Source organism: Sminthopsis crassicaudata, chromosome 3, assembly GCF_048593235.1.
Source record: "Sminthopsis crassicaudata isolate SCR6 chromosome 3, ASM4859323v1, whole genome shotgun sequence".
NCBI classification, from domain to species: Eukaryota; Metazoa; Chordata; class Mammalia; order Dasyuromorphia; family Dasyuridae; genus Sminthopsis; species Sminthopsis crassicaudata.
Window position 1 is genome coordinate 242,720,491 of NC_133619.1, and position 101,726 is coordinate 242,822,216.

Genomic DNA, 101,726 nt, shown 5'->3' on the forward strand with positions numbered 1-101,726 from the left:
ATAGAAAGCGCTAGGAATTTTCACAGAGAAGTTAAATTTAGGGTATGAATTACTCCTGGGTCACTTGATTGTCCTCAGCTCAGCAGAAGGTGCCAAAATGAAGGAAAGATGGAAGGAAGAAGTGGAGCTAGAAAGGGGATCCATCATCCTGAAAATGTAAAGAGCTGAATTTATGCAAGATTAAATGCATGCATAGCACTCCCTGTAGGCTGCTGCCCCAATTTTCACTCATGTTAATGGGCCAGGTCCCTAGTCAATAGCTTACTGTTTCTTTCAGGGGTACCCCTAAGAATCATTGTAGTTTCTAGTCTTGTTGCCTATAAAATAGTGTGCTCCCAATTAATTATCAGCTAAAGTTAATTCACTTTCAGAAAGGGTATTTATTAAGTAGAACAATTACAGTTTCTGTAATAATTGGTGTCAGAATAAAGGATCCCATCATTATATATGTTAAGACACAGCTAGCATAGTACTGTGGTTATGATATAGTTTCCCCAAGGATTTCAGTTTAACTGCAATGCAGATAATTCCCAAGGTTCTGTACCCAAGCCTAATCTCCTTTACTTTCAACAGCCTACAAGGCATCTCCTGAATATTCTGTTAGCACCTCAAAGTCAACATATATAAAACCAAATTCATTATCTACTTTCCTAAAAGTGTCCCTCCCTCTAATTTCTCTCTTTTTGTTAGGGGCACTTTTAGTCTTCCTTAACAAAACTTGAAATTTTAGGATCATCTTTGATTATTTCTTTTTCCTCACTATTATTCCATCCCCAACCACTTATTTATCAGGGCTTAGAGATTCTATTTCCACAAATATGGTCATATCTCTTCCTTTCTCTCTACAAAGGGCAAGTGTTCACGAGGTAATCAGAAAAAGTATTACTAAATTACTAGACTCTCAAAGGTCTCTCTTAACTTAAGAATTGATTATATGCCATGGTAGATGCTGGCACAGGACTACCCAGCATGGCACGCCATGCTCTAGGAGCAAAGCAGAATTGAATTAGCTCAGAAAAAAGTCAAAATGCACAAAGTTAGAGAATCTACCCCACATATTCATAGGGATTATTTGTGTCTGACCTCTGGCTGAACATTCCAAGCCCCTATTGGTCTGATCAGTTGGACATATTGTAACTCAACATGATGTCTTAGAGAATGAACAACAACAACCAATCAACCAACCAACTCATACATTAGGTCCTTATCACTTCTTACCCGAACCATTGTACTAGCTTCTAATAAAGCTTCTTTCCTATCTCTTGTTTCTCTGGTCCATTATTCACAGAGTTGCCAAAATTATTTTCCTTTGGCATAAATCTGGCTATCATTTTCCCAATAAAACAACAAAAAAAAATAATAGAGTGACTTCAGTCTAGAATAAAATATATTGTTTTCAACAAGCTTATCAAGCCCAACTATAGACATGCAAAGATTATGTTACAATTGTGACTGGGCACCTTGGTAGACTAATCCCATCAAGTCTTCCCCTCAACTTCTTTGCCAACAGCACATCAATGAAGTTTGATAGTATATGTGATGTTTCACAACCATAGTCTCCTTTCTCTGGCAAGGAGGAAGAAAGAAACATTTTTTCAATTCTTATTGAGGACCAAGTTTAGATTCTAATGGAGGGGAGATGATGGGACAGGGAGAGAATTTGATAAATACATTGACAAAGTAGAGTGTAATGGAAGAATCCAAAATAAAATGTTCTAGAAAAAATCTAAATAGGAAATGAACACTGGACTAAGGATTTGGAAAAGTTTTACAGAGGGGATTATACCTGAAGTAAACATTGAAAGAAAGAAAAAGTTCAAAAGGCAGAAAAACATTCTAGGAAATACACTGAGAAAATCCTGTACATATACAGGGAGGTAGAAGATGGCAAACAAAATCAGGCAGCAGCCAGTAGTTCAGTTTAATTGGAGTGTTTTAGAGGGAGTGTGATATAGTAAATAGAGTGCTGGACTTTGGAGTCAGGAATACCTGGATTCAAAACCTGTTTTTAACAATTACTTGTATGACCTTGGGCAATTACTTTATCTCTTTGAGCCTCAGTTTCTTTAACTGTAAAAAGGAAGGATTGTACTAAATAACCTTTGAGGTCTCTTTCACATCTAAATCCAAGATATTATCATTGTATGAAAAGTAGTATTTGGAGATAAGGCTGAAAAATTAGGTTGAAACCAGATTGTGTAGGGTCCATAGATATGAGCTATATATGTGTTGGCAGAACCTGGAGAAGCATATTCTCTGTAAGAGCTAAGGTGAAGAAAAATCACAGTATATATGCCCAATAGATTTTAGGAACAACTTGAAGGGCATAGGCATGTCCTCCATTGTTAGAGAATCTAAAAGAAGACATGACTTATTGTTGGTACAGATCAATAGCCTGAACTGGGAAATTGGGAGAAAGAATAAACAAAGGAAAGGGCTTCAAATATTATAAATGAATTCTGATCTTTGGAAGAATGAGCATGGATATCATTGGACCATAACTAGAGTGAGGAGACAAGGACTTTGCTCCAAGGTGCAAAAATTTAGAAGGTACTAAGTCCTTCAGCAGTGCAGATAGAACTGAATTTAGTACTTAGTTTATAAGCATAATTCATTAAAGTAGGAAACTACCAAATGGTACACTTCTTCTTTCCACTGCCTTTCCTGCTTTAGACAGCACAGGAAACTCCAGCCTAGCCCTATATTTCTCTGAGTCTCTCCAGCTTTAGTTTGACAATATTCCAGGGAATCCACAAATGGGAGGCAATCCTTTTTTTCTCCTCATTGAATGTGTAGTTAAAATTTGATTTATGCCACCTGCCCTGGGAGTAAAAAGTGCTAGTTATGGTTCTGAATGAGAAATAGTGCTCAAATTATTTTCAAACTGACTGAATTAGATGGTATACAGAGCATATTGCATAGAAAATGATTGTAGACTCCCAAAAGACAAAGACTGCTTCCTTTATTTCTATTTATTCATTCATTCATTCATTCATTTGTTTGTCTGTATTTGTGTTTCTGTCACTTATCACAATGTCTTGCAAAAAGGAAAGGCTTACTGGAAAGACTTACATGAACTGATGCTGAGTGAAGTGAGCAGAACCAGAACACTGTATACAGTAATAAAAAGATTGTGTGATGATCAAACATGATAAACTTAATTCTTCTCAGCAATACAGTGATCTAAGATAATTAGAATAGACTTGGGATGTAAAATGCCATCCACATCCAAAGAAAGAACTATGGAGACTGAATATGGATCAAAGCATATATTATCAATTTTAAAAATTTTCATGTTTTTCCCTTTTATTCTGATTTTTCTTTCACAAAATAAAAGTTTTTGCCCTCAAGAATCTTATATTCTATTGAAGGGAGACAACTTGTACATAAAAATAAATACAAATGTATACAAAGTAATTTCTGAGGAAAGATTTCTAGTAAGTAGGAGGATCAGAATAAGCCTCTGATAGGAAGTAGCACTTTAGCTGATCTTTGGAGAAAGCTAGAAATTCCTAGAAGCGGAAGTAACAAGGTTATGCATTCCATGAATTGTGCAAAACACAGACATAGGTAAATTCCACAAGTTACATAACACTCTCTAACCTGAGCAAGGATGATGTGTCAGTTTCCATCTGGGTGAGGGACACCTGGCCATAGGTATTGGAATCTGACATGTGAAAGGCAGCAAGCAAAAATAAAAGATTTAAATTATAAAATCATTAATATTATCAAGGAAAAGGAAAAGGAAGGGTGATATTTGAAGAGACTAGTCTGATTCCATTGGTAGCTTTTTGTCTGATGAGCTCAGATTTTAAATTCACACAGAGAAGATAGAAGGGGAATATAACCAATATAAAAGCCAAAAACAAGAACAAACAACAACAAAAACCCAAATAAGTCTGTAAGAACAATATGTCAAGTCATAACCAAGAATGAATGATCTGAAACTCTAGGAAAAAAGCTAAAAATAACAAAATGAACTTTAAAGTTATATTTGAAGTAAGAACAAAGAAAAGTCAGCCCACTATTGTGGACAATGGTATTACTAATGGATTACATAAAAATCAGTGATTTATTTTAGCTCCCGCCCTATTTGGTTCCCATCCTATTCCAAAAGGAGAATCACAAACTAAAAGAATTAGACAAAAATTTTCAAAGAGTAATTGGAATTTCAAAGAAGACTGATGGGAATCATAAAGTAATAATCAGTCATTTAAGCATTTATTAAACATCTGTAATGTGCTAGACACTGTATTAGGGGATGAGATTAAGAAATGGAATTATTTATGTGCCAAAATGTTTGTGGCAGCCCTTTTTGTAGTGGCTAGAAACTGGAAAATGAATGGATGTCCATCAATTGGAGAATGGTTGGGTAAATTGTGGTATATGAATGTTATGGAATAATATTGTTCTATAAGAAATGACCAACAGGATGAAGACAGAGAGGCTTGGAGAGACTTACATGAACTGATGCTGAGTGAAATGAGCAGAACCAGAAGATCACTATACATTTCAACAACAATACTGTATGAGGATGTATTCTGATGGAAGTGGATATCTTCAACAAAGAGAAGATCTAATTCAGTTCCAATTGATCCATGATGGACAGAATCAGCTACACCTAGAGAAGTAACATTGGGATATGAGTGTAAACTGTTTGCATTTTTGTTTTTCTTCCCAGGTTATTTTTACCTTCTGAATCTAATTCTTCCTGTGGAGCAAGAAATTCAGTTCTGCACACGTATATTGTATCTAGGATATACTGTAACATATTTAACATGTATGGGACTGCCTGCCATCTAGGGGAAGGGGTGGAGGGAAGGAAGGGAAAATTTGGAACAGAAGTGAGTCCAAGGGATAATGTTGTAAAAAATTACCCATGCATATGTGCTGTCAAAAAAAAAAGTTATAATTATAAAATTAATAAAACAAATTTTTAAAAAAGAAATGGAACTATTCCTACTCATCAGGAGTTCATATTCTAATAGGACAAATAACAAGGATTTATATAAATATATATAGCACAAATATAAAGTGAATAAATACAAATAAGAATGAATAAAGAAAAGGGTCTATTTACCAGATTAACAGGTGATAAATGATAGAACCAAAATTCAAAGCAACTTTAATAGTCTGGGAATTCTGGGTTAAAATCAAGCAGATAAAATTAAATAGGGAAAAAAAAATAATTCTACATTTCAATTTTAAAAATCAATTGCACAAGAACAAAATGGGGAAACAATAGCAATTTTTAGTTAAATATGAATATTTAGTTGACAAGATTAATACAAAAAAAGTTTGAAAAAATAGGAATGTCTCAACTGAAAAAGAATATAGAATATTCCAGTAAAGCAGCAAGCAAATTGGACTAGGACTCACCAGAAATCAGGGTTCAGATCATGCTTTAACACCTTCAATTTCTTTATCTGTAAAATTAGAATAAGATTCTATCCCTCTTAATGCTATTGTCTTTCCTCTTTTGATTAACTCCAATTTAGTGTGTGTATGTGTACACACACATATATGTGTGTACATATATATATATATATATATATATAGAGAGAGAGAGAGAGAGAGAGAGAGAGAGAGAGAGAGAGAGAGATACAGAGATAGAGAGAGAGACAGAGAGAGAGAGAGAGTTAAATATATATGTGTGTGTGTGTGTGTGTATGTGTGTGTGTATGTATATATAATTTGTGGCAAAGGAAAGTATTGGGGGTCCAAATATTTAGTGAAGCCATCTGTAGTGAAGTGTTATGTGTGACTTGAGGGAAGGCAGAATAGACATCTCTAGCTTCTTCTTCCCTGATTCTTTTCCAAGGAAGACTTCCATTGTTGCCAGAAGGGGAAGCAGAATTTGTTGGACAGAGGCTACTACTCTGCTCTCCACAGAGAGAGGGAGATATCACACTATAAGTATATTTATCTCATTTAACTGTTGTTCATCTAGGGGATACAGTTAGGTCCTAACTTTTGATTGCTTTGCCATTTGGGGAGGACGACTCACAAATTCTGTATCTAAGATGACTTCTTTCCCACCTAATATCAGTTATACAATAAATACACATAACAAATATATTTTAAAAGTTCATTTATCCAAGTTATAACACAACAAAAATCAAAGAAGTTATTCTTGTAGGAGAATATATACCAAAGAATACAGACTGAGGCAACTCTCTCATTGGGAAAAGATACAGATCAACCCCAAAAGAATGTCTCTGATCTCATCCAAGGGGTAACTCCCCAGAGTTTCTAGAGTAGCAAGCTAAGAATAGATAAATAATGGAGACTTCCCTCTCATTACTTCCCAGTTTTTTCCTTTATAAACCTAAATTGGGCTTATAGCCTCTTATATTTTCTCTCTAAAAACAAATGTAACATGTTACAAAATAAATGTTCTGCCTTGTTTTGTTACGTGGACATAATTGGTTGCATGTGGTCTCTTCTATCAGATTATAAATTCCATGAGAGCAAGGACTGTATATTTCCTTTACATAGCATAGTCCCTGATATCTAAATAGGTGCCTAATAAACATTAGTTGATTAGTTAATTGACAGACCTACCATATCACAGAATTGTTGTAAGAACCAAATAAGATAGTATATAAAAACAATTTACAAACCTTAAAAATCTAAGTCAGATGTGGGTCCTATTGCACTATCCATTTCAGTTAAAGCTTCTAAATTAAAAGGAATAATCCATTTGCTAAAAAGCAAGGTACTCAGCTTGTTGATTATTTACTTATGTGAGCTTCAAAGAAAAGGAAAAAATAAAAAGTAAGTTAAATGAGAAAAAGGGAGGCAGCTGCTGACAATTTAATTTTCTTTCTTCATAACCAATATTACTTCAGTAGCCCCTGAAGGGGTATAATTTTGTTTTGCAGGTAAAGGACTAAATATTTGTTTATGAGACCAAAATATCCAGAAGAACCTCCATTGAAACAGATCACTCCCTACATTCCTCAGATCACATTTCCTACTTTACCTATGGATAAGAGCACTCCTCCGTGCAATGCTTCTATTAGGAAATACAGCATTCCATTCAATTGAGTACGAGTATCAGAATACCTGGATATGAATCTAACTTATTACCAGTGTGATTTTAAGCAATTGCTTAACTTCCCTGAATTTCAGTTCCTTATCTGAAAAATGAAAAGGATGGATTAGATAGCACCTAACATTTTATCCAGCTCTAAATTTATTTGACAATAATAAACACTCTTACTGTTTGATCATATTTGACTCTTTGTGAACCTCATTTGGGGTTTTCTTGGCAAAGAGTGCTTTGTCATTTCCTTCTCTAGTTTATCTTACATTTGAGAAAACTGAGGCAAATAGGATTAAGTGACTTGCCCAGGGTCGCGTAGTTTGAAGTATCTGAGAACAGATGAATTCAGGAATATCAATCAGTCTTCTGGCTCCATAACCTACACCATTGCACCACCTACCTGCCTTTTTTGATCAATGTATTAGACCCTTAGTTTCTATGAGGTTATTTTGAAACTAGTGGCAATTTGGTATGGTAGAAGAAACTGAAACTTTCTGTTTATCCCCTTCTTAATGACTGTTCTTTTCTCTATGTCAGCCTGATCTCTCTATCTTCTATCTTCCTAGGTTCTATTTTCCTCTATAGGCTAATTCCGAGCATCAATCCCTTAAAAAAAAACAAAAAAACAAAATCAAACAAAATCCAACATTTGAATGCCTTTTTTATACCTCTCTCAGTACTAAGTACTAAAGAAGACTTGGGGAATAAAGAAGGAAAAGACTGAGTTAGTGAGCCCCAAAATATCTTAATCGTTATAATCTAGTTGGGGGAGGAGGGGAAGACACCAAATAAAGCAATATACAAATAAGGCTTTTCTCCCTTTTGCTAGTTTAATTTGCTAATTAAATTCTCCTTCTAGCTCTCTAAACCTCAGAATCATTTTTTACTCTTATCTCTGCTTTCTTCACTCTTCATTCATGACTGCTTGCTGGAATAAAGTTTTGGGTGTGAAGTCATGGAGACTTGTGCCACTTATTAGCTGTGTGACCATAAGGCAAGCTGCATAACCTCTTTGAAGAATGAATATTTTTTTTAAAAAAGGTCATCAAAATTTGGCAATCACAAGATAACCTCTAAACCTCAGTTTTCCTGTAGGTAAAAATGGAGATGATAGCATTAGTATCTACCTCACTGCAGCTAAATGACACAGTGGATAGAGTGCCAGCTCTGGAGACAGGAAGATCCATCTTTGTGAGTTCAAATCTAGTTTCAGACAGTTAATAGTTGTGTGACCTTGGCCAAGTCACTTAACCCCAATTTGTCTTGCACAATGGATAGAACGCAAATGACAACAACAACAAAAACTACTTCACTTGAGATCTAAAATGAAAATGTATGGAGGAAAAAAGTATGCAAAGCATCAACTGTAATATAAATTTCAGTTATTTTTATCTCTTTCTTCTTATATTTTTGATGGGGTTCAAATAGAAATTGTCCTGAGAGAGGTTGCTATGCTGGGTTAAACTGTAGTAGATATAATTGCATTTTGTAATTGGCTGAAAATATTATAAGACAACTCACTTATTGGAATAGGCACTATATTTTTTAAAATGTATTTTATTTTGCTAAATATTTCCCAATCACATGAAAAAAATTTAACATTCATTTTTTTTAATTTGCATGCCAAATTCTCTCCTTTTCTCTCATTCCTCTTCTATTTCTAGAGAAAACAAGCAATATGATATCAATTTTTCACATGAAGTCATACAAAATATATTTTTATATTGTGGCTAAATTTTTAAAAATTTTACTATTTTGTTCTGAACACCTCTAAATGGATCATTCCATAAATATAATAGAACTTAAAAAAGAAATTACATATGAAACCAAAAATCTTTTCCATACAGCTTGCTTTTTAAAAGGCATGTAATAAATTCAACATTTTCTTTTCAAAGCTGTCCTTATTTATGCTTCCTTTTGAACTTCTTTCTTTTGTTTTTTAGATGTAACACTGATTAAACCTGGAAGAGCAGGTATGTTATCTCACCTGGAATTATTCAGAGAACTGGGGGGATCTTTAGGCCCCCCACATACCCACTGACCAGCCAGTTGTGTTTCCCCAAGCATAAGGTAGAAAGTTGTCTCTTGAATTCTATTTCCATTTAACTACTAACACTCAGTTTAGCTTTTACAAAGAAATGTTTACTTCAAAAGTTGTAATGAAAATATATAAAAACTGACTCCCCAGTCCATGGGAGACATCCTCCTCTTCCTCTTTTGCACTACCCCAGTGTCTGAGAAAGGGAAGAGGATTGGGTTCATGGCTTAGCTCAGTTCACATTTAGCACAGTCCCACTTCTAAGTCCCAAACCCTTCTCTGGCTCAAGGCCCAGCCACCCTGCCTTCTCAAAGGCTTCCTGGATAGGCTGACTGACTACAATATCCTGGCTCAAAGGGATCCCCTACCAGCACCAGACAGGGAGAACGAGGTTTCTGTTTTATTTAACAGAACAGAAACAAAAAGCCAGGCCCATTTCTCAGAGAGGTAAAAGAGAGATCAAGCAGAGGAAGGAAGTCCTTCCCTTCTCACTGGTTCAGTCCATGACACCCAGGCTCTAGTTGAACTGTGACTTTGACCTTCTGGACACAGCAGGAAGGATCTCAGGAAAAAGCAGGAGTTAAAAGCAGGATTGTTTTGTTCTGGCTGGTTTTAAAAGCAGCCTTTTCTGACTACATAGCCAGTGAAAGGAGATTATCCTCCCTAGGGGGACAGAGCATCTCTATTTGAGGAAATCTAGACATGTTCCAAAGGTCCCTCTGGGCACTTCCATGCTAGGTGATTTGAACATGATTGGACAAACCTTACATATGTGTTTTTAAACAATGTTCCCATGATCCTCTTTATTCTTTCTGTTTTCATTACTTTTGCTATCTCCATACTCTGCCCTTCTCTCCATGATAATTTCCTAGTCCCCTGGAATCTAGGCCCTCTTGGGTTTGGTGGATTCCCAAAGACCACGTGAGTCACTCTATCCTTCACCATATCCTGCCCTGATGACTAGACACATTTCCATTGGAAGGTGAAAGGAGGCTGCATCCAGAGAAGCTGAGGACTCTATACTTGTTGCTTATCTTTGCTCTCTTGGAGCAAAGTCAAGTTCCTTTTGCCAATTTAAGTGCCTTATTTCATCCCCATGTCAAACCTGAGCCAAGAGTGCCACTCGAGAGCCACTTCCTACATTAGTTGTTTGGAGCACTTTAAAAATGAAACTATTGATTAGGTTTTATTCTTGAAGAATTCTTTGATCATATTCTTTGATCATCATCCATATGACTCTTGTTCCTACATATTTGAATCCATTTTTCATATATCTTGGACATCCCACCTTTATCAGAGAAACTAAATGAGCAGATTCTTTCCTCTCAGCACTCCTGCTCTTTCAAAATGAAGAAGGTGGTAAAAAAGAAGGCATGTGATCCGCACCCAAGATTAATAACTAAAGCAAGCTGTTTCTGTTCCACTGTCCCTCCTATTCTCCACAAACACTGACTTTTGATTCCTAGTGCTTAATTTTTTTCTCTTAGTCTGTACTTCTGTAATGCCAGAAAAACTGAGGAAAGACAGAGATTGGTTTATAATCTTTTAATGTGGAGAGTTTTTTTAGACTAGACAACCCAATGGAACTCATGTTCAAAAATCATTTGGAACTGAGGAACTGAGGCAGAGACCTTTTATAGGATTTTAGCTAAACAGGATACATAACTTGAGTATACAATCTTAAAAAGGCAGATATGGAGCAGTGAGGATACAGAGTGGTCAGATAGGCCATAATTCCAAGAGGGGACTGACCATAAATTAATCCTGACAGGATAAGGGTCAAGATAAGAAGGTTGAGGGCAGGAGACAAGGAGGCAAGAGGCAATACTCAAACAGAGAGGGAATTATTCTAGCAAGGAGCGAGCTAATGCACCTGGAGTTTATGATACAATGGAATGTAAAGTGGCCAGAGCGTCAAGATTTTTCCCGAATCAATTCTCCCAGTTCTAATAGCAAGGAAAAATCAGGGGTGGCTATAATAATTTTATTCAGGGCATAACACTTCAGAATCCACTCTCTAAAGCTGAAGTTTGTTTTGTTTATGGCTATTTTTTCATCAATATTATCTTCCCTCTTAAGCCCCCTGGCCCTTTCCTATCTCTTTCACTCTGAAATTTAATATTTTACTATAACAAATTCTGTGTGTGTTTGTGTGTGTATGTGTGTGTGTGTGTGTGTATACATACACCTCTATATATTTCCATCCTTGTAAAGTTTTAACTCAACATTACTGTATCCAATAGAAAGCCAATTTATGATATCAAATCATGAGGTTAAATTTCCCCTATAAATCTATGACCTATATCAGCTTTGCTGAATCCCTTTTGGATTAGCCCACCATAATATTCTACCTGGTGGTGTCTGTCTCCCCATTCCCCTCCTCCATGGTGCTTTCTCCTTCTTATACAATTAACTAATTCTTTTGTTGCCACAGTTCCCTTTTATTGTCCGGCCTCAGTTTCCCTAATTGTCGTGCCTCAGTTTCCCTGAACTGTTCTGCCTCAGTTCCTTTTATTATTCTGATTCAGTCCCCCCAGTTGCAATACCTCCCCTTTTTGATCATTAGGACTGAGATAATTAAGGCTTGGAGATCCAGCCACTGGCATTCCAAAAGATAAAACTCCAGATGTTCTATCTCATACCTAATTGGTATCCTCTTCTATCTCTAAGTCCCAGACTTTCTAACTCTAGTTGGACACCCCCTAAGTCCTCCCAATTAGTAAGAATTTATAGTACTACCCCCAACCTGTCAGAACCAGATTGATGGTCCCTGCCTGGAGATTCCCCACTCACCAGAGTTAATGGCATACTCCCACTTTCTCCTAGTTAATTGTGAGTTCCATAGGGAACTTGTCTTTTCCATTGTTAGTTGTTAAAACCCCTTTCTATTGCTCTCCCAAATCTATTTCATCTTTACTACTCCTAGTGCCTATTTTACCTCTTCATTTTGTCTATAATCTCTTCTCATAAATAAAACTATCTTTTGCCAAAGGAGAAAGCCTTTGTGAGTTCTTTAATGTGAATTGCTACCAAACTCCATCATTTGTTGCCTACATCAATCTCATATTTGGTGACAATTATCAGACATCAATCTCATCACCTCAATGACTTTTGAAAATGCTAAGATTATCAGGAGATACTTATCTATTTTCCCCTATCAAAATGTTAATATCTAATCATCATACAACTCCTAGTTGTTCAAATAAATTGAACTTTCTAGGTTTCCCTTGACTCACATTTTCATTTCAAAATTTCCACTCATCTCTGTCTTTTTTATCAGGAATGTCTGAAAGTTTTCTATTCCATCAAAGATCCACTTTTATACGCCTCATCTTTTGCCTTTGGAAGACTGTATTCAATAGTCTCTTCTCATCTATTGGAGAAACTTCCAGCTCTTGTATGTAATCCTGATTGCTTGCTTCTTACAATCTTAATTTCTTTTTTCTTTTGCTGAGGCAGTTGGGGTTAAGTGACTTGCCCAGGGTCACACAGCTAATGTTAAGTGTCTGAGACCAGATTTGAACTCAGATCCTCCTAACTTCAGGGCTGGTGCTCTATCCATTGTGCCACTTAGCTGCCCTAATATTAATTTCTGATTGCAGTATTTTTTTCAGTATTGCAAAATTTGCAGTACTTTCCCTTTAATTTAAAAGATCTGGATTTAGAATAAGATATTCATGAGAAGTTTTCTTTTAGGACTTTGTTAGTGAATTCTTTATATATTAATTTTGCCTTCTTGTTCTAATAGGTCTGAATATTTGCAATATCTTGAAACTCAGTTTCCAAGCTTTTAAAAAAAACAAATTTCATGGTCAGATGTGTAGAAAACATAGTTAGAGATATTGCTACTGGAAGGGAGGAGGGGAAGGAGGCTGCCTATGTGGCAACATATTTGTAAATGACTCCGTGATATGATCAAATAAGGTGACTGCCAATGGCAGATGTAATTAGGAGTGGAGACTCATGTGGAGGAATTAGGAGGGCTAGACAGGCTGTAATTTCTGTAATCAAGGGGGGATTTGCATTTCAGGATGATGGGGGAACCCTGATACTGTCCTTGACTTTTGAGGTGAGCCCTGAAACTCCCCTGACAGAGACCCACCCTTAGGGTAGTTAAGTAGTTTCATTAAGCTTCGCCCAGGACCACTACCTACTTAGCTCAAACTTAAGTGATTTCATTTAGCTGGAGATCTGGACCTGATATTTCTATTGAGTAGCTGATTGTACTCTCTTCTGAGCTGAAAATTAGTCCAGGACTACTTCTACTTAGCTCAAACTTAAGTGTCTCATTCAGTTGGAAATCTAGGCCTGGGGGCAATGACAATATTGAAGGAATTTCATTCAATTGAAACTTCAGTCTCAAATTTCCTATTTAAAAGGCACTTTTGGGGTTCATTTCTTTGCAGACAGCCTGAAGTAGAAATCATACCATGCTAAGGGACTTTTCTCCCCTTGACACAGATACCTACCAATACCCTTGCCCACTGTGAAGAGACATTCTCTTCTCAGTGATAAACCTTTTGTTATCTCTGTGCCAGGATTTCTCTCTAGGATCTTTATCTCTCTGCCAGGACTTTGTCACTCTGAAGTCAGTCTTCCTAGCCAAAGCTGATTTCTGGAGTGCCAACAATAAACTTCCTTTGGCCAATCTAATATTTTGAGTTCATGAATTCTTTCATCTTGGACCTGAGCCAACCAAAAAGGGGTTCCACAACTCTCTGTATTGCCACTAACCACATCAAGGACAGGGTACAAAAAATTATACTTTGGAGCTTTAAGTGTGTACCTATTCTTTTGGACACCAGTTCTTGCAATTTTGTGAATAAAAATCTTTTCCTGGCTTCATAAACAAGTCTGCAGAGTTCTTGGTAAGATATCTGTCTCTTATAATTAAATGACTTGAGGAAAACAAAATCCCTGTCCAAATCAGATAAATGACTTTAAGAAAGTAAAATCCCTTTACTTTCTTTTTTTTTTCCCCTGAGGTAACTAGAGTTAAGTGAATTGCCCAGGGTCACATAGCTAGAAAGTGTTAAGGAGTGTCTGAGTCACATTTGAACTCAGATCCTCTTGACTTCAGGGTGGCCACTGCACCACCAAGCTACCCCTAAGATACCTTTACTTTCAAAAAGCAGAGGCCTTTTTAATTTCTTTCCTTTTCAAGTTGTTACCAAATATCTATTATGTGCTAGCATTATGCAAAGCACTAGAAATACAAAGAAAGACAAAAACAGTCCTTGTCCTCAACAAACTTACAGCATAAAGGAGACGATGTGAAAAAAAAATTATGTATAAACAAGATATATAAAGAATAAATTGAAAATAATATAAGGAGGAAGATTCTAACATTAAAGGAGATTAGGGAGGGCTTCTTGCAAAAGCTAAGATTTTTTCTGAGACTTGATGGGAGGGGAAACCAAAAGGGAGAGCTTTCTAAGTATGATGTACAGCCAGGGAATAAAAAGTATGTGTTGAATTGGCATGTAGTGTGTGAGAATATCCTGGAGGGCAGGGTCACTGATCATAGAGAAAAAGGATTAAAATGTAAGTAAACTGAAAAAGGAAGGGAGGGGGCAGATTATGAAAAGCTTTGAAAGTCTAAGAGAAGATTTTATATTTGATTCCCTAGAGATAATAGAAAGCCAAAGGAGTTTAATGAATAGAGGAGAGATAAGATCATGCCTTCAGAGATTATTTACCTAAGTGAATAATAAAAGGAGACTGTGAACATTCTTACAAATAACTCAGATCCTTTGTTAATTTTTGTTTCATTTGTTTGATGTCATTTGTTCTTTGAGGTCTTTCTTCTCTACAGGATACTTTTTAGGGAAGAAAGGAATGGTCCATCCTAAAAAAGAAATAGATAAATTTCCTCTGGTAATTGATAGCTACCTCATGAAGAAAATATTCTTTTAACCTAACCAAAAAAACCCCCCAAAAAACAAAAAACAAAAAACAACCTTGCTGAAAATACTACTATGCAAATTCTTTTAGAGAAACAGCAGGAAGAACAATCTGACATCACATTTTGTGCATTTAAAAGTCAAAATGATGAAGCTAAAGTAGTTTTACTGGCTAATATAATAATGCACCCTGGAGGGCATCTTTTTTAAGAGGTTACAGATGTGGGAAGTTTTGCAGGACTAGAAAACAGTCAGAAAATGTCTTCTGCCTGAAGGAGTAAACTGCCTGTTCAGGAAACACAGCTTTGGATACATGAGAAGGTAGCTTCAAAATTAGATCTAATTCAAAAGAAAATTCATTGGGTTCCTTTGGTCTAAAATAAGGCTTTCTCAGGACACTTATAGCCAAGACTACTTGACAAAGCTTAAGCGATGGATTAGAGAGGCAGCACTAAATGATGAGATTGAGGAGAGTAAATAATATTAAATGTTGGAGATTGGCACCAAATGTTGGGGTTCAGTCATGTGAAGAATTCACAATGGCCTTTCTCTTTGGCAAAAGTTATCTTTATTTAGGAGAGGTTACATACAAAATGAAGAGGTAAAATAGGCACTAGGATCTATTAAATAAATTAAATTAATTAAATAATATTAAATAAATCTATTAAATAGATTTGGGAAAGCATATAGTTTGCAAGGAAAGGGGTTTTAACAATTACAAGACAGTTGTCCCTTAGTGGGACTCACAATTATCCAGGAGAAAAGGAATACACCATGAGATAGGAGTATGCCCTTAACTGACAGGCTAAATCCATAGAGGAGTTTAGCACCCTAAAAGAGTTAGTTATTTTAAGGAGAAAGACCCCATGAGTCTAAGGGTGGGGTAAGGAGAATGATACCATGGCACATGGGGGAGGGGAAAGGAAGAAACTACAAAGCAAAAAACAGTGGCTGGATAACCCAAAAGGGATTTAGCAAATATGTCAGAATGGGTCATGGAGAGATTTATAGGAGGAATTTAACCTCCAGGGTTTGACATAACTTGACTTTCTGATCAGAAAGGAGGTAGGCCTGTAAAATTGAGCTGATGATGCTCATCAGTCCCTTCCCTGCTTGCCTCAGGGAGTAATCTTATCCAGTACTTCAGGCTTTCTTTGCCAACCCCATCTAGTGACCCAGAATTTCATCATAAGATTTCAAATCAAGTCAACAAGCATGTATTAAGCTCTTGTTTTGTGCCAGGCACTATGCTAAATGCTAATGAAGGAAGAAACATAACACATTTGTTATTAAGATGCTGGAAATACTGCTAGGATTTCTTCCTGGATCTTAACCATTAAATACCAGCTGTCTAGGAATCAATCTAATATAAGAATTGAGGGGCTAGAGCCAATATCTTATTTCTGTATTTTTAGAAAGTCTTATTGAGAGCTGAAGATGAATTTCTGGTAAGATATGTCAGGAAAGTTGGGTGTCTCAGTGGAAAGAAGCTGGGTGTAAATTCAAGATGACTCATTTTCCTGAATTCAAATCTATCCTTAGAAAAAGTGTCCGTAGACACTTAGCCCTGTGACCCTGGCCAAGATAACTTTGTTTGCCTCAGTTTCCTCATCTGTAAAATGAGTTGGAGAAGGAAGGGGGAAACCTCTCCAATATCTTTGCCAAGAAAATGCCAAATGGGGTCACAAAAAGTTGGGCACAACTGAAAATAACAAATGTTATATATCTGAAATGTACCTAGATAAAATGTGTACAAGATGTAGACATAAAAAGTTATACCAAAAGCAAATTAAGAGAACAAAGAATACTTTACCTCTCACATCTATGGATGGGGGAAGAATTTATGTCCAAACAAAATATAGGGAGCATTATGAAATACAAAATGGATAATTTTGATTATGTTAAATAAAAAAAAAAAGATTTTACACAAATAGAGCCAATGCAACTAAGGTTACAAGGAAAACAGAAAGCTGAGAAAAATTTTATAGCAATCGTCTCTGGTAAAGATCTCGTTTTTCAAATATAGAGAGAATTGGTTTAACTTTATAAGAATATGAGTCATTACTCAATTGATAAATAGTGAAAGAATATGAACAGGCAGTTTTCAGATGAAGAAATCAAATAGTCACATCTATAGTCTAATGAGACAGAAAAAGAAAATGATAAAGTTTTTGGATAAAATGTCAGAAAATTGAGATACTAATTTATCATTGGTGAAGTTGTGAATTGAATCAATCATCCTAGAGGGCAATTTGGAACCACAATCAAAATGCAATCAAATCTCACAAGATAAAAGAATCCACCATGTTCCAAAGCAATCCATTTCAACTTTGGGGTTGTTTTGATAAACAATTTTTCTTATAACAAGTTTCAATTTGCCCCTTTACAACTTTGACCCAAGCAGGGCAAGTTTATTCCTTCTTCCACATGACAAATGCTTAATTGTCCCTCCTAAATTTTCTCTTCTTTAGGTTGAACAGCCCAGGTTCCTTCAATTGATCTATATGATCGTAAAAAATCTTCATCATTGTGGTCTCCTTCCCCATACACTCTCTAGCTTATCAGATGGACTTCCTAGAATGCAACATTTATATTCTCTCTCTGGACATAGACAGCATTTTCCCATCATGAGTCTTTTGAAATTGTCTTGAATCATTGTATTGCTGAGAAGAGTCAACTAAGTCAATCATCAGTGTTGCTGTTATTATGTATGATATTCTGCTTCTGTACATTTTACTTAGCATCAATTCATATAAGTCTTTCTAGGTTTTTCTGAAAACTGCCTGCTTATCATTTCTTATAGCACAATAATATCCCATGTGGTACCTTGGTACTCATCATTAATTGGTTCCAGAAGGTATGACAAGTGGCAAAAATGACAACTACTGAATGAATTTTTCCCATAAGGAGTCCATCTTCAGTCTATAGCTTAACCATCTCCCTCCACCCAATACCCTAAGAGAGCTGCAGAGAAACAAGCCAGTGCAGCATAGCCAGGTTTCTCCCTTCTTGATCTAACTCACTTTCTAAGAGGAGTGGACATTTATAGTCTGGCCACCACCGAGGGCTTGGGTCTGCAGGAGTCCTGGGTCCTCTGCAGCCTATGCTTCCTCCACTCCTGCTCCAGCCACTGCTGCTGCTCTGACCACTTTATACCTCTTCCAGTACTACTGGAAACCAGGAGACTATATATTGCACCCACATCATCCTGCAGGAATGCCTGGCAATCTGCCCAGCAATGCACAACCTCAACATCATGGGCTGACAGTTTTGTGTATTTCTGCCTTCTCCTGAGGGCAATAGCCCCAGCCAGCAATGGGGTTGGACATTATTCCTAGTCAACCTCACATTCCTACTGCTCAATCAAAACAACCAAGTGCAGGAGAATGCCCAGCAAGCGTCAAGTGCTAAAGCATTTTTTTTTTCCTTGAAATGCTTTAAATACTGAATTCTGTGGAAGCAGATGGCTGCTAAGGTGCCATTGTAGTCTAGTTAAGAAGAGAATACAGAGGAATAAAACTTCCTAATCCTAGATCATGTCTCTTTATTAATTCAATCCCACATTTGCTCATTTCCTTACATTTTACAAAGCAGTTTTTGTAGTCACCTTGAAAAAAAGGAAATATAGGTATGATTCCCATATTGCGAAGGAAGAAAGTAAGGTATAGATAGAGTATCATACCTATTCTCATATAATCTGAAGCAGTTAGAAGTGCTGGGCCTGTAGTCAAGAAAATCAAAATTTAAATCACATTTTAAAAACTTAGGTGTTTGACCCTGGGCAATAATTATTATAAAGCACTATATAAATGCTAGCTATATTATAATTAGAGGAAGAGTAGTTAGGTGGCACAATGGATAGAGCACAAGGCTTGGAATCACAAACTCTTTATCTTCCTGAGTTTAAATCTGGTTCAGACACTTCCTAGCTGTATGACCTGGGCATTAACCCTGTTTGCCTCAGTTTTCTTATCTGTAAAATGAGCTGGAGAAAGAAATAGCAAATTTCTCCAATATCTTTGAAAAAGAAAATTCCAAATGAGGTTGTAAAGAATAAGAGACAACTGAAAAATGACCCAACAAAAAAGATAGGATTTGATCTGAGCACAAATCCAGGTCTCTTTCCACTTTACTACAATTGTAAAAAATTTCATATATGGATGTACATGTAACATACATACACTCATAAATGATCAATACAGGAAAAGACTGAGATGATACAAATTTCATATAGTATAAGGTTTATCTTCTTTAACCATATCATGTGCACAGTATGATGTCCTTACAAACATACCATTGCCACATTTCTGTTATGACATTAGAAGAGCTTATTTGCACAGGCAAGAAAAGAAAGAGGAAGAAAAAAATTTTCATGTGCATCTCAAAGAAATAAAGCAAAAGCCACAACGGATGTGGGTTTCTGCTACTGGTACCTTTTTTTTCCCCACTTCCTGAGCAGCTTGAATGAGATAGACTATGCAAGGTAAATCCAAAAACTGACATCCAGCACTCAATCATAGCCAGTCTTAGAGGCCACCAAGATGGAATCTTTGACAATCCTTCAATTAGTGACAACGGCACTAAGCCAATTCAAACATGGGTAGCTTATGGGGGTGGTAGAATTGAAAGAGAGTGGAATTTAGTCTGAAGGCATGAGTTTGAATCTTGACTTTGTCATCTTTATGTGTTTTACCTTGGATATATCATTTTACCATCTATTTCTCAGTTTTCTATTTCTATAATGACTGGATTGCTCACAGGACTCTTCTCCATAGAGTCTATGATTATAGCAGTCTCCAAGCACCAAAAAATAAAATAACTGATCAATAAACATTCTTCTGTTTTTCTTGTTCTCCTCAGAAACCAGTTATATTAACAGTTTTCCTTTTGTGAGTTCACTTTAGGGAGATTGGAAAAATGAAACCCCCATTATAACTATCACCATTTTTACAAAAGGAAATTAGCATAAAAAAATACAGGCTTCCCTACATACAACTTCATATAGGGAGAAGCTTAAATTAAAATATATGAGTTATAATGTAGGCTGGTTTTTTAAAAATGTGTTGAAAAATTTTGCTGATTTCTTTTTGTTTTTTCCTTTAAAAAAAATTACTTTGCTAGAAGAGATGACTATCTAGAGGAATAGGCAAAATGATACAGGGGAAATTTTGGGTCATGTTAAAACAAAAGATAAAGATAAAAATCTATTTTAAAAAAGAAGAATGCATGAAAATGGAGCAGCTGTCCCTCTCTGGGTCTATAAGGACTTCAGTGACAATTTTTTTCTATTTTTGTCCAAGAAGTGGGAGTGGTTTACTCATCTGTAAAATGGTACAATACCTTTTATGGCTATTTTACAACATTGTTGCAAAGATCAAAGGTGATAATCTATGTAAAGTATTTCATAATGGCAAAATGCTACATAAAACATGAGGTATTATTTTTAAATAATCATACTCTTTCTAATATCAAATATCAGTATCACCTTGCCTCTTTCATTTTTCTCCTGAATATTAGTTTATAAATAGCTGATCTACAGAGGTATTTGAACCTCCCAGTTGAAAGAAAACTGGCCCCTTAGCCAGGAAAGCCTCAGTTTGAATCCCACCTCTGACAAAAACTGTGTAACCCTCAGCATATCATAGAAACTTTTAGTGCCCCAGACACTGTAGGACTATGATTTGCTGGGAAATTATTGACCTAAATTGTTAGAGGAATGCCTCTCTTGCCCCAGAACTTGCACCATGGAAGAAATTTCAGGTTTGATGTTGTTTCTTAATGACCTAGAAATTTCATTTAGTTGTTGATCTTTAAAGCCGTTTTAATTCTTTCTTTTTCAGTTCTGTTGGATGAACTATTCTTATGCAAGATGTTTTGTAAAGAACATAGCATTAGTTTATAATCCCTAAGAATATAGAAAGTTGAAGTTGGCAGTCTCTGGAGCTACAGGGTATTTCTTGGGCTCTAAACTGCAGTAGGCTAATCCAATTATCATCTGCCCTAAATCTAGCATTAATATGGTGAGCCAGAGGGATAAAAGCCCAGCAGGTAGCCCAGATTTGAAAAACAGGAAGTCTCTTAGGCTAATCACAGTTGGAGGTGCCTATGAGTAGCTCTTGTGTTTCTAGCTGAGCAAGATAGGAAGATCCAGTGGAAATGGGGGTGGGAGGAGGGAGGAGCATTGTTGAACCATAAAATGCTGGCACTGTGATCTTGTCTAATTCTCTGAAATTCCATTTGAAAGGGAAATGTATTGAATGACTCAGACTTTAGGAACTAGCTTCATCATCCTGCTTCCCTAGCCCTCACAGCCATCATTCTGTGGAGGAGGGGCCAGCTAGCCCTTCTAGTTGATGACCAACTACCTCTTATGGGGCAGGTGATTCAGCCTGGCTGAAGTAGAAAGGCATCCTAATAGAAAGACAGAAGGCCGGGGAAGTCAAACCACTACACCATGTTGGTCACCATCTCTCAGACCTAGATGGCAACAGTTTAAAGTCCTCAGCCCAACAGTCTTAGAGAGTGACAGGGTCCCCTGAACAATATGCCTGCTTTTAACCCATCCCATTCTCCCCTTACTAAAACCATCACTGAGGGAAGAAGAGACCCAGCTTCCTCATCACCACCAGGCATGTCTACTGATGAGCTTGATGAGCTGACGTGTTTGGTAGATAAGTAAAAAAGCACAAGGAATGGCAGCACTTCCAAGATCATCAGTCCTGCTCCCATCTTAACCCTCAGAGTCATCGTTCAGGGAAGCAACTTTCTTGGAGAAGGAGCTAGCCATCCCTACTGAATGCCAACCAACTGTTACACAAGCCAGCTTGGCTAAAGCAAGTCAGTCCATCACTATCACCTTCATCATGGCCTTCCCTCTGACACTAGAATAGCCTAAGATTCTGAATCCAAGAGCCTTTGGAAAGCAAATGCTTCTAAACCACTGCCCACAGCCATCATTGGAGGAAACAAACTGAGCAAATTGCTCCTAAAGGTGATACACTCATTTACTGAAAACTCAGAAAAAGAAAGTTCTTGACATCAAAGTTCCTGACACTTTCAACTTGTTCAACATCACAAAACAGATAACGATTTTCTCGGTGGAAATGACACTAAAAAAGAAACATTCAGATCTGCTTAACCACACTGTACCCTAAGGGTCATGGGATCTTTCCAACAGACTTCCATCTGAAACTTTCCACATCTCTTTTCTCCCCTATTAAAATGTGAGTTCCTTGAAAACATGAACTGTCTTTTCTGTTTGTTTCCCAGGGCTTAGCACAGTGCTTTACATATAGTAAACGTTAATAAATGCTTCATTCATGCATTCAGCCATTCATTATGCATATGTGGACATGGGCATATTCATCTGTTTAAGGTCCATTTCAGGTCCATCCTAGCAATCTGACTTCAGACTAGAATCAAAATAACTACTGGTGCTATCATCCAGAAGCAGTATCTCTATTATCTCTCTTGCTTTGAAGCCCTTTCTTCCTTACAGCATTCTCATGATATAATTGCAGAAAGAAATCTTGATCCTCAGCATCTCAGTTCTTCTTGTGGGTGTTTTTTAAAATTTTGATGTAGGTTTTTTTTTTTTTTTGTCTTTTATATATCATATGCATGAAGAATCATTCCTTTTAACTGATAAAAAGTAGTATGACAGATGTCAATTTTAGTAGGTACTAATAAAATTCCAACAGAATGCTCATTAGCAGCCTAAAATGTTGGCTCTGCCAACTATTCCTGAGCCCACTACTCATTTTTCCTTTATAAATGGAATTTCTAATCTTTACAGCAAAATTACAGCAAAAATCTTTTATAGGAAAAAAAAAAAAAGAGAGAACAGCAAAGCTGTTCATTTACAATTGCCATCTGATGTTTCACTGGACAAAAATGCCAAAGAAAGAAGTGTTTTCCTTTCTACAACTTCTGTATTTTAGCCATTTTGAATCAATAAACCTGGTTTCTTTGAATTATAAAAATTAGAGTACTGAAAATTGTGTTTGTGGTCCTCTTGCTTTTTCTCCCAGGTTTATTCAACTATTTAGAGTAAAATATTTTATGTATCAGAACTCAAGCCCCTACCGTTGTAATACTTTCTATTTACAGATCATGCAAGTCACAAATCCAGTAGCAAAAGCATTAAGATATGAAAACTATATAAGTAACAAGAAAGTCTCAGATAGCAAACTTCCTTCATATAAAAACAGATAGCCTCTTAGATACTCCCAGGGAATATAATCTAAAACTATGCAGGCAATGTCCATTCTTCCCTCTGTTTCAGAACTCATGACCTAGACCTAAAAAGTCAGAGATCAGTGATATCAGTTGCATGGAATTTTGAGGAAATCTTGGGTAATCAGGCATCTACTGAAGCCATCAGTGATGAGTTCTTGAGTAACTGGATGTAGTTGGCAGAGAGGGCCTGAGTACTGATAGAATTACTCCCTTGGGCAGCAGGAAAGGGCACTGATAGGGATCAGTTTGCTCTCATAGTTCCAACCTTCTGTGGAGATCATGGGTAACCCACCTTGGTATGTTTGGTCAGAAACTGGAATTATGTCAAGCCCCTGAGGTTAAGATTTCCCTTATAAATCTGTACATGGTTCATATTATCTTTTCTGAGCACCTTTGTAACTTACTCTTTTAGGGTGCTAACCTCCTCTATAAATCTATCCTGTCACCTAAGGGCATACTCCAACCTACTGGGGTGTTCCTTTTTTCCTGATTAATTGTAAGTCCCACTAAGGAACTTATCTTTTCCATCAATAATTATTAAAATCTCTTTCCTTGTTAGTCCTCTCCCAATTCTATTTCATATTTACCATATTTACTAGTGGAATTCCAACAGAATGCTCATTAGAAGCCTAAAATAGCTCTACCAGCTATTCCTAAGCCCACTACTCATTTTTTCTTTATAAATGTATCTTTTCATTTTGTCTGTAATCTCTTCTCTAAATGAACCTACCTTTGGTCAAAAAGAATAGCCATTGTGAATTTTTTACATGACCAGACTGTACAGTGCCTAAATCTCATCATTCAGTGCTAAATCCAAAATACATCATTTGGAACTAGCAAGTGGTTTCCTAAACCACATGATTTAAACATTATCAGGATTCTGTTGGAATTTGTAGGCTCTAGTGTTGAGGATGGGAAGGGACCCAAAAGGTTGGGGATAGAGACTGATGTCTTGAGGTGTCTCAAAAGAATTTGCAGGCTTGAATCCATTTCCAAGTCAATGGGCAAAGTTTATTGTAATTGTAATGTCAATTGAAGTGGTCTAAATTCCAAGAGAACACCTAGGGTGGAGATGGTGACATTTGGAATTGGAGCCTTTGCAAAGAATGCATTAAGTCACATACATGGGCTGCCTCGAGGATGCTGAGGGCCCATTCAACAATCCTGAATGCCCCACTGCCCACAGAGTTCCCTAGCCTGACTAATGACTAAGGAGTTATCTCCCCACTGGTAGGGGCCCACAGAGTGACCAAGAGAACTGGAGAGAAAATATTAGGAACAAAGTTCTGATCCTCAAAGTGTTATTAAGAGTACACCTGGAAAAAGTGGAAAATAACAAGAAAGAAAGAAAGCTAAAGTGAGGGAGAAGACACAGGCAAGTTTACCCTTCTCTATCCAGTATGTTTCCTATGTTTCCAATGTTTCCAGGAGTCCTGCAGAGGGACTTGGGCTACATTGATCTTGTTAGCAATCCCCATAACTGAAATACACTCAAGACCACTCCAGGGAGACTTCTTAATACTTTCTGGGGTGCTTTCCCAAAGGAGCAAAAAGGGATTCCAGACAAGATAGGAGTAAAGGAAGTGCTTGCAAAAAGCTGCTTTTACCTAGTTTCTTTTTCTTTTCTTTTCTTTCACAATGGGGGAAATTCCTGGAATTATCCCCAGTGTTTAAGGAATTTTTCTTGCCATCTTAAAATGACTAATTGCCAAATTTCTTAATCATTGCTTTTAAAATTTTGAGAATCTGTTAAGATGTTATTTTAATTTTAATTAGGTAACTTTTTTGTGTAGCTCCCAGCTTGACCAGAGCTGAAGTCCATAGAAAAAAGTTAGGCTTTTTAAGAAATCTTCCCAGCATTCTAACTATAGCATGCAAGTTTTTTCTTAGTGGTTACATTTTAAATCTTTCCAGGTAACATTTTAAATCTTTCCTAGATCACAGAACAAAAATGACACACTTTCTGCACAGAAATGCCTGGAACAGGAAATGACATGAAAGAGGATTATTCCATCTTTGCCAAAAGCCATAAAATTTCTTTGCCAAAAGTCATCCTATTACATCCTATAGTCTCCTCTGGCATACCAGAGAAGGTAAAAAGGTAGCAAAGGTTTCCTAGGAACTTTGCCAAAAATTGCAAATTTTTGTTTAATTTTGTTAAATTCCTTCACTTCCCAGTGGAAACTTGCTAAGTGTAGAGCTCATGACAACCCAGACAAGTCTTCTCCCAATGGCTTAGAGTGTCCCAGCTACAGGATTGTGGGAGGAAAATGGTGGAGGGCTTACCTTGACAAGGAGGGAATCAAGCCAGAGGAAGCCAGATTCATCCCAAATGAACCACCAAATGTTGAGATTGGAAAAGTCCCCAAAAGGCTGAGATCACAGACTGATTTAATGAGGCATCCTAAAAGAATTTGCAAGCTTGAACTCATTTCCAAGTCAAGGGGCAAAGTTTATTGTAACTGCAATGCCAATTGAAGTGGTCTAAATTCCAAGAGAATTTGGCAAGGAACTCAGAGAAAGGAGATAACGTTATACAGTTGTTCATGTCATTGATATACTAATTTTATGGACTACAGGCAGAACCTAGGAGTGTTCTCAAGAATTTGGTTATCACTGACTAACAGACAGTAATGTTTGTTGACAGACTGATTGTTAGAACAATAGTATTCTATTCTAATAGTATTCTCATTCCCTTGCTATTCAAAGCAAATATCTGGGATGCTATTAATTCTTTAACCAGTTCACATATGTGCAGTTTCTGTGGTAAAAAGAGAGCTGTCAAAGGAAGCATTACAGATATTGATTTCAGCACATCCCTCATGAAACGTACACACTCAGTGGACATTGTAAGATTTATGTTAACTATGTAAAATTTTTCTTTCATCAAAATCTTTAATCTAATTTTAAACCAGTTAAAAAAATTAATAAAACAGATGTCCTTCAATTAGGGAAAGACTAAACAAACTGGCACATTTGAATATTACTGAGTAGTGAGAAACTATGAATATGATTGTTGTGCCACAGTTCCCTTTTATTGTTCTGCCTCAATTTCCCTAAATTGTTCTGCCTCAGTTTTCCTAAATTGTCCTGCCTCAGTTTCCCTAAATTGTTTTGCCTCAGTTCCTTGAATTGTTCTGCTTCAATTCCCCTGGTTGCAACCCCACTTTTTTGCTCATTAGAACTGAGATAATTAGAACTGTGAAGATCTGACAATTCCAGAAGATAAGACTCCAGATGTCCTATTTCAGATACCTAATTGGCATTGTCTATATCTCTAAGTCCCAGACTTCCTGGCTTTAGTTGGACACCTCCTAAGTCCTCCCAATTTGTTAGAATTAAAAGTCCTACCCTTTTTGAATCTACCTGAGCTTAGAGCTATATATATGTCATTGAGAACTCACATTCGCTGCTGAATGCTTTGAGATATCAGCTTTAGGGGCAACATGCCCCCAGCACAATCTTTCCCTCCCAAATAAAATATTAAAAACTCTCTAATGTCTATTATGCCTCAGTTTCTCCAGCATTACATAATGAATACAGAGAAAAATGGAAAGACATGAATTTATTTGAAGTGAAATAAGAAAAAACAAGTAAACAATATATAAAAACTACAACAATGCTGGGAAGGACAATAAAACTAAAAACTGACAGTGAAATTCAAAGCATAATCCCCAAAGAAAAGACTTGAGAAAATGCTTCCCTTCACTCATTTGTAAAGCTAAGAGGCCCATAGATATTCAATATTGTATATATTTTCAGATTTTTTCCCTATTTATTAATTCATTGATTATTTTTTCTGCTTCTTTCTCTTCTTCTTTTAAAATATTTTTTGTTATATGGAGTGACTCCCTCAAAAAGGGATAAAAGGAAGAACAGTGGAAAATTTAGGAAAATATAAACAAAAGATGCCAATAAAATCTATTTTGTAAAAATACCTTTAAAAATTGTATTAGTTTCTTTATATGGTTCCTTTTTATTTTTTGAAGAATTACACAGAAAGGAGAAACCAGGGACAGTCTATCTGTATGTGACTTCTGGATTCCCCTATGCTACTTATTGGGGTTGATCAGGAAAACTAGAACAAAATACATTTTACCACAAGGAGATTTAGATATATTTTCTTAACTTTACCATAGCTATTCCAAGCCAATGCTGATGACTACAATTATCCTAAGAGTGATTCAAGCTGATCTGAATTTCAAGGTTTGAAATAGCATGACAAGAGATGCTCATAGACATCTAAGAGTTAACAAAAAGAATTTTACTTAGCCATGGCATGAAAAGTAGAGCTCAACTTTCCTGTCTCTGGATTGACCATGCTGGTACAACAGTCAAACCCAAAGGAAATAAAACTCTTTTAGGTAAAAACTAGCCTGCTCTACATGGTAACTATTACTTTTATCACAGTACTTTATGCAATCTTAGGTGCAGAAGCCAAAGGTTTAGTCCTGGGTGAGGAACAAAATATCTAGCACAACTAAGAAAATTCCAATTTGACTCAAGTATTGTTCTATCGGGTAGGGGAGTGAGGAATGAAGCTCAGTTCTTTAGTTTCTTCTGAATTTCTTTTAGATGATGGACCCCCAGTGCTGCTTTCAATAACAACCTTGGTAACTGTGGAATATGTAGGGGGACAACCAGACTATGTAAATGTGAGGTATTGTGATTAAACTCCTCAAAAGTAAATGACCTTTTTGCTTCTTTTCATATCAGACCCCCTTCCTTTTGTTCAAAGCTTCCCTACTATTTCTCATAAATCATGAGAATACTTTTTTATTAAAGCTTTTTATTTTCAAAATAAATGCATAGATAATTTTCAACATTCACCCTTGCAAAACCTTGTGTTCCAATTTTTTCTCCCTCTCTTTCCCCTTACCTCCTCCCTTAGACAGCAAGTAATCCAATATATGTTAAACATGTACGATTCTCCATACATATTTCCACAATTATCATGCTGCACAAGAAAAATCAGATCAAAAGGGAAAAAATGAGAAAGAAAACTAAAAGCAAGCAAACAACAAAAAATGGGAAAATACTGTTGTGATCCACACTCAGTCCCATAGTGCTTTCTCTAAGTGCAGATGGCTCTCTCCATCACAAGTCCTTTAGAACTGGCCTGAATCACCTCACTGTTGAAAAGAGCCATCACAGTTGATCATTGTACAATCTTGTTGCTATGTACACTGTTCTCTTGTTTCTACTCATTTCACTTAATATCAGTTTATATGTCTCTCTAAGCCTTTCTGAAATCATCCTGCTGATCATTTCTTACAGAACAATAATATTCCATAATATTCATGTACCCTAACTTATTCTACCATTCCCCAACTAATGGGCCTCCACTCAGTTTTCAATTTCTTGACACTACAAAAAGGGCTGCTATAAATATTTTCACACATGTAGATCCTTTTCTCTTTTTTATGTTCATGAGAAAACTTTTAGGGAAATACAATAAAAATCATTTGATGAATAATTCTTTTTAAAAATTTTTATAATAGCTTTTTATTTACAAGATATATGCATAGGTAGTTTTTCAGTATTGACTATTGCAAAACCTTTTGTTCCAATTTTTCCCTTATTTCCCCCTTCTTCTTCCCCAGATAGAAGGTTGACCAATACATGTTAAATATGTTAAAGTATATGTTAAATACAATATATGTATACATGTCCATACAGTTATTTTTCTGTACAAAAAGAACCAGACTTTGAAATAGTGTATAATCAACCTGTGAAGGAAATCAAAAATGCAGGCAGACAAAAATGGAGGGATTGGGAAATCTATGTAGTGGTTTATACTCATTTCCCAGAGTTCTTTTGCTGGGTGTAGTTGGTTCAATTTATTACTGCTCTATTGGAACTGATTTGGTTCATCTCATTGTTGAAAAGAGCCACATCCATCAGAATTGATCATCATACAGTATTGTTATGGAAGTACATAATGATCTCCTGGTTCTGCTCATTTCACTCAGCATCAGTTCATGGAAGTCTCTCCAGGCCTTTCTGAAATCATCCTGCTGGTCATTTCTTACAGAATAATAATATTTCATAATATTCATATACCACAATTTGTTCAGCCATTCTCCAATTCATGGGCATCCACTACAAAGAGGGCTGCCGCAAACATTCTTGCACATACAGGTCCCTTTCTCTTCTTTAAGATCTCTTTGGGATATAAGCCCAATAGTAATACTGCTGGATCAAAAGATATGCACAGTTTGATAACTTTTTGAGCATAGTTCCAAATTGCTCTCCAGAATGGCTGGATGTATTCACAATTCCACCAACAATGTATCAGTGTCCTCATTTTCCCACATCCCCTCCAACATATCTTTCCCTGTCATTCTAGCTAATCTGACAGATGTGTAGTGGTATCTCAGTTGTCTTAATTTGCATTTCTCTGATTAATAATGACTTGGAGCATCTTTTCATATGGCTAGAAATAGTTTCAATTTCATCATCTGAGAATTGTCTATTCATATCCTTTAACCATTTATCAATTGGAGAATGGCTTGATTTCTTAAAAAATAGAGTCAATTCTGTATATTTTTTGGATTGATGAATAATTCTTGAAGAATCAAAATAGTGAAAAGATATAAAGAATGATTTAGAAAAAGAATGAAGACATAACAAATATATACCTAACATTAGAAATAAGATTCATTTCATACTCAAGTATTCATAGTGTATTTAATCATATTTAATTCTTGAAGAAATTTTAAACATCTCTGAAAACAAAACATCTCTGAAAAATAGAAACTATTATAAAATATTGCATGACTTCTGTCATTTCCCTGAAACTCCCGGAGTAATTTTCTAAATATATCTATTTTTATTCTGAGACTGGAAAAACATTTAAAAAATAAATTTAGAAGCTGTATTAGATGTAACAGTGCTGTTGAAATCCATGTCCACTGAAGTGCTGTTCTATCTTACACTGTTCTGCCTTACTACAAATTAACATTAGAAATACCTTATGAAGAACAAATTAGATAATCTGTCAGCAGAATAGTATCAAACTGATTTTATCTTACTTGCCTTCTGCCAGAAAACACAATCTATCAGCAAACATGATATTTGAAACAAGTTCATAACTCTAGAGGAGAATTTTCTCTGGAGTTTCTGAGTAATTCTCCACCTCTTCTTTCTCATGATCTACTTGATTTATGTATGTATGCACATCTAAGTTTCCTTGCATAAGAGGATAGTACAACCTTTGTCTATTCATCTGTAATGCTAAACTAAGGCTGCTTTTCTTTCTTTTTTTTCTTTTCTTTTTCTTTTTTTTTTTTTAGGCTTTTTTTATGATTGTGTGAAGAGAGGGAATTACTTCTTTGACGCTTCCATTCATGTTACACCCTCTAACTTCCAAAGAACTTAAAATAGAAGAGATAACTAGACACCAGTAGTGACCTTGATTGTCCTGTTTTAAGAACTGATACCTCTTTATAGAGTATTTAATATGTGAGTTCATATGAATGCATAAATCAAACTCTGAGAGTACTGACTTTAACAATCTTTCCCTAATTTTGATAAATACATTTAATGGCTAAAAGATTGAAAATGACCTACTTAATCTAAGCACTTATGCTGATGTCTTATAAATATTCTCTCAGTAAACATTTAAGGAAGTCTATTAATGCAAGATGAATAAACAGATGTAGATTCAGCCACTTATTTTTGTCATTAATCATGCTCACAGGGTTTGCCAGAATAGTTAAAAAAATATAGGAAAACTAATAAAGAGGTGATTTTGCTTCAAGAAGATCCATAAATTATTCTAAGAGACAAATAATTACAGTCTACTTTGTGTCTGTATGACTTTTTAGCATGCAAATGGGCAAATCTATATAAATTTTAAATTCTTGAAGCAAGTTAAAGAGAAGAATGTTCATAAGTATCAGTTTGACAGCCAGAAGGCAAATATGGGCTTCCTTCCAAACCCTGGACATGTTCCTCAAAGATTGCTTACAATTTCTTATTTACAGAGTTTTTATCTGGGCAAAGAATCATATTCTCTTAAATCTCAAAGATAATGTAAATATACATGTGCATACATACATTCAGAGAGGGAGAGGGAGGCATTTATAAAGAACTTTGGCATTTTATTCTTGAAAATTTTTTAAATGGTTGTGTAACATCATCTTTAGAGGTAAAACAGACATTTTAGAGATTTGCTTTGTTTAATATTACTGTGCTTAAGACAGCTAGTTGGTGCATGGTATTGTGCCTGGATTCAGGAAAACTTTGTTCAAATGCTAGCTTTATGATTTTGGACAACTCATTTAACCACTTTCTTCAACTTCACTAAACCTGTTTCTTTAACTGCAAAATGGGAACAATAATAGTTCCTATCTCCCAAGGTTGTGGTGAAGATCAAATAATATAATACTTGAAAAACACCTAGCACAAAGTAGATACTTAATAAATGCTTATTTCCTTTAAAAAATTTTCTGTAACTGGACATGTATTTATACATAAAAGGAGACTGCCCACTTGCCAGGCATATTATACAGGGACTCTGTTCAAGTATGGGTTGTACTGGATAGCCAATTAAGTCCCTTTCAACACTAAAATTTTAAGATTCTGGATTTCTGGCTTAGTATGTGGAAGTAAGATGTGTTGCAGCGGGATAGGGGGGAGAGTATACTTATTTTCTGTGGTTGGCAATGATAGGTTGTTTCTGGTTCAGATTAAAAAAAATAAATCAGTTACAACATAGTTAAAGAACAAAATAAAAGTGTTACATTCATTATACTTGGGCTTTGAATTGATATTTATTATATATGAGCTTTCCAAGAAGTTAATTCCTAACTTTCATTCACTATAGCTTAAATGCATGAGATCAGTACAGAGTGAGGAATTTTAAATAAGCTCAGATGATGTTTCAGTAAACATCAAAGAATTGATTTAAGGAAAGATTAAACTGAGAACTTAAAATTGGATAGGAAAACTAGGAAATGTTGATCTTTCAAGCTCAAAAGCAAACCTTCTCTAAACCTTCAAAGGAAGCAATCTCACAAACAAATGGTACAAATCTGAAAAAAAGGTGAATGACTCATCCTGGGATTCAGTGAGCTCAAATCTCCAGTGCTTGGAGGTCCCTGTCTCAACATGCTTTCATCTTACACATGACACATTTCAAAGTTTATATTAGAAATGCTTGTGCCCCACCCCAAGCCTATTTTCCATCTATTCTGTAACTTATTTTATAAGTTTATAAGCTTTCATCCTAGAATGCAGTATTTGGAATATTGCTGGGTGTGCAGGAGAAGAAAACCCTCTATATTGGTGGAGAGAATCCAAGTAAAGAAAGGAGGTGATGCAAGAGATTCTTGGAGAAGAGACAAATGTGGAGAGAAAGAGACAGATAGACAGACAGACAGAGACAGAGAGACAAAGAGAGAGACAAAGATGAGGCACAGAGACGAAGACAGAGATAGAGACACAGAGACCTAGAAAGAGACTTTAAGAGGTAGAGGCATAGAGGGGATTCAGCTCCTTAACATGTCTCTGATTTCTCCCTTGCCTCTCTAACGATTCCAGGGACTTGCCCCTGGTTGAGGTTGGGTTCTCTCTATTGATTGAGCTGAAATCTCATCTCACTCCCAACTAAAGAGCTCATTGTCTTGTGTGTATTTTATGGTGTATCTTCATCTGTATAACCTTTTTGTGTTTCTGGGGATCCCAAAATATTGATATTCTAGACCAGTGATATAGGTATTCCAACAGAATTTGGAGGCTTAGATAATATCCAAATCAAAAGGCAAAGTTTTATTAAAAATGAAACCCCAATTAAAGTAGGCTAAATTCCAAGAGAGGAAGAAAGTGAAAAGCAAAGGGAAAGCAGGTAAATTTAGAGGGATTTGGGAGTACAGAACAAAGAACAGAGCAGGGTAAATGACACCATAGGACTGAGGTCCACATGATTGGTGAGAAGTTTGAAATGGGGACTAACAACAACTCCCTTTCTTAAATTAAGAAGTGCTCATTGTTTGAGTCCAGATACAAGATAGCACCTCAGAATTTGGGATGACAACCAGACATCCTTGAAGGATAGCTCAGTGGAATAAAGATATTAGGTCCAATTCCTTTTTTTTTTTTTATTTTTTTTATTTTTTTTTTATACACATTCTCCAAGGTTGTGCCACATCACTCTTTTCTTAGAATGACTACATCATTCCCAAGGCCAGGTGTCCTGGGAGTTTCTTGAAAAGTATTTGGGCCACAATGAGGTGCTTTAAAGCAATTCCAGTAGACTTGTGATGGAAAATGCCATCCACATCCAAAGAGAGAATTATGCAAACTGAATACAGATCAAAGTTTTGTTGTTGTTTTTGTTGTTGTTTGCTTGTTTCTTTTTCCTTTATTATGTTTTTTCCCTTTTGATCTGATTTTTTTTTGCATAGTGACAAATATGGAAATATATTTAGAAGAATTGCATGTTTAATTATATCATTGCTTTGTATCTTGAATAGAAGGGAAGAAAGGGAGAAAATTTTGGAACCACAAGGTTTTGCAAAGGCAAATGTTGAAAACTAACTTTGCATGTATTTGGAAAAATAAAAAGCTATTTTAAAAAGTATTGGGTCTCTACTAATATTGGGACTTCTACCACATAATTCCCAAGACCAGGTAATCTAGGAGTTATTACTCCAATATTTCTAAAGACTGCCCAGCCTCTCCAGTTTCTATTGACTGTTTAATTTGGATAAATGGATTTGCTCATTAGTCTCTTTTAGTGTAACCAGAGTTTGTTAGGGAAGGAATTTAGCTAGACAGTGTAAGCTAAGAGCTAAGTTCTTAATCACACAATCAGCAATATTTAGAGGATAGGTGGATAGATAGACATAATTTTTGTCTGATACCCCTTTTGAAGACAGTTAAAGGAAAGTGCAAACACCTATACACAGTAGAAAAATTTCTGTCTCTCTTGGAATCGTATGCCCGATTTTAGGGATATCTATTCCTGCTATTTGTGAGTCACATTTAGACAGACAATACATATGTTATTGTTGGGTTGTTCAGTTACATTAGTTGTATCTGATTCTTTAAGATCCCATTTGGGTCTCAGGTTTTCTTGGTAGAGATGCTATAGTGGTTTGCATTTTCTTCTTTAGGTCATTTTACAGATGAGGAAATTGATGCAAACAGGGTAAAGACACTTGTCCAGGGTCACACAGCTAATAAGTATCTGAGACTAGATTTGAACTCAAGAAGATTAGTCTTCCTGACTCCAGACCCAGCACTCTATCCACTAAGTAAAATTTTCACATGAAACAAACATATGTACTGATTTACATATGTCATCTCTCTCATTAGAATATAAACTCATTGAAGAAGGAACTGTTTTGCTTTCTCTTTGCATCCCAACTTAGCACAGTGTTTCTGCATTTCAGTAATAAATAAATGTTTGTAAATTGTCTGAGTACTGTCAGTCAACTGCCACAATTCTTTCCCGTCTTTAATATAAATTGTTTTTGTTTAATTAAGAAAGCTAAACTAATTAGTTCGAACATTTTGATTGATCCAGTTTATGTCCATGTTATGTTCTGTTATTTTTCAATTGTGTTGGACTCTTTATGACCCTATTTGGGGTTTTCTTGGCAAAGATACTGGAGTGGTTTACCATTTCCTTCTCTAACATTTATATCTATAAGTTCCATGCAAAATTCAATATTTTCTATTCAATTAAATATTTTTTCCATTTGTTGATGGAAATTCAAGTAGAGTCAGAAAAATTCAGTTGTGCCCTTTCTCCTTGAACCATTATTATTCAGAAATAAAATGAAGTGAGATAGTCATGATTCCTATGGTTCAACAACAAATCCCTCTGAGAAATTTTTTTTAATAACCCATTTCCTCTCTGTTCATCCATCTAGATGATGCTGGAATGTGTGGTATGCATACAATTGCAGTGATCCCAGAATTCATAACTTTTTCCCAGGGAATGTAAGAGCTTAAAAGATTGATTCTATTTCCAGGTTTGTTTGTTTTTTAAACAAATTTAGTGTGCAACATTTTGCCTAATTTGCTTCCACTTAAAAGAGAGAAAAGAAAGGTAAGCCTCTGCAAATTTTTACTGTACACTCCTACCAACAACTCTTCTTAGTCTCATCATTCAATTTAGTTTGACAAAAATTAAGTAAATGCCTGTTATATAAAAGGTTCTGTATGAGATGATGGGGCTAGGAAGAAAAAAATCAAATAGTTCCAGCATTCTAGAATCTTACATATACACATATAAGTAAATACATGAATAGAAAATAACTTGGACTTTAAACAATGTTAACAACTTGGAATAGCAAGAGAAGTCCTATGGAAGGAGCAATATAGAAAGTTTTGGGTGCAAGAGATGTTTTGGAATAGAATTAACAAGATTGGATAATTATTTGGATATGGTGGGGAATAAGGAATAGTGAAAAAATAAAGATGAATGAATGAATAAATGAAAAAGCATTTATTAAGTTCCAAGTCCTGTGTTAAAGGTCAATAGTATAATACAAAAAGTAGGATGTTCCCTATTCTAAGGAGCTTTTTTCAAATAGGGTAATATGACATATATAGAGGAATGATGGTTGAAGCTGTTTGTTTTGGTTTAGAAAGTCACAAGGACAGTGAATTGAGTCATAAAGCAATTGGTTGACAGGAACAATATTGTTGATTTATGTTTCCAGAGCTGGTGGTGAAAAATTTCAGGAGAAAGAGGAGATCTGAATGGTTAAGGAGAGAAAATACTTAATGTATGACATGAAGATGGCCAGAGAGTATTGTGGTGGCTCTGGGGGTTTTTAGGCATGTTAAATTCATCAGTGAGGAGTGCAGGTCCCAGGGTGGGAGCTGAAGTACTCTATGAGAGATAAGGGACAGAGCAAGACAACAGATTTTAAAGACTGAGACTGGAGAATAGCAGAATTAGGGTCTCATTGCTGTTTTTGTCATTAGTACACCAAAATTCAGCATCATCTCTTTACTCTCTACTCAACAATCCTTTCCCCCACTTCATGTAAGAGAAAGGCTCACTACTTTCTCTATCTCCTAGAACAAAACAACTTGCAGAATCTGTGTGCAGAATTTTTTTCTGTGCATCAATTTAACTTCAGTCTTTTGTGTAGCAAAACAATCTGTTAGAGTTAAAAAGAACTTTATTGCTCATCTAGTCCAATTCCTTCAACTTATAGATGAAGAAACTGAAGATCAGAGAGGCCATGCAGCTATCAGTGAGAGATCCAGGACTCAAACTCAGTGGTCTCTTTACTATATCTGGCTACCCACCATAGCACCTGTTTCCAACTGTTTTACCTAAAAAAGAAAACATCAAGGGGTATGAGATGGATAGATTGTTGCAGAAAAACTCAAAAAGACTGTATATTTACTTTAGCACTAGCTGTGGTTGAAGAAGTAGCTAAGCCTAAGACCCCCAGGAAGTAGCAGCATCTTCCTGCCCACAGACCATTGGCATTGCTTCTAGCATAGCCATTACAGTCATTATTTAGGGAAGCAACCTTGTGGAGATTCCTCATTCCCACCATCAGCAACATTAATGGCCTACTCACTTCTAGCAACAAACAAATTTACTAGTCCAAAAGCCTGAAAATTAAACTCAGACGTTGTTTCCTGTTAGGATTCTTACAAGGTAATGCACTTGGTTCACACCTTTAAAGAAGTTTACACCTTTAAAGGAGTTCCCCCAAAATACCTCTACTCCCCCCCCCATCAACTCTTCAACTCCATAGTAAGCCCACTCCAAGAAAGTAACCCTCATGAAGATATGACCTGGCAACTTGCAATTGCTGCTGCCTCTCCCTTCATAGCATTCACACTACCAAAGATTCACCACTGTAGGCTAGTGAAGTAGTTCAACTTTAGACAATGATGCAGTTTGATCAATGGAAATGAACTCAAGAAGATGCACATATAACTCAATATTTCCTTGGAAGTAATTAATACATTGAGGCAATAGTGTCAACAGCTTCCTGTTTGCTAGTTGCAAGATGAATGGGAAAAGTAATGGCAACATATTCTTAAGAAGCAAAAAAAGAAAAATTAATGTTTTGAATGGCTGAAGTCACCATTGTGTCATTTGGGAAACATTGCAGGGCTAGTTAGTAATGTTAGAAGGTATGTGCCTTATTTATGAAGGTGTATGATGGCCCCTAGTGGTGTGTATATGAAAACTACACAGTTATATAATTTAAAATACTGCTCCCTAGCTAAACATTTATTCTTACTTGTTACTATTTTTGTAAAGGGTGTCTCCTTTGTTTTTTTGGATGCCTCACTAAAGTTGGCAGGTTTTTAAATTAAAAGGTCACTTTTCATCAGCATGAAAAAGCTATATACTACAAAAAGGAATGTTAGGGGAAATAATCTGAGTCGTTTTCATATTTGTTGAGATTTTTTCTAATAAAATGATTATATAAGGGACAGATGTTTTAGAAATATATCATAATAATGATATACATTAATGGACCAATAATAAGAAGGCAAAGTAAAACCCTAAATGACGCTTAAAGGACAAAATGTTAGCAGCAATTTTCCTTCAAAAGAGGTTCATTGAAAAAGCAAATTCAGAAAGTTGTTAAAAATTCAGAATACTTCATATATAGGAAATGTTGGAATTCATACAATTCATACAAGATTTCTTAATATTTCATCAAATGTATTTCAAACTTCTTTCCATATCCCTATAAGACATCCAGGTCTTCCCAATCATAAAAAACTTCCCCTGCCACCCCATTTCTCTCCTTTTTATTTAAATTCTTAGGAAAAGATGTAAGGGGATTGACCAAGTAAATGCCTGATCAATTTAATAAGTTGAAAGGATAATTTTACTCATGATGAAAAAGGCTATCCACTTCCAGAGGATGAACTCTGACGCATAGATTGAAGCATATTTATTTTCACTGTCTTGTTTTTTTTGCCTTTTTTTTTTTGACAACACTGACTAATACAGAAATATGTTTTATATGACTTCACATGTATACATATTGTTTATCTTCTCAGAGGATGGGAAAGTGTTGGGAGGGAAGGAAAAAATATGGAATTGAAAATTTTTTAATGAATATTTAAAAAGAGGGAGAGGAAAAGACCTCTTAGAAATAAAAATATGCCCTGGTACGTCCTAGAGGACATCGGAAGTTAGGACTTCCTCCAAGATGTTTGATGACTGGGAGTCAAGGGATAAAGGACTTTTGTTGATTGAGCAGTCCTTTTACCATACTCTATTTAAAAATGAGCTATGAAACAGTTCTGACCTTTTTATGTGCTTTTCTCTCCCTCTCATTCTTGTCCTTCCAAATTGGAGTATAACAAGAGAAAAGGGGAAAGATATTTTTGTCCTGACCCTCAGGAATAAATAGAAAATGGCAATCTGCAAGAGAAATACATGGTGATCCTTTTGTGCTTACTCAGGTGCCCTCAGTTTCTGGATTTTCAGCATCTTGCGTCTTTTGCCTTCTTATTTCTTTTTTCCAGAGAATAGTTTAAAAACTAAAGTTCCTGAGAATGGTTTTTCAGTAGCAACTAAAGGGCATAAAACTTTGTGTTCCAAATTTTTCTCTTTCTCCCCACATGCTCCCCTGGAGTTCCTGATGGAGTTCCTGAGGAAGCATATGGTATCAGTGGACATTTGCTTGCATGTGGCCTAAGAGACTAAAGTGGACTTCTCTAGACTTAGAAGTCACCTTATCTTCAATCCCAAATTTGAGTTTGATCATTTGACACTGGCCTATTACAAAGAGATAATTTTTCTTAATAATAGTGAATTCACTCTTAGTGAAGTCTGAATAAAGAGAATTACTTTGAAGCTTAAGGGCCAAATTCATAAGACAGTGGAGACAAGATCTTGACCTTGTTAAGCTCCCTATTACTATGGTTTGCTCAGATAGCATAGCTAAGACTTGACAATTGTTTGTTCAAAAAACATGTTATCTTTGGGAGAAGGTGATCTTCGTGAGTCTTGTGGATTCTTTTGGTACTTCATGTTTCTCTATTTGTTTAGACTCCTCTGAGTCTTTGGTGTCTTGTGCATTTTCCGAGATAGTGAAATAAAGACTTTCCCATACCCAATACCCATATTATACATTGAATATCTGTAAAAAGATGAGAGTCCCACATGTGCAAAACTGTTTGTAGCAGCTCTTTTTATGTGGCAATGAATTGTAAATTGAGTGGATTCTCATCGATTTGGGAATGGCTGAATAAATTAATGTATGTTAATGTAATGGAATATTATTGCTCTGTAAGAAATGATGACCAGGCTAATTTCAGAAAAGCCTCAAAGACTTACATGAATTGATGCTGAATGAAGTGAGTAGGACTAGGAGAAAATTGTATACAGTAAAAGCAAGATTATGAGATGATCAAGTATGATAGACTTAGCTCTTCTCAGCAATGTGGTGATCCAAGACAATTCCAACAGACTTGGGGTGTAAAATGCTATCCACATCCAGAAACAGAACTATAAAGATTGAATGCAGATCAAAGCATAGTATGTTCACTTTTTTTGTTTGCTTTTTCTTTCTCATGAGTTTCCCCTGCTGTTCTGATTTTTCTTTTACAACATGACTAACATGGAAATATTAGGTTAAATTAGCTTAAAATGATTATACATGGAGGGAGCTACATGGCACAGTGGATAGAGCATGAATGAAAAGGCTTGGAGAGGTCGAGGAGGATGAAAGCCAATGGGGAGAAAAGTCATTGAGCTTCTCAATTAGGTCATGAGTGTCTTTCAACAGTTTTACAATGTTGTTGTTCTTGTGTAAATTGCATCTTTGTGGAACATTATTCTTTAATGCCTCATCTCATCTTTTAAAATAGTGTAGTCCAAGCTCTCCAATACTCTTTAGTAGATGCTGTTGTGCCTTATATGATTCTAACTTTGGTTCTTTGATATTTCAACTCCTTTCAGGGTGCTTGAAGGTGTAGGATTTTGGAAGAAGGATTGATCTAAAAGCTTTAGATTTTGGCTGTGACATTCCTGGGACATTTCCTTAGAGGTTTTTTAGGAGGTGATTAGTGGTATTTTTCTATCTCTATTTTGCCCTTTGATTTATTAGGTCTGGACAGTTTTGATTTATGATTTCTTGAAATATAAAATTCAGATTTTTTAAAAAGAAATCATGGCTTTCCAGGAATCTTAAAAATTTAAGTTTGAAAACTTAAAACTTAAGTTTTAATACTTTAAAATATTTCTTCTTATTTTCCAGGTAAATTGTTTTTAATTTGAGATATTTTATTTTCTTCTATTTTTTCAACCTTTTCATTTCTTTTTTTTCCCTGTCTCATGGAATGAATCATTGATTTTTGTTTGATCTAATTTTCAAGGTGTTTATTACTCTAGCAAAGTATATTACTTTTTCTTGAGAGTTTTTAAAAATAGTTTTCTTTTAAATATTTATGTAGTTTTTGTGGAAAATTGAGTTTTGTCTTTGAGTTTATGCTTAAAGCTGTTTTGCCATTATTTTCCCGTTCTAATTTGGATTTGGGGGCAACATCGGATTTATAATAATTCTTTATACTATGTGTTCCTTCTTCAGTTTAGTTCAGAAACTGTGGCTCAGACCAATTTAGTTTTGATTTGGGTGACCTGAATGTTACTAATTTGGAGCATTGTATTTTCAGGGTTCTCTATAGTATCTCAAAAAACAGTGCTACTGAAGTCAGGATCTTAGAGTGTGTCAAAACCAGAAAATAAATGACCAAAGAGTCACAGAAATTATGCAAAAATTGTTAATTCTGAAAATACCAAAGAACTCACAAAGGTTAAACTCTGAAAAACAAGATAAAACCAAATAGCTAACAGAAATTAAAAGCAAGAAGCATTGTTTATTCCATTGGAGGAGGGAAAATAGACATATATACCAAGGGTCTCCTGTAGAAGGAGATCCAAAGCATAAAGGCTAAATCTTAATATACATAGGTGGGGTTAGACAGTTAACCGAGTAGTGAAGTACATTTGCACCAATAAGGGATAACAGCAACAATGAAGTAAGTTTGATTCATAGCAGGGCTTCATGGCTGGAATATGGTTCCTACTGCAGCTTGCTGAACTCAGGGACCAGTTGGAGCTGATATACTCCAATTCTCTCCAATTCATTCAGAAAATGAGCCAAAGGATTGCTGTTATGCCAAGGTCAGGGCACAACTTGATTATTGGGCCTTACTCTGGAAAACAAGATATCCCCTAATAGTAAAAAGAGAGGAGTGAAAAGAAAGAGATTGTTTAGGCATGGGGATCCTGACAGGTGTATTAGTGGGTGCCCTACTAGCAGGACTGGTTGCTAATGTCCTTGGCACCTTCCAAGATCTATATTGTAGGTTTTCAATCATTTTAGCATTTTCTAGGGGAGCCTTCTACTCATGCTACATCTGAAAGCCTAGTTTGCTACATGTATCTTTGGCACATCTCTGGTCATGCTAAGAGACTGATGGCTTGTTGACCTCCACTGGAGCTATTTTAGCTGGTGGTATCACTTTCTATTGCTGATGGTCTTCTAGTTGATATCTTGTTCAGTCCCTGGGTGGAAGAAATCACTGTTTCAATACATTTATTAAACATTATTTGGTCTGGTACAATTTGTTGGGTTTTACTGGAGTAAGTATGTGGGAGCTGAGCTGACTGTTTCTGTTTAGGCAGCTTTTGGGATTAGAATCTCTTTCCCATATTTGCAATGCAGATTTTGAGTAAGTGTCCTACTTCAGTGATTGTCCTTTCTCTTCTCCTTTCTGGTTCTTCATTTTGCTCAGTTTACCAAGGTTTTGGCTTTTATTCTTTCCTTTCTCTACAATCTCTTCCTTGAGGCAATCTTTTTTACTCCTTTAGCTTCAACTACTCCTTTTATGCAGATGACATCCAAATCTTTATCTTCAGCCCTAATCTCTCTATAACACAAAATCATATATATAAATGCCTTCAAGATATTTGCACCATATGAATGTTAAAAACTATCTTTGCATGTATTTGAAAAAATAAAAAGCTATTATATGTTTTAAAAGTTTGTACCATAATGTCCTATCAAATAGAACATTTTGGAAACTCAATTTATCTTTCTTCCTAAACCTGTTTTCCTTCTGATTTCACTATTTCTGTCTATACCTTTTATTACATATTTCACATTTTAAAATTTTCAAGCTCTTTGACTGCTCCCTTTCCCTATTCCTCTTATCAGTCCTACATAAGATACATCTTTTGCATTTATCTCCTGTTCTCTATTCTTACTAGCACCACCATAGTATAGGCCCCACCTACACTACTCCAATAATCTCCTATCAGGTTTTTCTGACCCTAATTACTCCTTCTTCCAATTTATTAATATGATTAATTAGAGATCTTCTCCTCTTCCCAGCCCTAGTAGCTATTGCTTTATTTACACAAGGTAATTCATACCCCTCTTAGTCTTGACTCCTCCTGAAAGTAACCCATAGCTCTGTCGCACATAACCTAAAGGGCTTAATAATTTTTGGTCAAAGACAACGCTTGGATGAGTAGAGAATTAACAATTCCTTCTGGTAAGATGGTAAAATCTTAGGCCTTAGTGATTTTCCTAAAGTTGAACCCTCCAAAATATATTATCTATTCTTATTTGAACATGAGCTTCTTGAGAGCAAGGACTGATTGTCTTGTTTTTCTATTTGTTCCCTGTGCTTAGCATAAACCTTCATATATATTAAGCACTTTATAGGTATTTTTATGTTCCATCCAGTCTTTTGCACAGATCTGGTTATTTCATCATCTTTTTACTCAAAATCTTTGGCAATTCCCAACTATAGTAGTAGTAATAACCTACTAAAGTACAGTTCCTATCATTTAAAATCCTCTACAATCTAGAGTGCACCATTCTAGTATCTCATATTTTTCACATGCATACACTTTATTCTCTAGTCAATCAAGACTAGTCCCTGACCCTGGACTTCCACTTCCCCACAACTCATTGTCAATTCATGATGTTCCCTATCCCTGGAATGGCCTTATTTCTTATTATTTGATGAGTTATCACTCACCTTTTAAAATTGAATTTAGATTCTGTCTCTCATGAAACTTTCCTTGCTCTCTTCTTCTTTGGATCTCATAATATTTTGTCTTCTCTAACATTTATCATGTAACACTGTATAGTAATAGTATTATATATCTATAGGGTTTCCCTCGCTAGCTTATAAGTTTCATGAGAACAAGGATTGGGTGTTAACTAAACTGTGTCAGAGTGCTTTACACACAGTAAGAAGTTAATAAATATTTGTTGAATGAATGAATATGCTACTTGACATAAAATTTTAATTTGTTAATCAGGTCCCACTTGTGCAATGTAGATTATTTTTCTGTCTCAGGATCTATTTCTCTGATTAAAAAAGCAAAGCTAAAGAAGTTTAATGTATTATTTTAATTGGATGAAATGAAATGAAAATCAAGCTGCTTCATCTGATTAAATGACTTAATTTGGAAGCATAAATCCATTTTATATTACCCAAAATGACAAAATCACAGAAAAGCATCCATTTAGATTTCAAGTTCCAATCCAAAACTCTTTTTTATTTAAACTTCTTTTTTATTTTTATTTTTTTTATTTTTTATTTTTTTTTATTTAAACTTCTTTTTTATTTCTCTAGTAGGTACTTCCAGGATATCAGATCTTTATAAAATTTTTATTATTATTCTGATCTTGACAAACAGGATTATATGCATAATAAATTCAGTACATTAGTTAAAAATAAAGTTCTACTTGTCTGATTCCTTTTGAACTTCCTTCAATTTTCTTTTGTGTATTTAATACAAATTCTTCCTTGACCCTATTATCATTCTTTTTTTTCTTTTTAAAAATCACTATTATCAATCTTCCTTTCTGTTCCCCAAAATACTGAACAGTCTATCTTTTGCCAAAAACAAAAAACAAACAAAAATCAAACAAAAAAAAAAAAACATTCCCTTGTAAAAAAAAATAATAATAATAATTATAGCCAAGAAAAGGAAATCTAGTTATTGGACATGTATCCAGCTCTAAAACATCATTTTCTGATAAGAGGTAGAGAGCATGTTTCATCATTGCTTCCCAAGTCTTGGTTTTCATGATTAGGGTCCTTAATTCTTTTAAGGATATTTTTCTTTACAATGCCATAGTCAGTGTATAAATCTTTCTTATTGCTGCATCAATTCATACAAGTATTCCAAGATTTTATACAAAATAAGCAGAGAACATATAAAATAACTTGGAATATATTTCCCAATATTCATCCAGGAATTATACTGATTCCCCCTTCTGCCAAGTCTCTACTGATTTTTTCGAGTCATAAATCCTGTAAATGTCATGCTGTAGAAGCAAAAGAAAATGTGACTTTTAACTAGCTGAGAGAATGCTAAGCACAACATTTCATACAATTCTGAAAGTTGTAAGAGATCTATTGGAGGACACACTTTGGAGGACTTTGACCCAAATAACATTACACCATAAACAAATCTGAGAAGAGGAGAGATATTTCACAACTATAGATAGAAGAAGAGTTCTTGATAAAACAATGGACAGGATCACAGGACCGAAAAGACAATTTTGATTAAATAAATTTAAAAAATATTTTAATAGTATTTTATTTTTTCCAATTACATGTGTTGATGTGTGAGAATTGAGGTAAGAGATCTCCTCTGGTTGCAGATTCTTTGTGACAATTAGCAAACCCGAAGTTTGTGGCAAAAGGGGATTTATTTGCACTAAGAAGACAGCTTTCTTAGTGGGCAAAGAATCCTATTAGGATAATTTTTCAAATGTCTGGGCATACAGCATTAGATGTATTGGGGCTGCTTTGATCTTTGGTCCCCAGCCGGGGGCCAATATCTGGATGAACCTGAGATTGATTTTCAATTCAATTTAATTCAAAATTTAATGAGATTACTTATCTTGAGAGTTTCCCTTATGTATATGAGGGTGTCCCCCTCCCAGAGGTGGGAGGTGTTGAGACCCTGAATCACTCTTCTCCCAAAGATTCCTTTCATAATCTCCCCCCACAATTTAAAGGGGACACAATTTACATTATACATAAAGCCAATTTTGAAAAAAAATTTTGATTTCCGCTGTACACTTCAATGCTGTATGAAGATGTATTCTGATGGAAGTGGATATCTTCAACATAAAGAAGATCCAACTCACTTCCAGTTGATCAATGATGGACAGAAATAACTACACCCAGAGAAGGAACACTGGGAAGTGAATGTAAATTGTTAGCACTACTGTCTATCTACCCAGGTTACTTATACCTTCGGAATCTAATACTTAATGTGCAATAAGAAAATGGCATTTACACACATATATTATATCTAGGTTATATTGTAACACATGTAAAATGTATGGGATTGCCTGTCATGGGGGGAGGGAATGAAGGGAGGGGGGGAATAATTTGGAAAAATGAATACAAGGGATAATATTATAAAAATAAAAAAATAAATAAAAAATAAAAAATAATATGGTAAAAAAAATATTTTGATTTCCATATTTTCTTATTCTTTCTCTAAGATGGTAAGCAATTTGATAAAGGTTATATATGTGTATTAATTTAAAAAATTGAAAAAAAGTTTTGCACTAGTGAAATAAATGTAGTTCAAATTAGAAGGGAAATAACTTTTTCAAAAGAAAAAAATTATTTCCCCCAGTTACATGTGTGAGAAATGAATGGGCATTTGTTTGGTTTCCACAAGTTGTGAGAGTTGAATTGGAGAAAAAAAACTGGAATTTTGAAGGTTGAAACCCACAGGGATATCTAAGAGTGCTAGGGGGTGGAGGTCAAATTCCCCAAAAGAAAGTAAACTCCTTAGGGACAGGATTTGGGTTTTGTAATCAGGGATGGTAGCCTGAGAATTGAAAAGAATTTTTTGTTCTTTGCTTCTCTCCTTTCCACTGTTATTTTCCTCTTCAAGAATGGAAACTCTTTGGGGGCAGGGATTAGATTAAGTGGGAAACACATTGCCTTGTTAGGCATTTGATAGCTTCAGTCTTTCTTACCTCACATTTTTAGACATTTAAACATTGTTTAGAAATACCAGCCAATGGGGAAAGGAGTTAGGGGGTTGGGGAGGAGAACTAACTTTGAGGAATAAAAAGGGATTTCCCCTTACTTGTGTGTGTCTTTCTCTCAAACCACACTTTGTATTTCAGAGACTGTGCACCCTTTCTCAAGAGAAAGAAATAAACTTTTCCCTGCACTTATACTCAAACTCCTGATTGTGTTAGTGGTCACTACTGTCCCACATACATGTAAAAACTAATTTTTTTGGTTAGTTATACTTGTATATTCAGTTGTTGTTTGTTTGTTTGTTTGTTTTTTACATATTTCCTTATGAATCATGTTGGAAGAGAAAAATCAAAACAAAAAGGAAAAACCATGAGAGAAAAAAAGAAAGTGAACATAGTATGTGTTGATTTACTATCAGTCTCCAATTTGGATGGTGTTTTTCATCCAGAGTTTATTGGGGTTGCCTTGGACCACTGAACTCCTGAGAAGAAGTAAGACCATCATCAGAATTCACTATTACATAATCTTGCTGTTGCTATGCACAATGTTGTCCTGATTCTGTTTTTTTTGTTCAGCATTAATTCATGTAAATCTTTCTAGGCCTTTCTAAAATCAAACTGTTCATCATTTTTTTAAGAACAATAATATTCCACTATTTTTAAATACTGTAACTTATTCAGCTATTCCCAATTGATGGGCATCTATCCATTTTCCAATTTTTTTGCTATCACAAAAAGAGCTGCTGCAAACATTTTTTGCACCTGTGGATCCTTTTCTCTTTGCTTTTGATTTCTTTGGGATACAGACCCAGTCATGGCACTGCTGGGTCAAAGGGTAGGCATAGTTTTGTAGCCTTTTGAACATGGTTACAAATTGCTCTCCCAATGGCTGTGATGTAATATAGTTTCTAGGGGAGACAGCAATGATTTTGAGGTCCTCTGATTTTAGGGGGGCTTCTATTCTAACAATAAGTCAGTAAATGTAAGTTTATTGTTGGATAAGAAGTCAGCTTTGCTAAGAGACTGACTTCTTAATGGCAAAGTCCTATTAGGGAAATGGAGGCTGACACTGAGAAGAGGCAGGAGTTCTGGCAGCTATGCCAAAGAGGCAAAGCATGCTACTTTGGACATTCTGCAAAGAAATGAGAGAGCAGAAATCTATTTTATGAGCAGATCTTGGAGACTGAGGGGGAGGGGGATACTTTGAGCTGATCAGAGCAGTATCTCCCAAGTGAAATCACTCTGAAGGCTTTTTCAGCCTGAATTTGAATGGAGATTGGTTATCAATGGAGGTGATTTGCTTAGAAATGGCCCAGACTGAAAAGCTCTCTCACAGACTCCAAGGAACCTGGGAGGCCAGGAATCAAAGGGGACAGAATTTCAGTGTTAGTTTTACAGATCAAAAGGGGGGACAGTTTTCATACCCCGTCAGGTTAACAAAGAGTCTGACAAAACTGAACACCACCAAATATGTATTTGTGTGTTTAAACACACACACATACTGTATAAATATATATATATATATATATATATATATATATATATATATATATGTGTGTGTGTGTATGTGTGTGTGTGTGTATATATATATATACACTGTGTTTTATTTTTATTTTATATATGTATATATAGATACATATAAAAAGCAAGAACAGCCTCAACATCTATTGTACATTAAAGAACAGAATTAGAAAAATGTCCCGAGTCTAGAATCAAGACACTCATACTTTTAAATCAACATTAACTGCACTTATTTGTATAGGGCATGGTGTTAGCTTCTCAGAAGAATAAAACTAAATTACCTTTTCCTCCCCAGAAATTCACGAAGAAAAATGGCCACAAGGAGGCCTCTTAAGGGAACAAATTTCCAAAACAAAGAGCTCCGCTCCTCCACAGCTCCTCCTGCAGGTTCACGGTGGTGGGGGTCTGTCTGTGAAATGTTTTATTTGTCTTTTATCTTAAAGCACTACTCGGAAATGCAGAGAGAAGCTATGAAATCAATGAAAAGGAGGAGGCTAGATAGGATTCCCTCTTCACGTTCTTTTAAGACGGGATTTACCGATTTTTCTTGTGCAGCAAGATAACTATATAAATATGAATACACATATTGGATTTAACCTATACTTTAACATATTTAAAATGTATAGGACTACCTGCCATCTATCTAGGGGAGGGGGTAGGGGGAAGGAAGGGAGAAGTTGGAACAGAAGGTTTTGAAAAATTACCCATGCATATGTTTTGTAATCAAAAAGCTTTAATTTAAAAAAAAAAAATACGGATTTGGAGTAAATTAGGGTTACTCGAACCTCTGCGTGTCACGGATCCCTTTTCAGAATGTTTTAAAACCATCATCATCGTCGTCGATATTGAAACAGAATAATCAAAAAAATTTTTTTAAGTTCACGGACCCCACGTTAAGAACTCTCGGAGCAGAAGGTGCTTCAGGTTCTTTCCCGATATTTATGCTAAGGAAGTCGTCCCTCCCGGTCTTCCACTAATTCTCCCTGGGAACCAGACTCGCCGAGTACCACCACCAACCCGGCGAGACCATGGGCGCACGCGCGCTCACTCCCCACCGCCCTCTGCGAGCACTACGGGCTGGGGACGTTATCGCGAGAGCTGTCAGCAGCCCCGCCAGACACAAACAGAACCCGCGGGACCCTCGGAATCTGGGGACCCTCCCCCAAGGAGTATAAAGAGATCTTCGTTCTCCCCCTAGGTGAATTCCAGCGAAGCCCGGGGGCGGGGCCCGATGGCCGGGGCCGCGCCGCCCTGGAGCCGGCTGGACAAGCAGCAGGACCGGGATGTGCGCGAGCTGATCCGGCGCGTGAGCGGCCTCCAGGACGAGGCGGACCACAACTTCCAGCTGGCCCTTCACTTCGCCTGGACCAATTTCAGGTCAGCGACTGGCTTTGTGGAAGAGCCTGAGCCTTCTTACCCGGCTTTTATTCGCCCCCGCCCTCTCACACCAGCTTTTTGCCATTATCCCTAACCTTCCCGGCCACCATACGAGCAGGCAGGTACGGAAGCTCCGCTCAGAGCATCTTTAGAATGTTCCCCGGATTTGCCCTCCTGCTGGTGTCCCGATCTCTATTGGCCCTTTCGGGCCACCGTAGTGCCCTGGATTGTTCTTGGCTATTAGGGACTGGGATTTTAGTCCAGCCTCAGCCTTCCCTCTGTGAACTAAGACGGGGGCTCGGGAAGGGCTCAGGGAGAGTAGCTGGACTGGGCGGATTCCCTTGAGGGTGGCATTTGGGGGGACCTGCGGGGCTCATGTTCTTCCAGAAGTTCGTACCCCAAGTTGCGTGTTTTATTTTTGTCCATTCCCTGAAGGACCCCACCATGGGGAGTAACCTGGATTCTAGGGGCAAGGACCGGAGAAAGGATCTTTTGTGGACTTTGTGCCGCGCGCTGCCCAGACGGGCCTCAGCTAGCAAAGCTATGTCCAAACTAAATAACCATCTGTAATAGTGACAGCCTCTCTCTCCTTTTTTTTCCCCATTACTTTCTTTCTTTTCTTTTTCTTTTTTTTAAATTATAGTTTTTATTTACCAAATATATGCATGGGTAATTTTACAGCATTGACAATTGCCAAACCTTTTGTTCCAATTTTTCCCCTCTTTCCCCCATCCCCTCCCCCCAGATGGCAGGTCGACCAATACATGTTAAATATGTTAAAATATAAATTAAATACAATATATGTATACATGTCCAAACAGTTATGTTAAGCGACAGCCTCTCTTTAAATAATATCTTAAACTTTTCAAAGAATGTTTTACATCCGTCTTCGCATTTGGTGCTCAGAACCACCTGGTGAGGGAAACTGGGCTAATGTATTCTGATTCTTATTTTACAATTAAAGAAATCGGTGACGACGTGCCCCTGCAAAGATAGGGTGGGAACTTAGTATCTTCCGTCTTTTACACTGTATCCCAAGTATCTTTTTGTCATTGAAACATTTTCCTGTTGCCAATGATTTGCGGTTAAGACTATATAACTTTACTTACCACTCTTTGACTCCAAAACGATAATGTGTGGTGTAAATAGCTTTTCACCTTTCTGAACTAATTGAAGTCCGATAACATGTAATTAGGGAATCTATAATCTGCTCTTCCTCAACCTCAGTAATTAAAGACTATGAAGCTTAGCAGTGAACATTGTTTCTTAGTAAGCATTACATAAATGTTAGCCATTAGTATTACTAATTACTATCTTGTTACTTTGTATTTGAGAAGAAATGGTATACTGGACAAGTTGAGTAAAGATTGAATCATTTTATCTATTTAAGACAGACCTTATAGACGAAATGATTTTTGAATCCTAATTAGGAAGGTAAGCAGTTATCAGATATTTATCAAGTCCCTGTTCTGTACCTATATACTACAAAACTATGTGTTAGATACAAAAGTGCAGGGTAGACTCCTTGCCCTAGCAGGGGTTCTCAAACTACAGCCCAGGGGCCAGATGTGGCTGCTGAGGATGTTTTGACAAATGGGCTGAGGGGCGGAGACAGAGTGTGAGGTATTGTTTTTACTATAGTCTGGCCCTCCAACAGTCTGAGGGACAGTGAACTGGCCCCCTATTTAAAAAGTTTGAGGACCACTGGCTCAGGAAGTTATTGTGTTTGAAGAGGAACAAGATGTGTATATGAAACAACTGTGATACAGTTTAGGAGAGTAAATGCGAAATTGCATGTTACAAGTAGTAACTATATAGATTTACTTATAATTGGAATTAAGGTAAAATTACTTTGGGCTCATTTAATTAGGCTCACTTTGTAAACATTAAATAGTAAAAGTCATCTAATTCAATCACTTTTTTAGTTTCAATAAGATTTTGAGATTGAAATAGAAACTTTTGGTATTCTTTATAGTAGCTAAGAATCTTGGACAGTTTTGTGTTGTTTTTAAAGTTACCATTAAAGGGAAATAGAAACTTAAATTAATCTTTAAATTGAACAGAAACTTTCAAGAACGTTTTCTCATAAGCAGACTATTTACAGAGTCCTATGTTTTAGTTAGCTGCATTAGAGCATAACTCAAGTTATAGTGAGAGTATTGTGTTCTTGGTTGTTTGTCATTGATAAGCTGACCAATGACATTAGGAAGGTGATGTCATGACTTGCAGATGAATTGGATTTAAGTAAAGCAGGGCTGTGCAGAGTCAGCTGCCTCACTCTCTTCCCAAGCCATCTAGGTCCAGTGACAAGATATAGATCTATTCACAACATAGTGTATTTTCATCTTTTTTGTTGTTATTTGCTTGGTTTTTTCATTTTTTTTCCTTTTTGATCTGATTTTTCTTTTGCAGCATGATAAATGTGGAAATATATAGAATAATTGAACATATTTAACATAGATTATTTATTGTCTAGGGGAACATGTGGGGAGAAAGAGAAAAATTTGGAACACAAAGTTTTATGCCCTTTACAAAGGTGAATGTTGAAAATTTGTTTCATATATTTCAAAAATAAAAAACTATTATTTAATAGATACATACATATACACAATATAGATCCAGATAACTAAACATCTAGACATGGCCCTGGATTTAGTGGTAGACCTTGAAACTGAGGTCTTTCCCAGGTCTTAGTTCATCTCAGGCATTAAAGGCTAGGTAAGAAGTGAGGCAAAAAAGGTCTCTTTTACTAGTTTAAAAGAAAAAAATCTTTCTGAGAGGGGAAGACCCTTAGGGTTTCTGGTCAAAACAGAAATAATTGCTATTTACACTCTGAACCATCAAAACCCAGTGACTAATTGAGACTTGAGCTGGGATTTATTGTTGGCCAGTCTGTAAGAGCAGATTTAATTGGATTTTAAAGCAAAGATCTTAAAAAAAAAAAAAATCTTACCTTTAAACTCCCAGATATCTTGCTAGATTTCAGTGATCAAAATTTATATTTCTTTGGGCAGACCACCTGCAGATAAGGAATTTGATTCCTTATGTGAGAGGGAAGGAAGAAAGGAAGGCAGGCAGGCATTGGGGTATCTATGCCAACAATAAAAGAAAGTTTTGAAGTAATAAAATAGATACATATAATAACTTAGAAAACAATACTAAGTTTGAAATATCCCAAGAGAAATAGAATTTAAAATGACAGCCTCAAGGAGTTGACTTTTTTCCAATTATAGGCTGGCCTCTAACTTATGTATTTATGTCACATAAATGAATGGCTATCTAGAAATGAGTTGGCTGAAGGCCCCTTATAGAGGTGTCTCTTCCCTCTCAGCTGCCCAAATTTAGAATTTTCCCTCTTCTTTTCTTCTTGAATTATAAAACCCTTACTTTTTTCTGGGCCAAATGGAAAAAAATCAAGGGTCATTTAAAATTTTTTTCTTCTCTTCCTTTAATAAATGCTTGTTGAATTAGTTTACTTAGTAGCATTGCACTTTTTTGCTAGCTCAATCTCTGAGCAATCTCAGTCTTGGTCCCCTATTCTAAGTAAAATAAAAGCACTTTGCACAGTGTCTGGCACATAGTAAGCACCACATGAATGCTAGTTATTGTTATTATTTATTTTATATTATTATAATATAGCTATTATTATTTGTTTTAATTGTAACTATTCTATGCTTTCTTATTTTTCCTCTGTATTCTTTTCCTTGGTACTTTAATTTGCTTCAAAGTGTTCTATAATTAAAATCTCTTTATGCAAATAATGAGGCAGCCAGGTGATACAGTATCTAGAATAGCAGGTCTGGAAATCAGGAAATCATCTTCCTGAGTTATATCAGGCCTCAGATACTGTAATATTCTCTCTAAAATGTAACGTTCTCTGGGAGCAGGTTTCTTGGGGGGCTTCTGGAGGCAGCCTTTCTTTCAATTCAGTAATCACAAGTGCATCCAGGGATTAAAGTCCAAATCCTTTATTGTCTCTTTCCAAGTCTTGTCTCCTTTCCTGCAGCTCGGTTAGCTTTCTTAGAGGTGTCTCTCCTTAGTTCTGAGAGTTTAAGCTCCTGCCACCAGTCCTTTGTCTTCTCTGCTTCTGCCAGCTTCTTGAGGTCCTCCTAAATGTGTCTTGGTTTCTGTAGGGGAGGCAAGGGTGCTACCACTCCTTTGGTCTTCCCTAGTTCTCCTCCTGGCTGAGCTTGTCCAAGCTTATATGGTCTCTTATCAAGGTATGAATCTTGTGAAACTACAGTAAGTACTAAGTACATGTACTGAACTAGAGAACTGTTAAATACCATGCTAAATAATCATTGTCTCCATCAATTCCACTGACTAAGTACCTTGTAAGAATCCTTTGTTTCAAGTTCAGAGTTCTGGGCCATAACAAGATACTTATTAGTTGTGTGGCCCTGAGCAAATCACTTCATCCTGTTTACCTCAGTTTCTTTACAGTTTCTCTGTAAAATGAGCTGGAGAAGAAAATAGCAAATCACTCCAGTATCTTTGATAAAAAGAAATCCCCAATGGGCTTTAAAGAGTCAAACATGACTGAATAATGAAAATGCAGGTGATTGTTAATTCTATATATCCAGCCACAATCTGTTCTCTGAGTTCCAGTGATATGTCAGACTACAAAGGACCAACTCTCTGCTGCTTAGTTTGGTGTGGCCAGTCTACTAAGAATGATTTTTTACCTCTTTAAATACAATAAAGTTATATAAAAAAAGTAAAAAATCTTTCTTAGCTTGGCTGGCTGGGATTACAAAAATAAGTAGTGGTTATGGTTTCCCAATCCCTGGCCAAAAGGATATAATACAAAACTGTATAACCTGGTGTTATACCCTGTGCTGTGTGACTCCAGCCTACCTCTAATACATTCACATGAGCTCTCTTTCATACCTGAAATGCACTCCATCGTCATCTATACACTTTAAAAATCTTTCTCTTCAAAGCTCAACCCAAGATTCTTCCAGGCCTTTCCTGATAAACTCAGTTGAGTGTTTTCTTACTCATCAGATATTATTATTTTTTGCACATATTTATTTTTTAAAATAATTTTATAATTATAACATGTTTTTTTGACAGTACATATGCATGGGTAATTTTTTACAACATTATCCCTTGCACTCACTTCTGTTCCGAATTTTCTTCTCCTTCCCTCCACCCCCACCCCTAGATGGCAGGCACTCCCATACATGTTAAATATGTTATAATATGTCCTAGATACAATATATGTGTGCAGAACAGATTTTTTTTTGTTGTTGTTGCACAGGAAAATTGGATTCAGAAGATAAAAATAACCTGGGAAGAAAAACAAAAATGCAAACAGTTTACACTCATTTCCCAGTGTTCCTTCTCTGGGTGTAGCTGATTCTGTCCATCATTCTTATCAGATAGTCTTAAAGCAAATTTTCTGGATATCTTCTTTGCCCCATTACATACTACCTTGTGTTATACTTATCTCGGTATGTGTCACAGAATCATAACATCAAATTTAGAAAGGAAGTTAGTGGCTACTTAGCATAACCTGTGTTTGGACCGGAATTTTCTATAGTTTCTAGTAAGCAGTTGCTTAGTTTTTGCTTGAAAACTTCCAACTCAGTAAAAACAATAGGAGATTATAGACTCTTTGGGGTCAGGAACTGTTGTGTATCATCATTGTGTATTACAGTACTTTACATATAGTTAATGTTTGCTAAATTGCAGAATTGAATGAAAAATATGTTGAGGAAAATTAATTTTTTAAAGTTTTTAATCCATGAGGGAGGGGAAATAGTGCCTAATATTTATATTTTGCTTCCAAATTTATATTTCAGTTAGATTTTTTTATATAGATGTCATAAAATTACCAGGAATAAATTACTTTCTTTCAATTTCATTTAGATTTCATCGTTTCCTAGATGTAAGCAGTCATAAAGTAGAGAGGACAATAGAGGGGTAAGTCATTGTGTGTGTGTATGTGTGTGTGTATGTGTGTGTGTGTGTACGTGCACATCAGTGTTTTAGTTATCTGTGGATATTCCCTTCACTAATCCAGGTCACAGTCCCTTTATGTCTCAGTAGATAGTCATCATGTATTTCTCTGGTCCCCAAAATCAGTATGTGGTGGTAGGTCTTCTGGTGATAAGCTTTTCTGAACTTTGATAAGATGAACCTTGATGAGAAATACATTCCCTTGTTAGGCTGGTACTTTATATTTTGCATTGCCTTTGAGTTCCTAATATACTTTGATGAGATATCTGAATAAAACTATGGAGAACATATATGTGTATTTAGCTTAAATATTTTTGTTGATACATTTCTTTTTGAAATATCAGTTATCTTTTGTTATTTTAGAATTTACGAAAAGCTCATCATTCATTCAGATCTCAGCAAAGCTGCCAGTTGGAAGAAATTAACTCAAGAGTTTCTACATGCTCAACTTCCAAGTATTAAGGAAGCAAAGGTATATTATTTTTAAAAATTCCATTCTGACAATCTTTATTAATATTAATCTTTAAGCACTCAAGGTATTTTACATACATTACACAAAAGAAGGCTTAGTCTCTAGAACTGAATTTGATTAGTTAATTGTAGGGAGTGTGTTTTTGAGGAAAGAATGCTAGGTTTGGAATTTAAAAACTTATATTTGATTCAGCTCTTGTTATTATCTGTGACCTTCCTTTTCCTGTGTGTTTCCTTATCTTACATTACTTGTTATGAGGAAAATATTTCGTAAATCTTGAAATATTATATAAATGTGATTTTTGTTTACATATGAATTGATTGATTCAGGCATTTCCATTACACTAAGTGCAATTTTGGCCAGTCATTTGCCTGCTGTCAGAATTAGGGTTCAGAGCCTGGAAGGAGCTGGTAACATTGTCTAGCTACTTTTAAAATGTGTGTTGATATTATTTGATGGCATTTGGTTGACTTTCACAGAATCACAGAATTTGAGAGTGGGAGAAGACCTCAGCAATCATTTAGTCCAATCCATCTATGAAAAGCAATTTCCATTATAAAATATCAAAAAATTAGTTGTCCAGTTTCTGTTTGAAATCTTCAGAGGAGGGGGAACGTACCATTTCTCAAGGTACCACATTCCATTTTGACATAGCTCTGTTAGGAAGTTTTTATTGACATAAAACTTAAATTTACTTCTATGTAATTTCACACAGTTCTTTTATAACATGGACTCAAGGCTTTTTATCAAATAGATTGCCTTCCTCTGGGAATTTTCTTTCTTAACTCATGGCATTCAAAACTGGAGAAATTCAGAAGAGATCTTGCCAAGGGCATCCTATAATAGGACTGTCACCTCCCTATTTATGGAAAAATTGATTGTAGCCTAAGACCTCATCAAGGTTTTTTGGGCTGCTTTAACCTGGCTACTGATTCATAGTGAGTTTTTCAAAATAGTTTCTGTCTAGCTATGCCTCTCCAATCTTATACTTGTGAAGGTTGTTGTTGTTGTTGTTTTAATAATCAAATGAAAGACTGCATTTATCCCTCTTGATCCTCATCTTTTTAAATCCAAGAGAGTAATCTAACCTGTCATGATCTTTTTGGATCCTGAATCTGCTGTCCACTATATTACCTCTCCCTTTGGCTTTGTGTCATCTGCAAATTTGAAGACCATGCTCTCTATACTTATTCAAACTATGGATAAGAATGAAAGCAATTCAAGCACAGATCCCCAGAATATTCTACTGAAGACCTCCTCACAGATTGACATTCAGTAATACCTGAATTCAGGAGGACCCGAGTTCAAATTTAGTCTCAGACACTTAACACTTCCTAGCTGTGTGACCCTGGGCAAGTCACTTAACCCCAGCCTCAAAAAAAAAAACAAAAAAAACAAAAAAAAACCCAAGAATAATATGAAATGATCAAAACCTTTGCTAAAATCTAGGTAAATTATATCCACAGCATTCCCCTTATCTAGTATTTTAATAATCCTTAAGTATTTCCCACCCCTTGGGAATAGCATACCTAGAGGAGATACCAGGAAGTTTCTTCTACACTCTAGAAGCAAATTGAAATCCCTTTAGGAAGCAGAGTAAGCAGAAAATGGGAAAGAGAGTATGCATTGCTGTCACTTTGAACCCTAAGAGAGAAAGAATTTTCTTTCTGTTATTTAATTGTCATTATATATCAGGAAAGATTCTGATCTACTTAAATTATCTACTTGCAGTGTGATTTAAGAGACTGTAGCCCTGAAATAACCATAAGATGAAGTTATTAAAAGAACATTCTGAACTAGAACAACATCATGTAGTAGAAAGCTAAATTGATTTGGAGTCCAAAGATCTGTGTTTTCCTGATGGCCCTGCTTGTTGTAGCATTGTGACTTTGGGCAAATTTTTTAATCATTTGTAAGTGTCAATTTTATCACCTGTAAAAAAGGAATAACAGTACTTGGAATATAGATAATGTGCCTAAAGTTTAGAAATTATCTTGCTGATAATATGAAGTATGGGTAACAGTGTAAATTTTGGCTAAAAAGAATTCAAAACTAATTTGAAGATTAATCTCAATACAAAACTTCACAAGTTTCACCAAAATTTGGAACAAAGAATAGAGGTTACTTGTAACAGGAATTATTAATAATGGGTAGCAGTTGTAGGAGATAGATAAAGGCTTGCTCTTAATAAGTATGTCCTGACAATTAGAGTTATCCCAAACAAGAATGAGCTGTCTCAGAAGTATGTTCTTTCTTTTTGGAGGTTTTGAATCAAAAGTTGCATTTCCATCTATTGTGTATCTTTTAGATGGAATTTTTTTCAGGTATTGGTTGGCCTAAATGACCAATTAGTTCTCTTCCAGTTCTGAAATCTGAGAATCAGTATTTAAAAGTAATTTAGGTTAATGTCTTAGACAAATAAATTTGGAAAAGAATATTATATAACTATTAGAGGTTAGGTTTTTAGTCACAAAAACTGGAGTCTAGGTTTTAATGATATGCTTTAGTAACACATATTTATTTACTTGTTTTAAAGACAGATACACATTATGCAATATTGTCACTCCTTCTATGTCTTTCTGATTCTCCATCAAACACCAATTATGTGGAAAAGCCAAGAGAAAAAGAAGTGGGTAAGTTAACATGAAGATTTGCATTAGCAGAGGACTTTTGTGAAAGTTCAAATTTTGTATGAAATGGAAATTAATTTCAAAATGAAATTTGTTTTGAAGATTTAAAAATTGTAATATAAATTAGAATCTATAGAAATGAGTGGGTTTTTCTGTATTTGTTTATTGAGAGACTTCATTCTTGAAATTTGTATTTCTTGATCTTTCTTTTTTACTTCAAAATTTATGTGATTTCTTTGTGTAGTTTTAGGTCTTTTCTGAGAAAGTCAATAATAAGCAAAACTATGTTATGTCTTAGAAAAGAAAGAAGAATTTGACTGGGGAAAATACTTGATGGAAGGTGAAGAAATTGAATTGGGTCCAGATGCAGATACACCAGTAAGTTACAGTAGTTTGGCTATTAAATATTTCAACACTTGCCAAGCATAAAAACTACCTGGAATAACCTATGGCAATACTTTGCTTGTTCTGCATATTCATTTATATTCTGATTCTTTCCAGAAAGGTTTTTAAAGCTACCTTTCCCTTTTTTGGGGAGTGCAAAAATCTTCTTATTATACAACTACATAACTATTGCTCAGGATTGCAAAGTTCATATCCAAATAGGAGTTTGAGTAGGATAAATGTTAAACTAGCCATCTTATCTGAGAACTTTTTTTTTAAAACTAATTTGGCTGAATATTATCACCAAAAAAAGATGGTTCAATCCTCCTTAATATTGAAAATTTTCTGGCCATGGCCAAATTTTATGAACTTTAAGAAGTGATATTATTACTATGTTTCTTCTTTTGTTGTATTCTTAAATTAGTTCCTTCTTGTTTAAATGACTCTAATTTTTGGTTTGTTTTTTACTATTTACTAAAAGTAAGTTCTGCTAACTTATTTGATAGAATTGGTCTGAAGAAAGTGAAGATGATGATGATCAACAACCTCTTAGTAGAGAAGACTCTGGGATTCAGGTGGATAGAACACCATTAGAAGAACAAGATCAAAATAAGAAAATAGTATCTCATGTCAATTGGAAAGGTATTTTGTAATTGAAAATGTCATCTCTAATATTACCTAATAAAATGTCATATTTTAAAATTTGGCTAATATATCTTAAGTTCCTATCTTTCTTCATACTTTGAAAAGCTCCTTTAAGTTGTTTGTTTGTTTGTTTTTTGTTTTTTTGTTAAGGCAATTGGGGTGACTTACCCAGGATAACACAGCTAGGAAGTGTTAAGTATCTGAGACCAAATTTGAACACAGGTCCTCCTAACTTCAGGGCTGGTGCTCTATCTACTGCATCACCTAATTGCCCTCCTTTAAGTCATTAAGAGATCTATAATTTTAGTATTTTTAAAGGAACACTGCATAATTAATATTAATAAGGAATGTTTATATGACATTTATGTTCTTCAGTTTGTTAAATAAACATGTAAGTTTTTCTTTAGCCTGAAATGTTTTTCATGGGGGGAGGGGTCACAAAATTTAAGGTTAAATTTTTCTAGAAGATGAGATTAAATTCTTATTTAAGCAAAAAGAAAATTTTAAAATTAAAAAAAAAGGGGGGGCAGCTAGGTGGCACAGTGGATACAGCACCAGCCTTAAATTCAAGAGGACCCCAGTTCAAATTTGGTCTTAGATACTTAACACTTCCTAGCTGTGTGATCCTGGGCAAGTCACTTAATCCCAGCCTCAGAAAAAATATATAAATAAAATAAAATAAGAAAATTTCTTCCTTAACTCATCAAAGAATCATATCACTTTTGAGCTGAAGTGGGTAAGGAACCATTGCTCCCAACTCACTCATTTTTATAAATGATGAAAGTAAGGCTTGGAAAGCAAATCTGATGAGTCACTCAACTCATTAATGATACTAGAATTGAAGTTTACTAACTCATGAAATTTTTATTTTTAGTAGCCTTTCTAGGTTGTATTGAAAAAATTTTTAAATTCTTTTATCATTCATTCAGAAAATATTTGTTCAATATATACCTAGGCATGGTGGTAGATAGAAGGAAAAATAAAACATGGTCCCTGGTCTCTCGGAGTTTATAGGCTAGTAGGAGAGAGAAAAGGGACAAAAATTATTGTGTGAAATTTCAGTAACAAAGGTACAAAATGCTATGGTAGTTTAGAAGGAGAGTTGTTTCTAGAGGGATCAAACAAGTCGGTTTAAAAGAGAATATTAGAGCTATGTCTTGGAATAAATAGTTTTTGAAGCTGGGGAAAGGCATGCTAGGTGGAATGAATTGCATGCATAAGGGCACCAAGAATGACAGGCATGCTAATACAACAATACAATTTATCATGTAAAGTTGGCAAAAGGGAATAATTGGAGAGAAAGCTAGAGAAATGTAAGTTGGGGCCAAATTATGCCTTTGAAACTTGTCTTATTGGATTAGGGGAAGTAGGTAATAGGAAACCACTGAAAGTTTTACAGTGAAGGATATGCAAATGAGAAGAGGTTTTTGTAGTAGCATTTCTTTTTTCCTTTTAGACATTTATTTCATATTTTATTTTCCCCCAATTATATGTAAAAACAGTTTTTAAAATTCATGATTTTTTAAACTGAGTATGGAAAAAGACTTTCTAAAAAAATCTTTTATTGGGGTAGTTTGGGTTGATTTGGTTTTATTTTTTTAAATAATTGCTTTCACTTCAAATGTCTGTTTTTTCTACCCTTAGATCATTGTTTTATAACAAAGAAGTACAGTTAAGCAAAACACATGGAAACATTTGATTATAGAAAGATTAATCTTGAAGCATTGTATAAAATGGAAGAGACTGGAAGACAGGAAACAGGATAGGGAGACGTTTCAGAAGTATAGAAAGAAGTAGACTGGATTTGTGATAGTAGAATGATAGGAAGGGGTTCATTACCTCTATGGAAGTAAAAATGATAGGATTTAGTTTGATTAAGATGGAGGTAGGGCCAAGGGCCACAGGTGTTGTAGCCTGTATAACTGGCTTCATAGTGTTGTCATAAACAAATCTGCCTTACATGCAGAAGATCCTGAGTTTAAAACTCAATGGAGCTATGTTTATCCATCTTAAGGTGGAAAGAGTATTGAATTTGGAATCAGACCTAAGTTTGAATCCTGGCTTTACATGTAGAACCATTGGATAGTTACTTCACATCTTGAACCTCAGTTTAGTTATCTATAAAATAAAGTTGGCCTACATGGCTTCTTGAGGTCCTTGCTTTCACTCTGTGATCTGTGACTCCCACCATTTTACCTGTCCATTTTCATCAAGGAAAAAAAGACAGCGTCCACTGTTCCTGCTCATTTTATTTCAAAATTAGAGCTTGTAATCATGGAGACAGATATTCTTGGTTGTGCAGTAAACCAGACTGTTTTGATTTAAACCCTTTCCCCTGCTTCCCCAAAAGTGCATAGTTGTGCACTTTGTGCAGTGAGCCTTGGAAGTGAAAGAACATTATGGCCAGTTTTTTGAGGAAGTTTTTATAAAAATGGAAAAGTATGGTGAAGTTGAAATGAATATTTGTGGTAATCTTGGGGATCATTTTGTATAAAATGTATATATAAAGTTTCACCATGAGAAAGATATAGAAAAGAGTGTCCTTGACTTAAACAATCACTGGTTTAGTGAAGAGAGAATTCATGCATTTTTCACCTTGCTGTTGGTAATATGAGAATGCAAGCAAGGAGTCTTCTATAAATTTGTTGCATCTAAAACTCACTTCTAAAAAACTATAACTGCAATTGCATGGACATCATTTTAAGAAGCATAAGTCCTGATCAAGATCTTGTGAATGTCATTCTTGGCTGAAAGATGATTGTGGTTGTGATAGTGGCAACAATGGTGGTAAATTGGTGAAATTAATAGAAAGAGGAAAACTAGATGAGCACTTAGGTGAGGGGTTGACAATTAGTTTTCATAGAAAATAATGTTACAGTTAAACTTTTTTCTAGTTAACTATTGAGAATATATGTCTCTTCTTAATAGAGGCAGCTTTTAATATTTCATAGTTTTCTTTTATTGGACTTTGAAATCCATAAGGGCAAGGATAATATTTTATTTTATTTTTTTTGTCCCATGTGGTAGGTAACGTGTACAATAGGTACTTATGTGCATATTTGTTGTTTGAATTTTTTTAGTTCTGGTTAATGACATTTCTTTGAATTTTGTATTTCATCACATCAATATACATATTAATCAGTGTTTTGATTCAATTCAATAAATATTTATTTTGCTTGCTGTGTTCAAGACACTATAGTAGGTACTGAGGATACAAAAACAAAACCAAAATAGTCTCAACCTTCAAGGAGGTTACAGTTTACTAAGATGATACAATCTAGCATACAAATAATTAAGTTCAAAGTAATTTTAAGAGACCTGGAAATATTGTAGCTAGAAGGATCAAGACAGGAGAGCCATCTCCTTTTCTAAAGTATTCTTTGTTTTTTGTTTTCTCAATAGTATTTTATTTTTTCAATTCCATGTAAAGATAGTTTGCATCATTCATTTTTGTGAGATTTTGAGTTTCAAATTTTTTCTCTCTCCCTCCTTTACTTCTCCTTCTCCAAGACAGCAAGCAATCTGATATGTTATACATGTAAATAATTTTAAGCGTATTTCCATATTTGTCATGTTGTGAAAAAAGAATCATAAAAGGGGTGGAGGGAGAAGCCATTAGGAAAAAAAAAAACTAACCAAACAAAAAAAGGTGGAAATACTATGCTTTTATTTACATGTAGATGACATTTTGCATTCCAAATTTATTGGAATTATCTTGGATCATTGCATTATTGAGAAGAGCTAAGTGTATCACAGCTGATTATGATATAATCTTTCTGTTATTGTGTATATTGTTCTCCTGGTCCACTCATTTCACTCAGTATCAGTTCATGTAAAACTTTCCAGGCTTTTTGGACAATATTTGTCATGTTGTGCAAGAAAAATCAGACCAAAAGTCAATTTTTAGTTCTTTGCTACTACAGAAAAAGCTGCTACAAACATTTTTATACATTTGGTTAGAGAGTCAGTAGAGACATTGCTAGACACTGTATGCACAGTTTGATAGCCCTTTGGACATTATTCCAAATTGCTCTCCAAAATGACTAGATCAGATCACAACTCCACTACCAAGGCATCTATGTCCTAGTTTTCCCACATCCCTTCCATCATTTATTATTATCCAAGTTGTGCTTTTAAAGAAGCTTGGGATTGAGAAATGAATGTGAGGAAGGAGTGTATCCCAAACATGGGAGATTCCTGTGCAAAGTCATGAAAGTGTGAAGTAGAATGCTATGTATGAGAAACAACTAGCAGGCTATTTTGATTGAAATAGGAATGTGTGAAAGAAAACCACATGAAGTAAAACTAGGAGGTTAAGTGGGAGCCAGATTATGGAGGACTTCAAATGCTAGGCTGAGGAGTTGGTATTTTATTCTATCATTTATACAATGGTTTATAATGAAGTTACTATTCCAGAAAATTCAACTTTCAAATATCTTTCCAGTTGGTGAGCCAGATGCACGAAGTTGGTTGGAGCAGCATGTTGTCCTTCAGTATTGGACAGCCAGACCCTCACGTTTCTCTCATAGTTTGCATTTGCACTCCAATTTATCTTCTGTATGGTAAGGCATTAAAAATAGTATTAAAAATAATGATGGAAGTTACTTTGAATTGGATAATTCTTGTCTTTTGAATTTTAACTGAGCTATTTTTCTATACAAAGATGGTACCCTTTTTGCAATTTATGTTTGGTTGAATTATTTTTAAAATATGACTTCAGTTTTGGATTCTCATGATTTATCATTTACAGTTCAATAAGTAGATTATTTTATTGATTTATTTTGCCTTCTATACCCTTCAAACAATCAAGAAGCATCTTGCTTTGTCAAAAAATCACAAGTTAATAGGTGTCAGAGATAGGATTTTAATTTAGTACCTTTTTTTTTTTTTTTTTTTTTTTTTCTTTTTGGACATCTGGGGTTAAGTGACTTGCCCAGGTCACACTTGCCCTTTTTTTAGGATGTGTTAAGTGTTTGAGACCAGATTTGAACTCAGGTCCTCTTGACTTCAGGCTAGTACTCTATCCACTGAATCACCTCGCTGCTCCAGTTTAATTCCTTTTTAATTCTTGCCATGTATTCTATCCACTATGCTTCCCTGTCTCTACTGCACCAAACATCCAAAATAATATGGCACATAGTAGGTCAGAATGAATGTAAAAATGAAGTTATTGTTGATGGTGATAAAGAAGATGGACCCCTCTTCCACTATAATTTTTATTACTTTATTCCAAAAACATGGAATGAGAATGAAGTTTTGGGTTTTAAGGAAGGAAAACAATGAAGATAGAATGAAGGTTTTTTAAATAGCTGAATAATATATATTATTATTTATATTGATCATAAGGAAAAACAATCACTAGGACTTTGAAATGATTTTGAATAAGTTTTTTGGAAGCATACTTATTGTTTTATGATTATGATTCTGGGGATGTCTTAAAATTATAATTATCAGTATGTTCATTATTGTTCACTGGTTATTACCACCAGGTGGCTCATAAAGTATAAAAGACATATTCAGAGTAAAAAAAGAAATTATTCCTGCCTTATTTTATTTTAAAAGAAATATTTTACATTACAACAGATGTTTATGATCTTTTTAGGGATCAACATTTATATAGTAGTGATCCATTGTATGTGCCAGATGACAGAACCTTTGTTACTGAAACACAGGTTATCCGAGAAACACTTTGGTAAGACTTTTTTTGTACTAAATATGCAAATGAGCTATACTTTATGTAGTATAAAGTGTAGAAGATAAGATTTTCCAAAGTTACTGAGCTAAATAAATCCTGAGGATTTGTCTGAGATATATAGAAGTTAATTGCTTTATTCAAAATCACAAGTTAATAAATATCAAAGATGGATTTGAATTTAGTTCCTTCTTGATTTTAGCCCTGTATTCTATCCACTATGTTTCCCTATCTCTACTGCACCAAATATCCAAAATAATATGGTATAAGAAAATTTATTAGTGGAAAGTTTGGAGTTTAGTTTGTTGAAAGGTTATATTTTGAGGATGCTACAAAAGGAGGTTAGAAATAAGTTAGTATGACATCTTGAAAACATAAGAAAATGTAGTTATACAGTATGGACATGTATACATATATTATATTTAATATATACTTAAACATATTGAAATGTATTGGTCTACCTACCATCTGGGGGGGGGGAGGAAAGAGGGGAAAAATTGGAACAAAAGGTTTTATGATTATCAATGCTGAAAAATTACCCATGTATATATCTTTTAAATAAAAAGCTATAATTAAAAAAAAAGTACTAAAAAAAAAAGAAAAAAAGAAAATGTAGTTATATAAAAACAGATAATGGAACACTAGAGGTATCTAATAAACTATGAAGAAAACATAAGCATAGATATTTTAATTAGATTGAGAGTAATCATATGTATTAGCATGTGACTTGAAGGCGTAAATACAGAAAGAAACTGGATTTCTTAAGAAATTACACTATATTCATGTAAAAATGGAAAACACACCCTGCAGTATTAATATTATATTACTTCAAACTTGCCCTCAGCATTTTGGGGCTGACATTAAATTTGAGAAGAACTGGTTACAAAAGATTTTTCACTGTCAGATTTTGAGGAATAAAATACTGTAGATGTTTCTCTTTAGTCAGAAGACTTTATGATTGGAATGCTTTAATTTTTGTGGTTAGGAAGCTTGGAATCAGACATTTATATTTGATATGCTTGATTTCATTTTGTAATTTTAAAATAATTTACCTTCTTTAAAACCTTGGATCTTTTTTCAGAACTTTGAAAATATTCCTGTGAAAGAACTTTTTTTCTAGATTTTAATTACATTAACTTCTCTTTTTTATTACAGGTTACTTTCAGGGGTAAAAAAACTTTTCATTTTTCAGTTGAATGATGGGAAAGTTACTGTGAGAAATAATATTGTAGTAACTCACTTGACACATGTAAGTCATTAGTAAATAAGTCTTTCCTTCTTTTTATTTGTTTAAAGTCTTACCATACTGAATGTAAGAAGTTTTGGGAACTTGTAATTAAAAAATCAGAAGTAAATATTTGTTTCTTATAACTTTGTTTCAGTTGATATAGACTTCCTGGTACCTGAATGTCCCGATATATAAACTAGGGATATCATTAAAAGAAAATAGTTTTTCTTTATTTCTGGCTCACAAAAATGTTAGGATAGATTATTCATTTCATGTATAGATTCAGCACTTGTACAGTGGTGGTCTACTTGTGTGCTAGATAATAGCACCTTTTTTCCTGAAATACAGATCATATGAGAAACACTTTGGTAAGACTATTCTCATTAAGTACATAAATGAGCTATCATTTGTAATAATCCTTAGGGGTAGAAAAAGTGGTTGGGACAGGGAGGGAGAAAAGAGACAAACTACCTGCTTCATTGTCTTGAATTTCCCAGTCTTTCTAGGTTTCATATTTTCATTTAGAAAATTGAGGGGTTTGGACTAGATTACTTTTAAATCTCTTAAATGTTGTAATCCTTTAAAGTCTTAGGCCTTTTGGTATTGCCCCAAAGCTATATACCCTAGTAGAATTTATTATCTCTTTATAATGTCTCTGTGGTTTTTTTAAAAAAAGTTTAAAATATAATTTTTCTTTGGTAATAGAGTATTATAAAATGAATTTTCCATATATTTTCCCTGGATGTGAAATTTGAATGTTCATCTTAAGTTTGTTTTCTTTTATAAAATATTCTGAGTTTTAATTAAAGTCATACTTTAAATATATTAAATTACCAGAGCCAAATTTTTATGTTAATAAATAGAAATTTGAGCTTTCTGGTTTTGAGTGAGACTAATTTAATTGTGAAATATTCTTACAGAACTGTTTAAGATCGGTGCTGGAACAAATAGCAGCATATGGCCAAGTCGTATTTAGACTACAAAAGTTCATTGATGAAGTAATGGGGCACAGCTCAGAAAGTACATTACATGGAAATGTTTCTACATCCAAGAAGTCTACTGAACCCCCATTTAGAACCTACCAAGCTTTCATGTGGGCCTTGTATAAATATTTCATTAGTTTCAAAGAAGAACTTAGTGAAATTGAGAAATGTATCATTAATAGAGGTATTGAAATAATTCTTCTGTTTTGCTTATGATATTATGGCTTATAACTTTTAAATTTTATTTTTGGTTTTATGATTAATACATACATTAGAAACTGTAAAAAAACTCATATGTAGCATGCATTTTGCAAGTTTATATTATTCTTTTTCCTATTTGGTTTATTTTTGTAGATACAACAGTTACTCTTTCAATAGTGATAGACAAATTATCACCTCGATTGGTACAACTCAAGGTTCTCCACAAAGTTTTTAGCACTGGAGTGGCAGAAGTACCACCTGATACCCGAAATGTTGTTCGAGCTTCTCACCTCCTTAACACACTTTACAAAGCCATTTTGGAATATGACAATGTTGGTGAAGCCTCTGAACAAACGGTATGCTGAACTGATGTTGAGTTTAAATCACATGAAGTGAACTAAACAAAACTTGATTTCCACAAGGTTTGTCAAAGAGTGCAAGCTCTTACACATTATATTAATCTAGAAAAATTTCCATCCCAGACTAAGTGAAAGAGTGTTAAGTCTGTCAAAAGAAGAATTAACTTAGCTTAAGTTTAGAGGTATCATTGAAAGTGGCCACAGGAACTCATAAACAATGTTAGCTCAGGTATAAAGGATTATGAATTGAATTTCTGGAGGAGTAGAGTACCCATATCAATAAAATTAGAAGTAATTTAGGCTTATGGCACACCTGAAGATGTGATATAAAATTTAAAAATCTAAATGTTTTTAAAGCCTCTATGTTCTTTTAGCAAAAGTAGTTAGAAATGAAAGAAAACATTTAGAGACTAAAATTTACAGAAGTAGAAGAATTGAACATTCATTGTAGTAAATGTTTGTAAATATAATTTTACCCATAATATTTACCTAATTATTAACATTTATGAACAATATAGTGAGTGGCAGGAGTATTGGGCCTAAAGTGGAAGTATAATACCAGTTCTGCTCCAAACTTAATATATGAATATGGATAAATCACTTTATATTTCTAGGCTTTACTTTCTTGGTCAGAAAGAAAGTTTATGTAGAACAAGGGCTTAGATTAGATGATCTTTAAAGTTCTATCTATTTCTAAGCTCTATCATAGATTTTTTTGCTTTAAAATCCTGTCTTTATTTTGACCTAGATATTCATGATTTATATTACTATTACAGCACCTGGAAAAGGCTTTTTATCAAGAATACATTATTCATTTGACTTATAATTACTGGAAGATATTGAAGATATAATAAACCTATAAAGCATTTTTAAAGGTATAAATAGTTTTAGGTTTGTTACAGTTTGGATATATATTATCAGAGTTACCAGACTAGCTCAGATAAAAGTGTTAATTCTTCTGAAATATATGCAAGTTAAAAGTAATGTTAAGCTTTCCTAGCCAATTCAGCTTTTGCTTGAGAAAGGTTGGTGATGATACAAAATACCGTAATACTTATTGGTGGTGATTATGTCTTTCCTTGTTGATTTTTTTTTTTTACTTAAATTTTTAAACTTAATATATAGCAAAAAACATAAACCTTTAGGGGTATAAAGAACAGAGAATTGTATATGAAATTGTTAACTAATATTTCATAGTTTGATTTTTAAGTTTATATTCACTTTATTTTGAGTAACAAAACTTTGTATATTTAACCTTCTGAACTTCTATTTTGTGTTTTTTTATTTTTCACTGATAATTTTCTTCATTTCCTTCTTTTTTCATGTCACGTTCACTGCCTACCCTCATCTGTTTCTTATTAACTTTCACTCAGTAAACTTTAATTAAGCACAAATTATGTGCTAGTCTGACTTGGTAAATTATATCTGAAGAAGGTATATTTTCTTGTATTTTAGTTTATATTACATATAAAAATTTTACCAACCTAACAGGCAAATGTTATAATTTAGCCTATTGAACATTATCTTCAATACATATATGAAAAAAAGATTTTCCAAACTTCAGCAATTTTAAGTGGTGAGATATATCAATATCAAGTGAAATAAACATGCACATTTTAAAAAATTCATTTATTGAAATTGAATTATATTCATTGATATAATTATATCAATTAGAGGTATAGGCACTATTTAGACTAATACACCTTCTCTTTATCACAATTTATCAAGTAGCCACTACATGCCAAGTATGGGGCTGGGAATAAAAAGACAAAAATGAAACAATGCTTAACCTCATTATTACCTTCTGCTGGGTAGGAAAATAACATATTTACAGAGAAGTAAATATAAAATGTATATAAAACATGAGGGTAGAGCCCTAACAAGAGGGGGAATCAGAAAATTCCTCTTATAAGAGGTGGCACTTAAGATGAAGCTTAGAGAGTCTCTTCACACTTTACAGATTCTTTCCACACACCCTGTACTGTCCAACTACACTGATATTTGTTTTTACTTGTATCCAATTATTGTGTACAGAGAAGAGCAAATAGGCCAGCTTGGTTAGAACATAGATCATATAATCAGTCTGGAAAAAGGAGTTGGGGCCAGATGATTGAAGACTAAACAGAAGAGTTTGTATCTTATCATAGAGAGTAGTGAGCCACTGAAGCTTCTTGATCAGGGAAATTACATGGTTGGACTCTGCTTGTCTACTTAATCTTCCGAACTTCTTTTGCTCTACTGATATCAGTGCAGTGTCTTCGGGAGCATAGCTTAGTGATTACTTGACAATTGATTGACTAGATTACTTAAATCTAGTAATAGATTCAAGTAGACTAATTGATAAGCTTTTGCACTAGTTCATGCAAAAGGTGATAAGGGCTTAAACTAAAATGGTGATGGTAAGAGAAAGAAAAGGCAGGGGTAGAGTTGATAAAACCTGGCAACCAGTTTGATATAGGAATTGAGTAAGAGTAAAAATAAAAGCATGGTATCATGGATAGGGATGGTCTTAGAGGTTAGGTTCAAATTTTCCCTCTGATAAAACTTACTCTCTGACTTTGTGCTCTTTGATGTCTTAGTTCCAGTTTTCTTAAGTTGTAGCATAGTTCCTGCTTCACTTTGGTGGTGGGAATTTCCTCCCCTTGGTTGCCAAAGTGATTTTTTCTAAGTTTTGGTCTGACCTTGCTATTCACCCTCGTTTCCTAGGAAATTTTATTGACTCCTATTTACCTCTAAGTCAAATATAGAATCTTTTCTTTGCCATTTATAGCCTTTCACAAGCTGACTCCTTCTTACCTTTCTGGTTTTATACTTTAATTTCTTTCGCACACTCTACTCCAGTTCTGCTTTTCTTCATGTCAGATACTCTATCTTCTAATTCCATGATTTTTCATAGGCTGACCCCATGGCCTGGAATGTTCTCCCTTACGTGTGCCTCCTGGCTTCCTTCAAGACTCAGGTCAAATCCTACCTTTTCTGTCCTATTAGCCAATCTAATTAGGTATAAGATACCTCAGAATTGTTTTAATTTGCATTTCTCCAATCAGTGATGAGTTAAGAGTATTTTTTATATGGCTATAAATAGCTTTGATTACTTCACCTGAAAAGTGTTGATATCTTTTGATCATTTACCAATTGGGGAATGGTTTTTAATTTTTTATAAATTTGACTCAGTTCTCTAAATGTTTGAGAAATGAGACCTTTATCAGAGAAACTTGCTTCAAAATTCTTTTCACAATTACTATTGCTAACTGTATTCCCTCTATTCTCTCCTTTCACCTTGTTCCTCCTCAAAAGTGGTTTCCTTCTGACTATATCACCTTCCTTTATATCACCCTCCTCCCTTCTTGTTTCCCCTTTCCTTCCTATTTCTGTACCCAATGAATGTGTTTGTATTCCCTCTTTGAGCCAATTCTGATGATAGTAAACTTTACTCATTTCCCCTTCCCGCCCCTTACTTCCACCACTGAATTAATGAAAACTAAAAGTTACTGTGAAAAAGGGGATATTCAAAAGGGCAAGTTCCTGAAGCAGACAGAAAGGGATAGAATCGAGGGCACATAAAGTAGAAAGATTGGCATTGTCAAGAAGGGTTTCCTCTTTCTCTAAGACTGTAACAAGAAAACAGAAGGGGGTCTGATATTGAGAGGATTTGAGATGGACAGTTGGAAAGAAGAAATTCATAATGGATGGCATACTTTTTTTTCTTCAGTAAAGTCTGAGACTATCATCCTCAAGTTTGAGGAAGAGAAGGGGTGGATAGTGTGAGTGGCTTGAGAAGAGGTTTGGAACAGATGCTGTGCAACATAGGATATTGAATCAGTTAGGGAAGTTAAAAAAGATTTCCTGTAGCAGTGAGAATTTGAGGTAACATATATTTGTAATGCATCCATTCAACAGAACTGTGTAACTTCCTTCAGTGGTGTTCAATAGTGTGCTTGTATATGTGAAAAAAGTATTGGGAAGAATCAAAAATTGGAGTTTGGAAAGGAATGAATATAGGATAATAGCCAAGAATAACTATGCTAAAGTGATTCCATATAAAGCATTAGAAAGGATTTCCTTTTAAATCTGTAGGGAAAAATTTGGGGAACTCCCTGTAGTGTATTAGGATGATCTGTTAGACTATACTGAATGTATTCCTCAGGATACATTTTCTATACTTCAGGGCAGTCTTAGGTATTATTAGATCATATATTCTTTTAGTTGTCTTAATAAGACAATTCCCATTTTTTAATACATGGAGAACTCTTATAGCTCTTTTTAAGCTTTTCAAGGTTGATATGGGTGGTTTTTAATGAATCTCAAGTCTTTTTATTGCATCTGCATATCATTTTGATTTTTTTTAATTTCACTTTAAATACTAGACCAGAGAAGAAATCTTGATATTTAAAAAAAAAAAAATCAATACTGCTTACTTTTCTTGTTATATCATTTTTGCTATGTGAATACTTTTATCTCACAGTTGTTTCAGGAAGAAGTTAAACTAGGTTATAATTCAGATAATGATAAAAGTTATTTTTCCTGGCAGATATTTAATAAGAAATTTTTTTCCTTATTTTAGTTTTAGAAGACTTCTTGCCTTTTTTCCCTTGATTTTGCCTATAAAATATTAACATCACTTTTTAAAATGACTTGTAAAAATGCTTAAAGTATGTCTTTTGTTATTGTATAATGTTTTTCTATAGCTGGAAGTTTGAACTATGAAATTTGATGTTATCAGGTCTCCCTCCTTTTTTCTCTTTGGGTTGAGACTGTAAGGCCATACCTACAGACTGTGGATGAGTGGATAGTACATGGTAACCTATTTGATCCTGCAAAAGAATTTATCATTCAAAGGTAAGAACAAAAGTAATAATTGCATCAGCAACCTATTACAAACTTGGTAATATTAGAAGTAAGCTGAACAGTAATTGTTCTACAGTGTCATGAAAGAGGATGATTATCTTTTTTCATTCTTTGAGAGGGCAGTGTGAAATAATATATGGGCATACCTCATTTTATTATGCTTCACTTTATTGTACTTTGCAGACATTGTGTTTTTTACAAATTGAAGATTTGTTGAAATCTTGCTTTGAGAAATCTATCAACAAAATTTTTTTAATAATGTGTGTTTAATGTGTCTTTATGTCATATTTTGGTAATTCTTGTGTATTTAAAACTTTCATTATTGTTTTATCTGTTATTGTGCTCTGTGCTCAGTGATATTTGATACTGGTATTGTCATTGTTTTGGGGTGCCATGAATTACACCCATTTAGAACAAAGTGTTTAATCAACAAATATTGTATGTATTCTGACTACTCCACCAACCAGTTCTTCTCCTATCTCCCTCTCCTCAGTCCTCCTAATTTCTTGAAACACAGCAATATTGAAATTAGGCCAGTTAATAACCTCTTAAATGTTCAAGTGAAATGAAGAGTCAGTTGATCTGGTAAACTTCATTGTTGTCTTGTTTTAAGAAATTGCCGTGGCTATCCCAACCCCATCCTCAGCAACTATCACCCTGATATTCAGCAACCATCAACACTGAAGCAAGACCCTCCACCACCAAAGAGATTTTGATTTACTGAAGGCTCAGATGATGATTAGCATTTGTTAGCAATAAATTAAGGCATGTACTTTTTGGACATAATATTATTAAATACTTAATAGACTACAGCATAGTATAAACATAGCTTTTATATGTACTAGACAAAACCCCAAAATTTGTGACTGTCACAGTTTCTGCTTTATTGCAGTGGTCTGCAACCAGACTTGCAATACCTCTGCTATGCTGAACTTGGAATTGAGGAAGACCTGGGGTTAAGCCTGGTGTCTGACACATAAGCTTTTCAATCCTAAACAAATCACTCACTCTCTTAGATGTCTCAGTCAACTCTGTAGGACGTGGCTACAAGAGAGTTTAATAATAGAACTTCTTGTACCAAGAATTCCTCCATTGAGGAAATTACAGATCTTTGAAGTGTATGTGGATTTTGTTCTTTGATATGTTTTTGATGAGATTGAGATAAAATAATTAAGTCATGGTCCCTGTTTCCAAAGAATTTAAATATTAGGACAGTTTAAAAGCCTCTGAGTCTCTTCAAGCTCTATATCTGTGATCTTATATAAAACAGAACATGACTTATATTAGAGGTGTAAGTTATATATCATGTGAGGCTTGAGGAAGAAGAGACATTTTTCACTGGGGGTTCAGAATAGGCCACATAGTAGAGAAAGCATTTAAGGTGGGAGAAATGAATAGAGAGTATTTCAATAGGAACAGAGGATGACAGTCATTGTAAATTTGTCAATTCTAGCTTGTTGAGACTTGGTTTAAATCACTCATCTGTTTAATTAGATTCTATATGCTTTTGTTTTTAATTAACCAGGCTACTTTTATTAACTCTTCCAATTCTGGGGTTTTTGGTCAGGAATCAGGCTCTTAGAATATTGTTATAGAAAGATATAAAACAGAAACAATAGTCTCATTATAATTAATCATTATCTCATTCTCATTTTAAAATTTATTTTATCTTATTTTTAATACTGGATCTTTCTATTTTATCAAGACTGGAAAAACACATGCCTGATTCCAGTTTTGATCAGCATGGGAGCTTTAACTGTTTTTCCAAACTGGAATGGTTCACCACCTCCCTAACCATCTTTTTCCTCAATCCTCCTTACCATATTCATATTATTTTTAGACTTAATAGGTTGAGTCTGTAGTTAAGGACTATTGAGGTCAAGTAATCCACTGGCCTCATCCTCCCATGATAGCATGGATAGCTTATATATCCCTATATAAGCACATCTTCTGCAGGCTCACTGATAGCATCTTGAGACAACTCCCAAAACAATCAGGATGACAAGGATGATCTATACCACCTTCTCTTCTATTATGTTTTTATATTTTGAATACTTTTCATTCCACATATCTTGTAGATTGTGAGGATTTAATATGATGACACCTATTAAAATATTCTTAAATTTTTCTGGGTCACTTTTATATGTGAGAAATTTTGTATAGCACTTTTATCTGTGATAATGCTCTAATTCTAGCAAAGTTTGTTGAATTTTCAAGGATATTCTGAAATCTGTATTTTTAGTGTGGAGGTTTCTTGTCTTGTTATTTTTCAAAATAAAATAAATAGCAATCTCTTGGTGTAAAATTCTAGCTACCTGAATTAATATATATCTTATTGGATATATATTCAGTGCTCAATTTTTCGTTCCTTCTGTACTTGCAGTTATGCTACTTTTTCTTCTGGTATTATTGATTTGTGATGCAGTATAGTCAATTGACACCTACTGTGTCATATATATTGGGGGACCCATAATTTGATTTCCTTGAAAACTATAATGTTCCTTAGTATAGCCATATAAAAGCATCTAGATAATGCTATTAAAAGGATGAGCTTGTTTCAGGGAGAAGCTTGGGGGTCATTAAAAGCATTGTTTAAGTTCACAAAAGTAGTCCACTTCATTCTACCTGTGTTCAGTCCTGGGCTCAATTTTTGGACAATTTTAATGTCTGTGTAATGGATAAGTTACTAATGGATAAGCTATATGGGTTGTATAGCTTACAGCTATAAGCTATATAGTTGTATTTATTTATATAACTAAATAAAGAATTATTCTTCATTTGTTTGTTTTTTTCTACCATAGATCATTAAGCCAAATTCTTTATGTTGTTTAGAAAACATTTCAAGACATTGGAGCATCTAATTTTGGGAATAGAGTCAAAGTACAAGGCAGGAACCCTTTAATGTATTTACATTAAAGAGTTTATGTGCAGAGGTAGTTATGGGCATAATCAACCTGGAGAGCATGGATAGAAACAGACATAAATGTTTCCCAATTCAGTTTAGCAGTTTACCTTCTAACAAAAACAAATTGTTTTCAAAATTGCCCTTTTTGCTAAGGGAACATATCTTAATAGGTTGTCACATTTAATGTTATTTTAAGTTTCTATGAAATATATTTAACTTGATTCAGTTTAAAGTATTCTAAATTGCCTAGGCATTGTCCAATAGGATTAACTCACAGAAAAAAAAAGTCACCTTCCTTATGTGTATGTATTAAAAAATAGATTCTATAATTTTATTATTGGCAAGAGCTTCCTCCCAAAGTTCTTACCATGATACTGTATAACTTCTGATAGTTCTGACAGGCTTGCACACATGGGCATAAAACTGTTTAAAATTAAAGACCAGGTTACACAAATGTAAAGTGTATGGCTTTGACATTATTTAATAGAAGCAATATTAATGTAGAGTGTAAACTTCTTGAAGGCTAGGATTTTGTCTTTTTATTATTATTATTATTATTGTATTTCCAGAATCTGGTTCAGAATGTTTCCAAGTTGGACACTTAAATATTTGTTGAATTTAATTTTGTTGACTTTTATATACATTTTTAATTAGCAACCAGTGATAGCATGTTTTTTTTTTGTAATTTTGAAAATCTAATTTTATATCAACAAAGGAATCTTTTAATTAATTAAAATTTGCACTTTATACTGTATACTTTACTGTAATAAGAATTAGTTTAAATGGGATTCTTGACTTGCCATAATTACTTCTTTTGGGTTAAATGGTTGAACTTTTTTTAATTTTTGAAAGTAATCCACTTGAGAATTTCATTTGCCTGTGCTAGAGTAATATAGATTTAAATTACTTTCACAGAGGGTGGTAAGAGAGATTATTAGTACCCTACCAAGAGAAGCAGTAGTATTGGATTAGGACTGTGGAAACACGATAGGACATGCTGTAGTGCATTTCTTAATTGATAAATCTATGTTGGCAATTTCATTTCATTAAGAGTAAAAGATTAATCATTAATGCTTTGTAATATTCAAGTCCATTCTGTTCACTTAAATTTTACTATCATTATTCAGTTTGTTTTAAAAGTGGAGGATAGGGGCAACTAGTTGGGGTAGCCCTGAAGACAGGAAGACTCAAGTTCAAATCTAGCCTCAGACCCTTAACACTGCCTGGCTGTGTGACCCTGGGCAAGTCACTTAACCCCAATTGCCTCAGCAAAAAATAAATAAAAGTGGAGGATACAGCTCCTGCATATATTTTGGTATTCCTGGAAGAGCAGATATGGTTTGTTAGAATGGATAAGTACATTTTTTTCTTACTATATAGAATTTTAAAATTTATAGTTATTTTGATTTTCTTTTTAGAAACAAAAATGTTCCAGTGAATCACAGAGACTTTTGGTATGCAACGTACACATTATATAGTGTATCGGAAAAAACAGAGAATGAGGAGAAAATGAGCGATAATGCTAGTGCCAGTTCTGGCAGTGATCAGGCTCCCTCAAGCAGACAGCACACCATGGTGTCCTTTCTCAAACCTGTTTTAAAGCACATTATAATGGCTGGGAAATCTATGCAGTTACTGAAGAACTTGCAGTGCTCAGATAGTTCCCCACACCAAGCTGCTTCAAGAGGTGAAAATGCTTGTTTTTAATTTTTCTGTACTTAACTGTAGAGTTATAGTTAAGACTATGTAGGAAAACATTTGAACTACTCACTGTTTAGAATCTAAATTGTCCTATTATACATGCTTGAATTATATTTTTAAAATAACTAAGACTACCAGGGATACTTATATCACCCCTCACAAATGAGGAAATTATGCCAATGTTGATGGTTCTAGTAAGATTTTAAGTGGTTTATTTAAAGGCCACAGTCTTCATTAGGAGCTTTTAGCACAGTGTTTGAACAAGCAAAATGATGAATTGTGCATGTATTATATTCACTTTTGTCTCAAAGGCATTTTTTTAAAAATAGCCCCCTAAAAAGCTTTTAATGAGGTGAGCTAAATAAAACATTGGTTGAAAACAGAAGTATTTACATAGGGAAAATATAGAATTATCTCCTAGATGCCCATTGATCCTGACAGTTTTGTCTGCTATTTACAGGTAGACTTAGACCTTCATATATATTTTGAGAAATTCTCCATAGTCTGACTGTTGGTACAGTTTAAGTGGTACAAAAATAAACAACTTTAGGATCTAAATAAGAGAATTGGTAGTGAAAAGTGTAGACATGAGGTTTTTGTTGTTTTTCATTTTAAATTACTCTAATGGCAGACTTTTTGTTGTTTATATCTTAACATGCATTCAACTCAGAGGAAATATTTCTTTTCTAAGTAATAGATCCTCATTATTAAATATAGTTACTTCCCTAGGGAGGTGAACCATCTTCCTGCAAGCATTTCTCAGAGTATTCTACAATCCCCATAGGCAAGCTGATTATCTAGGACAACTAACTTGAGTAATTTTTGTAGACAAAAGTATGACTCCTTGAATGTTAACCCAGTGTTTTCCATTGTGGTCATTTTGCCACTGTAAATGCATACAATTTTGGAGAGTTATGTTTATGTTAATGGTGCTAGTTTAGAATGGTCCTTTACTTTTATAGAGAGGTACTGAGAAAATTTATTCAGAACAAAGCAGATTTTTTTTTTTTTTTTTTTTTTTTTTGCATTTACACAAAACCTATTAGTGCTATCCATGGACCATGATGATGACAAAGATTCTTCTACTTTCACATTTAAAAATGAATGCCTTTTTGCCTTTAGGCTAGTATTAATATGAAATTGCTTATTTGGGCTTGAATTAATCATTTTTATTTACCAGGGAAGATTTTAATCTTAAATAATTTTCCTGTGTGCATCAGATGCAGAAAGAAAAAGTTTATACACACTGTTTCTCGAGTCTGTCCAGTCCCGACTTCGGCATGGGGAAGATTCCTTTACAGAAGTCATCACTGAAGAACAGGCTACCAAGGAAAGTTTGATTAAGATGCAATCTATAGCAGAAAGACATCTGGAGCTGGATGATGTTCATGATCCCTTGCTGGCCATTAACTTTGCAAGGTAACACAAACTTGCCAGATTTGTGACTGTAGAAGGTCCAGAGTTTATGCAGTGTTTAGTAACTGGTTAGGTAGAATTTTTTCTTTTTAAAAAACATTCACAAGGCATGCAAATCTTTTTGTTTAAAGAATGTGAGAGAATAGCATTGTTAAAAATTTCAGTAGCGTTTATTTGGCATTTTTGTTACTTCAGGTGAAGTTTGTTATGAAGCATTCATTGATATCAGCATATTGATGTAGATTTGTTGCTTTATTTTTTTCTCTCAGATACCTGAAGAAAATATTTTAGGATAGGAAAGTTTCTGATGTCTTTGATCCTGCACAAATCTTATATAACATATTAAATGTTATTCTTTCACTGGGTAAATTGTAGCATGGAAGCAATTTTAGAAACTTTAACTTTCTAGGCCTACTTTAATGTCTTAGAGTTTTTATTGCCTAAATTAGCCTTTAGTATCTCAGAAGAATTAAAATTTCCAAAGATTCCTGAATTTAACTATAGAGCTATAAGATAACAGATTTTCACATACTAAAGTAATATTTTTATGGTATGATTTGCTTTTGGGATGCTTGATACTTTTAAGAAAGATAAGTGAGCTTACAAATAAATTCCTGCATTGTTGAATCTAAATCCAGTTTGATGGTAGTAATAAAATATCAAGATTCATATTTTTATTTTGAAGGTTGTACTTGGAGCAGAGTGACTTTCATGAAAAGTTCACTTGTGATGATATTTGTATGGATAGATCATCTGAATCTGTGACGTGCCAGACTTTTGAACTAACCCTGAGATCCTGCCTTTACCCTCATATTGATAAGCAGTATTTGAAATGCTGTGGAAATCTAATGCAGACTTTAAAGAAAGATTACAAGTAAGATGGGAGATGAATTTATAACTTAAAATTGTTGGCTGTTTATTGTATTTTAAATGCAGTTCAAGGAGTGTGATTGCAGGTTATTTCCCAATTTTGAATTCATTTTAAAATTGTGGTGTTTGGAACAATTTATCTTTCAATACATTTTTCAGCATATTCTGATTATAATTAAGTAATGCAAATAACTTTGTCATTCTATTTAATTTGATGTGGTATAAATGTTTCATGCTTCCAATCTTGTGAACTTTTGTTTTTTCCATTTAGATTGGTTGAATATCTACAGGCAATGAGAAATTTTTTTCTACTTGAAGCTGGAGATACAATGTATGACTTTTACACATCAATTTTTGACAAAATAAGAGAAAAGGAAACCTGGCAGAATGTTTCCTTTCTTAATGTTCAACTCCAGGAAGCAGTTGGACAGCGTTACGCAGAAGACAGTTCACGGTAAAATATGGGACATTTCATATTAATGCAATCATGAAAGAATACCATTATGAACTTTTTTTTTAACCTTTCAGTTTAGGATGCACATGTCATAATATCCATGTATATTTTAAACCTCTTTTGAGTTCAATTTTACTAGGTTCTTCTTTACTATCTGTTTCTATGTCTCCCTTTCTTCCTCCTTTCATCCCCTATCATCTCTTTTCTCCCTTCCTTGTACTCTCTCCCCTCTGTCTGGCCCTTTTCCCCATACAGTTTATAATTTTGGAAAATTTGCTAAATCCCAGCTTATTAAACTGTAGGTCACAACCTCATATGGTATCTCATAATTGAATGTGGGAGTCATGAAATTATGATTTATTATCAGTAAATGCTTTATATCTATATACCTAGGGTCACATAGAAAATTTTCTTTTTTTTTTCTTTTTCCTTTTTTTTTTCCCTTGAGGCAATTGGGGTTAAGTGACTTGCCCAGGGTCACATAGCTAGGAAGTGTTAAGTGTTGAACTCAGGTCCTCCTGACTTCAAGGTTGATGCTTTATCCACTGCTCCACTTAGCTGCCCCACATAAAAAATTTTCAAGGGAAGAAAGGTAGAGAGTGGAAAAAGTGTAAGAAGCTCTGGCCTAGAGTCACTTTCTCAGTGTCACACAGCCAATATTTCTTAGTGTGTCATAGTGTCTACATAGGATAAAATGTCTTCTTTGCTTTCTGGTGTGTGGGGGGTGATATTACACTTATAGATATATATTATAAAAAATCCGTGATAACTTTGGAGTGATAGTTAACATATACAAATTATACTGCTGAATTTGAGAATACATCTTTAAGGGCTTATATTTTATGTGAATTATCAATCAATAAAAATTCTGCTGAGTACAACATTCTAGTGTCTTACAAGACTTTTAGAATTCAATTATATTTATGAAATATGTGTAGCTTCATATATTTAATTCAAAGAAGAAAAGAGTGGTTGACATGATTTTGTTGTTATTCGGTCATTTCAGTCATTTCTAACTCTTTGTGATCCTGTTTGTTTGGGGTTTTTTGGTGGAGCAAGAGGGTTTCTTCACAAAGGTACTGGAATGGTTTGCCATTTCCTTCTCCAGTTTATTTTTCAGAGGAGGAAACCAAGGCAGTGTGAAGTGACTTGCTAGGGTCATTCAACTAATAAGTGTCCAAGATCAGATTAGAACTTATGAAGATGAGACTTGTTGACTCCAGGCCCAGCACTCTATCCACTGAGATAGATTAATTATTATATATAATTAAAGAGAAAAGTAGAGACAAAGTTTGATAGATACTAGGAAGCACAATATAAAGAATTTTCTGTCAGAACTGTCCAAAAATGGGATGGGTCATAATGTGCTACATTGAATTTACTGTCACCAAAAATGTTTGACTAACTCTTAGAGTTTTAGGAGACATTCCTACATGAGGTGTAGTTAGATCTCTAAAACCCTCTGTCTCCAATATGGTATTGTATAATTCCCTAAAGTGACATAAAAACCAATTTGTGATTTATGGATTCTGTGATTCTTTTCTTCTGTGGAAATTAGCTGGAATAAATTGTATTTAGTTATTTTTATTAATGATAGAATTATGATTCTACAAGCACATTCCTATCTTCCCCGTTCTTAAAAAATCCATACTAAGACCCTGCTTTCTCCTCAAGTTATTCTCATATATCTCCCTTCCCTTTCAAAGACAAACTGGTGGGAAAGACAGTACTTGCTGTCTTCACATTAGATTTCACCCACTTCTCCACTTTTTGCAATCTGACTTCTAGTGACCCTTCCAAAGTTACCAGTGATCCCTGAATTGTTAAATTTGATGGCCTTTTATCAATTTTCCTCCTTCTCAATCTCTGCAGCATTTGACACTGCCAACCACCATCTTGTCCTAGATATTCTCTTTTCTTTAAAAGCTGTATGACTACTTCTCAGTTTCTCTTTATTAGTTCATCATCCATAGTGTCTTCCCTAATGGGGCACATTCCAAGGCTTTTTCTGGCCTTTTTTCCTTTCATTTTCTTAATTGGTGACCTTACTATCTCCCATGGATTTAATTATAGTCTATTTATAGATGACTTCCAAACTTGTAAACCCAGCACTTGTTCCTCTCTCCCTCTCTTTTCTTCCCTCCCTCCTTCCCTCTCCCTTCCTTCCTCCCTCCCTCCTTCACCTTTCTTTCCTCCCTCCTTCCCTTCCTCTTTCTTTCTTCCTCCCTCCTTCCCTTCCTCTCCCTTCCTCCTTTCCTCCCTCCCTCTCCCTTCTTTCCTCCCTACCTCCCCCCTTCTCTTCTCCTCCTCTCTTTCTTCCCTCCCTTCCCCCCTCTCTCTCATTACATTTTTTTAAACATTTGTTCCTAAAATTTTTAAGTTCTATTTTCTCTCCTTTATCCCATCCACAATTAAGAAACCACTTATGAAGTTATGCAAAACATTTCCATAAAAGTCAGGTTGTGGGGAGAAAAAAAACCTAGATTTCCCAATCTAATGAAAATAAAAATCCTCAAGAAAAAATAAGTTAAAAAGAAAGAGAGATGGAGAGAGAAATAGAGAATGCTTTGATCTTTATTCAGATTCTATTATTTCCTTCTCTAAATATGGATAGTATTTTTTCATCCTAAGTTCTTCAAAGTAGTTGTGGGTGATTGTACTTCTGAGAATAACACAGTAATTTGTGGCTGATCATGCCAGAACATTGCTATTATTTTGTATACAGTACATTTCACTTTGCTTGAGTTCGTGGAGGACTGTTTAAGATTTTTTTCCTCCTTAGAGTATCCTGCTCATCATTTCCCATAGAACAATAATATTCCATCATAAACACACACCACAGTTTATTGAGCAATCCCCATTTGATGGTCATCCCCTCAATTTCCAATTGAGATATCTCAAACTCAACACTTCTCTGTCCCTCAGTTTCATCAGTAAGTTGAAAAGCATTTATTAAATGCTTACTATGTGCCAAATACTTAGCTGAAGGGAATGCAAATGGTAAAAAAACAATCCCTGTCCTCAAAGAACTCATATTTGAATAAGGGAGAAAATATTTTAAACAACTATGAATAAAGATATATACAGGGTAAATTGGAGGTTCTTCCTTTACCTTTCAATTTAGGACACATGTGTCAATGTATATTTTAAGAGTTGGATATATGGATACATATTTGTTTATTTATTTAGATTGATGATTGTTGTATATTTAATTTAATTAGAATCTTTAATTAGAATCTCCCTTCTGGAATATTAATTATTTATAATTAATGCTATTTTTTCTGTCTTTGACAATACATTAAAAAGGTAATTCAGTAAATGAAAAAAACTGAATGTTTTTATATTTAAAGATGATTAAGTTATTTTATTTCCTTAAAAAATATTTTGGATAGCCATAGAATAGGTTTATGAACTCAAACTTTGAAGTTTCTTTCTTTAGCTTATCAATATCTTTTGAAAATGTTGATCCCACTAAGAAGAAACTCCCCGTTCATATCTTGGATGGCCTAACATTGAGTTATAAGGTATCTAATTATCTTGATTACCTAAAAATTGCTTTTTCTTATAAATCATCCAGGAGAACATTACTTTCCATTTACTTTTCCTGTTCTTTTCCTAGGTTCCTTGGCCTGTGGACATTGTTATAAGTTTAGAATGCCAAAAAATTTATAATCAGGTGTTTCTTCTTTTATTGCAAATAAAATGGGCTAAATACAGTCTAGATGTTTTACGATTTGATGGTAAGAAAATAAAGTATTGTCAAAAATTAAAGTATTAGAATATTGTCTTTGACATTTTCTACATACACACAACTAAGATGATACGTTTTATTTTATTTTTTATTTTTATTATTATTATTATTTTGGCTGAGGCCATTGGGGTTAAGTGGCTTGCCCAGGGTCACAAAGCTAGGAAGTATTAAGTGTCTGAGTCTGAATTTGAACTCAGATCTTTCTAATTTCAGGACTGACACACTATCTACTGTGCCACCTAGCTGCCTCCAGATGATACCTTTTAATCAATTATTTTACGCACTATGCAAAGTTGAAGATAAATTCTCTGGAATGTTTAGGCAAAAATAAAACTGAAATGCTATAACATAATTTAGAATTTAGCAAGAATGCTTTTGATATGAATAGAGGTATTGCCTAAGTTGTTTTTCAGATGAGAAGTTAATGTTAAAGAAATGTGAGTTTTCCTTTTTTATATAACAGTAATATTAAAGGAGAAATGAGAAAATTCATTATCTTCCTTTCCCAAGTTATTGAAATTTGAACCTCTTTCTCAGTCTTTTTCAAAGTATTACTGTTTGTACATTCTTTGAAATGTAAATAACTACTTCAATCAGAATTACTATCTGTAATGATAAAGATAGAGCTTCACGTAGATGAGCTTCCCACCCACTGTCTTCTTTTTCTTTTCTAGAATTGGTTAGTACTGCAGAAAAAACACCATTTAAAGAAGGACTATTATTTGAATCAGACCCTGTTGCTCAGTTTGGACCACAAAAAGAACCTGTAAAACAACAAATTCATAGAATGTTTCTTTTGAGAGTGAAACTCATGCATTTTGTTAATAGCTTGCATAACTACATCATGACTAGGGTATGTACCTTTAATGCTTCATTCCATTTCTCATTCTTATTACAGATTTAAAAGGAACTATTTAGCATTTCTCCTATATCCCTCATATACTCCTCAAATATACATATGTATATATATACATATCATATACTCCCTCTAAAAGTTTATATTCTTTTTTTTTTTTTTAATTCATTTTTCCAAATTATCCCCTCCCTCCCTCCACTCCCTCCCCCCGATGACAGGTAATCCCATACATTTTACATGTGTTACAATATAACCTAGATACAATATATGTGTGTAAATACCATTTTCTTGTTGCACATTAATTATTAGCTTCCGAAGGTATAAGTAACCTGGGTAGATAGACAGTAGTGCTAACAATTTACATTCACTTCCCAGTGTTCCTTCTCTGGGTGTAGTTATTTCTGTCCATCATTGATTAACTGGAAGTGAGTTGGATCTTCTTTATGTTGAAGATTTCCACTTCCATCAGAATACATCCTCATACAGTATTGTTGTTGAAGTGTACAGTGATCTTCTTGTTCTGCTCATTTCACTCAGCAACAGTTGATGTAAGTCTCTCCAAGCCTCTCTGTATTCCTCCTGCTGGTCATTTCTTACAGAGCAATAATATTCCATAACCTTCATATACCATAATTTACCCAACCATTCTCCAATTGATGGACATCCATTCAACTTCCAGTTTCTAGCTACAACAAAAAGAGCTGCCACAAACATTTTGGCACATACAGGTCCCTTTCCGCTCTTTAGTATTTCTTTGGGATATAATCCCAATAACAGCAATGCTGGGTCAAAGGGTATACACAGTTTGATAACTTTTTGGGCATAGTTCCAGAATGGCTGGATTCTTTCACAACTCCACCAACAATGTATCAGTGTCCCAGTTTTCCCACATCCCCTCCAACATTCATCATTATTTGTTCCTGTCATCTTAGCCAATCTGACAGGTGTGTAGTGGTATCTCAGAGTTGTCTTAATTTGCATTTTTCTGATCAGTAGTGATTTGGAACACTCTTTCATATGAGTGGAAATAGTTTCAATAAAAGTTTATATTCTAAATGAGGCACAGGTTGCTTAATACGATTGATTTCTCAAAAAAAATTTAAATCTAAAAGAGCATCTTTCTTTCACAGGAAGCAACTTTAGGAGACTAAGTATTTTTTTGAATATTGTTATCCTTACTTGAATTATTTCTGAAACTCATTTTGGAATTGTCTTTACAGACTATAGCATATTTATTTGAGTGTTCTCAAGTTTGGCAAAATCTTTGTTCTTTGTTGATATATTTAGTTTTTTGAAAGAACTCAGAATCATTTTGTGTTCAATTTTGGTGACTAGGATGGATGATCAACTTGACTTATAGTGGATTTCATTCAAAAAACAAAACCTACATCATTATCACCACCTCTTCTTTACCCCTCCCCACCAAGTAGAGCTACAAAGTAATGACTGACTTTGTTAAACAGTAATCATGACTTTATGTTAATGACATAGTTACAAAGTGTTTCTAGTTGTATGCACTTGTGTAACATTGTACAAAATATGTATCTTGAGCAAATCCATCAACATCAATCATGTGTCATGTCAAATAGTCTTAAAGAAATAGTGTAGGAAACCTCAAATAATTTATTTTGTAAAGCTTTACAAAATTAAATGTTTTCAGGATGAATTTGAAACGGAAGTTGGAAAAAAATAGTAAAAGATTTCACAACAAGTAGACACATTCAGAGAAGAGAAAAAACCCATCAATTTGAGGAGCTAAAGCTGCTTATTTTTCTTTTCCAAGATTCTTCACAGTACAGGTCTGGAATTTCAGCACCAAGTAGAAGAAGCAAAGGATTTAGATCAATTGATTAAAATTCATTATAGATATTTGTCTACAATTCATGATCGATGTCTTCTGAGAGAAAAGGTACAGTGACAAATTAAACTGGAGATACTTGCCTATCAGGGTAATAAATTGTCCTGGGAATTTATAATCAAGCCATTTATCTGGTTTTGGTATTATAATTAAAGGGCCACTAGGGTTCATATACTGAAATGGTTATGTTCTGGGAGAAATAATCTGTCTTTTTATAAAAGTTAGCTTTCCTCCTTATTTGTAAAAAATAATTTCATTTATTTGGTAGAGGCATAGTTTAGAAATGTTTCCAATTGAGTATGAGTTTGTAACTTTGAGCAAGTCTTAATACATTGACATTGCCTGCCAAATTTTTATATTTATTGTAAGTGGTTTATACTTATGATAGGAAATATATACTTATCATAAGAGATGATGATCTGATTAAGTCAGTGTTTTAACTTAATTCATTCTATGGAATTTTTAGTTCTTAGATACAGTAACTGCTTAGTAAATATTGATGTAATGGTTAATTATTATTTCATTTAAAATGAATACAAAATGATTCTGTCTTCTTTGGATTTAAATTATTAAAGTCCTAGCCATCAAAATGAATGTTTATTTTTATATTCCTAATTCTAAACAGGTGAGTTTCGTGAAGGAAGCTATAATGAAAGTCTTAAATTTAGTCCTCATGTTTGCAGATCGTTGGCAGGCTGGCTTGGGAGCCTGGAAGTAAGTAGGAGTCATTTTTAAAATGTTACTATTTTGAATGTTTTAGCAATTTAGGTTGGGTTCATTTCATAGTAGGATTATTATTGTTATTATTTTTGGAAACACTAACTTTGCCCTTAGTGCTTATTTAAAAACAGAGTTAAGTTTTTGTTTGTTCACTTAAACTAATATCAGGGGTACCACTGCTACCTTTTCTTTTATTTTTTAATAATTCAGAAGGTTACATGTTAGTAGAAAAAAATCTGGAAACTTTTGGGACAAACAGATGTGAAGACTCTGGTCTTAAATTATATTTCCTCATTTTGTTTTGCTTCATTATAATTAATGATTGTATGTTTGATGAACTTGGAAAGTTGACATTAAAGAGTTTATTATTTGCTGTTTCAAATTTTTCACTTGTAGGAGCAGCTAGGTGGTGTAGTGGATAGAGCACCAGCCTTGAATTCAGGAGGACCCGAGTTCAAATCTGGTCTCAGGCACTTAATACTTCCTAGCTGTGTGACCCTAGGCAAGTCACTTAACCCCAGCCTCCAAAAAAAAAAAAAAAAATTTCACTTGTATTTAGAAGGCATTTGAGTTAAATAATAAACTAAAATTCAGAGACACCTTAGTTTTTATCTAGTTCTCATTTTTTCCACTGTCTTTTCTGTTTTGTTTTTCTGCTTTGTTTTCTTTTTTATAAAATTAGAATAATGATCACTGAATCTGAAAATGTTATATAAACCCTAAAGTGCCTTTATAAATATAAGATTTTATATCTGATTACTTATTAATGCTTCTTATACCCATTTGTCCGCAAATTCATTTAATATTTACTATAGTTATTGGAACAATTTTTTTTTTAATTGGGCCTTGGGGAAGCTAGGTTGCACAGTGGTTAGAGTATCAGCCCTGAAGTTAGGAGGACCTAAGTTCAAATCTGGTCTTAGACAATTAATACTTCCTAGCAATACTTCCTGGGCAAGTCACTTAACCCCAATTGCCTCAGCAAAAAAAAGAAAAGAAAAAAAAAAAAAAAACTAGGTCTTGTTCTTGAAAATCTTACTTGTTTCAAATTATTACTGATAATTTATTTTTAATTTTCCTAATTAGTAAGTCATCTTTTCAGGCTAAACATTCAAATTTTCTTCAGCTAGGTTTTTTTTTTTTTTTTTTTTTTTTTTTTTTTTTTTTTTTTTTTTTTTTTGCCAATTTGTGTGTTTATATGAGGTAAAACTTCACTTCTTTTGATTTTCATTTCTCTTATTATTTAGTTTTTCAAATAGCTGTTAATCATTTCTAATTCTTCTTTTGAGAACTGTTTGTTCATGTCCTTTGACTACTACATTGAAGAATGGCTCTTAGTTTTATATATGAGATTGATCCTTTACTCAACAGTTTTCAGTCTAATGGCATTTCTGAATCCCTAAACTCTATTATTGTTCTGTTCATATCTCTTCTCCTTGTTCCCAGGTTATGGTAGAAAAACTTACATACCTGAATTATGTAAAATGGCCTATTTAATAGACTTATATTTAAATAAGAAGTGAAGTTAGTGTGATATGAATTGGATTATTCAACCCATGCTGACTCCTGATCCTCAGCTCTTCTCTTCCTAAATATTTATAAACCACGCCTTAAATACTCTGATAGTATTACCAAGAATCCATTGTCTAGTACCACGGTTTATAGTTAGAAATATATAAAATTAGGACAGTGGTTTATTATGCAGAATTTCTGTTAGGGAGCTCTAGTAATTGTTTTTGCCCCAATTCCTCAGAGATCAACCATAGAGGTTAAGCAGCCAAATCCACAAATTCTTTTTGTACCCTGCCATGTGGATTACCAGCAGACTCAAACTCATTGAAGGCACTTATCTTGGGTTTCAGTTTTCACTATTAATTTTTATTCTATCCTACTCATTCTAAAGATAATTAGGAGTTACATATTTTTGGTCCTTTATCATCATCTCACCTTCTCTCAAAAGGGGGCCTTATTTCTTTCTTGATCTTCCTTTTTCCTCCAACACTTCTCCTTCATTCTCTTTTGTTGATTGTTCTTAGTATTTTGTCCCAAGGTTTAGCTCATGCTTAACCTTATACTTCCTTACATTATTCACACAAAATTGTGCCTCTCTTTTGCATTCATCCTCAGTTGCCAAACTTTGCTTTTATTTCCTCTATTTTATTTCCTCCTTTTAAAATTTGAGATATTTAATGAGTACTCTGTGTAGCCACATCAATCTTGTCCATTTATTCCTCCTTAGATTTATTTCTGATTATCTTCCTGAGAGGCAATTAACCTGTTTTTTTACTTTTTTAGTTTTAGACCGTGACATTTCTAGCCTATATCTGAATTCTAAACTAGAATGTACTGTAGATGACCCATTGTTCTTCTCTTTATCTGTATAAACTCTAAACTGTTGTGGTGACTGACTTCCACGGTTCTCATTGTCATTTCTCCAGTAAATCTCCTTTGTGATCAGAATCACTTCCATTATAACCTATCAGTAGGACAAAGGAATTTATTAAATGCTGCACTTTTGTTAGAGATAGCATGTTAGTACATAAATCTTTTAGGTTCTGTGTCATTATTCTGTTTTGCCACTGTTTGACTTTTTGATTTAAGTTTGAAATTTGTCTTCCATTTTTTTATAGCTGACATATATTCTTACCATATATTATCACTTGTTTTTTCTTCCTTAGAACTTCAACAAAATATATTATATCATGCTTTCCTTCTCAGGTTCATATATTTCAATATATATAAATATCACTTTTCTATGAAATACTATTCTGCTACTCTCTCCATCTGATATATTAGATTGTAATATTTTGCCTCGAGACATACATAGCTAATTAGGCATCTTTCTAGTTGGGAAGGACAAACAATATTCCCTATCCAGAGAAAAGTGTGGTATAAGTTAGGAGAAGATGAAGAGTAAACTGAAGAACTAGGTTGGGTTGGCACAAGGAGAAACAAAATCCAATGGGAAATAAATGGGAAAATCTGATTATCAGAGCAAATTCAGGCTTCAAATTCTGTACTTGACCAAAAAGCAAACTATAAAGAGCTTTCCATACTGATAAGGTCAGGAAATGTGTCCACTCTGTTGCATCTTAAGGTCAAAGTATGATTTCTGCCTATTTTCCTTTTTATAGTTCTGTGAATTCTTGAGTACATCTACTGCTATTCTTTCAGTGTCATCAGCTTTCCCTCTCTGATCTGCAAAAACTTATTCCTATTTCTCCCTGGACCCTATGACCCTCTCATATATGTGTTTGTTCCTCATATTTAAATGCTACCCTTGAATAGATTTCCTTTGAATAGGTAGCTATACCTTGAGGCTTTTTCTTATTCCTGCCTTTTCATTTTAAAGTTGTTCTAACCAGATAAACTATTAGCAAATACATTTTTCCTGACTCTCTTGATTTCATTCATTTAATACAATACAGTAAACATTGTGCCTACTTTGGGCCAGCCACTACACTAAGTGCTAGGGATACAAATAAGAAAAACTGAGACAGTCCCTGACCTCAGGGAACTTACAGTCCAGTGGCAGATGACAGTACACTAAAAAATGCTGAAAAGAAGGAGGCATGATGTTGGTGGAGTTGTAACTAAACAGAGCAACTGTTGGAAAATGGAGAGAGAGCTCAAAATTCTGAGTCCTCTATAAAGGGAGGTTTTGGGAAGAGTTTTTTGCTCTTTCATCTAGCCCTCTAGTCAGAGGAAAGAGGCTACTGAGGACATTTGAGGAAGTGTTGAGTACCTAAACTGAAGCAGTCTCCACGGTGATGAGATTGTTCAGGGAGATGTGACACTGGTAGCTTATGGGAAATGAAAAGGAGGTTGGAAATTCTGATTCATTTTGTTCCTTATTAAAAGTCCCTTGTATCATTCCTATCTTAAATCAGAGGTGTCAAACAAGCCTTATATAATACACAGTTCTCATGGATATAACCAGAATCAGATTAAAATGAAATTGGGAAATATTTAACAAAATAAAAATACAGTAAATCATGGAAAATGTTAATTTGTGGTTTTCTACATCAGTTTGCAGCCTACAGGGAGCCTTATGTATGATTTAGTGACCTCTGTTTTTATTTGAATTCAACATTCAGTGTTGTTAATTGTCATCTGAAAGCCAGATTCTAATCCCTGATGACATTTTTTAAGCTAGCTATTGGTTTTCCACATATTACTTTTCTAAAGGCTGTGCCATCAATCACCATTGGTGATAAATACCATATGTGAGTCTTTTTTTTCCCCTTGGGGAACAGTTCATCCTTCTCAATACATTGAAACTCCTTTAATTTTTTTCCTTATCAGAAAGAACAATTTACACATAATTGTTTCTTTGTTTTAATTTTTTTCAAGTAACAGGCATTTACTTTCTTTTCTCCCTCCCCCCAACTCCCATGAGACAAAAATCCTTGTAAGAAATTTACATAGTCAATCAAGAAAAATTCTGCCTGTCTCATTCTGCATGTTGTATCTGTCATCTCTGTCAGGAAAAGTGGTATATTTCATCATATATCCTTTATAATTGTGATGGGTTGTTGCATCAATCAGAGTTTTTTTGGCTTTCAAAATTGTTTGTCTTTAGAATGTTATTCTTATTGCATAAAGTATTCTCTTAGTTCTAGTAATTTCACTTTTCATCAATTCATAGAAGTCTTCCCAAGTTTCTCTTAAGCCATTCTTTTTGTCATTCCTTAGGGCATATAGTATTTTATTACATTCATATTACCAGAACTTTAATTCACTATTGATAGAGCTGTGAATTGATCCAGCCATTCTAGAAAAAATAATTTTGGAGCTATGCCCTACAAGTTATTAAACTATGCATACCCTTTGACTCAGTGATAGAACTGCTAGGCCTTTGATCTCAAAGAGATCACAGAAAGAGGAAATACATATAGAATATGTCTATTTCTATATCTATTTAGATTATCTATTTCTATATAGAAAAAAGTTATTATAGTAGTAATACTTTGTGGTGATAAAAAATGGCTGAATTATGGTGTGAAACACTTGTCTCATCTGTTCTGTATCTTCAGTTTTTCACTGCTACCCAAAAAATCACACTTTTATATCATAGAAAAATATTTTCTTTCCCAGTATCATTGTCTTCCAGAAAGACATACCAATAAATAAATATCAATATTTAGCAAATTCTCCCCCTCCACACCCATGCTAGCAGTAGCCTCATTCAGTAGGTGTTCCAAGCCCAATCACTTCTTCCCTTCATCATTTCTCATTTGCTGCCTATCTGGTCTTGTTTTTAATAATATCTTATATTTAGTACCTTAGTCTAAGGGGATAAGAGTACATTAAAACCTGATCTCTTATAAGTCTTCACTATATATATATATATATATATATTTTTTTTTTTTTTTTTTTTTTTTTTTTTTTTTTTTGAGGCTGGGGTTAAGTGACTTGCCCAGGGTTACACAGCTAGGAAGTGTTAAGTGTCTGAGACTAGATTTGAACTCGGGTCCTCCTGAATTCAAGACTGGTGCTCTATCCACTGCACCACCTACCTGCCCCCTTCACAATATATTAATGAGTTAGATTGCAAGTATCATCTTTGTTTTTTGAAGAGAAAATTGAAAACCGAGGATAGTCAGATAAATTAGTGAAATTATATAAATCTATCAAAGTAAACTTGTTACCCTAGTCTCAAAACACTTAAAATGTACCTTTTTTGATAAAGGTGTGAACTAAATTTACATCTGATAATACTGAAAGGTAGAAAATCAATAGCATTGCTCCATATGCTTCACTAAATAGTAGGTTTTACTTTTTATTTTTATTGTACCTGTGATTTCATTTGTACAAGAAAACTCTCAGTGAAGAAACCTCCTCTTTCAATGTTTTTCATTGGTCTTTATTCTCATGTCTCTCTTCTCTCTTCTTAACTTCATATTCTGTCTTCTAACCTCATCATTTATCTGAAATTGATTTCTCCAAAGTTATCTTTGTTTTTTCTTTTCTTTTCATTTAAAAATTTTTTAAATTATTTATTTATTTTGGGATAATCAGGATTAAGTGACTTGCCCTGGCTCACACAACTAGTAAGTGTTTGAGACTGCTTTTGAATTCAGGTTGTCTGGAATCCAGAGCCATTGCTCTATTCACTCTGCCACTAGTTGCTCCTACCTATGTTCTTTAATTCCTAAATCTAATGGCTTTTTATCAACCCTTCCTTTATACTTTCTTCTTTCTAGATTTTTGTGACACTGATCTCTCCTGATTGTTGTACATATCTGACCACATTCCTTAGTCTTCTTTGCCAAATCTTCATCTTGGTTGTGTCTGATTACCCTGGGTATTCCTGTCCTGGGCCCTCTACTTCCTCTATACTATTTAATTATTGATCTCCCCAGCTACTGTAGATTCAGTTATCATCTCTGTGCTGATAATTCTGAGATTTCCAGTCTTTCATCTCAAACTGGATGTCCAATAGACATCTTAAATATATCTGCAGCAAAACTCTTTATCTTTCCCCCTAAAACTTCCCCTCACCCATTCCCCTTCCTGTATCTTCCTTATTAGTGTAAAGCAAAACTTCTTACACTGTGGATCTGACCCCATATAGAGTCATGTAATTGAATGTGGGGGTTACGAGATTATGATATATTATCAATAAATGTTTTACTTATTTTACATACCAGGGTTACATAACAATTTTCTTGGGTGAAAAGGGATTGCAAGTGGAAAAAGTTTAACCAGCTCTGGTGTAGAAGACAGCACCATCCTCCCAGTCCCTCAGGTTCACAACCTGGAATCATTCAGGATTTTTCACTCTCTCCCATGCCCTCTAATCCAAACTGTTGCCAAGACTTGTCAGTTCCATTTTTTCAGCATCTCTCCAATATGAATCTTTTTTTTTTTCCAATTATTTAGATCTAATTTTATTTGTTTTTTTTTTTTAATTTTTAAATTAATTTTATAATTATAACATTTTTTGACAGCACATATACATAGGTTATTTTTTACAACATCATCCCTTGTACTTCCTTCTGTTCCGAATTTTTCCCCTCCTTCCCTCCACCCCCTCCCCTAGATGGCAGGCATTCCCATACATATTAAATATGTTATAGTATATCCTAGGTATAATATATATGTGCAGAACCGAATTTTGTTGTTGTTGCTGTTATTGCAAAGGAAGAATTGGATTCGGAAGGTGAAAATAACCTGGGGAGAAAAACAAAAAAATGCTAACAGTTTACATTCATTTCCCAGTGTTCCTTCTCTTGGTGCTGCTGATTCTGTCCATCATTGATCAGTTGGATCCAATATGAATCTTTATGTCCTCTGACACAGCCACCAATCTAGTGCAGATCCTCGACCCCCTCATGACTGGACTATTGTGTTAACCTGCTGATGATTAAGTCTCTCCCCCTCTTCAGTCTTGTCTCTAAATTTAAAACCTATAATATCTTGGCTCCTTCCTTCCTTTTCAGTTTCTTGATACCATATTCTGAGATTCAGTAATGCTGGCCACTAGATACCCCATTTCCTGGATCCCTGAATTTTTACTGTTGTTCTCTATTCTTACAATCCTCTCCCTCCTGCCTCTTGGCTTTCCTGGCTTTCTTTAAGTATGAACTAAAATTCCATCTTTGTAAGAAGACTTTCCTGGACCTCCTCAAAGCTAATACTTTCCCTCTGAGATTGTCTATTTTAGGTCCATATCTTGTTTGTACATAGTTGTTTTCGTGTTGTCTCTTCCATTAAATTGTGAGCTTCTTGGCCATTCTTTGTATACCCAGTGCTTAATACAATACCTAGAACATAGTAGGCACTTAATAAATACTTGCTGACTTGGCTTGCTCTGAAACATATAAAATTAGAGAGTTGTCTTGGGATATTCAGTTTAGTAATTTGCCTAGGGTCACATAGCCAATATATATGAGATATGGGACTTGTCTTCTGATTCTGGGGCTAGTTTCTTACCTACCACCCCATGTTGCTTCCCTTTTACATAATTTTGAACCTATTTTATGATAAAGCTTTAATGTACTCTCTTTTGCTGGAAGAGTAAACTATATATGGATTCAAAAAATCAACTGTACAAGTATGGAATAGAGGAGTCCTAACTAGACAAAAGTTTAGGTGGAAAAAATCTCAGAGTTTTAGTGGATTAAAAGCTTAATTTGAAACATCAGAGTAACAGAATAGCCAAACAATGTTATGTAATATTAAGCTGCATTAATAGAGGCTTTGGTGAGATATCTCAATTAAACTATTCTGTTATGAGTACCACAGAAAACATATTACTAGGATGAGATCAGAGGGTAATTGCTAAGGACAGTGGGTAAGACTTGGGTAATGTGTTGTAGAAACATTAGATGAAGGGACAGACTGGGGGCAGGATGTATGATTAGTCCAAAGAAAAGAAATGCAGGTAAGGGTCATGGTATTTGTCTTCAAGTATTTAAAAGGCTTTAAGAGAGATTAAATTTGTTCTCATTGGTTCCAGAAAATGATTGGTATAAGTTTCAGAGAATCAGATTAGTCTCAGTGTAAATATATGCTTGAATTGTAATTTATTCTAAAAAGGAATGATGTGACTTGGGAAGAAAGGAAAAGTTTCCTCTTATTAACTGTATTCTAAGGAAGGCTCCTGGGCACTTCCAAGAAAGTTGTAAATAGGTTCTATTTAGGCATGAACTAAATTGGATGATCTCAAAGGTCCATTTTAATTATGAGAGACAATGATAAAATTTGTTTTAATTTTTGATGTACTTCTTGGCTTAAGACTGTTATTATTAAAATAATGCAATTTGAAATTAATTCCAAAGTGAAATTTATATACATAGTGACTTCTTGCTTTGTGTTCATGATTTCATCACTAATTTTTTTTTTTTGGAATTTTTTTTCACAGTATATATGCATGAGTAATTTTTTTTATAATATTATCCCTTGTATTCATTTTTTCAAATTATCCCCCCTTCCTCCATTCCCTCCCCCCTATGACAGGCAATCCCATACATTTTACATGTGTTACAGTAAAACCTAGATACAATATATGTGCATCACTATAATTTTAATGAAAGCTCTATTTTTTTTCTTTAGGATGGAATCAATTGAAAAAATGGAGTCAGATTTTAAAAACTGTCATATGTTTCTTGTAACTGTTTTGAATAAAGCAGTCTGTAGAGGATCCTTTCCACATTGTGAGTATATATAATCACTTAATATAAGTAAACATTTCCCCAATATGAACCCTTCTCTCCTAACACTGCCACCAATCTAGTGCAGGCCTTCAACCCCTCAGGCCTGGACTATTGCATACAAAATTGAGATATTTTAAAAATCTTTAAGAGATTCAATAATTCATTCACTAATATGAGTAATTATTAGTTTTTGATTAACAGGCTTGGCTTTTAACGGGTCTTAGTGAATAGGAATAATAACTCATATATAAGTTTAAGCATGGTACTTTTTACAGTTTGAAAATGTACAGTCTTCATTTTGACTTTATGACATGGGAAAAACAGCTATTTCTTAAAATAGCCTTATAACGTTTACAAGTTATATATGAAATTGTTGAATACATTATAGACATATATATTCCTTCTGCAAAGAAAAATGTAAGCATTATCTTTCATTAGCACATTCCCCCTAAAAATAAATCAAAAGTCCATGAAAATACCAGTAGTTGAGAGATGCTATAGTAAGGACTAAGACTAAGTCACTTAATTATATCTTTAATCTCACTGACTAGGTATTATTCCTTAGTATTTTAAACAATGGCAAAAGCACAAAGCAGTTCTATAATGAATTTTCTTGTTAGTCATATAATAAATATTACATTTAATAAACTAAAATTGGCTTTTTATATAATAGCTTTCTATTTTTTAAAAAAATGATGATTGTATAACCTTGCATCCAAAGTTAGTGAACAGAGATGACAAAATTTGCCATACCATTAGCCTTTAGTTAATTTATTTTTTCTTTTAACATACATAACTGCTAAGGATTTCATTTATATTTACTATACATTGATAAGTTTTTTGCTACTCCCTTATTAAAAATATTGAAAGTTAATTTTATTTTACTAAGTTAGCTTTCAGAGTTGTCAGTACAATGAAATTCAGGCCTAACAGATTGAGAATAAAGTATGTGAAATAAACAGTTTTGAAAAGAAGCTACCTGATAAGTCATAGTGCATAAAAATAATGGACATATTTAGTCACTTTTTTCCACACCTTGTTTAAAAAATTTAGTAGATTGAATATGTTGGCTACAGAAATCTATTGAAAATGTAGTTTCCTAATGTGTATGATATAGTAGTAGTTATTGCCAGATTTGTGTTAATCTCTCACCAGGCTTTTTTTTTTTAATGTTGGGTGCTTATTATGTATTATAGTAGATTATAAGTATTTTTAATATACCAAATATACAGTGGATTACAGACCAGAATGATTATATAATTTCATGTCAAAAATTCATCTTTAAGTATTTATGGTACAAGATATGGCTGGATTGGTGCATGGTAATTTTGAGAAAACAAAAATTAAGTAATGGACCTTAGAGAGAGTCCCAAGATATGGGATATAATTAAACAGTTCTGCACTAAGCAAAGTCAGTTGACATTTCTGGATTTGATTTTCTCATCTTTGCAATTGAGGTGAGTGCCCTAAAAATTCTAACTAGATCCAGAGTCTTCTGATTCTAAATCTTGAGACTGAGGTAGCAGCTATTCATCTAGAAATGCAGATTGTTAATAAAAATCAGAAACAGTAAAACTCTTCCATTTCTAAGGTTATTCTCAAAATTATTAAATATTGATCTAAACTTTTTTTGTTTTTATTCTACAGTGGAATCTCTGGCATTGTCACTCATGGCAGGCATGGATCAGAGTTAAGACATTTGCAATCTAGTGAATACCTCAAAAATTCTTCTTGTAGGCTTTATTTTCTGCATTATATTTATGTATTTTTTAGTTTTTTTTTTTAAAGAAATAATGCTATCTATTGTATAAATGGACAAATATTTTGCTATTTTTTCCTTCAAAGACTATTGTAAACTATATGGAATTGTGCATATGATAGTATGTAAATAATGTATATTAAGTACAGGGTATGAGTACTTTATTTTTTTCTTTTGTAAGCTATAGATATTCATGATATTGTCCAAAGTATCTTAATTAGACCATAAACTGAAATATTTCATATTTTTAATTGCTTATTTTTAAAACAGACTTAAGGCACTTTAAATTCTCATTTTGCTGCTATACATTCAACATAAAATTTTTTAATGTACTCCTAGACATTTATTTCTTTGAAGGTTGCTTTGAATCCATTTTAACCTTCTCTGAATTACATTAATCTCATTTTTTTACATGAAAACCATCACAGGTAGAATTCATAACCAAAAAAAATTAATCTTGTCTAATATTACTGTTAGAAAATGCTTATTATTCTATAGTAGCAACCACTAGAACATATTTACTTTTGTTTGTTGTTAATCAACAACTTGCTTTAGCAAAACAAAATAAAATGTTGTTACCATGCAATGTATTTGTATTTTATTTGTAAACCTGATGGCAGGCTCAGGCTTACATTTGACAAGCTTTATACCATCTATAGTTTTGCAGTTATTTCTTAAAACAAAAAATGGAAAAAATCCATGCAGCACATTTTACTAGAGGTCTTTACAGCTGAAGGGGAATGGGAATAACCAGTAGTGTTAGGTTACAGGTTGTGTGTTTCATAGACTTGCTTTATGAAATAAATCAGTTATGTTAAAACATGGAAGGTGCCGAGGTCATCCACTACATTCTGGGCCGTTGCCAGTCATCTTGCGTTATATCCTGCCACTGGACTAGAAGAAAGAATGAGGCTGATGACTTTGTACAATTTTGCGCTATTTAAATCTAATTCACCCACAAGTCAGGACATCATCCTGTGATGTCATCGATCCTTTTCAACAACAAAGGACTTGCAACAACTTATATATCTTGGACTTATGGAATATTAGAATTGGAAGGGAGCCTTAGAGATCTCCCAACTCATCCCTTTCTTATTATAAATGAGAAAAATGAGGCCCTGAGAAAGGAACCTAAATCCTAACTTTGTCTTCTTACTACTGTACCACATTATCTCTGTCTTGATTTGTATAATAGAAAAGCTATGCTTTGTAACATTATAGCTTTTTAAAAGATATATATATATATATATATATATATATATATATTTTTTTTTTTTTTTTTTTTTTTTTTGAGAGGGCCCCTACCTATAAAATGTTTCATGATATTAGATACTGATGTCTCACTCTTTAGTCAGATTCAGGGACTAGCTAAATAAAGACCATTTCAGTGATATAAGACAATTTTTCCAAATATTTTAGGAGAACCCTTTTGAGCACTACTGATTGGCTTCCTTGCCCTTTATTAAAAAAACAAACAAACAAACAAACCCAAAAAGCATTTATTGATATCTATATCTGTCTTCATTAGTTGACTAGATTTTAAGTTGAGGCAGCAGGATTGACTTTTGGCTTCATAACCTGTTGTCTCACTATAACTTTCTTCTTAGTTGTAAATATATAAATGATATACTGACGTCTAAGCTTCTTTCATTTGGTTGATCTTTTGGTACACTAACTAATGCTCCTTTTGCTCCGCAAAGAAAGACACAAAGCCTTTTTTTGTGCTCCAAGAACGCTTGTTCACAAGAATATATGTAAAGGATACATTAGTTCACTTTAGGAAGGGGATTGGAGTAGTTTCCTTAAATTTGATTTTGGCCATTACTCTTAGAATGGAAATCTGACAGGCTGAAATGCTAAAATGGAAATTTCTTTGAATTAATCTTTAAGCAATTTTGAAGGATTGGGGTTTTAATTAATAAACATAAATATATACTTTAAAAAAAATGGGTCAGATTGCCGTTTCTCAATAGAAACAACATTTGTCTAAATATTTAGAAAATTTTAGAATCATAGAGTGACAGAATGTCAGAACAGGAAAACCCATTAGAAATAATCCAGTCAGATTTTTACAGGTGGGCTAGTAAATATTTTCAGAAATGTGTTTTTAAAACAGTTATGTCAGAGTTTTAGAAATAAATCTTTATCTTCTATTATTAGATTGATTTAGAGATCTAATTTTAAAACAATATTATACAATCCCCATGAGCAACTATGAACTTAAGGACTTAAATGAACTGATGTCATGTGAAGTGAGCAAAATCAGCATTGTAGGATGATTAACAATAATCAATTTAGCTTTTTCTCAGCAATATTATGATTAGACAATTTCAAAAGACTCCTGATGGAAAATGCTACCCACATCTAGAGAAATAAATGAGAGTCCGAATGCCAAATGAACTATACTGTTTTCATTTTTTTTTTCCCATTTTTTTTCTTTTTATTCTTTTTCTTCTTTTACTACATGACTAATGTGAAAATATGTTTCACATGATTCTACCTCTATAAGCTTTACCAGATCACATGCTCTGTGAGGATGGTAAGGGGAAAAGGAAAAAAAATTTAGAACTCAAAATCTTTTTTAAAATGAATGTTGAAAATTGCCCTTATGTGTAATTAGAAAAATAAAACACCATTTCATTTTTTAAAAATTTTAATTTATTCTAACAAAAGCTGACTGACCAGCTATTCACTATGTTTCTATAGGGAATTTATGGTCAGATGTAGGTTGGACTTAATAACCTCCAAAGTATATTCTAAGTCTGAGAATCTGGTTCTAGAATAAGCATTTTATTCACCTCAGATTGTTGCTTGTAAGAATATAACATTTAATGTTGTAAAAAAATTACCATGCATATGTTCTGTCAATAAAAAGTTATACTAATAAAAAAGAATATAACATTTAACATTTTAGAGGGACAAATGTTGCTAGCATTGAAATTTTCTTATAGTTAAAATGAATAGCATAGTTTAGAAAATGCTGATCTAGCACTTAATTATACATAATATTGTATTATTAAATACTGGGTACATAATACCCAGTACATGTGGTCCTAGAAAGGTATGCATAAATATTATAAAATTAATTTTTATAAACAGAATCATTTAAAATATATTAGGGAAACATTATTTAAATGAATGAATTAATTTCTATGACAAATCTTTCCATGAGGTAAAATATTCTTTTGTAAAGCAAAATGTTTTTGTTTAGATTTCCATATCAGATCAAATTTGAAGTATATTTGAAATGGTTAGTTCAATGATCCAACTTTGATGCATTAGGATAAATTTTCACTAAAAAGCTCAATACTAATGCGTTTGAATTTAACACAGAAACTGCTCAAACAATATTGATTATAATTCACTGTGCTTTATCACCATGGTGCCATTACTGTCCTTGTAGCAAAGAAGAATTTGGTTCAAGTTTTTCCTCTGACACATATAGGATGTGGGAACTTGGCAACTCATTTAACCTCTCAGTGCTCCATGCACCTGTTGGAGGCAATAAATTCTGACCCACTTTGGTAGAGAAAGTGCCTTACCACAATTTCCCTGTACCTATGATGAAATCAAAAGTTTTTATTTTTTAATTATTTTATTTTATTTTTTATTACAGCTTTTTATTTATAAGATATATATGCATGGGTAATTTTACAGCACTAACAATTACCAAGCCTTTTGTTCCAATTTTTCCCCTCCTTCCCCCCATGCCCCTTCCCCAGATGGCAGGTTGACCAATACATGTTA

At 34.2% G+C, this 101,726-nt stretch overlaps 1 protein-coding gene across 3 annotated transcripts; it reads left to right on the forward strand.

Moving 5' to 3' along the window:
• Window positions 1-48,833: 48,833 nt before the first annotated feature.
• Window positions 48,834-98,565, forward strand: TUBGCP5 (tubulin gamma complex component 5). 3 transcript variants are annotated; one of them, XM_074300293.1, is made up of 23 exons: window positions 48,834-49,122; window positions 54,997-55,050; window positions 55,450-55,558; window positions 58,095-58,191; window positions 58,487-58,566; window positions 59,079-59,214; window positions 63,662-63,779; window positions 64,820-64,909; window positions 66,065-66,158; window positions 67,058-67,304; window positions 67,475-67,677; window positions 72,404-72,519; window positions 76,852-77,120; window positions 78,355-78,553; window positions 79,236-79,424; window positions 79,692-79,874; window positions 83,314-83,398; window positions 83,494-83,614; window positions 84,300-84,478; window positions 86,265-86,390; window positions 86,965-87,053; window positions 96,120-96,220; window positions 97,868-98,565. In XM_074300293.1, exons 1-23 carry the CDS (start codon window positions 48,977-48,979, stop codon window positions 97,912-97,914), a joined length of 3,078 nt encoding a protein of 1,025 aa, XP_074156394.1. In that variant the 5' UTR covers window positions 48,834-48,976; the 3' UTR covers window positions 97,915-98,565. The 3 variants fall into 3 exon arrangements, with proteins under 3 accessions (XP_074156394.1, XP_074156396.1, XP_074156395.1); XM_074300295.1 differs by having other exon boundaries at window positions 96,120-96,224; window positions 97,868-98,127; XM_074300294.1 differs by lacking the exons at window positions 48,834-49,122; window positions 54,997-55,050; window positions 55,450-55,558 and adding an exon at window positions 56,060-56,188.
• Window positions 98,566-101,726: the final 3,161 nt, after the last annotated feature.

Excerpts from the sequence above, each read along its gene's own strand:
- TUBGCP5 (XM_074300295.1), top strand. The coding sequence starts at position 48,977 with ATGGCCGGGGCCGCGCCGCCCTGGAGCCGGCTGGACAAGCAGCAGGAC. Across the intron at positions 49,123-54,996 it reads TTCGCCTGGACCAATTTCAG|ATTTCATCGTTTCCTAGATG; the intron begins GTCAGCGACTGG and ends AATTTCATTTAG. Across the intron at positions 66,159-67,057 it reads TAGTAACTCACTTGACACAT|AACTGTTTAAGATCGGTGCT; the intron begins GTAAGTCATTAG and ends ATATTCTTACAG.